Source organism: Oncorhynchus mykiss, chromosome 5 (assembly GCF_013265735.2).
Source record: "Oncorhynchus mykiss isolate Arlee chromosome 5, USDA_OmykA_1.1, whole genome shotgun sequence".
Lineage (NCBI taxonomy): Eukaryota > Metazoa > Chordata > Actinopteri > Salmoniformes > Salmonidae > Oncorhynchus > Oncorhynchus mykiss.
In genome coordinates this window covers 80,053,271-80,197,449 of record NC_048569.1, presented here as the reverse complement: position 1 = coordinate 80,197,449, position 144,179 = coordinate 80,053,271, and the positions used below count along the sequence as shown (strand labels likewise).

The 144,179-nt window shown below is 41.8% G+C and overlaps 2 protein-coding genes across 3 annotated transcripts in view; both read left to right on the top strand.

Annotated features, from left to right (window-relative positions):
• The window catches only part of LOC118964650, a 5,535-nt gene extending 470 nt beyond the window's left edge, over positions 1–5,065 (top strand). The window contains exons 2-4 of the mRNA XM_036978496.1: positions 59–3,608; positions 3,798–3,873; positions 4,137–5,065. Coding sequence (XP_036834391.1) covers positions 59–3,608; positions 3,798–3,873; positions 4,137–4,288 — 3,778 coding nt within the window. The 3' untranslated portion in view covers positions 4,289–5,065. The remainder of the gene's footprint in view (positions 1–58; positions 3,609–3,797; positions 3,874–4,136) is intronic.
• A 25,641-nt stretch (positions 5,066–30,706) lies between these two features.
• LOC110524643 (trafficking protein particle complex subunit 8) lies at positions 30,707–121,754 on the top strand. Of its 2 annotated transcripts, XM_021604488.2 has the most exons (30): positions 30,715–31,124; positions 36,809–37,021; positions 38,866–38,949; positions 42,146–42,235; positions 46,319–46,493; positions 49,005–49,158; positions 54,145–54,271; positions 58,896–59,161; positions 59,467–59,582; positions 64,124–64,274; positions 65,854–65,954; positions 66,149–66,254; positions 67,935–68,066; positions 68,570–68,794; positions 69,136–69,241; positions 72,275–72,469; positions 79,132–79,307; positions 79,523–79,597; positions 81,426–81,552; positions 81,672–81,811; positions 84,449–84,918; positions 87,033–87,180; positions 91,429–91,525; positions 94,909–94,977; positions 95,058–95,116; positions 95,358–95,561; positions 99,601–99,702; positions 118,016–118,158; positions 119,382–119,471; positions 120,046–121,754. In XM_021604488.2, the coding sequence occupies exons 1-30, from the start codon at positions 30,968–30,970 to the stop codon at positions 120,278–120,280; spliced, it is 4,533 nt and encodes a 1,510-aa protein (XP_021460163.2). In that variant the 5' UTR covers positions 30,715–30,967; the 3' UTR covers positions 120,281–121,754. The 2 variants fall into 2 exon arrangements, with proteins under 2 accessions (XP_021460164.2, XP_021460163.2); XM_021604489.2 differs by lacking the exon at positions 38,866–38,949 and having other exon boundaries at positions 30,707–31,124.
• Positions 121,755–144,179: the final 22,425 nt, after the last annotated feature.

The following is a 144,179-nucleotide window of genomic DNA, read 5'->3' as shown; positions in this document are numbered from 1 at the left end:
TTGACCGATTTGCCAAGTTAAGACAGGAATTATCATGCTTTGCTTGTTCGTTTTAAAGTTCCCAGACCTCAGTGAAAGTCCTCCTGGGAATGACAGAGGACAGAATCATCAAAAGTGTCCAGGAGCAACTGTCTGATCATAATATCCTGTCCTCTTGCCCACCTGAGCTGACTGTTGGTCTTATCAAGGTGGTGGTCGAACAGCTTAACTCTGCCCTCTCTGCGACCATCAGCAGAGCCATTTCAGGGCGGTCATCCCCTATTTCTTCTGGTACCCAGGCCGCTGAACAAATGGTCAACATGGTCCAGAAATGTTTTGATGATCACACCACCCCAGAGGACCAGAGCTCTACCTCTGTATTAGAGTCATGCATTCCACCTGCAACAGAAGAAGTGATGACTGTTATCGCAGAGATGGTGGGTGAATTGGAAAAAGAAGATCCGGAATTGGCTAAGGTTTTTCGAGAAGTGGCTGTGAAAGTTAAAATGTTGGCATCTGGCAGTGACCTTGTAGAGGAGCACCTGGATGTTGAAGACTCTCCTGTTCCAGAGGAGCTGAACATAATATGTACATCTTGCAAAGCAATGATGCAAAATCTTGGCACTCTGTTTAGTGTGAAGTTCAAGACCAAAGCCTCAAAGGCTGTGAGTGAAATTCTTGTGAGAAGGTTAATGAGCGATATCTCTGGTATGGTTCAACCTTCTCATTCGTTTAGTACCACTCCAAGCTTGATGAATGCATCTAGCCCATCTGACAGGATCCTTGATTCTGCGGCCACTGAGCTCATACAGACCAAAGTAGAATCTGAGGCATCACAAATAATTGATAACTTTGTTGAAGATGTCAAGGACATTGTGCAGTATGCTGAATTAGATCAGCCAACAAGCACCCAGAGAGATACCCAAGTGGGACACTGTACGACAAAGCGGAAACCCTTCCATGCAGCTCGTAGACTCTGCGAGAGACTTCAGGCAAAGCTGGAGACATTGTTCCTCAGAATGGGTGGAGCTCCAGTCCAAGGGGAAGAACTTATGGAAAAAGCTGACTCCAGTGCTGTGCTTCTGGAGCATACTGACTCCAGTGATCTGCCTGTTTCAATCCTGAGCTTGCCTTCCCCATGTAGGAGTGAATCCCCTATATCAGAACGTAGTTCATCTTCTTTATCTGATGGATGTGATTCAACTGACTCTGTAGGAGAGAAAACACCAGAGCAACCTGAAACCAGTAAGAGTGAGGCAATACTGCAAGTGGTCAACTCAACAGGACTTGGTTCTCTCCGTAAATGCCAAAGTGAGAACTCTCAACCATTACTGTCTCTCTGGGATTCCAACATGGTGCCCTGCACCAAAGAGGTCTTGTCCCAGATTGTGACCATGTATAGGTCAGAGGTGGCAGATTTGGAATGCACATCATCTGTTGCAGAGGGTTCCTCTTACAACTCCCTTGAAGTCTGTGGCTTTTTGGACAGTGTCATGTCTTATCTAGAAGACATGCCTGTGTCTGGTTCTTCATGGTTGGAAGGATTAAGAGATACTCCAGCCTCAGTCATTGAGAAACTCTCCAGTGAGGAGTTCCAGATGAACGCTACCAACGAAGTGCGAAAAATACTGATCAAATCAGTCAGTAGCTTTCCCAGCAAAGTCAGTTCCAGCCAGACAGATTCTCAGATGTTGCCAGCAAAATCAACAATTTCCTTAAGGCATACAGATATAACTGCTTTTGAAATCGTTGGATCAATTACAAATGACATGAAGAGCCTTTTCCCACCCACAGAGTCTTCTACTACTCTATGGCAGGCAGACTCTATGCTTCAACAGAGTGATGAGAAAACCTCAGAGTACACTGAGGCCACACCCAAAGGCTCACAGTCTGGTTTGGAAGTATCTGAGAAGAAGATCTGGACAACTGCAAATACTATTTACCACAATGTGAAGACAAAGATGAGGAATTATTTTACATGGCAAAATCAAGTCAAAGCAACAACGGCTCAAGCCAAAAAGACCCTCAGCCATATTCTGGTTTCAATTCAGAAAGAGCTGTCAAAATCTGACCAAACGGTGACTGCGCTTTCACAAATAGAGAATGTGGTTGGAATGATGCTGAAGGATGTTGAAAGGGTAAGCAGTGAATGTGGTGAGGAACTGATCTATCAAGCGCCACAGCGTTCTTCCTCCTCGTTGTCATCCTCATCTGCCAGATCAAAGAAGTCAGAGTGGGAATTTTCACTCCCTGGCACTCCCATCTCTTCTGATTTACCAGAGAGTATTACTCAGCCCATTGTGAGATGCTCAGTCATCGACATGGGCAAATCTACTAAGCCAAAAACATTGGTGTGTGATGCCAGGGAAAGCATGTCTGCAATAGTGGATACCATCATAAAGGAGGTACATCCAGAGGAAGAAGGGGAGGTTGCATTCCACCCTGATCTAACAGCTGCGATAGCAAGACTGGAGGAGCTCATATCTCAGGGTAGGATTGGTGCTCTCTCACGTGATCTTACTCACCAAGTCAACCGCATCATTTCTGAGAGCAACTTGACCCCTCTGGTTCTGACAGTGGCGGCTGGAAAGAGTGCTTCCGATACAGTCCTTACTGAGCTGAAGAGGAATGACAAGACGGTGGGGAAGCCCACAGCTTACAAGCTGGTTCAGCTTTTTGCAGAGGAGTCTGTGAAGCGCCTCTTGCTTCCTAGCCTTATGCCCTCTACAGCTTCAATGAGTTTGGCTCAGGGAGTTAGTGTGCCGGCTAGCGTATCTGAAGATAGGATTTCATGTTCTTTTTCTACATCAGCATTTAGTGACACAGTCAGCCTGTTTACCAAAGTAATGGTAAGCCAGGTCATGGACTCTGTGGTTTCTGATGCACAAAGCAGAGGGTCATCTCCAACCGGAACTGTAACTGATATAGGCAGTCTACTGAGTGGTAAGTCCTACCCTCTGCCATCTTTCTCCGCCATCAGCATGACAACAAGTGGGACCTCCAATGCTGCACGAGGCTTTGAGGACAACATAGATGCTGAGGAAAGGGATACCATCAGTTGTTTCGGTGTACCTCAGAGCATTGTTTGTGATCAGAATTCAACCAGCCCGGATGTTGCCTCGCTTTCAACCCCATCCACTGTTAACTTAGTCGGTGATGATGACTTCACCGGCCTCATCAGCATGTTAGTGGTGAGACTTCTGTCAAAAATACAAACCCAAACTGATCTGTACCCAACTGACGTCACACGCACGTCACAAGACCTGATTCCAAAAGTTATAGCTGCCTTCTGTGCATGGTCAGGCTGCTCTGAGACCCAAGCTTATCCCAAGAACCTGAAGAGTCACAAAGTATACAGCACCGTCTACAAACATCTGTTGAAGGAGTTTGGCTCAGAGAAAATACTCCAACTGGCCGTGTCGACTCAGGACTCCACTTTCAATAGGATTCTTGTGAAGTCATTGAGCAAGGAGCTTCTCCACAGTTGTAACGAGGCATCAAGAGCAGCCTCAAGAACATCTTTCGAAGCCACCAGGCCAGAAGCTCTTCTCATGGCTGAAGATGTGAAGGCTACCAGAGGGAAGCTGTCTTTCCTACAAAGGCTTGCCAGACTGAAATTCAACTTAAAGGTACATCACACTTATTTAAGTTAACAATTGTGTCAATGTGAGTAAACAATGTTATTTAGAGAAAATGTAAAACCATCCATTAATTCCAAAACCATTTATAAATCTTGTTGTGCTGGTGTGTAAGATGTGATCGTTATTACCGTGAGATTGTTCTGCTGTGACAGTTGTTGTGACATGTTTTTGTTTTAGCCATTCATGATGGGAAACAAGAAGAATTCCCGCCATTCTGAATCCAAAGACCAGACTACTGCTGAAGAGATCATGTGTAAGTCCATACAGCAGGACATTTACTGTTTGAGATATTGGTGTACAAAGCTGCTATTGCAAAAATATTAAACCCTATATACAGTACATTATATATTATCGATAGTAATCTCTTATGTACAATTATTTATAGTTTCCAAATCTCAAGATTCTGGTTCTCATTTATTTGTGAAAGTAATAATGAGTTGAAACTAAGAATACAATATACCATCATTTCTAAATGAAAGTGCATGTCAACTCTCTCTCTTCTGTCGCCCAACATAGTGGCACATCCTGCCACGTTTGGACTCCCAGAGGGTCTTCCCTCCACCTCTCAACAGGAGAAGCCTCGCAAACGTCCCCTTCTAATCAGGATGTTTTCCACCATCTCCATAGGCCTATCCAAGCCATTCAAACGGTTTTCAAAGCAAGCTTAATACAACAATTTCCTTTAATACAGTAATATTTGCATTGAATTGATGGCCTTTGTCTTCATTTGTGTTGCCCTGTTAACACATTTGATTAGAAAATACATAGTATATTTAGTTTAGTTTATTATGCAGTCAGAGTCACGGTGTAGGCTAAACAAAGTAATGTTGTCCTGAATAATGTATAGAACATGCACCCCCACCCACACACACACAAACAGTGTGATTCATTGAACACACACACATAGTACTTCAGTTATGTCCCACAACCAACATTCGACCAGATATCAATGATTCAGTGTAAAATACATGTACTGTAAAATAAACCGTATTTAATTTACAACCAATAAAATAATACATGATGCAGGACACTCAGTTATAAGGGAATTAACTGGTTTAACTTCTCAAACAGAAACACACACATTTCCATTTTCTGTGGATCGCCCATGTTTACATTTTACTGAATGCCAGTCTGACCTTTGACCTGTAGATGACAATAAAGGTCTACTTTTGCTGCAGATCCACTTCTAAAGCTCAAACCTCTCTGGACAAGTAGCCAAAACATTTGTCCCTAGTGAGAGAGAGTATGTGTGTGTGGCAAAAAAGGGAATATTGCACTACACTTTTATGATACAGATACATTTTGCATTCGGTAGCATAGCACAGCTGTAGTTTTTTCAAATGCCAAATGTACATGTAGCATGCTTCTGCCTACAGATGCTTTTCTGAGTGACTTGTGTTGTGAGAGAACCAGAATTCAAACATAAACTCCTGGATTACATTTTATAATATTGTCAGCTCTTTTTAGTAACATATGGTAGCATACATGTTTCACACGGTGGCAAGTCAAGCTAGTTAGTTACATGTAACAACATTACATTATATGGTCAATGTTTGTGTGTATCCTCTTAGCTTTTACCTTTGACATCAGCAAGCGACGCACGGGCTGGTCCTGCAGACTCCCACGCCCATGGCCCAGGAGAAGGCTGGGGGCCACCTGCTCACTCACGTCCCAGCCATCTCCTTTGAGACCGACTCTACTGTGGAGTGCACCTCCAAGAGGACTCCGGAAGAGAGGGAACGGGTGAAGGTTAAACTGGCCAACATGGCCTTGATGGGAAGGATCAAAAGTCTTGGCTGTGAAATGCCCATTATGTGTGATTATCGAATTGATCATTTTCCACTTTTGAAACAACAATGGGAAAGACAGGGTTTATAGCAAAGGTTGCTCAGATTGGGCTTTTGGAAAAATTGCGAGAATGAAAGTGCACTCCTGATTCAGAGAGAAAGATCCAGCTTAATCATCCATACCATTGTTTAAATTACAATAAAAAAACATTCAAACTGTTCCTGAGTTTCGAAAGACAGAGAAAGGAAAACATCATTATCTTCAGTCTGTTCACACCTGTTCACACAAGTCCTACTGTCCACAATCTCAGGGTTCTTCAATACAAACACACCTGTTTCAGAAAACCTGATCACTTTCACATTCGAACAATGTTTGTAGGATACTTTTCAATAACTCAATAAATGTAAGTGTTGAAACCATACATAGCTGGTAACTTGAGCTCGGCAGAGTAGTTTTGACCTGTGTCCAGATGCAGTCATTTATGTTGTCTAAAGGCAATTTGTCTCTTATAACAATGTTATTTTTCTGAATAATCTAATTTAATTGACTGGTAGGTAGTCACTAACTATTTGTAGCATGTGTTCCTCTGTTTATTGATATTTACATGGTGTGTATGTGTTAAGATGTTAAGTAATTAATGTTGATATTATCCAAAGGGTTTTTAACTGAAATGTTAAATGTTACATTTACGCTCATATTTGTAAATGGTATTTCAAAAATGGCGGAATCAAAAAGTATTGGAATAGTGACTTGTATTTTGCATCTAGAAGTGTAAGAATTTTAGAAGAATGCTATTTCATCAGTCAAATGTTGCACTGTTTGATAAGACAGGGTAAAGAAAACCTCCATTTTAATGAGTTTAGTTGTGAGTTTGACATTTTACCACAAGAAGTCACTATAATGCAAAAAAAACTTTCTCAAGCAATAATTTTGCTAGGACTGTCTGGGAGTGGTCAGTGTGGAGGGGAAATTAAAACTAGCTGTTATTGGCACTCTCATTGTCGTTGGTCTATAAACCAATTTACACATGGTGATGTCGCCATGGAAAGCCAAAATTCTGGCACATGCAAACCTGCTGATTAGAAGGTGCTGTATAGATGTGAGAAACTCTCTTTTCATGGCACTTCAATATCGAAGTGAATTTTTCGTAGCAGGTTAGGAAACTGAGGTTAAGGTTAGGAAAAGGGTTAGTGAAAATGCTCTCCAAACCTTCTACGAAAATTACTTTGCATTGAAGTGCTGTGAAAAGAATGTGTCCCTGCTCAGGTGTTGCGTGCATCAACCAATGGTTGTGTGCCAAGTCATCCATTGTGTCATCGACTGACAGATTGCTATAACATATGATGTGGTTAGCTGACACACAAAATACCTATCCAGGCAGTGTAAGATCTGGCAAGTGTCAGCAAGGCCTGGGCAGAGGAACATGCTCCGTATTTTCAACCAGAACTATCAGGAAGCAACCCCGATCACATTTTTGTAAAACACATTTACAGTGTTAGTTTCATCAGCTGTTGTACAATATGAAATCAAATTATTTTGACTTCACAGGGCCTTTAAATGTAGGCAAACAAGTTTTCAGCATTCAAACTAATCTACCCAGCCAGATTCAGCACCATGGACAGTGAAGATCAGAATACCTGCGATCTGACGATTAGAACAGTGCTATTTTATTTTTATTTTTTTCAATTTAAAGTTTTATTGAAGTTCTTGTTTTTCAATCAACCAACAAAACACATTCCACATTCACAGGCTTTAAAAAAAGAAAAAGTCAAAAAATAATAATACATATGAAAAAATAAAAATACAATTAAAATGAATGATAAAGTCAAATAAAAGCATTTATTTTCCTTGGTGCACACGTACTCAAAAACGAAATTAAAATAAAAACACACAAAAAAAAACATTTAACACTTGCAGCAGCACTATCAAGGTTCTTATCAGCTATTTCAAGCATTCGCTGAGACGACGGGCCAATAATTCGTTTTTAGGTTTTACAGTACCTTACACAACATGTATCTGCGCATTTCCCTAGTCACCCCGTTCACTCTGTCCAGTTTGAAATATAGTTGAATAGTGAAGACCAGAGTCTATCAAACTTGGGCTGTCTCTTGTGGAGGTCATAAGTGAGCTTTTCAAGAGGAAGAAAGTCAACAATCTGGTCAATCCACATTTTAAATGTAGGAGGGGTATTAGAGGCCCACAATAGAAGAATACATTTCTTAGCAAAGTATGTAATAGTCATAAGCAAATTTTCTCTGTCAGGATCAAGAACAAAGTCCTGCTGGGCATTAAGAAGATAGATACACGGGGTCATATCAAACTGTACCTCTAGTATTTTCTGTGCAGCAGTATGTAGATTGCCAGAATCTAGCAATCTCCCTACAGCTCCAAAATACATGCATATAGGTTCCACTTTCAGAGGTACATCTTTTACAGTTAGGAGACATCTGTTTTCATTCTATGGAGTCTCAAAGGAGTATAATAAAATTTGTACAAAAATTTGTAATTAGATTCTTTCATTTTTACACTGGTAGAGGAGCAGTATACCCTGTCGCAAACCTCCGCCCATAACTCATCACTGATAGTCAGACCAAGGTCCTTTTCGCAGATTATTTTCAAAGGAGTAAAGGAGGAGCTTCCTTTCTCAGAAAGGACTCTATAGATGTAAGATATTTTGCCTTTAATGGATTGTGCTGTGACAAGAAGGGTTTCAACCTCATTCAACTGAGTTCTAAACCTCCTCTCGGAGGTAAATGAGGAAATGACATGTCTAATTTGGAAGATATTTGAAATAATGGGATCTTGGCACATCGAATTCACTGCAGAGCTCTTGAAAGGATTTCACTGTAGTGGTTTTCTGATGAAATAGGTCTGAAAAGGTCCTGATTCCTAGAGTATGCCAAAGATTAAAGTTCCCTCCCTCAGGGCTTTTGGCAAGTCTTGGTTGCCCACTATAGGCGAGTGAGAACATATTTGGGAGGAAATGCCCAGGTATTTCTTACAGTCCCTCCACGCTAGTAGGGTGCTGTAAATCACAAAGGTTTTGGCTATGTTGCCCACTTCACTAAAGTTATTAATGAATATAGTTGAGCTTAAGGGCAATGAACCACAGGATTGGGCTTCTATCTGAATCCACGTTGACTCTTGTCTGTTTGTGATCCATGTTAGCATGTTGCGGATTTGGGCAGACCAGTAGTACAATTGAAGGGAGGGAAGGGCAAGACCACCCTTAGATTCAGGTTTCGATAGAGTGGAAAACTTGATCCTAGGTTTTTTATTGCCCCATATAAATTTGGTGACGCTTTGGTTAGTTGTTTTGAAAAAGGAAACTGGGAGATAGCATGGGAGCATCTGAAATAAGTAGTTCAGTCTAGGGAGGACGTTCATACGGATTACATTAATTCTTCCTACTAAGCTAATTGGGAGGGAGATCCAGGTTTGGAGATCGTTCTTGATTTGGTCCAGGAGTGGAAGATCATTTTCCTTAAAAAGGCTATTCAGATCTGGTGTTATGAAGATCCCGAGGTATTGAAACCCCTGTGTTTTCCATTGGAAAGGACAAAGTGTCTTCATAGAGCTGGTGAGTGTAATATTGAGAGGGCAGGCAGTGGATTTGTTAAAATTGATCTTATAACCTGAAAACTTGCCATACTGAGCAATTGTGTCTAAAATGAGAGGGAGGGATTTCTCAGGGTTGGATATGTAGAGCAAGACATCATCCGCGTAAAGCGAAATCTTGTGCTGCAGGCCGCCTGCAGAAACACCCATAATACTTGGATTGCTCCTTATCAGCTCTGCCAGAGGCTCCGCCCCCAACAAGTAGAGCAGCGGGGACAGCGAGCACCCTTGTCTTGTGCCCCGTTCCAGAGGGAATCTGTCAGAGTTCAGTCCATTAGTAGTCACCATGGCATTTGGATGAGAGTATAGTGATTTGATCCATTTAATAAAATTTGGGCCCATATTGAACTTTTCTAAGACTGAAAACAGAAAGCTCCACTCCATCCTGTCAAACGCCTTCTCAGCATCCAGTGAAGCCAGTAGGACAGGGGTCTTCTGTGCGTTTACTTGATCAATAATTTCAAAAAGACGGCGAATGTTATCAGAAGAGTATCTGTCTCTAATAAATCCAGTTTGGTCCGCTTTTATTATTTTGAGAAGAAGAGTGTTAAGTCTTTTGGCGAGCAATTTGGTAATTATTTTATAGTCGAAATCCAACAAGCTTATGGGCCGGAAGGACGAGCAGGATAGGGGGTCCTTGTCTTTTTTTAGCAACACTGTAATGCGAGCTGTGTGCATTGAGTCTGGGAGAACTCAGTTTTTGCAAAAATCCTCCAGCATTGGCATGAAGATAGGGCTGAGCTGGGGCCAAAAAGCTTTGTAGAACTCTCTGGGGAATCCATCTGGGCCTGGGGACTTATTAGGTGGCATGGAGGTAATTGCCTCCAGGATCTCCTCAGGAGTGAAGGGGGAGTTGAGATCTTCTTGGTCGGTCTCTGATAGTTTAGGCAGCGAGATTCCCTCTAGGAAAGAGTGGAGTTCTGCCTCCGTGTGTTTTCTCTCAGATGTATATAGTTTGCAGTAAAAATCATGAAAAGTTAAATGGATCTTTTTTGGGTCATATGTGACCTCGTCCTCTGCTGTTCGGATAGCCATGATTGTACGCTCTGACTGCTCCTTTTTTAATTGGTAAGCAAGCAATCTACTGGGCCTATTGCTATACTCATGGTATTTCTGTTTAGTAAAGATTTTTTTTAAAGTTATCTCCCGAGTGTAGTCCAAATTCAGTTTGGCTTTGGATGCTTTAAGATGACTCCAGGAGGTGCTGTCTAGTGATTGTTTATGTATTTTTTCACAGCATTCCAGCTCCCTCTCAAGATCTAGCCTGTGTGCTTCCATTGCTTTTTTCTTAGAGGAAGCATATGCAATTAGATGACCTCTTAGTGTGGCTTTAGCAGCGTCCCACATTGTGGCCGGAGAAACAGGAGAATCTTTATTGTCTTGTGTGTAGTTGTCTATCCATGTAGTTACTAATGTATGGAACGCTTCGTTTGATAGCATGGAGGTGTTGAATTTCCAGCTCTTTGACCTCGGGATGTTTTTGCAGAGGTCAAAGCGGAAGTGGACAAAGGCGTGATCTGAAAGTGCTATGGGTCCGATTGTACAAGTGGCTGAATTTATGAAACTCTTTGGGATAAAAATGTAATCTATACGGGAGTAGGTGTTATGGACATTAGAGTAGTATGTATAGTCCATAGATGAGCTATTAGTCTCTCTCCAGATATCTATCAGTCCCATCTCTTTAGTAAGAGAGTTGCAGATCTAGGATTTGTGGTGGGGACTTGAGATGATTAGTCTAGGGTTGGGTTAAGGGTACAATTAAAATCTCCGGCCACCACGCCAAAGGAGACACAATGCTCATTGAACAGGGTTAGAATTTTTGACATGAAGGCAGGAGTATCTGTGTTAGGGGCGTATATGTTTAATATAGTAATTGGTTGACCATATAGTGACCCAGTTATCAAAATAAATCTCCCCTCCGGATCAGATATGTTTTTGTCAATTATGAATGGAACATTTTTATGGATAAGTATGGCTGTGCCTCTACTGTTTGATTTGAAAGATGAGAAATACACCTGTCCCACCCAAGCTCTGCGGAGTTTGGCATGTTCAGCATCACAGAAGTGTGTCTCTTGTAATAGCGATGTCTGCTTTTTCCTTTTTTAGAGCACATAGTATCTTTTTTCGTTTTATTGCATGCCCTAGACCATGGCAGTTCCATGTCAATAGATTCAAGGTACTAGTCATCGTCATCGAGCAGTAATCGAACTTTAGTGCAAGTCATCGCTGGGTAAAAATGGATAGTAATTACAGCTGCGTTCACATAAAAGGAAAATAAATGGTGTACATAAAATAATAATCTCTGAACACCCCAGCTGAGTTCCCAAACAACTCGACACATCCCGTTGGATCTATTACCCCCCCGCTCAGTCTCAATTCTGTGTTCCGAATAAAACAAAAACCGGGAACAGTTAGCAACGCACAATGTCTCCCTCTCCCCACCAAAGAAATGCCTCATCCTCTCCACCCCGCATTGAGTAAATAACATAGTTGCCCTCGTCCAGACCACAGTAAAAGAGGGGAGAAAAATAAAATCAATAGCCAAGCCTACATATACCTCCCCCGAGGGACATAGGGAACCCCAAGTAATAATAGCAACAACAACAAAAAAACAGGGAAATAAAAGTAGGCTGAAACATTAGTAGGCCTAGGTTAGGCTATACAGCCCATCCCTCTCAGTTAAAGGAAAATAAATATAAATTGGACGGCTATAATGACCTTTAGGGGGTGGGTCTCTGGATATCGGCTATATGTCGTGTTTAGTTCTGTACGTTGGGATCTCAACTCAGAATGGATGTCTTCGACAGAGTGCGAGGTTGGCATTCGTTGTGCCTCGTGGGGGAGCGGGTTCTCTTGCTCCTGGCTAATGGCGCTAGTTTTTTCTGAAGCTAGCTTCTTCTTGGAGGCTTTTTCCGTCGCTAATACTCGAGTCCGGGTAAAAATGTCACCTGTAGTGTCGCCGCCATGACTTTTTCTTACTAAAGCTAAATGAGTTTGAACTTGGAGTGGAGGTAAGATTAGGAATTGGAAACTACTTGTGCGGAGCTCTTAGTTCATGCGGCCAACTCGTCCAAGGGTCACGTGATCCCCAACAGTGCTATTTTAAGTGATTTTCAAGACACCCAAAGTCAATTTAAATCCACAACAAAATCTGCAGGATAAAAAGCAATATAATCAAACATTCAAATAAGTAAACAGGCTATATTAAAGTGCACTAAACAAAGAGACAGATTAACCATGGAGAACACGAAACATGATGACAGATTAACCAGGGAAGTGAATTTAACAGAGGTTAAAGCTAAAACAACAGAATCTGGGTACGTCTGTGTGAAGAGGTGTGGCTTTAGTGTGGATTTGAATAGTATACAAGTAGGCCTATGCTATTTTTGCACTGTAAAACTTTTTTTTAAGTGTTATGTTTTCCCAGATTCATAGTGTTATGCAGCCCAGGCCTATCTAGGAAGGCTGGGCATAAATTGTTTGCTCACAGCATCACATGATAACGTGGGCAACATAAACACTTTAACTCTGTAGATTAAAGTTAATAGTAATCAAAACTAATTTCACCACGAAAGGAAGTGCAATCGAAATGAATGAAGAAGACAAGGTAATTCTAGTGAGTTAATAAAATGACAAGGTGTTGCCTGTGAGCGTTGTAGACTACTGCCTCACAAGCCCGGGCTTTAGTGGCACTGGCATACGCGCTTGCCTCTGCACTGAAGGAGCCACCGAACGCGTCCGCGTTGCAGCTCTCACTTTCTCCCGCTACAGTATGCCCTACAATGACATATTTGGTGGGGATTGGCAGCCAACAATAGGATTGGATTGGGACTAAATCAAAGAATAAAACGATATTGAAATGAATAGTATTAACAAATATTTCCCAGAAGATTTTGGGTTCAACCTAAGGCTGACTAGGACAGATCAATCAACTTGATCCGACACAGTAAGCCTACGTGTCATACGTAAGTAAATCCACAAGAGAGACAATATTGCAAAGGCAGGACCATGTTCGATGGAAAGCGTAGGGGTAGGCAATCGAAAACGTTTGACGGGGAAATTTCTGTCAATATTAGCTAGTCCTACTGAGTGGGCAAGTAACCTTTCCCGCGCTCTTCCTAAAAATACTATTTGTGATGTCATAAAGGTCTAACGTTCCATGACGTAGCATGTAGCCCTAAATTACAGTCCCTGCCTGCAATATTGTCCTCACTCTCGACCTGAACTCAACTTGAATGTAACCAACACAGACAAGGACATGCTTTTTGAGATATAAAATAGCTTGAATGGATGAAGAAAGGGTAAGCTAAATTACTTCATGCAATATTGGGGGAAAGTAAAAAAGGGTAAAGCAATATAAGCAGATATTTCTTGTAAAAAGCTATAACATATTGTAAAGCAAATGTACCATTCTTTATAAAGTCACCAGCTTAGCGCTGATATGGCTGTAGCTCTATTTATGATGTCCTCTGCACAGATCTACTCTGACATTGACATATTATTACTTATTGGAATGTCTGTCCTTCAGGTAGCACAGAGGGAGGAGGGTGATCCTCAGAGGGAAGGAAAGGAAGTTGTTGAGGAAGAACCGGTGGCCATACCCAAAGAGGAGGCCAAGAAGGGAAGGAAGGTAAGATGGCAGGAGTGACAGAGCACATAATAGGCCTACTGGGTTACACTCTGTACCTGATAGCAGTCATACCATAGATATCTATATATCTCAGATAACAACATACGTAGTAGCTGTTTTCAAAACGTGTTTTAAGAGCTGCTTTGACCTGGCCCATAGCCTATTCATAAATTGTCTCAGAGTAGGAGTGCTTATCTAGGATCAGTTTTGCATTTGAGATCATAATGAATACAATTATTTGGGCAAGGTTGAGCCCACACCTTTTCTGTTGAACTTTATGTATACGGGCCCTGGTGTTACATGTCTGCCATCATTTGAGCTCTGGAATCTGTTCTGTTCTATCCTAGGCAAAAAGTAAGAGGAGTGGCAAGAAGTCAAGGAAGCTGGGCACTGACAACGATGCAGGTCAGAGATTTACCTCTGTAGTACTACATTGTTTCTCTATTCTGTCTGTGATGTGAGGTTGTGCTATCCATTTTCAATGAAACTGTAGTCTACTGTAATCAGTAAGAAAGGTCACATAGATAGCTTTATTAAAATAGGCCTATTCTAAAACCCTTAAACAATGAAATCAGAGTATTAAGAGATAAAACGTCTGATTTCTCTTTAATTTTGTTTCTACTTCCTCTACGGCAATCACATCTTTAGTCTCCAGGAATAAACACCTGGATAGAGGATCTGTAATTGAGCTCCTGGAGAAGAAAGCTGTTAAGGCTGCATTCGGCCCAGGCAACAAGGATGAGATGGAATACTCCTACCCAATCCTCATCTCATTCCTGCGCAATCTTACTGATGAGTATGTTAAAAGTTATTCTGTAATGTTCAACATTTATGAAATATTGTGCAGTGGGAACTAAACACTAACTAAAACACTTATTTTAAATTGTCTAGGCAGTGGCAAGTAATCTACAAAGGACTAAAAAACCCTGTAAGTTTCCCTACCTGCCTTTGACCTTTGATGTGTCAATGATCTGTTGAATTCAGAGATTAGCCATCAAGTCATATTCTGTTAGTCATGTTCTCTGTCAGACTTCATCAAACTTTGAATTCAGTCACAGACAAGAATAACAATGTTGATCAAATGCATTCTGTTCGATCTAGAATACTTTACATCACAGTTCCATTGAAAAGACTGTTTTTGTTCTGTTTGTTCAAAACAGATGACGAAGGAACAGCTTGCCAAATTGTGCAAGACAATTGTAACCTTCATCGCACAGACCACCCTGCAGATCCTGCTGCCAGCCCTGGCCCGCGTACTTGGGGTAAAGGACTTTGCTGACGACGAAACTGACTCACCCAAGAGGGGTGGCAGTGCAAGATCCTTTGCTGCCTTTGATCAGGAAAGACTGGAGCTCATCCAGGAAGTTAGATATCTGGCGAAGAAAATGTATAAGGGCGGCACAGGGGCTCAACATCTCAGGTCCCTAACACCCTCTTCTAAGAGGTATGTTCCCCTCAAGGTTTTCATGTATGGATTTCACCAAGATCATCTATCCCAGTGTTAGCTAATGCAATTTACTCTATCTGATGTAGTACAAAATGTAATGTATCAGCCTTTGAGCATATTCAAATGAATGAGCATGTAAAGCGATCAAAAGGACATGTAGATATTTAGAATACTAAAATTACAACGCTTGACCGATTTGCCAAGTTAAGACAGGAATTATCATGCTTTGCTTGTTCGTTTTAAAGTTCCCAGACCTCAGTGAAAGTCCTCCTGGGAATGACAGAGGACAGAATCATCAAAAGTGTCCAGGAGCAACTGTCTGATCATAATATCCTGTCCTCTTGCCCACCTGAGCTGACTGTTGGTCTTATCAAGGTGGTGGTCGAACAGCTTAACTCTGCCCTCTCTGCGACCATCAGCAGAGCCATTTCAGGGCGGTCATCCCCTATTTCTTCTGGTACCCAGGCCGCTGAACAAATGGTCAACATGGTCCAGAAATGTTTTGATGATCACACCACCCCAGAGGACCAGAGCTCTACCTCTGTATTAGAGTCATGCATTCCACCTGCAACAGAAGAAGTGATGACTGTTATCGCAGAGATGGTGGGTGAATTGGAAAAAGAAGATCCGGAATTGGCTAAGGTTTTTCGAGAAGTGGCTGTGAAAGTTAAAATGTTGGCATCTGGCAGTGACCTTGTAGAGGAGCACCTGGATGTTGAAGACTCTCCTGTTCCAGAGGAGCTGAACATAATATGTACATCTTGCAAAGCAATGATGCAAAATCTTGGCACTCTGTTTAGTGTGAAGTTCAAGACCAAAGCCTCAAAGGCTGTGAGTGAAATTCTTGTGAGAAGGTTAATGAGCGATATCTCTGGTATGGTTCAACCTTCTCATTCGTTTAGTACCACTCCAAGCTTGATGAATGCATCTAGCCCATCTGACAGGATCCTTGATTCTGCGGCCACTGAGCTCATACAGACCAAAGTAGAATCTGAGGCATCACAAATAATTGATAACTTTGTTGAAGATGTCAAGGACATTGTGCAGTATGCTGAATTAGATCAGCCAACAAGCACCCAGAGAGATACCCAAGTGGGACACTGTACGACAAAGCGGAAACCCTTCCATGCAGCTCGTAGACTCTGCGAGAGACTTCAGGCAAAGCTGGAGACATTGTTCCTCAGAATGGGTGGAGCTCCAGTCCAAGGGGAAGAACTTATGGAAAAAGCTGACTCCAGTGCTGTGCTTCTGGAGCATACTGACTCCAGTGATCTGCCTGTTTCAATCCTGAGCTTGCCTTCCCCATGTAGGAGTGAATCCCCTATATCAGAACGTAGTTCATCTTCTTTATCTGATGGATGTGATTCAACTGACTCTGTAGGAGAGAAAACACCAGAGCAACCTGAAACCAGTAAGAGTGAGGCAATACTGCAAGTGGTCAACTCAACAGGACTTGGTTCTCTCCGTAAATGCCAAAGTGAGAACTCTCAACCATTACTGTCTCTCTGTGATTCCAACATGGTGCCCTGCACCAAAGAGGTCTTGTCCCAGATTGTGACCATGTATAGGTCAGAGGTGGCAGATTTGGAATGCACATCATCTGTTGCAGAGGGTTCCTCTTACAACTCCCTTGAAGTCTGTGGCTTTTTGGACAGTGCCATGTCTTATCTAGAAGACATGCCTGTGTCTGGTTCTTCATGGTTGGAAGGATTAAGAGATACTCCAGCCTCAGTCATTGAGAAACTCTCCAGTGAGGAGTTCCAGATGAACGCTACCAACGAAGTGCGAAAAATACTGATCAAATCAGTCAGTAGCTTTCCCAGCAAAGTCAGTTCCAGCCAGACAGATTCTCAGATGTTGCCAGCAAAATCAACAATTTCCTTAAGGCATACAGATATAACTGCTTTTGAAATCGTTGGATCAATTACAAATGACATGAAGAGCCTTTTCCCACCCACAGAGTCTTCTACTCTATGGCAGGCAGACTCTATGCTTCAACAGAGTGATGAGAAAACCTCAGAGTACACTGAGGCCACACCCAAAGGCTCACAGTCTGGTTTGGAAGTATCTGAGAAGAAGATCTGGACAACTGCAAAGACTATTTACCACAATGTGAAGACAAAGATGATGAATTATTTTACATGGCAAAATCAAGTCAAAGCAACAACGGCTCAAGCCAAAAAGACCCTCAGCCATATTCTGGTTTTAATTCAGAAAGAGCTGTCAAAATCTGACCAAACGGTGACTGCGCTTTCACAAATAGAGAATGTGGTTGGAATGATGCTGAAGGATGTTGAAAGGGTAAGCAGTGAATGTGGTGAGGAACTGATCTATCAAGCGCCACAGCGTTCTTCCTCCTCGTTGTCATCCTCATCTGCCAGATCAAAGAAGTCAGAGTGGGAATTTTCACTCCCTGGCACTCCCATCTCTTCTGATTTACCAGAGAGTATTACTCAGCCCATTGTGAGATGCTCAGTCATCGACATGGGCAAATCTACTAAGCCAAAAACATTGGTGTGTGATGCCAGGGAAAGCATGTCTGCAATAGTGGATACCATCATAAAGGAGGTACATCCAGAGGAAGAAGGGGAGGTTGCATTCCACCCTGATCTAACAGCTGCAATAGCAAGACTGGAGGAGCTCATATCTCAGGGTAGGATTGGTGCTCTCTCACGTGATCTTACTCACCAAGTCAACCGCATCATTTCTGAGAGCAACTTGACCCCTCTGGTTCTGACAGTGGCGGCTGGAAAGAGTGCATCCGATACAGTCCTTACTGAGCTGAAGAGGAATGACAAGACGGTGGGGAAGCCCACAGCTTACAAGCTGGTTCAGCTTTTTGCAGAGGAGTCTGTGAAGCGCCTCTTGCTTCCTAGCCTTGTGCCCTCTACAGCTTCAATGAGTTTGGCTCAGGGAGTTAGTGTGCCGGCTAGCGTATCTGAAGATAGGATTTCATGTTCTTTTTCTACATCAGCATTTAGTGACACAGTCAGCCTGTTTACCAAAGTAATGGTAAGTCAGGTCATGGACTCTGTGGTTTCTGATGCACAAGGCAGAGGGTCATCTCCAACCGGAACTGTAACTGATATAGGCAGTCTACTGAGTGGTAAGTCCTACCCTCTGCCATCTTTCTCTGCCATCAGCATGACAACAAGTGGGACCTCCAATGCTGCACGAGGCTTTGAGGCCAACATAGATGCTGAGGAAAGGGATACCATCAGTTGTTTCGGTGTACCTCAGAGCATTGTTTGTGATCAGAATTCAACCAGCCCGGATGTTGCCTCGCTTTCAACCCCATCCACTGTTAACTTAGTCGGTGATGATGACTTCACCGGCCTCATCAGCATGTTAGTGGTGAGACTTCTGTCAAAAATACAAACCCAAACTGATCTGTACCCAACTGACGTCACACGCACGTCACAAGACCTGATTCCAAAAGTTATAGCTGCCTTCTGTGCATGGTCAGGCTGCTCTGAGACCCAAGCTTATCCCAAGAACCTGAAGAGTCACAAAGTATACAGCACCGTCTACAAACATCTGTTGAAGGAGTTTGGCTCAGAGAAAATACTCCAACTGGCCGTGTCGACTCAGGACTCCACTTTCAATAGGATTCTTGTGAAGTCATTGAGCAAGGAGCTTCTCCACAGTTGTAACGAGGCATCAAGAGCAGCCTCAAGAACATCTTTCGAAGCCACCAGGCCAGAAGCTCTTCTCATGGCTGAAGATGTGAAGGCTACCAGAGGGAAGCTGTCTTTCCTACAAAGGCTTGCCAGACTGAAATTCAACTTAAAGGTACATCACACTTATTTAAGTTAACAATTGTGTCAATGTGAGTAAACAATGTTATTTAGAGAAAATGTAAAACCATCCATTAATTCCAAAACCATTTATAAATCTTGTTGTGCTGGTGTGTAAGATGTGATCGTTATTACCGTGAGATTGTTCTGCTGTGACAGTTGTTTTGACATGTTTTTGTTTTAGCCATTCATGATGGGAAACAAGAAGAATTCCCGCCATTCTGAATCCAAAGACCAGACTACTGCTGAAGAGATCATGTGTAAGTCCATACAGCAGGACATTTACTGTTTGAGATATTGGTGTACAAAGCTGCTATTGCAAAAATATTAAACCCTATATACAGTACATTATATATTATCGAGAGTAATCTCTTATGTACAATTATTTATAGTTTCCAAATCTCAAGATTCTGGTTCTCATTTATTTGTGAAAGTAATAATGAGTTGAAACTAAGAATACAATATACCATCATTTCTAAATGAAAGTGCATGTCAACTCTCTCTCTTCTGTCGCCCAACATAGTGGCACATCCTGCCACGTTTGGACTCCCAGAGGGTCTTCCCTCCACCTCTCAACAGGAGAAGCCTCGCAAACGTCCCCTTCTAATCAGGATGTTTTCCACCATCTCCATAGGCCTATCCAAGCCATTCAAACGGTTTTCAAAGCAAGCTTAATACAACATTTTCCTTTAATACAGTAATATTTGCATTGAATTGATGGCCTTTGTCTTCTTTTGTGTTGCCCTGTTAACACATTTGATTAGAAAATACATAGTATATTTAGTTTAGTTTATTATGCAGTCATAGTCACGGTGTAGGCTAAACAAACTAATGTTGTCCTGAATAATGTATAGAACATGCACCCCCCCCCCCACCCCACCCCACCCACACACACACACACACACACACACACACACACACACACACACACACACACACACACACAGTGTGATTCATTGAGCACACACACATACTACTTCAGATATGTCCCACTGTCACACCCTGACCATAGTTTGCTTTGTATGTTTCTATGTTTTGGTTGGTCAGGGTGTGATCTGAGTGGGCATTCTATGTTGGATGTCTTGTTTGTCTATTTCTATGTCTGGCCTGATATGGTTCTCAATCAGAGGCAGGTGTTAGTCATTGTCTCTGATTGGGAACCATATTTAGGTAGCCTGGGTTTCACTGTGTGTTTGTGGGTGATTGTTCCTGTCTCTGTGTTTGCACCAGATAGGACTGTTTAGGTTTTCACATTTCATTGTTTTGTAGTTTATTCATGTATAGTTTTCCTTAATTAAACAAACATGAATCATCACCATGCTGCGTTTTGGTCCGCCTCTCCTTCACCGCAAGAGAACCGTTACAGAATCACCCACCACAACAGGACCAAGCGGCGTGGTAACGGGCAACAGCTACAGCAGCGAAAAGAGGAATGGACATGGGAGGAAGAATTGGAAGGTAAAGGACCCTGGGCACAGCCTGGAGAATATCGCCGCCCCAAAGAAGAGCTGGAGGCGGCGAAGGCGGAGAGGCGCTGGTATGAGGAGGCAGCACGGCGGCGTGGATGGAAGCCCGAGAGTCAGCCCCAAAAATGTATTGGGGGGGGGCACACAGGAAGTGTGGCGAAGCCAGGTAGGAGACCTGCGCCAACTTCCTGTGTTTACCGGTTGGGCTGGAGAGACCGGGCAGGCACCGTGTTATGCTGTGAAGCGAACGGTGTCCCCAGTGCGGGTGCATAGCCCGGTGCGGTACATTCCAGCTCCGCGTATCGGCCGGGCTAGAGTGGGCATCGAGCCAAGTGCCATGAAGCCGGCTCTACGCATCTGGTCTCCAGTGCGTCTCCTTGGGCCGGCTTACATGGCACCAGCCTTGCGCACGGTGTCCCCGGTTCGCCTGCATAGCCCAGTGCGGGCTATTCCACCTCGCCGCACTGGCAGGGCGACCGGGACCATTCAACCGGGTAAGGTTGGGCAGGCTCGGTGCTCAAGAGCTCCAGTGCGCCTGCACGGTCCGGTCTATCTGTCACCACCTCCACGCACCAGCCCTCTGGTGGCAGCCCCCTGCACCAGGCTGTCTCTCCGGCTCATCCTTACAGGGGCTCCCGCCTGTCCAGCGCTGCCGGAGCCTTCCTCCTCTCCAGCGCTGTCGGAGTCTCCCGCCTCTCCAGCGCTGCCAGAGCCTTCCTCCTCTCCAGCGCAGCCGGAGTCTCCCGCCTGTTCGGCGCTACGAGAGCTACTCAGTCCAGCGCCGCCTGAGCCACCCGTATGCTCAGCGCCGCCTGAGCCACCTGTCTGCCCAGCGCCGCCTGAGCCACCTGTCTGCCCAGCGCCGCCTGAGCCACCTGTCTGCCCAGCGCCGCCAGTGCCGCCAGTCTGCCAGGGGCCGCCAGTGCCGCCAGTCTGCCAGGGGCCGCCAGTGCCGCCAGTCTGCCAAGGGCCGCCAGTGCCGCCAGTCTGCCAGGGGCCGCCAGTGCCGCCAGTCTGCCAGGGGCCGCCAGTGCCGCCAGTCTGCCAGGGGCCGCCAGTGCCGCCAGTCTGCCAGGGGCCGCCAGTGCCGCCAGTCTGCCAGGGGCCGCCAGTGCCGCCAGTCTGCCAGGGGCCGCCAGTGCCGCCAGTCTGCCAGGTGCCGCCAGTGCCGCCAGTCTGCCAGGGGCCGCCAGTGCCGCCAGTCTGCCAGGGGCCGCCAGTGCCGCCAGTCTGCCAGGGGCCGCCAGTCTGCCAGGGGCCGCCAGTGCCGCCAGTCTGCCAGGGGCCGCCAGTGCCGCCAGTCTGCCAGGGGCCGCCAGTGCCGCCAGTCTGCCAGGGGCCGCCAGTGCCGCCAGTCTGCCAGGGGCCGCCAGTGCCGCCAGTCTGCCAGGGGCCGCCAGTGCCGCCAGTCTGCCAGGGGCCGCCAGTGCCGGCAGTTTGCCAGGGGCCGCCAGTCTGCCAGGGGCCGCCAGTCTGCCAGAGGCCGCCAGGGGCCGCCAGTCTGCCAGAGGCCGCCAGGGGCCGCCAGTCAGCCAGGGGCCGTCAGAGCCCCTCAGCCCAGAGGCGCCAGTTACACTGTTACACCCACAACCAACATTTGACCAGATATCAATGATTCAGTGTAAAATACATGTACTGTAAAATAAACCGTATTTAATTTACAACCAATAAAATAATACATGATGCAGGACAGTCAGTTATAAGGGAATTAACTGGTTTAACTTCTCAAACAGAAACACACACATTTTCTGTGGATCGCCCATGTTTACATTTTACTGAATGCCAGTCTGACCTTTGACCTGTAGATGACAATAAAGGTCTACTTTTGCTGCAGATCCACTTCTAAAGCTCAAACCTCTCTGAACAAGTAGCCAAAACATTTGTCCCTAGTGAGAGAGAGTATGTGTGTGTGGCAAAAAAGGGAATATTGCACTACACTTTTATGATACAGATACATTTTGCATTCGGTAGCATAGCACAGCTGTAGTTTTTTTCAAATGCCAAATGTACATGTAGCATGCTTCTGCCTACAGATGCTTTTCTGAGTGACTTGTGTTGTGAGAGAACCAGAATTCAAACATAAACTCCTGGATTACATTTTATAATATTGTCAGCTCTTTTTAGTAACATATGGTAGCATACATGTTTCACACGGTGGGAAGTCAAGCTAGTTAGTTACATGAAACAACATTACATTATATGGTCAATGTTTGTGTGTATCCTCTTAGCTTTTACCTTTGACATCAGCAAGCGACGCACGGGCTGGTCCTGCAGACTCCCACGCCCATGGCCCAGGAGAAGGCTGGGGGCCACCTGCTCCCTCACGTCCCAGCCATCTCCTTTGAGACCGACTCTACTGTGGAGTGCACCTCCAAGAGGATTCCGGAAGAGAGGGAACGGGTGAAGGTTAAACTGGCCAACATGGCCTTGATGGGAAGGATCAAAAGTCTTGGCTGTGAAATGCCCATTATGTGTGATTGTCGAATTGATCATTTTCCACTTTTGAAATAACAATGGGAAAAACAGGGTTTATAGCAAAGGTTGCTCAGATTGGGCTTTTGGGAAAATTGGGAAAATAAAAGTGCACTCCTGATTCAGAGAGAAAGATCCAGCTTAATCATCCATACCATTGTTTAAATTACAATAAAAAAACATTCAAACTGTTCCTGAGTTTCGAAAGACAGAGAAAGGAAAACATCATTATCTTCAGTCTGTTCACACCTGTTCACACAAGTCCTACTGTCCACAATCTCAGGGTTCTTCAATACAAACACACCTGTTTCAGAAAACCTGATCACTTTCACATTCGAACAATGTTTGTAGGATACTTTTCAATAACTCAATAAATGTAAGTGTTGAAACCATACATAGCTGGTAACTTGAGCTCGGCAGAGTAGTTTTGACCTGTGTCCAGATGCAGTCATTTATGTTGTCTAAAGGCAATTTGTCTCTTATAACAATGTTATTTTTCTAAATAATCTAATTTAATTGACTGGTAGGTAGTCACTAACTATTTGTAGCATGTGTTCCTCTGTTTATTGATATTTACATGGTGTGTATGTGTTAAGATGTTAAGTAATTAATGTTGATATTATCCAAAGGGTTTTTAACTGAAATGTTGGTGTCTCGATCTCAGACATTTACGCTCATATTTGTAAATGGTATTTCAAAAATGGCAGAATCAAAAAGTATTGGAATAGTGACTTGTATTTTGCATCTAGAAGTGTAAGAATTTTAGAAGAATGCTATTTCATCGGTCAAATGTTGCACTGTTTGATAAGACAGGGTAAAGAAAACCTCAATTTTAATGAGTTTAGTTGTGAGTTTGACATTTTACCACAAGAAGTCACTATAATGCAAAAAAAAACTTTCTCAATCAATAATTTTGCTAGGACTGTCTGGGAGTGGTCAGTGTGGAGGGGAAATTAAAACTAGCTGTTATTGGCACTCTCTTTGTCGTTGGTCTATAAACCAATTTACACATGGTGATGTCGCCATGGAAAGCCAAAACTCTGGCACATGCAAACCTGCTGATTAGAAGGTGCTGTATAGATGTGAGAAACTCTCTTTTCATGGCACTTCAATATCGAAGTGAATTTTTCGTAGCAGGTTAGGAAACTGAGGTTAAGGTTAGGAAAAGGGTTAGTGAAAATGCTTTCCAAACCTTCTACGAAAATTACTTTGCATTGAAGTGCTGTGAAAAGAATGTGTCCCTGCTCAGGTGTTGCGTGCATCAACCAATGGTTGTGTGCCAAGTCATCCATTGTGTCATCGACTGACAGATTGCTATAACATATGATGTGGTTAGCTGACACACAAAATACCTATCCAGGCAGTGTAAGATCTGGCAAGTGTCAGCAAGGCCTGGGCAGAGGAACATGCTCCGTATTTTCAACCAGAACTATCAGGAAGCAACCCCAATCACATTTTTGTAAAACACATTTACAGTGTTAGTTTCATCAGCTGTTGTACAATATGAAATCAAATTATTTTGACTTCACAGGGCCTTTAAATGTAGGCAAACATGTTTTCAGCATTCAAACTAATCTACCCAGCCAGATTCAGCACCATGGACAGCGAAGATCAGAATACCTGCGATCTGACGATTAGAACAACAGTGCTATTTTTTTTTTTTCAATTGAAAGTTTTATTAAGTTTTCTTGTTTTTCAATCAACCAACAAAACACATTCCACATTCACAGGCTTTAAAAAAAGAAAAAGTCAAAAAATAATAATACATATGAAAAAATAAAAATACAATTAAAATGAATGATAAAGTCAAATAAAAGCATTTATTTTCCTTGGTGCACACGTACTCAAAAACGAAATTAAAATAAAAACACACAAAAAAAAACATTTAACACTTGCAGCAGCACTATCAAGGTTCTTATCAGCTATTTCAAGCATTCGCTGAGACGACGGGCCAATAATTCGTTTTTAGGTTTTACAGTACCTTACACAACATGTATCTGCGCATTTCCCTAGTCACCCCGTTCACTCTGTCCAGTTTGAAATATAGTTGAATAGTGAAGACCAGAGTCTATCAAACTTGGGCTGTCTCTTGTGGAGGTCATAAGTGAGCTTTTCAAGAGGAAGAAAGTCAACAATCTGGTCAATCCACATTTTAAATGTAGGCGGGGTATTTGAGGCCCACAATAGAATAATACATTTCTTAGCAAAGTATGTAATAGTCATACGCAAATTTTCTCTGTCAGGATCAAGAACAAAGTCCTGCTGGGCATTAAGAAGATAGATACACGGGGTCATATCAAACTGTACCTCTAGTATTTTCTGTGCAGCAGTATGTAGATTGCCAGAATCTGGCAATCTCCCTACAGCTCCAAAATACATGCATATAGGTTCCACTTTCAGAGGTACATCTTTTACAGTTAGGAGACATATCTGTTTTCATTCTATGGAGTCTCAAAGGAGTATAATAAAATTTGTACAAAAATTTGTAATTAGATTCTTTCATTTTTACACTGGTAGAGGAGCAGTATACCCTGTCGCAAACCTCCGCCCATAACTCATCACTGATAGTCAGACCAAGGTCCTTTTCGCAGATTATTTTCAAAGGAGTAAAGGAGGAGCTTCCTTTCTCAGAAAGGACTCTATAGATGTAAGATATTTTGCCTTTAATGGATTGTGCTGTGACAAGAAGGGTTTCAACTTCATTCAACTGAGTTCTAAACCTCCTCTTGGAGGTAAATGAGGAAATTACATGTCTAATTTGGAAGATATTTGAAAAAATGGGATCTTGGCACATCGAATTCACTGCAGAGCTCTTGAAAGGATTTCAGTGTAGTGGTTTTCTGATGAAATAGGTCTGAAAAGGTCCTGATTCCTAGAGTATGCCAAAGATTAAAGTTGGCCTCCCTCAGGGCTTTTGGCAAGTCTGGGTTGCCCACTATAGGCGAGTGAGAACATATTTGGGAGGAAATGCCCAGGTATTTCTTACAGTCCCTCCATGCTAGTAGGGTGCTGTAAATCACAAAGGTTTTGGCTATGTTGCCCACTTCACTAAAGTTATTAATGAATATAATTGAGCTTAAGGGCAATGAACCACAGGATTGGGCTTCTATCTGAATCCACGTTGACTCTTGTCTGTTTGTGATCCATGTTAGCATGTTGCGGATTTGGGCAGACCAGTAGTACAATTGAAGGGAGGGAAGGGCAAGACCACCCTTAGATTCAGGTTTCGATAGAGTGGAAAACTTGATCCTAGGTTTTTTATTGCCCCATATAAATTTGGTGATGCTTTGGTTAGTTGTTTTGAAAAAGGAACCTACTGGGAGATAGCATGGGAGCATCTGAAATAAGTAGTTCAGTCTAGGGAGGACGTTCATACGGATTACATTAATTCTTCCTACTAAGCTAATTGGGAGGGAGATCCAGGTTTGCAGAACGTTCTTGATTCGGTCCAGGAGTGGAAGATAATTTTCCTTAAAAAGGCTATTCAGATCTGGTGTTATGAAGATCCCGAGGTATTGAAACCCCTGTGTTTTCCATTGGAAAGGACAAAGTGTCTTCATAGAGCTGGTGAGTGTAATATTGAGAGGGCAGGCAGTGGATTTGTTAAAATTGATCTTATAACCTGAAAACTTGCCATACTGAGCAATTGTGTCTAAAATGAAAGGGAGCGATTTCTCAGGGTTGGATATGTAGAGCAAGACATCATCCGCGTAAAGCGAAATCTTGTGCTGCAGGCCGCCTGCAGAAACACCCATAATACTTGGATTGCTCCTTATCAGCTCTGCCAGAGGCTCCGCCCCAACAAGTAGAGCAGCGGTGACAGCGAGCACCCTTGTCTTGTGCCCCGTTCCAGAGGGAATCTGTCAGAGTTCAGTCCATTAGTAGTCACCATGGCATTTGGATGAGAGTACAGTGATTTGATCCATTTAATAAAATTTGGGCCCATATTGAACTTTTCTAAGACTGAAAACAGAAAGCTCCACTCCATCCTGTCAAACGCCTTCTCAGCATCCAGTGAAGCCAGTAGGACAGGGGTCTTCTGTGCGTTTACTTGATCAATAATATCAAAAAGACGGCGAATGTTATCAGAAGAGTATCTGTCTCTAATAAATCCAGTTTGGTCCGCTTTTATTATTTTGGGAAGAAGAGTGTTAAGTCTTTTGGCGAGCAATTTGGTAATTATTTTATAGTCGAAATCCAACAAGCTTATGGGCCGAAAGGACGAGCAGGATAGGGGGTCCTTGTCTTTTTTTAGCAACACTGTAATGCGAGCTGTGTGCATTGAGTCTGGGAGAACTCCGTTTTTGCAAAAATCCTCCAGCATTGGCATGAAGATAGGGCTGAGCTGGGGCCAAAAAGCTTTGTAGAACTCTCTGGGGAATCCATCTGGGCCTGGGGACTTATTAGGTGGCATGGAGGTAATTGCCTCCAGGATCTCCTCAGGAGTGAAGGGGGAGTTGAGATCTTCTTGGTCGGTCTCTGATAGTTTAGGTAGCGAGATTCCCTCTAGGAAAGAGTGGAGTTCTGCCTCCGTGTGTTTTCTCTCAGAGGTATATAGTTTGCAGTAAAAATCATGAAAAGTTAAATGGATATTTTTTGGGTCATATGTGACCTCGTCCTCTGCTGTTCGGATAGCCATGATTGTACGCTCTGACTGCTCCTTTTTTAATTGGTAAGCAAGCAATCTACTGGGCCTATTGCTATACTCATGGTATTTCTGTTTAGTAAAGAAAACTTTTTTTTTTATCTCCCGAGTGTAGTCCAAATTCAGTTTGGCTTTGGATGCTTTAAGATGACTCCAGGAGGTGCTGTCTAGGGATTGTTTATGTATTTTTTCACAGCATTCCAGCTCCCTCTCAAGATCTAGCCTGTGTGCTTCCATTGCTTTTTTCTTAGAGGAAGCATATGCAATTAGATGACCTCTTAGTGTGGCTTTAGCAGCGTCCCACATTGTGGCCGGAGAAACAGGAGAATCTTTATTGTCTTGTGTGTAGTTGTCTATCCATGTAGTTACTAATGTATGGAACGCTTCGTTTGATAGCATGGAGGTGTTGAATTTCCAGCTCTTTGACCTCGGGATGTTTCTGCAGAGGTCAAAGCGGAGGTGGACAAAGGCGTGATCTGAAAGTGCTATGGGTCCGATTGTACAAGTGGCTGAATTTATGAAACTCTTTGGGATAAAAATGTAATCTATACGGGAGTAGGTTTTATGGACATTAGAGTAGTATGTATAGTCCATAGATGAGCTATTAGTCTCTCTCCAGATATCTATCAGTCCCATCTCTTTAGTAAGAGAGTTCAACATCTTTGCAGATCTAGGACTTGTGGTGGGGACTTGAGATGATTTGTCTAGGGTTGGGTTAAGGGTACAATTAAAATCTCCGGCCACCACGCCAAAGGAGACACAATGCTCATTGAACAGGGTTATAATTTTTGACATGAAGGCAGGAGTATCTGTGTTAGGGGCGTATATGTTTAATATAGTAATTGGTTGACCATATAGTGACCCAGTTATCAAAATAAATCTCCCCTCCGGATCAGATATGTTTTTGTCAATTATGAATGGAACATTTTTATGGATAAGTATGGCTGTGCCTCTACTGTTTGATTTGAAAGATGAGAAATACACCTGTCCCACCCAAGCTCTGAAATTTGTAACTGAAATAAAGCTGCTGTGGGATAAACTCGTTGGATTAACGACAGATGGTGTGCCAGCGATGTGCGGTAAAAAGAGTGGACTGGTGGGCATGGTTCGGGAGAAGATGCGGGAAGAGAACTGTGCAGGTGAGCTAACTGTTTACCACTGCATCATACATCAGGAAGCATTGTGTGCCAAAGCCCTAAAGATGGAACATGTTATGACCACAGTAACACAGGTAGTTAACTTTATAAGAGCCAAAGGTCTAAATCACCGCCAGTTTAAATCTTTTCTGGAGGAGTGTGGTTCGGAATACGCAGACGTGCCGTATCACACAGAGGTGAGATGGCTAAGCAGAGGAAAAGTACTGAACAGATGTTTCGAGCTGCGTGAGGAAATATGTCAATTCCTGGAAACCAAAGGGAAGGATACAGCAGAGCTCCGGGAGCAAAAGTTCCTGTGTGAGCTGGCCTTTCTCTGTGACATCTCGAGCCATCTCGATGCGCTGAACCTGCAGCTTCAGGGGCGGGGGCGCATCATCACAGACATGTACGCTGCAGTGAGGGCCTTCAAAACTAAACTGTGCCTGTGGGAGAATCAGATGCTGCAAGGAAACCCTTGCCATTTTCCCTGCTGCCAATCCATAAAAGCGCAGATCTCTACCGCCGTGTTCCCATGCGCACAGTTTGCTGAAAAACTCAGTGTTCTCGCCGCTGAGTTTAGCCGGCGATTTGCCGACTTCGATGCCCAGAAATGCAAGTTTGAACTGCTTAGTAATCCCTTCGCAGTTGATGTGGAAAATGCACCAACCAACATCCAAATGGAGCTGATTGAACTCCAGTGCAACGACACGCTGAAGTCAAAGTATGATGATGCTGTGGGCGCCGCACAGTTTCCACGGTTCATCCCTGACACAATGCCTCAGCTCCGCACCCAAGCTGCTCAGATGCTCTCCATGTTCGGCAGCACTTATCTATGCGAGCAACTTTTCTCCTCGATGAAGATGACCAAAACAACCTACAGGAGACGTCTGACTGATGAACATCTTCGCTCGATACTGAGGATTTCTTCAGCTCAGAGCTTGAGCCCAGACATTGATGAACTAGCATCCAAGAAGAGATGCCAGGTATCTGGCTTGGGCACATCAGATTAGACCAGTGTGCAATAATTAACGTTTTCTTTATGCACTTTTTCTTGCTACAAGGCATGGGCTTGAATGGTTGATTGATTTATTATCATTTTATTTGTAAAATTATTAGCCAGTGGAAAAAGTTTATTTTGGTATTTAAATCAGAAGGCTGCAAATAGAAAAGAGGCATACAATTTTTATTTAAATTGTATTTATTTAATAAATGAATGCCATTGATGTGTTTTTTCATTTGAAATTCGATTTTGCATGTCTCTACTATTAAATTATATATTGTATGGTAATAAGCGATGCTTGTTCCATATTCAATGTTAAAGCAAAACTTGTTTGGGTCCATATTAAAAGGTTAATTTGTTCAATGTTGGCCCGTGACTTTGTTCAGGTTTTACATTTTGGCCCACTGGGTATTTGAGTTTGACACCCCTGGGTTAGACTGTAAACTCTTATTCCAGACTAATATCTCCAGTCTAAAATGTAATTTAGAATCGGCTTCCTATTTCACAACAACAATGCTGCCAAATATAACCTCGTAAAACTGACTATCAGTGAAGCTGGAGACTTATATCTCCCTCTCTAACTTTAAGCATCAGCTGTCAAACCAGCTTGCCAATCACTGTATACAGCCCATCTGTAAATAGCACACCCAACTACCTCATCCCCATATTGTTATTATTATTATTTTTGCTCTTTTGCGCCCCAGTATCTCTACTTGCACATTATCATCTGCACATTTATCACTCCAGTGTTAATGCTAAATTGTAATTATTTCACCACTATGGCCTATTTATTGCCTTACCTCCCTAATCTTACTACATTTGTACACACTGTACATGGATTTTTCTATTGTGTTATTGACTGTAACTCTGTGTTGTTGTTTTTGTCGCACTCCTTTGCTTTATCTTGGCCTGGTCGCAGTTGTACCAATATAAGTATAAAGGGGTTCCTGCAGATGCAGGAGTTGCGGGCTGCAATTGCACATTTCTCAGAAGCGAATGGTTTCCACTAAATAGCATAGCCTGGTCTGAGCAAAGTCACATTTGGCTATATCGTAAAAATGCATTTTTAAAAATGTACTTTTTGTCTTAATTTAAGGTTAGAGTTACGCATAATGTTTGTAGTGTGGTTAAATAACGAAGAGACCTTTTTAAAATAGGCGGAGTTTAAGACTTTGTGGCTGTGGTAACTAGGAACGACCGTATCGAATCAGGCAACTGTAGAATTCAACACGGCTGCCTTGCACTGTCAGTAGGGGAGTTGTTTTCAACTCAGAAGCGGAGAGCTTTTCACTATCGAAATCCAGAGAGAAATACAATTTCGTAGTCTGGGCCTCTCAAGCAGACAGCAATGGCTCAGTGCGTACAGTCTGTGCAGGAGTTAATCCAGGACTCGTTTGTTCCAAAGGTGGCTGTCCTGTGCAGCGAAGATGCACAAAAAATTACTCGTAAAAACAACCTTAATTTCTCGGAGCTGTTAAGACCTTTCTGCCGGTTAACCTCCGAAGGTAAGGGCTTTTATACACAACAACTTGACGTTTTCATGCTCGAACTTCCACCGTACACAAGGGGAATCTAAAATCAAGCTATTGCGACATTTGTGTGTTTTATGTCCACCGTTTTAAGCTAGCTTCTTATCATTAACGTAGCATGTTATCCTAGCCAGCTAAGCTCGCTAAGCTAACTAGCTAGCTACATTCCACAGCTACTGCCGTCACTTTGGCAGTCAAGTGACAGGAATGGTTAACCAGTAGCAGATGTGGTGCTGAAACAGAGGCCTTTGTCTTGTTTCTTCAATGTGTCACCCGATAGGACACGATATGTCCGCCATTGTCGTACGTCTGCAACCGTCTTGGGTGTCTTTGCAGCTAATGCCGTTAGGAAAGAAGGCTTTCTGGTGTCAAAGGGCTGGGAAGAGGCCCAGTTAGACTAACGTTAAGTGGGGCTGACAGGGATGTGGGAGTTAAGCGTCTCCTGTCATACTAAGTTGTTTTGCTGCAACTTGAAAGTAGACTGTCTGCTTTCTATTTTAACCAATTTCAAAGGTGCTTAGCCAGCTAACAGCCAGTCATCTTGTGGGACAGTGTCACTGACTTTTTATTTTATTTTACCTTTATTTAACTAGGCAAGTCAGTTAACAACTTATTTTCAATGACGGCCTAGGAACAGTGGGTTAAATGCCTGTTCAGGGGCAGAACGACAGATTTGTACCTTGTCAGCTCGGGGGTTTGAACTTGAGACCTTCCGGTTACTAGTCCAACACTCTAACGACTAGGCTACCCTGAACAACGCCCGACCATATTTGACATACGCTAAAAAGCTGGCTAACAGGAGGAAGATGGCCATTCAGTTGAACTTGGTTTTAGCGGCTACAGTTGAAGTCGGAAGTTTACATACACTTTGATTGGAGTCATTAAAACTTATTTTTCAACCACTCCACAAATTTCTTGTTAACAAACTATAGTTTTGGCAAGTCGGTAAGGACATCTACTTTGCATGACAAGTAAATTTCCAACAATTGTTTACAGACAGATTATTTCACTCATAATTCACTGTGTCACAATTCCAGTGGGTCAGAAGTTTACATACACTAAATTGACTGCCTTTAAACAGCATGGAAAATTCCAGAAAATGATGTCATGGCTTTAAAGCTTCTGATAGGCTAATTGACATAATTTGAGTCAATTGGAGGTGTACCTGTGGTTGTATTTCAAGGCCTACCTTCAAACTCAGTGCCTCTTTGCTTGACATCATGGGACAATCAACAGAAAATTGCAGACCTCCACAAGTCTGGTTCATCCTTGGGAGCAATTTTCAAACGCCTGAAGGTACCACGTTCATCTGTACAAACAATAGTACGCAAGTATAAACACCATGGGACCAGGCAGCCGTCATGCTGCTCAGGAAGGAGACGCGTTCTGTCTCCTAGAGATTAACATACTTTGGTGCAAAAAGTGCAAATCAATCCCAGAACAACAGCAAAGGACCTTGTGAAGATGCTGGAGGAAACAGGTACAAAAGTATCTATATCCACAGGGAAACGTGTCCTATGTCGACATAACCTGAATGGCCGCTCAGCAAGGAAGAAGCCACTGCTCCAAAAGCGCCATAAAAAAGCCAGACTATGGTTTGCAACTGCACTTGTGGACAAAGATAGTACTTTTTGGAGAAATGTCTTCTGGTCTGATGAAACAAATAACTGTTTGGCTATAATTACCATCGTTATATTTGGAGGACAAAGGGGGAGGCTTGCAAGCCGACGAGCACCATCCCAACCGTGAAGCACGGGGGTGGCAGCTAGACGTCGACCGATTAATCGGAATGGCCGATTAATTAGGGCCGATTTCAAGTTTTCATAACAATCGGAAATCGCTATTTTTGGACGCTGATCAAAACAAAACAACAACAAAATATATATATATATATATATATATATATATATACACCTTTATTTAACTAGGCAAGTCAGTTAAGAACTGAGGTAGCCTGGTGGTTAGAGCATTGGACTTGTAACCGGAAGGTTGCAAGTTCAAACCCCCGAGCTGACAAGGTACAAATCTGTCGTTCTGCCCCTGAACAGGCAGTTAACCCACTGTTCCTAGGCCGTCATTGAAAATAAGAATTTGTTCTTAACTGACTTGCCTGGTTAAATAAAGGTAAAAAAAATAAAAAATTAAATGACGGTGGGTTATCTGCCTCGTTCAGGGGCAGCTCGGGGATCCAGTCTTGCAACCTTACAGTTAACTAGTCCAACGCAATAACGACCTGCCACTCTCTCGTTGCACTCCACAAGGAGACTGCCTGTTACGCCAAGGTAAGTTGCTAGCTTGCATTCAACTTATCTTATAAACAATCAATCATCACTAGTTAACTACACATGGTTGATATTACTAGATATTATCTAGCGTGTCCTGCGTTGTATATAATTTGACTGCGCATACAAGTATCTAAGTATCTGACTGAGCTGTGGTAGGCAGAAGCAGGCGTGTAAACATTCATTCAAACAGCTGCGTTTTGCCAGCAGCTCTACGTTGTGCGTCAAGCATTCCGCTGTTTGCCTTCAAGCCTATCAACTCCTGAGGCTGGTGTAACCGAAGTGAAATGGATAGCTAGTTAGCGCACGCTAATAGCATTTCAAACATCACTCGCTCTGAGCCTGTTGTTGTTTCCCTTGCTCTGCATGGGTAACGCTGCTTCAAGGGTGGCTGTTGTCGTTGTGTTCCTGGTTTGAGCCCAGGGAGGAGCGAGGAGAGGGACGGAAGCTATACTGTTACACTGGCAATAAAGTGCCTATAAGAACATCTAATAGTCAAAGGTTAATGAAATACAAATGGTACAGAGGGAAATAGTCCTATAATAACTACAACCTAAAACTTCTTACCTGGGAATATTGAAGACTCATGTTAAAAGGAACCACCAGCTTTCATATGTTCTCATGTTCTGAGCAAGGAACTTAAATGTTAGCTTTCTTACATAGCACATATTGCACTTTTACTTTCTTCTCCAACACTTTGTTTTTGCATTATTTAAACCAAATTGAACATGTTTCATTATTTATTTAAGGCTAAGTTGATTTTATTGATGTTTTATTTAGTTTATATATGTTTTATATAGTTTAAATAAGTGTTTATTCACTATTGTTGTAATTGTCATTATTACAAATATATATTTTTTTAAATCGGCAGATTAATCGGTATCGGCTTTTATGGTCCTCCAATAATCGATATCGGCTTTTATGGTCCTCCAATAATCGATATCGGCTTTTATGGTCCTCCAATAATCGATATCGGCTTTTATGGTCCTCCAATAATCGATATCGGCTTTTATGGTCCTCCAATAATCGGTATCGGTATCGGCGTTGAAAAATCATAATCGGTCGACCTCTAGTGGCAGCATTATTTTGTGGGGTGCTTTGCTTCAGGAGAGACTGGTGTTGTGTGTATTCTGGGGGAAATTCCTCGAAATTGAGATATTTCTCCCGCAAACAGGTTGTGGTATTCTCACACATTGTTTACATACAGTGCCTTGTGAAAGTATTCGGCCCCCTTGAACTTTGCGACCTTTTGCCACATTTCAGGCTTCAAACATAAAGATATAAAACTGTATTTTTTTGTGAAGAATCAACAACAAGTGGGACACAATCATGAAGTGGAACGACATTTATTGGATATTTCAAACTTTTTTAACAAATGAAAAACTGAAAAATTGGGCGTGCAAAATTATTCAGCCCCTTTACTTTCAGTGCAGCAAACTCTCTCCAGAAGTTCAGTGAGGATCTCTGAATGATCCAATGTTGACCTAAATGACTAATGATGATAAATACAATCCACCTGTGTGTAATCAAGTCTCCGTATAAATGCACTTGCACTGTGATAGTCTCAGAGGTCCGTTAAAAGCGCAGAGAGCATCATGAAGAACAAGGAACACACCAGGCAGGTCCGAGATACTGTTGTGAAGAAGTTTAAAGCCGGATTTGGATACAAAAAGATTTCCCAAGCTTTAAACATCCCAAGGAGCACTGTGCAAGCGATAATATTGAAATGGAAGGAGTATCAGACCACTGCAAATCTACCAAGACCTGGCCGTCCCTCTAAACTTTCAGCTCATACAAGGAGAAGACTGATCAGAGATGCAGCCAAAAGGCCCATGATCACTCTGGATGAACTGCAGAGATCTACAGCTGAGGTGGGAGACTCTGTCCATAAGACAACAATCAGTCGTATATTGCACAAATCTGGCCTTTATGGAAGAGTGGCAAGAAGAAAGCTAATTCTTAAAGATATCCATAAAAAGTGTTGTTTAAAGTTTTCCACAAGCCACCTGGGAGACACACCAAACATGTGGAAGAAGGTGCTCTGGTCAGATGAAACCAAAATTGAACTTTTTGGCAACAATGCAAAACGTTATGTTTGGCGTAAAAGCAACACAGCTGAACACACCATCCCCACTGTCAAACATGGTGGTGGCAGCATCATGGTTTGGGCCTGCTTTTCTTCAGCAGGGACAGGGAAGATGGTTAAAAGTGATGGGAAGATGGATGGAGCCAAATACAGGACCATTCTGGAAGAAAACCTGATGGAGTCTGCAAAAGACCTGAGACTGGGACGGAGATTTGTCTTCCAACAAGACAATGATCCAAAACATAAAGCAAAATCTACAATGGAATGGTTCAAAAATAAACATATCCAGGTGTTAGAATGGCCAAGTCAAAGTCCAGACCTGAATCCAATCGAGAATCTGTGGAAAGAACTGAAAACTGCTGTTCACAAATGCTCTCCATCCAACCTCACTGAGCTCGAGCTGTTTTGCAAGGAGGAATGGGAAAAAATTTCAGTCTCTCGATGTGCAAAACTGATAGAGACATACCCCAAGCGACTTACAGCTGTAATCGCAGCAAAAGGTGGCGCTACAAAGTATTAACTTAAGGGGGCTGAACAATTTTGCACGCCCAATTTTTCAGTTTTTGATTTGTTAAAAAAGTTTGAAATATCCAATAAATGTCGTTCCACTTCATGATTGTGTCCCACTTGTTGTTGATTCTTCACAAAAAAATACAGTTTTATATCTTTATGCTTGAAGCCTGAAATGTGGCAAAAGGTCGCAAAGTTCAAGGGGGGCGAATACTTTCGCAAGGCACTGTAGATTTTGCTTTTCAGTGGTCTGTATGTGTGTGCTTGCTTTTCAGTCAAATGTAATCTAATTTCTGTAGGAATGTTTCCAAATTGCTGACAGGCCAGACACTTAAGAGGAGGACACAAAACACTTTGCTATGGAGAAGTGCCATAAGAGTTAGGCTACATGACTATTTGAATGTGAGTGCTTTGATGTCTGGCTGTCCAAACATGCTGCCTCATGATAATGTTCTTACTGCATGAAGTTGTATGGACGCTGTTTCTGTGGATCCTTCATGCAGTAGTCAAAAGTAGTTGGGTGTTTTATATTACCTTAATTTAGTCTCACATCCACGTCTCTTCACAAGTTTAGCATCACCCCCCCTTTTGTTAAAATTTCTAATTATTTTCTTAATTTGATTGTCTGTAGGAAAAAGGAGATGCACACTTCAATCAACGCTCTCATGTGGTTTATTGGTGACATCTGAATAGCCTATATTTTCTCATGTCCAGCTCAAAGACATATGATGTGTGATTGTGCGTTTGTAGCCTAATCTTTTCCCATACGGGTCTCTCAATAGGTCACATGAGGGACTCTAACAACCAGGTGCAGGTGGTGAAGAACCTTCGCATCAGTGTAAACAATGTGGTTACACGCCCGTCTGTCCCCACCTCCGGCGTCCATAGCCCCGCCCAGCGACGGCTCCTCAGCGAGGTGGTGTCGGCGAGCCAACCAGCAGAGGGGGGTGTGGCCAATGTCATCACCGCCGGAGACTATGACCTTAATATTAGTGGTGAGTAATTTGGACAGAGAAAGAAGGGATGAGCGTGACATGGGTAAAGGATGGAGTGTTTAATGAGTTGTAGGAATGTAGTGTTTATTGATGATGAATGTGATACTTGTCATGTAGTTTCGTAGACTGTCCTGCAGATGGCAGCAGACACTCGGGAGAGAGGCATGACTGGAAGGATTTATTTTTAAATAAATTGTTTTCCAGACAGACGACAACAGCAAACATATTGCAATATGGGAGTGATTTCCATGTTAATTTATTTTGTTCATTTTGTAATTTATTATTTTCTCTTTTATTGACCTGGACGGCCCTTGGGTAAGAGCCTACTTCAACCTCTGTCCTCTAACCTACAACGTTACAGGTCAAGCCGTTTGACAGTGGAACAGAAATATCCCTAAACACTTTTAGTTACCTGAAATTTAGCTCAGAGAAATGCTTTTTGCAGGACATATTATTTTTCAGTGTATATAGCTATGTTTCCATCCAATTGGCGATAGATTTTCATGCGGATATTCACAAATCTGCATGAAAACAATTTGTACAATTTCCCACCAGACATGTGTTTCCAGCAAATTGACTTGTTGCAGATAGTAGTTAAATTCCCATGTATCGAGAGAAAAAAAAAAAAAGAAAGTTAAATGGGTTTCCATCTCATTTTCAAATCTACTGATGGTTTTAACACAAATATGCCAACTCTGGTATTGGCATGTGCGCTCAAGCCAACAGCTGGCAGATACAGTGCGGATATAGCCTACATGATGATACTAATGACAAAGGAGTTAAATGTTTTTTTATTGTCAAGCGGCAGCCAAGCATTGATCATCATATCACCAGAATAAGACCCTTGATATTTATTAGAAAGGAGCATCAAGCTCATCACCTTGCACATTCACCACCCTGTGAAGTTCATCATAGCTTATTTCATCTGTAGCCTAATAAACTGCATGCTTTTCCAAGTCGTAGTTGGAGAGCCACACATGTCATCGCGTGACTCCAAATTTACTTCGATATGATGGTTGTTATATTCAATATTTGCGCGTAAGAGTTAACAAATCCATTTCTTGCATAATTCATTTTACCATTAAGAAAAGATCCCACGCGGATTTTGTTTGGTGGACATTTGGAAAGTTTAACCGCAACATTTGGTGTTTCCATTAGGCCTGTCATAATGTTTGCTCACAAAGATGTTGATGAAAACCTGGTTAATTATATGAATGCACCCTAGAGATATTTCAGGAAAGTTAATGGAGATTCCTGTTCCATTTCCACAAGGAATGACCTTTGGGTAGCAGTGCAGCAACTTTGTGGTGACTCTATCAAAGCGTGTGTTTCCCCCTGCTGGCCAACATCCATAAACCTCTCCAATCCACTCTATTTCTCCCATCCTATTAGTGGACCTTGCTTGGATCAAACAGCCTCCTCTAAACCTAACCTACAGTTAAGTCAACCCAACTATGGCTCTCCTATTTCTCCCTTTGACCTATGAATGGAGCATAGAAATTGTATGTTATGTCTTCACTGTTTTGTTGGAAGCTAAACTGGAAGCTAAGCTTATGATTTGGGCTAACCTTTTTTCCAAGCTGTAGGTCACATTTGTAGGTCAAAGTGGAAGCCATGGTTGTGAGAATGACCCTCTCCAGCAGCACAGTTTCATATACTGCTGCTCTTCCCTGGTTTTCCCTACAGTGGTCAACTAGCAACAATGTGGTATCTACAATGTGATGTATACTATCTATGATATTGGTACTGTGGATGAGCTATGAGTGGTAAACATCAGTGGGAGATCCTGTACAGGTAATGGGATGTTGCTAACGCTAGTCCCTGACTCTCTCTCCCCTCGTCAGATCGCTCTGTTAAAGCTAGCGTCCCCTGGTACAGTGACTGGAGGGACACACTAACGGAACTCAGCACCTCCAAGCATTATACAGGTACCTGTACTCTCATCTCACCTGGCCTCACCCGACATAACCTCACAATATTTATGTAGGGGGTGGCCCTACCTCTCCCCCTCTCTTCTTTCCCTTTACAGCTATCCCTCCCTCCATTCTTCTTTCTCTCCGTAGCATAACTGTAGCAGACTGTCCTTCTTTCTTAACATCCTCCATTTTTATAATTGAAACTGGCCTTTCCTTGGTTGGTATATTGGTTCCATTGTGCCAGGCAAGCTCAATCAAGCACAGCTAATGTATTTGAAATGGTTTCAAATAGTATTTTAAACCTATGTATGAGCGTTAGTAGCATATAACTCCTGCGTCCTTCTGTTCTCTCTCAATCACCTTTAACCTGTGGTCCTCTCTGAAAAGTAAGGGATAGGAAATGATTATGGGTGACACATGGTTTGCTTGTTTGTTAACAAGGTACAAACTACGCTATTAAAAGTATCAACCAATCATTCAATGACTAATTTCAGGTTTGGCTAAATTGCCTTAGTACATATATGGCACTAAATGAATTGTGCAGGACAGTGGACACATATTTACGCCGTTGTCTCTACATTTTCCAAAAACGGACCTAGTGTTGTCACGATATGCAGATTTAAATTTTATACTTCGATATCTAGTTTAGTATCATAATACTCAATACCAGAACAATACTGGAATGATACCATGGCAACAAAAATAAAACATATTAGCTAAAGTCACAGAATAACCACTCGGCTTAATTTTTTGAAACATTGAACAATATGTTGATAACTAGTAGAATAAATAGAATATATTCTATATTCAGCAAAAATAAAAATATATTTTTATATTTCTTATTTATCTGTTATTTTACCAGGTAAGTTGACTGAGAGCACATTCTCATTTACAGCAATGACCTGGGGAATAGTTACAGGGGAGAGGAGGGGGATGAATGAGCCAATTGTAAACTGGGGATTATTAGGTAACCATGATGGTTTGAGGGCATTGGGATATTTCTTTAGACCAGAAGAAAGAGTGCCTCCTACTGGCTCTCCAATACCACTTCCAGCAGCATCTGGTCTCCAATCCAGGGACTGACAAGGACCAACCCTGCTTAGCTTCAGAAGCAAGCCAGCAGTGGAATGGCAAGAATATCAAAAATGTTAATTATGCAAAACCATGTATGAGACTCAGCATACAAAATTTATTTACAAAAACTGAAATATAATTTGATACATATCAGGGCTAATCTTCTCATCTATGGCCATAATATTGTCAAATTACATTCTTTAGACCTAGGATTCATTACAGCTAACTATTTTGATGTATTAAATTAATAGTTACAAAATAAGATACTTTGAAGCTACTTTCTGAAGCTTCTATATTGTAATAGTTTACACGCAATAGAAATACAATGGAATTTACACAGCATAGTACATTTCACTTCCCAGGGTGCAATTCTCCACCCAGGCCTAGTGGCTACTGCTAGCAAGCCCAGTCTAACGCAAAGTAGTCAAAATATATTGCTGTCAAGTTATGAGTGCATTTCACATGATTTTTCACTTGTGTAATCATATTATAATGCTCACATGAATGTCATGCTGAATATAAGCAGGTAGCCTAGTGTTTAGAGCGTTGGACTTATAAAGGTTGCAAGATCAAATCACCGAGCTGATAAGGTAAAAATCTGTTGTTCTGCCCCTGAACAAGGCAGTTAACCCACAGTTCCTAGGCCGTCATTGAAAATAAGAATTTGTTCTTAACTGACTTGCCTAGTTAAAAAGGTTTACAAATATGTTCATGTCATTGTCACTCAAATAATTCAAATTGAGTAGAATAATGACAGTTACATTGCAAATGTCAAGTGTAAAAAAAAAAAAAAAAGTGTTTTTTTGTGGTTGTTTTAGAATGTTGATCTATGATCTCTCGCTTGCTTTTCAAAAGTTAGTTGCGCTGTATGCATAAGCGCCGCCTGGCTTGAGACTGCCCCCTTGAAAAGATTCAGACAAATTACAAGACAGACTCGATCCTCTCAATTGGCATATGACGTGAGACACATTTGACAGATGTTCCTAAAGTAACACAAATGCTGGTACCAAACCATTTTTCATGTTCTAGTATCGAAAAAGTACTGAAGTTTCGGTATATACCGTGCAGCACAAGACTGACCTCTGGTGGCTTTAGGTTCCCTTTCTGATGATTTCTCTGCCATACAATGATTAATGTAAATGTCTTACTGCCTAATCTTTTTGGAAAATGGACTGGAGCCGTGCCCAGAGGTTTATAGGTTCATCAGCCTCGTTGTGCCTGTGTTCTACTATAGTAAATGTACTGCTATATAACCAAATTATTGTTTTGGTTTAAAGTTTCTCCATCCATATTCAGATTGAATCTAAGATTCAATGGTCTCTTTTGATTTGATTGTTGCTTCTTGCTGTGCTATTTATTTAGGCTTATATTTTTGTAGAGCTGACGAGAAGAGCTGTCCTCTGTCCAAAAATATACGTGAGTCTGTCTGTTTTGGCTTCCACGCATAGAGCGAGACACCGGCAGCTCGGTACAGTTCACTTATCAGTGGATCTAGTCCAAACACAGAGCCTGCTGTGTTTGTGTTGTGAAGAGCGAGAGAACCAGAGATGGTGGAATTACCAGGATGTAAGGGTACACCTTTTAAAGATCACTAGAGCTTTTTATTGGACGAGTTCTGATAGTACCGGAGTCCGTATGCAGACAACACTATTTCCTCACTCTCATCTAGGTGTTACATAGGTATCTACACTTGCTTTGATCCTCGTTGTCCTGTCAACATTACTGCCTGACGCTAGTTGTTCTTCTGACAATACTGGGTGTATCTCTTGATGACAAATATAGTCTGCAATAAGCAGCAAGATGTTCTCTGCATCTCAATGGGGTTTAGGATAAAAGAAGAATTGAGTGCTGGTAAAATCCTTCCTCTCTTTCATCTGGCTAATCATTCATTTATTTCTCTCCCTGAGTATCATTTGTTGCAGCTACATAATCAGACCCTTCAGCAATCAGTGTGTATGTCACTTCCCAGCCTCTTCTGTCTGGTTGAGCTGGGTGTGTATAGACCTATCTCACCAGCACCCCTGGGTACAGGCTTCAGGTGGTCTCTGCAGCTCCACTCTCTCAGGGTTGTGTTGCATGGAGGTGAGGTTAGAATGATGTACTTGCTCTTATTTTGTTGTTGTCCTCTCTCCAGCCACGACTCCCTGGTTTGAGGCGTACAGGGAGAGCTTCCTCCAGTCAATGCCTGCCTCCGACCATGAGTTCCTCAACCACTACCTCGCCTGTATCCTTCTCTGCTTCAACATACTACAATAAACACTATGATCATGATAAATCAAATCTCAAAATCAAATCATTTCTAGGTAACAATTAAGTACCTGACTTTATTTTTTTTATTACAGCAAATTATATATTACCAGTGTGATCATATACAGTGCATTCGGTATACATATACAAATTATTCAGACCCATTCCCTTTTTCCACATTTAGTTACGTTACAGCCTTATTCTAAAATGGATTAAATTAAAACAAATCCTCATCAATTTACACTATACCCCATACCAAAGTGAAAACAGGTTTTTAGAAATTTTTGCAAACGTATTAAATCTTATAAACAGATACCTTATTTACATAAGTATTTAGACTATTTGCTATGAGACTGGAAATTGAGCTCCCGTGTATCCTGTTAACATTGATCATCCTTGATGTTTCTACAACTTTATTGGAGTCCACCTGTGGTAAATTCAATTGATTGGACATGATTTGGAAAGGCACACACCTGTCTATATTAGAGGTCGACCGATTGATTTTTCAACGCCGATACCGATTATTGGAGGACCAAAAAAGCCGATACCGATTAATTGGCCGATTTAAAAAAAAAAATAAAAAAAAAAAAAAAAAAAAAAAAAAAAAAAAAAAATATATATATATATATATTTATTTATTTATTTAAAAAAAAAATTTAACATTTGTAATAATGACAATTACAACAATACTGAATGAACACTTATTTTAACTTAATATAATACATCAATAAAATCAATTTAGCCTCAAATAAATAATGAAACATGTTCAATTTGGTTTAAATAATGCAAAAACAGTGTTGGAGAAGAAAGTAAAAGTGCAATATGTGCTATGTAAGAAAGCTAACATTTAAGTTCCTTGCTCAGAACATAAGAACATATGAAAGCTGGTGGTTCCTTTTAACATGAGTCTTCAATATTCCCAGGTAAGAAGTTTTAGGTTGTAGTTATTATAGGACTATTTCCCTCTGTACCATTTGTATTTTATTTCTTTTTTTTGTTGAATTTTTACCCCTTTTTCTTCCCAATTTCGTGGTATCCAATTGTTGTAGTAGCCACTATCTTGTCTCATCGCTACAACTCCCGTACGGGCTCGGGAGAGACGAAGGTTGAAAGTCATGCGTCCTCCGATACACAACCCATCCAGCCGCACTGCTTCTTAACACAGCGCGCATCCAACCCGGAAGCCAGCCGCACCAATGTGTCGGAGGATACACCGTGCACCTGGCAACCTTGGCTAGCGCACACTGCGCCCGGCCCGCCACAGGGGTCGCTGGTGCGCGATGAGACAAGGACATTCCTACTGACCAAGCCCTCCCTAACCCGGACGACGCTAGGCCAATTGTGCGTCGCCCCACGGACCTCCCGGTCGCGGCCGGTTACGACAGAGCTTGGGCGCGAACCCAGGGACTCTGATTACCATTTGTATTTCATATACCTTTGACTATTGGATGTTCTTATAGGCACTATAGTATTGCCAGTGTAACAGTATAGCTTCCGTCCCTCTCCTCTTCCATACCTGGGCTCGAACCAGGAACACATCGACAACAGCCACCCTCGAAGCAGCGTTACCCATGCAGAGCAAGGGGAATAACTACTCCAAGTGTCAGTGAGTGACGTTTGAAACGCTATTAGCGTGCACCCCGCTAACTAGCTAGTAATTTCACATCGGTTACACCAGCCTAATCTCGGGTTGATGGGCTTGAAGCACAGAAAAGAGCTGCTGGCAAAACGCACGAAAGTGCTGTTTGAATGAATGCTTACGAGCCTGCTGGTGCCTTCCATCGCTCAGTCAGACTGCTCTATCAAATCAGACTTAATTATAACATAATAACACAGAAATACGAGCCTTAGGTCATTAATATGGTCGAATCCGGAAACTAACTAACTGTTTATTATTTCAGGGAAATACGGAACCGTTCTGTATTTTATCTAACGGGTGGCATCCATAGGTCTAAATATTCCTGTTATATTGTACAACCTTCAATGTTATGTCATAATTGAGTAAAATTCTGGCAAATTAGGCGGCCCAAACTGTTGCATATAACCTGACTCTGCGTGCCATGAACGCAAGAGAAGTGACACAATTTCACCTGGTTAATATTGGCTGCTAACCTGGATTTCTTTAAGCTAAATATGCGGGTTTAAAAATATATACTTCTGTGTATTGATTTTAAGAAAGGCATTGATGTTTATGGTTAGGTACACATTGGCGCAAGGACAGTCCTTTTTTGCGAATACGCACCGCATCGATTATATGCAACGCAGGACACGCTAGATGAACTAGTAATATCATCAACCATGTGTAGTTAACTAGTGATTATGATTGATTGTTTTTTATAAGAAGTTAATGCTAGCTAGCAACTTACCTTGGCTTACTGCATTCGTGTAACAGGCAGGCTCCTCGTGGAGTGCAATGAGAGGCAGGTGGTTAGGGTGTTGGACTAGTAAGATTGCAAGATTGAATCCCCGAGCTGACAAGGTGAAAATCTGTCGTTATGCACCTGAACAAGGCAGTTAACCCACCGTTCCTAGGCAGTCATTGAAAATAAGAATGTGTTCTTAACTGACTTGCCTAGTTAAATAAAGGTGTAAAAAAAAAATCGGTCAAATCGGTGTCCAAAAATACAGATTTCCGATTTGTTATGAAAACTTGAAATCGGCCTTAATTAATCGGCCATTCCGATTAATCGGTCGACGTCTAATCTATATAATGTCCCACAGTTGACAGTGCATGTCAGAGCAAAAACTAAGCCATGAGGTCGAAGGAATTGTCCGCACTCTGTAGAGCTCCGAGACAGAATTGTGTCGAGTGACAGATCTGGGCAAGTGTCTGCAGCATTGAAGGTCCCCAAGAACACAATGGCCTCCATCATTATTAAATGGAAGAAGTTTGTAACCACCAAGAGTATTCTATTCCAGCTGGCTACCTGGCCAAACTGAGCAATTGGGGGAGAAGGGCCTTGGTCAAGGAGGAGACCAAGAACTCGATGGTCACTCCGATAGAGTTCCTCTGTGGAGATGGGAGAAGGACAACCATCTCTGCAGCACTCCACCAATCAGACATTTTTGGTAGAGTGGCCAGATAGAAGCCACTCCTCATTAAAAGGCACATGACAGCCCGCTTGGAGTTTTCTTAAAGGACTCAGACCATGAGAAACCAGATTCTCTGGTCTGATGAAACCAAGATTGAACTCTTTGGCCTGAATGCCAAGGGTCATGTCTGGAGGAAACCTGGTGCCATCCCTACAGAGAAGCATGGTGGTGGTAGCATCATGCTGTGGGGATGTTTTTCAGGGACTGGGAGACTGGTCAGGTTTGAGGGAAAGATGAACGGAGCAAAGTACGGAGATCCTTGATGAAAACCTGCTCCAGAGCACTCAGGACTTCAGACTTCCAACAGGACAACAACCCTAAGCACACAGCCAATACAATGCAGGAATGGCTTCTGGACAAGTCTCTGAATGTCCTTGAGTGGCCTAGCCAGAGTCTGGAATTGAACCTGATCTAACATCTTCGGAGAGACCTGAAAATAGCTGTGCACAATGCTCCCCATCCACCCTGACAGAGCTTGAGAGGATCTGTAGAGAGGAATGGTAGAAACTCCCCAAATACAGGTGTGCCAAGCTTGTAGCGTCATAACCAAGAAGACTCGAGGCTGTAATTGCTGCTAAAGGTGCTTCAGCAAGGTACACTGAAAGGGTCTGAATTATGTAAATGGCCTTGTTATCTAAATGGCCTAGTTAAGTTTAGCAAAAAGTTTAGTCTCAACCTGTTTTTGCTTTGTCATTATGGGTTATTGTGTGTTGATTGAGGGGTGGAGGACAATTTAATCAATTTTATAATCAGGTTGTAACATAACAAAATGTGGGAAAAGTCAGTGATAATGTGTTGAGCCTACAGCCTACTGCACAAGTCTCAGAACTATTTTTAAAGGTCTCAATATCAAATCAAAAGACGGTCTTTTCAAACAGCTCTTACACTAAAAGGGCATTATCATTTTTCAGTTTGTCACTCTGTCGTCGTCCCCCCGGTTGTGGTTCCTTGACTGGTGATCCCGCAGGTCTGTTGGTGGTGTCGTCCAGTGAGGCTGTACCAGTGGAGCAGTTCCTCAAGTTGTCTCAGGAGCAGCACATGATCCAGCACAATGGAGAGTACACCAACCCCAAGTGGTTCATCCCCAACACACTCAAATACTACGTCCTCCTGCATGACATGAGCCAGGGGGACGAACAGAGGTGGGTAATAGACACACACACACTTGCATGCACACACAGACACGGTCTCTCGCTTTCTCTCGACAGCCAAGTCTCAGCTCTTCTGTGTGTGTGTGGCCCTCTGCATCATTAGACCAAAGCAGTAAAGAGGAGGGTGTTGATTTTGTTCCCCACCGGCAGTTATGGAATCCTTTTATTTTTACCAGTACACAACCTTGAATTAAAACCTCACTATTAGCCTAACCTTGATGCATGAATGAACCAGGGGATGATTCATGTGGATTGAGAATGTATTTTTATAATAAAATAATGGCGGGATGTGAATCATTTGATTTTATTTTACTGGCTGTAAAAATATGGCCGGATGCTGTTTACTGGTTGGGCTCAGTAGTAGCCTTTTTAAAATGCTAAATTCTCTGAGTCTATGGATTCGTCTCTGTCCATTTGTACGTTTAAAAAATGACCAAAGGGGGGGGGGGGGGGGACTATAGATGTATCTCTGTACGTTTGTTAGTCACACATGATATCTCAGACACCACTGGCCTGACTTGGACAAGCTTTGGGGAATGATGCGTCTGTCATGGACAGTATAAAACAAGAAGGCCCGCACACTGTTAAAGCTCCCAGTTCTCCACTTTATTGACAACGTTTCGATCCGAAACGGATCTTCGTCAGGTCAAACAAACTGAGTGCTCATATCCCAAAATATACACATGTAACCTCACATGACCATTTCAAAATAAATTTCACATGCTGATGTGCAAATGGAATAGACATCAGGTGGAAATTATAAGCATTTAGCAAGACACCCCCAATAAAGGAGTGGTTCTGCAGGTGGGGACCACAGACCACTTCTCAGTTCCTATGCTTCCTGGCTGATGTTTTGGTCACTTTTGAATGCTGGCGGCTACAACCCACACAAGTGGCTCAGGTAGTGCAGCTCATCCAGGATGGCACATCAATGCGAGATGTGGCAAGAAGGTTTGCTGTGTCTGTCAGCGTTGTGTCCAGGGCATGGAGGCGCTACCAGGAGACAGGCCAGTACATCAGGAGACGTGGAGGAGGCCGTAGGAGGGCAACAACCCAGCAGCAGGACCGCTACCTCCGCCTTTGTGCAAGGAGGAGCACTGCCAGAGCCCTGCAAAATGACCTCCAGCAGGCCACAAATGTGCATGTGTCTGCTCAAATGGTCAGAAACAGACTCCATAAGGGTGGTATGAGGGCCCAACGTCCACAGGTGGGGGTTGTGCTTACAGCCCAGCACCATGCAGGACATTTGGCATTTGCCAGAGAACACCAAGATTGGCAAATTCGCCACTGGCGCCCTGTGCTCTTCACAGATGAAAGCAGGTTCACACTGAGCACGTGTGACAGACATGACAGTCTGGAGACGCCGTGGAGAACGCTCTGCTGCCTGCAACATCCTCCAGCATGACCGGTTTGGCGGTGGGTCAGTCATGGTGTGTGGTGGTATTTCTTTGGGGGGCCGCACAGCCCTCCATGTGCTCGCCAGAGGTAGCCTGACTGCCATTAGGTACCGAGATGAGATCCTCAGACCCCTTGTGAGACCATATGCTAGTGCAGTTGGCCCTGGGTTCCTCCTAATGCAAGACAATGCTAGACCTCATGTGGCTGGAGTGTGTCAGCAGTTCCTGCAAGAGGAAGGCATTGATGCTATGGACTGGCCCGCCCGTTCCCCAGACTTGAATCCAATTGAGCACATCTGGGACATCATGTCTCGCTCCAACCACCAACGCCACGTTGCACCACAGACTGTCCAGGAGTTGGCGGATGCTTCAGTCCAGGTCTGGGAGGAGATCCCTCAGGAGACCATCCGCCACCTCATCATGAGCATGCCCAGGCGTTGTAGGGAGGTCATACAGGCACGTGGCGGCCACACACACTACTGATCCTCATTTTGACTTGTTTTAAGGACATTATATCAAAGTTGCATCAGCCTGTAGCGTGGTTTTCCACTTTAATTTTGAGTGTGACTTCAAATCCAGACCTCCATGGGTTGATAAATTTGATTTCCATTGATAATTTGTGTGATTTTGTTGTCAGCACCTTCAACTATGTAAAGAAAAAAGTATTTAATAAGAATATTTCATTCATTCAGATCTAGGATGTGTTATTTAGTGTTCCCTTTATTTTTTTTGAGCTGTGTGTATGTATATATGTGTGTATGTATGTATGTATGTATGTATGTATGTATGTATGTATGTATGTATGTATGTATGTATGTATGTATGTATGTATGTATGTATATGTATATGTATATGTATGTATATGTGTATATATATGTATATGTGTATATATATGTATATGTGTATATGTATATATATGTATATATGTATATGTATGTATGTATGTATGTATGTATGTATGTATATATGTATATATGTATGTACCCCTCTTTACGCTGCTGCTATATTTTACTTCCACTTTATTTTACCACTGCTTTAAACTGTTAATGTGTCATTCTTAGCCTGTCATTGTAATTGTATATATTTTTTTCTTTTGTGCTCTCAGAGCTGACTCTGTGTATGAGGATATGAAGCAGCGGTATGGTTCTCAGGGTTGTTACCTTCTGAAGATCAACTCTCGTACAGCAGCAGCAGGAACAGATGAACAGATACCGGACCCATGGAGCCAGTACCTTAACAAGAGCAGTCTGCAAAGCCAGGTACGGTAGAGCCCAGACAAAGTTTTCCAAGTATCTAATTCAGTGATCACCAACCGGTCGACCCGTTCAACTTGTCGATCTTCAAGGCATTTCTTGTCGATTGCCAAACATTTCTGTAAAACCAGATGCGTCTCCTAGTGGCCGGAGACTTTAATGCAGGGAAAGTTAAATCAGGTCTACCAAATTTCCATCAACATGTTAAATGTGCAACCAGAGGGAAAAAAATTCTTGATCACCTGTACTCCACACATAGAGACGCGGACTGTTTTGCTATCACAGACTGGAACATGTTCCGGGATTCTTCCGATGGCATTGAGGAGTACACCACATCAGTCACTGGCTTTATCAATAAGTGCATTGAGGACGTCGTCCCCACAATGACTACGGACATGCCCCAACCAGAATCCATGTATTACAGACAACATTCGCACTGAGCTAAAGGGTAGAGCTGCCGCTTTCAAGGTGCTGGGCTCTAACCCGGAAGCTTACAAGAAACCCTGCTATGCCCTGCGACGAATCATCAAACAGGCAAAGCATCAATAAAGGACTAAGATTTAATCATACTACACCGGCTCTGACGCTCGTCTTATGTGGCAGGTCTTGCAAACTATTAGACTACAAAGGGAAGCACAGCTGCGAGCTTCCCAGTGACAAGCCTACCAGACGAGCTAAATCACTTCAATGCTCGCTTCGAGGCAAGCAACACTGAGGCATGCATGAGAGCATCAGCTGTTCCAGGCGACTGTGTGATCATGCTCTCCATAACCGACGTGTGTAAGACCTTTAAACAGGTCAACATACACAAGGCTGCGGGGCCAGACGGATTACCAGGACGTGTGCTCCGGGCATGTGCTGACCAACTGGCAGGTGTCTTCACTGACATTTTCAACATGTCCCTGATTGAGTCTGTAATACCAACATGTTTCAAGCAGACCACCACAGTCCCTGTGCCCTACAACACAATGGCAACCTGCCTAAATGACTACAGACCCGTGGCACTCACGTCTGTAGCCATGAAGTGCTTTGAAAGGTTGGTAATGGCTCACATCAACACCATTATCTCAAACCCTAGACCCACTCCAATTTGCATACCGCCCAAACAGATCCAAAGATGATGCTGTCTCTATTGCACTTCACACTGCCCTTTCCCACCTGGACAAAAGGAACACTTATGTGAGAATGCTATTTATTGACTACAGCTCAGCGTTCAACACCATAGTGCCCTCAAAGCTCATCACTAAGCTAAGGATCCTGGGACTACACACCTCCCTCTGCAACTGGATCCTGGACTTCCTGATGGCCGCCCCCAGTTGGTGAGAGTAGGTATCAACACATCTGCCACGCTGATCCTCAACACTGGAGCTCCCCAGGGGTGTGTGCTCAGTCCCCTCCTGTACTCCCTGTTCACCCATGAACCGCATGGCCAGGCACGACTCCAACACCATTAAGTTTGCAAAAGACACAACAGTGGTCACCGTCAACGACGAGTCAGCCTATAGGGAGGAATTCAGGCCTGGCCAATCACAACCCCTCTTTACGCTGCTGCTACTCTGTTTATCATCTGTGCATAGTCACTTTAACTATACATTCATGTACATACTACCTCAATTTCGCCGACCAACCAGTGCTCCTGCACTTTGGCTAACCGGGCGATCTGCATTGTGTCCCACTCACCAGCCGCCCTTTTACACTACTGCTAATCTCTGTTCATCATATATGCATAGTCACTTTAACCATATGTACATACTACCTCAATAAGTCTGACTAACCTGTCTGTTTGTAGCCTCGCTACTTTTATAGCCTTGCTACTGTATATAGCCTGTCTTTTTACTGTTTTATTTCTTTACCTGCCTACAGTGGGGAGAACAAGTATTTGATACACTGCCGATTTTGCAGGTTTTCCTACTTGCATGTAGAGGTGTGTGAGTTTTGTGTGGCAGCTAATACAGGTAATGAGTGGAGAACAGGAGGGCTTCTTAAAGAAAAACTAACAGGTCTGTGAGAGCTGGAATTCTTTATTTTATTTTTATTTTACCCCTTCTCCCCAATTTCGTGGTATCCAATTGTTTTAGTAGCTACTATCTTGTCTCATCGCTACAACTCCCGTACGAGCTCGGGAGAGACGAAGGTTGAAAGTCATGCGTCCTCCGATACACAACCCAACCAAGCCGCACTGCTTCTTAACACAGTGCCATCCAACCTGGAAGCCAGCCACACCAATGTGTACTGGCAACCTTGGTTAGCGCGCACTGCGCCCGGCCCGCCACAGGAGTCACTGGTGCGCAATGATACAAGGAATTCCCTTCCGGACGACGCTAGGCCAATTGTGCGTCGCCCCACGGACCTCCCGGTCGCGGCCGGTTACGACAGAGTCTCTGCTGGCCCTGCACTACAGCGCCCTTAACCACTGCGCCACCCGGGAGGCCGCTACAGTACTGTTTTTAATTGGTTAATGTTGCATACATTTTTTTTAAGTTATGGTAATAAAAAAATCAGACCGGTAGATCTCGGCATGCGTTTTGACTCAAAGTGATCTTGGCTCAGCAAAGATTGGTGACCACTGATCTAATTGTCAGTTGCTAATGTACAGTAGCAGATAACTGACCATAGCATTGTCGGGTTCATTAGAACACTTGGAAAAGGAGTGTAGCTTATTATACGAGTTCAGTTAGTACCTTCCCATTTTACTCAGTTTCTGAGCACTTTCTTCTTGAGCCGACCAATAAATTGGTTGACTGATTTATCGGCTATCAGCCATTCACAGAAATATTTGTGTCGGTCTATATTACGCTGATATTATATACATATGGAATGAACAAATACGTTTGCGGTTATTTTTTCTTATGCCATTTTCAGTTGAAATATATAGCCAGTATATTTTATATGGAATAACTGCAATTTACTTCATGGTTTCAGTAAGAAAACAGTTTTGTAATGAACTCCTAGTGTATGCTTGTCGTAACAGGCTCTCATTGTGAGTTTGCCATGAATAGCTCTTTACATGACCTTGTTGTAAAGCACTGTAGTGAATCTACTCAATACAAATGCTGATTCTAACATCTAGTGGTCATATCATGAACTGCATCGTATTGGGTTTCACTGCATTCTTATTGAACAGTTTAGTTTAAGGTTTACTTTGTAACAAAGTTCAATTCATTCAGCCCTCGTGTATTAGGATACTTGTGGTGCTTCAGTACAAACACTTACGCATTTTTATCCAGTGCCATAGATATACAAATCTTTAAGTTTTACCTAAGAAGGTAAACTGACCAAGTGTTTTAAATTTATAGAGGATATACAGTGCATTCAGAAAAATATTCTTAAATAATGATCATTTTAATATTTAGTTACTAAATTATAATTGATCTGTTAATCATTTGGACCACAATTTGTGATAAGGCCTTTTTTTTATTACACCAAAAATAAAAACATACAGTACCAGTCAAAAGTGTGGACTCCTACTCATTGCAGGGTTTTTCTTTATTTTTCTACATTGTAGAATAATATTGAAGACATCAAAACTATGAAATAACACATGGAATCATGTAGTAACCAAAAAAGTGTTAAAAAAAAAAAAGTGCCACCCTTTGCCTTGATGACAGCTTTGCACACTCTTGACATTCTCTACCAGCTTCCCAAGGAATGCTTTTCCAACAGTCTTGAAGGAGTTCCCACATCTGCTGAGCCCTTTTTGGCTGCTTTTCCTTCACTCTGCGGTCCAACTCATCCCAAACCATCGATATTGGGTTCATGTCCGGTGATTGTGGAAGCCAGGTCATCTGATGCAGCGCTCCATCACTCTCCTTTGTCAAATAGCCCTTACACAGCCTGGAGGTGTGTGTTATGTCATTTTTCCTGTTGAAAAACAAATGATAGGATGGCGTAACGCTGGTGTGGTAGCAATGCTGGTTAAGTGTTCCTTGAATTATAAATAAATCACTGACAATATTACCAGCAATTCACCATCACACCACCACCTTGCTTCACGGAAGGAACCACTCATGAGAATCCATTCAGCTACTCTGTATCTCACAATGCACTGAGGTTGGAACTAAACATTTCTAATTTGAACTCATCATACCAAAGGACAGATTTCCACCGGTCTAATGTTCATTGCTTGTGTTTCTCGCCCCAAACAAGTTTCTTCTTCTTATTGGTGTCCTTTAGTAGTGGTGTCTTTGCAGCATTTTGACCATGAAGGCCTGATTCATGCATTCTCCTCTGAACAGTTGATGTTGAGATGTGTCTGTTACTTGAACTCTCTGAAGCATTTATTTGGGCTGCATTTTCTTTGGCTGGTGACTCTGAACTTATCCTCTCCAGAGTTTACTCTGTCTTTCTTTCCTGTGGCGGTCCTCATGAGAGCCATTTTCACTATAGTGCTTGATTGTTTTTGCGACAGCGCTTTAAGAGACTTTCAAAGTTCTTGAAGGTCAATCAATCCGGAAAATTTGGCATATTTGAGCTATTTTTGACGTAATATGGACTTGGTCTTTTACCAAATAGTTTTATCTTCTGTTTACCATGGAAAGAAATTACACAAATGAACTTTTAACAAGGCACACCTGTTAATTGAATTGCATTCAGGTGACTACCTAATGAAGTTGGTTGAGAGAATGCCAAGAGTGTACAAAGCTGTCAAGGCAAAGGGTGGCTACTTTGAAGAATCTCAAATATAAAATATGTTTTGATTTAACTATTTTGGGGGGAGGGTTACTACATGATTCCATTTGTTATTTCATAGTTGTGATGTCTTCACTATTATTCTACAATGTAGAAAATAGTAAAAATAAATTTTAACCCTAGAATGAGAAGCTGTCAACTTTTGACTGGTACTGTATTTTGGCAGAAATATCGTTAATTGACTATTGCCTCCCTAACATCGGTATCAGTATTGGATCTAAAAATCCCATACTCTACCATCTTCAGTTTCGTGCCTATTGATCATGACCCATATATTGTCATGTTTGCTCCTGGCTGTTCTAGGATCAGTCTGAGGAGCCAGCCCCAACCCCTGTAGTGGTGAACAACACGGCTGTAGAGAACAACATAGGAGGAGCACCCCATATGGACGGAGCACCAGAGATGGACGGACATGACTCAGCAGAGAATGGTGAGCTTAGCCACTTAGAAATACTCAAGAGCTGAAGATTTCATATCATTAGTCACTCCTGGGGCGGCAGTTAGCCTTGTGGCTAGAACGTCGGACGAATAACCGAAAGCTTGCAGGATCGAATCTCCGACAAGGTAAAAATATGTTGTTCTGCCCCTTAACAAGGCAGTTAACCCACTGTTCCTAGGCCGTCTTTGTAAATAAGAATTTGTTCTTAACTGACTTGCCCAGTTAGGGTTACTTCGTTGGCGGCCGTTGGCTTAAACAAAGGGAAGTGTGGGAAGGCAGGAAAAAGAAGCTATGAATACCAGGAAAACATCAGGGCAGCCCAGTGAACCACATTTGGAACCGATGGAGCAAGTATGCGTCGGGGAGACTTCAACAAACAGCGAGAGGGATGAATTTGCTGAGTCATCCAGCATTGAGGGTGAGGGGAATGCAATTTTGACTGAATATGAGCACTTTTATCTGGGTAAAAACCCTTAATTGAAACGAATTGATAACACTCGCAGTAGTGTTTCCCGAGTAAGGGGATTCCTCTGAGGTATGTCAGAGGGCAAGGCCGATGAAGGACTGTGTTCCCTGGATACTTACAAACGTGTTTCTGGGTGGTGTAGCCAAGTTGAAGACTGGTAGTCCCATCCACATTAAAAATGTCCCGTGCCGATGTTCAACGTTTCCTGAAATATCTTATTGAGTTTAAGCCGAGAAGTCTGCGGGTTAAAGAGAGTGAAATTAGATTGGTGTTACTCTACTTGGCAATGATGGATCGTGATTCCCGGCAGACCCAGGCAAAGTACAGAGCAGAATTTCGCAGGCGCTGCAGAGATGAGGTGCTCAGTGCTGTAGAGTTTTTTTAATATATAACACACACACACACGCAGTGGGGAGAACAAGTATTTGATACACTGACGATTTTGCAGGTTTTCCTACTTCCAAAGCATGTAGAGGTCTGTAATTTTTATCATAGGTACACTTCAACTGTGAGAGACGGAATGTAAAACGAAAATCACATTGTATGATTAAGTAATTAATTTGCATTTTATTGCATGACATAAGTATTTGATACATCAGAAAAGCAGAACTTAATATTTGGTACAGAAACCTTTATTTGCAATTACAGAGATCATACGTTTCCTGTAGTTCTTGACCAGGTTTGCACACACTGCAGCAGGGATTTTGTCCCACTCCCCCATACAAACCTTCTCCAGATCCTTCAGGTTTCGGGGCTGTCGCTGGGCAATACGGACTTTCAGCTCCCTCCAAAGATTTTCTATTGGGTTCAGGTCTGGAGACTGGCTAGGCTACTCCAGGACCTTGAGATGCTTCTTACGGAGCCACTCCTTAGTTGCTCTGGCTGTGTGTTTCGGGTCGTTGTCACGCTGGAAGATCCAGCCACGACCCATCTTCAATGCTCTTACGTAGGGAAGGAGGTTGTTGGCCAAGATCTCGCGATACATGGCCCCATCCATCCTCCCCTCAATACGGTGCAGTCGTCCTGTCCCCTTTGCAGAAAAGCATCCCCAAAGAATGATATTTCTACCTCTATGCTTCACGGTTGGGATGGTGTTCTTGGGGTTGTACTCATCCATCTTCCACATGACCTCCTCTGGATCATCGATGGTCATAGGCAAACTTCAGACGGGCCTGGACATGCGCTGGCTTGAGCAGGGTGACCTTGCGTGCGCTGCAGGATTTTAATCCATGACGGCGTAGTGTGTTACTAATGGTTTTCTTTGAGACTGTGGTCCTAGCTCTCTTCAGATCATTGACCAGGTCCTGCTGTGTAGTTCTGGGCTGATCCCTCACCTTCCTCATGATCATTGATGCCTCACGAGGTGAGATCTTGCATTGAGCCCCAGACCGAGGGTGATTGACCGTCATCTTGAACTTCTTCCATTTTCTAATAATTGCGCCAACAGTTGTTGCCTTCTCATCAAGCTGCTTGCCTATTGTCCTGTAGCCCATCCCAGCCTTGTGCAGGTCTACAATTTTATTCCTGATGACCTTACACAGCTCTCTGGTCTTGGCCATTGTGGAGAGGTTGGAGTCTGTTTGAGTGTGTGGACAGGTGCAGTTAATACAGGTAATGAGTGGAGAACAGGAGGGCTTCTTAAAGAAAAACTAGCAGGTCTGTGAGAGCCGGAATTCTTACTGGTTGGTAGGTGATCAAATACTTATATCATGCAATTAAATGCAAATTGTTTACTTAAAAATCATACAATGTGATTTTCTGGATTTTTGTTTTAGATTCCGTTTCTCACAGTTGAAGTGTACCTATGATACAAATTACATACCTCTACATGCTTTGTAAGTAGGAAAACCTGCAAAATCGGCAGTGTATCAAATACTTGTTCTCCCCACTAATATATATATATATATATATATATATATATATATATATATATATATATATATATATATATATATATATATATATATATATATATATATATATATATATATATATATATATATATATATATATATATATACACATATATACACATATATACACACACACACACACACACACACACACACACACACACACACACACACACACACACACACACACACACACACCCGTGTGTGTATATACACTGCTCCAAAAAAATTATGGGAACACCAACATTTCACATCCTAGATCTGAATGAATGAAATATTCTTCTTAAATACTTTTTTCTTTACATAGTTGAATGTGCTGACAACAAAATCACACAAATTATCAATGGAAATCAAGTTTATCAACCCATGGAGGTCTGGATTTGGAGTGACACTCAAAATTAAAGTGGAAAACCACACTACAGACTGATCCAACTTTGATGTAATGTCCTTAAAAGAAGTCAAAATGAGGCTCAGTAGTGTGTGTGACCTCCACGTGCCTGTATGACCTCCCTACAACGCCTGGGCATGCTCCTGATGAGGTGGCGGATGGTCTCCTGAGGGATCTCCTCCCAGACCTCTGGACTAAAGCATCCGCCAACTCCTGGACAGTCTGTGGTGCAACGTGGAGTTGGTGAATGGAGCGAGACATGATGTGCTCAATTGTATTCAGGTCTGGGGAACGGGCGGGCCAGTCCATAGCATCAATGCCTTCCTCTTGCAGTGCTGACACACTCCAGCCACATGAGGTCTAGCATTGTCTTGCATTAGGAGGAACCCAGGGCCAACCGCACCATCATATGGTCTCACAAGAGGTCTGAGGATCTCATCTCGGTACCTAATGGCAGTCAGGCTACCTCTGGCGAGCACATGGAGGGCTGTGCGGCCCCCCAAAGAAATGCCACCCGACACCATGACTGACCCACTGCCAAACCGGTCATGCTGGAGGATGTTGCAGGCAGCAGAACATTCTCCATGGCATCTCCAGACTCTGTCACGTCTGTCACGTGCTCAGTGTGAACCTGCTTTCATCTGTGAAGAGCACAGGGCGCCAGTGGCGAATTTGCCAATCTTGGTGTTCTCTGGCAAATGCCAAATGTCCTGCATGGTGCTGGGCTGTAAGCACAACCCCCACCTGTGGACGTCGGGCCCTCATACCACCCTCATGAAGTCTGTTTCTGACCGTTTGAGCAGACACATGCACATTTGTGGCCTGCTGGAGGTCATTTTGCAGGGCTCTGGCAGTGCTCCTCCTTGCACAAAGGCGGAGGTAGCGGTCCTGCTGCTGGGTTGTTGCCCTGCTACGGCCTCCTCCACGTCTCCTGATGTACTGGCCTGTCTCCTGGTAGCGCCTCCATGCTCTGGACACTACGCTGACAGACACAGTAAACCTTCTTGCCACAGCTTGCATTGATGTGCCATCCTGGATGAGCTGCACTACCTGAGCCACTTGTGTGGGTTGTAGACTCCGTCTCATGCTACCACTAGAGTGAATGCACCGTCAGCATTCAAAAGTGACCAAAACATCAGCCAGGAAGCATAGGAACTGAGAAGTGGTCTGTGCTCACCACCTGCAGAACCACTCCTTTATTGGGGGTGTCTTGCTAATTGCTTATAATTTCCACCTGTTGTCTATTCCATTTGCACAACAGAATGTGAAATGTATTGTCAATCAGTGTTGCTTCCTAAGTGGACAGTTTGATCACACAGAAGTATGATTGACTTGAAGTTACATTGTGTTGTTTAAGTGTTCCCTTTATTTTTTTGAGCTGTGTGTGTGTGTGTGTGTGTGTGTGTGTGTGTGTGTGTGTGTGTGTGTGTGTGTAGATATATTTATGTATGACAGACACACTTCTTCCCCACCTCCATGTGTGTGTATACACATTGTGTATATGTGAAACTTCTTCCCCACCTCCGTTGTGCATCCGTCTCAGCGCCAGGCCCCCTTACTGAAAGATTGATGGAGGATCAAGAAAGACACTGCTGTAGTTGAGTTTAATTATTTAATCCAGATGGAGAAACTATATGCTCATTACTAATCCATCTGAAGCGTGCCTGGGTTGACAATGTATTGTTTATTCAGATGTAGTTTCCATGAAGTCTGGACACACACCCTCATTTGAAGTGTGCCTAGGTTCTTGACAATACTTTCTTTATCCAGACGGAATCTCCCAACAGTCTGGACACACACCTTTACATTGTTGACATTGTGTGTTGTTGACAATGTTTTGTTTATCAGACGGAGTCTCTGTAAACAGTCTGGACAACACCCACCCTCTCCAGCTGGAGACTGCCATTGACATGCCCGGTAGCCTGGACTGCCTCAGGGCCGTCGCCACGGAAACCAAGACTACGACAGTTTACACGGGAGTGGCGGCGGGCACCAGCCATGGGGCATGTCTTACGCTGAACGACCACAACCGCCTAAGACTATTCATCCAGGAATTTACCTTCAGGGGACTACTACCTCACATAGAGAAGAACATCAGACAGCTTAATGACCAGGTAGACACACACACACACACACAAGATGACCATGAGACCTCTCAGCTACCACGGTTTACCACTGTGTTGTCTTGTATTGTCATATTTTTGGTAACTGTCGCCTGACTACTGCCATATCTAAGCGTATGTACTTCCTGTCAGTTGGTGTATTGATTAATCGGTCAGGGTGTATTGACACAAAAATAGCAGCGAAATCCTGGAAGGACTGATTAATGATAGATGGACACAATCTATTATATGGCCTTGGGCATTCTAATGATCTAATCTCATTCCCTCTCTCTCCCTCCTTCCCCCTCCGCCTGTAGCTGGTCTCCAGGAAAGGCTTGAGTCGCTCTCTGTTCTCAGTCACTAAGAAGTTGTTTGGAGGAGGGAAAGTTCCAGAGAAGAGTATCGCTGAGCTGAAGAACACTTCCGGCCTTCTGTAAGTTCATCACCCTCCTTCTCCTCTTCTGTCCCCTTCCTCCTCTCCCTCTGAGATACCTACTCCAGTCCTCATCGTCCACATACAACACCTGTTCTGCCGTTCACTTTTGGTTAAAGGTCCTCAACGCACACACATCCCTGGGTCTCTCCTCTTTTCAGTTCGCTGCAGCTTGCGACTGGAACGAACTGCAAAAAACACTCAAACTGGACCGTTTTATCTACATCTCTTCATTCAAATACTCAATCATGGACACTCTTACTGACAGTTGTGGCTGCTTCGCGTGATGTATTGTTGTCTCTATCTTCCTGCCTTTGTGCTGTTGTCCGTGTCCAATAATGTTTGTACCATCTTTTGTGCTGCTACCATGTTGTCATGTGTTGCTGCCTTGCTATGTTGTCTTAGGTCTCTCTTGTTGTGGTGTCTCTTGTCGTGATGTGTGTTGACATATTTATTTTATTTATTTTTATTATCCCATCTCCCAGCCTTTTGGTAGGCCGTCATTGTAAATAAGAATTTGTTCTTAACTGACTTGCCTAGTTAAATAAAGGTAAAAAGAAAAAAAAAGAAGTGTAATCTGCATCATAGATGGGCAGGGCTACTGGTGGCAAGCGGGTCTTGTTTTTTTGGGGAACTCAATCGGTGTCTCAATTTACTGTTGAGAGGAAGAATACACAGTGTGCAACTTGGAAATTTGGTTGTGTATCAGCAGTTTCTCTTATGTCAGGGGGGCCCAAAAGGCTAGTACCGGCCAGCGCTGTATGGATGGGGGTTTGCAGACCCGCGAGTCATAGTGGCCCTTCGTGAGGAGTTCAGATTTTTTTGTTTCCCCCACTATTTTTTTTGCCCGTCTCTGATCTACTTCACCAGTAAGCTGTGGTCTTGGTACTTACTATCACATTTCTCACTGACCAGTGCTTTGAAAGATGGCAAGGTTCTCTCATTAACAGATTACACCTCGGATTCCACAATCAATCAAATGTATTTATAAAGCCCTTTTTACATCAGCCAATGTCACAAAGTGCTATACATAAAACCCACCCTAAAACACCAAACAGCAAGCAATGCAGATGTAGAAGTACGGTGGCTAGGAAAAACTCACTAGAAAGGCAGAAACCTTGAGGAACCAGGCTCTGAGGGGTAGCCAGTCCTCTTCTGGCTGTACCGGTTGGAGATTATAACAGAACATGGCCAAGATGTTCAAACGTACAAAGATGACCAGCAGGATTAAATAATTATAATCACAGTGGTTGAAGAGGGTGCATCTCATGAGTAAATGTCAGTAGGCTTTTCATAGCCGAGCATTCAGAGTTAGAGACAGCAGGTGTGGTAGAGAGTCGAAAATAGCATGTCCGGGACAAGGTAGCACTTCCGGTGCACACTGTATGTCTGGTACATACAGTCAACTTACCTGGTGGTTGTGTTCATACCGAACACATTCTCATTTACAGCAATGGCGTGGGGAATAGTTACAGGGGAGAGGGGATGAATGAGCCAATTGTAAGCTGGGGATGATTAGGTGGCCATGATGGTATTATGGGCCAGATTTTGGAAATTAGCCAGGATACCGGGGTTAACACCCCGACAATAAGTGCCATGGGATCTTTAGTGACCACAGAAGGTCAGGACACCTGTTTAATGTCCCATCCGAAAGACAGCATCCCTACACAGGGCAATGTCCCCAATCACTGCCCTGGGGCATTGGATTTTGTTTTTGACCAGAGGAAAGGGTGCCTCCTCCTACCTTCCAACACCACTTCCAGCAGCATCTGGTCTCTCATCCAGGACCAGGACCAACCCTGCTTAGCTTCAGAAACAAGCCAGCAGGGTGGTATGCTGCTGGCTGTATGTCTGGTACATACGGTATGAACACAATCACACATTTACTGAGTTAAACCGTCCATGTGTCCAATCAGAGGTGCAGAATATGAGGATAGAGAGAGAAGTCAAAGATTAGCTTTAGGCTTTCACCCAAGATAGTGTATATGTACAGTGAATTCGGAAAGTATTCAGACCCCTCGACTTTTTCCACATTTTATTAAGTTTGACTTCTAAAAATTGATTAAATTGTTTTTTTCCCCTCATCAATCTACACATGATACCCCATAATGACAAAGCCAAAACAGGTTTTATTTTTTTTGAAACCCTGAAATATCACATTTACATGCAGTACCAGTCAAAAGTTTGGACATCTACTCATTCCAGGGTTTCTTTATTTTTGGCAAATTTTTACATTGTAGAATAATAGTGAAGACATCAAAACTATGAAATAACATACATGTAGTAACCAGAAAATGTTACCAAATCAAAACATATTTGAGATTCTTCAAAGTAGCCACCCTCTGCCTTGATAACAACTTTGCACACTCTTGGCATTCTCTCAACCAGCTTCATGAGGTAGTCACCTGGAATGCATCTCAATTAACAGATGTGCCTTGTTAAAAGTTAATTTGTGGAATTTATTTTCTTCTTAATCTGTTAGAGCCAATCAGTTGTGTTGTGACAAGGTAGGGGTGGTATACAGAAGATGGCTCTATTTGGTATAAGACCAAGTCCATATTATTGCAAGAACAGCTGAAATAAGCAAAGAGAAATGACAGTCCATGACTTTAATACATGAAGGTAATTTCAAGAAGTTTCTTCAAGTGCTAAGCTGAAACTGGCTCTCATGAGGACCGCCACAGGAAAGGAAGACCCAGAGTTAACTCTGCTGCAGAGGATAAGTTCATTAGAGTTACCAGTCTCAGCAATTACCAATTATCTGCACGTCATATTGCACCTCATAGAGTTCAAGTAACAGACATATCTCAACATCAACTGTTCAGAGGGAACAGCGTGAATCAGGCTTTCATGGTCGAATTGCTGCAAAGAAACCACTACTAAAGGACACCAGTAAGAAAGGCAAGGGAAGAGGCTTGTTTGGGCCAAGAAACACGAGCAATGGTCATTAGACCGGAGGAAATCTGTCCTTTGGTCTGATGAGTCCAAATTTGAGATATTTGGTTCTAACCGCCGTGTCTTTGTGAGACAGTATAGGTTAATGGATGATCTCTGCGTGTGTGGTTCCCACTGTGAAGCATGGAGGAGGATGTGTGATGGTGTGGGGGTGCTTTGCAGGTGAAACTGTCTGATTTATTTAGAATTCAAGGCACACTGAACCAGCATGGATATCACATCATTCTGCAGCGATCCGCCATCCCATCTGGTTTGCGCTTAGTGGGACAATCATTTTGTTTTTCAACAGGACATTGACCCAAAACACACCTCCAGGCTGTGTAAGGGCTATTTCTCCAAGAAGGAGATTGACGGAGTGCTGCATCAGATGACCTGGCCTCCACAATCACCCAACCTCAACCCAATTGACATTGTGAAGGAAAAGAAGCCAACAAGCATATGTGGAAACTCCTTCAAGACTGTTGGAAAAGATTTCCAGGTGAAGCTGGTTGAGAGAATGCAAAGCTGTCAAGGCAAAGAGTGGTTACTTGTAGAATCTTGAAGAATCTCAAATTGAAAATCTATTCTGATTTGTATAACTTTTTTTACTACATGATTCCATATGTGTTATTTCATAGTTTTGATGTCTTCACTGTTGGAGGCCACTGTGTTATTGGGTACGTTCAATGATGCAGACATTTTTTGGTACCCTTCCTCAGATCTGTGCCTTGACACAATCCTGTCTCTGAGCTCTTCGGACAATTCCTTCGACCTCATGGCTTGGTTTTTGTTCTGATATGCACTGTCAACTGTGGGACCTTTATATTGACTGGTGCCTTTCCAAATCATTTCCAATCAATTTAATTTGAAACACAGCACACTACTGCTCATGCTCCCAGGTGATATTTATTTACTTGAAGTTTCCTCTCAATGTCCCTTCCCCTGCGTGACATCTTGACCATTTCTATTCCAATGTATCTCAGAACTAATAGGATGTCCAGCTTGTACAATGACAAGCAACCAGATTTAGCTGACAACTCCAGCACCTACAGAAAGTACCTGAATGTGCATATGTTCTTTAGCTTTTGTAGAATCAATTGAATTTACCACAGATGGACTCCATTTAAGTTGTAGAAACATCTCAAGGATGATCAATGGAAACAGGATGCACCTGAGCTCAATTTTGAGTCTCATAGCAATGGGTCTGAATAATTATGTAAATAAGATTTTGTTTTTTATTTCTAATACATTTGCACAAATTATCAAACCTTTTTTCCCTTGTCATTATGGGGTTTTGTGTGTAGATTGAGGATTTTTTTTATTTCATCAATTTTAGAATTAGGCTGTAATGTAACAACGTGAAAAAAGTTAGGGGGTCTGAATGCTTACCGAACGCACTGCACAGTTTGGATGTGTCCCAAATGGCACCCTATTCACTATAGTGCACTACTTTTGACCAGAGCTTTGTTGGCCCTGGTCAAATGTATTGCTGTCAATAGGAGAATAGGGTGCCATTTGAGTGACTTTGGATGGTGTTTTCTAACGCCTCCACCTATACCTCAGCTGAGTATATGACCTCTGACCTCTGCCCTGTGTGATGTCATCAGCTATCATCCAGAAGCCCCTGAGCTGCAAATCAGGAAGATGGCTGACCTGTGTTTCCTGGTTCAGCACTATGAGCTGGCCTACAGCTGCTACCACACGGCCAAGAAGGACTTCTTATCTGACCAGGCCATGCTCTATGCCGCTGGGGCGCTGGTGAGAACACACACACAGAAAGGGAGAGAGAGATGTGGCGCACACACACACACTGTTGTGGAAATTCTAATCAATAAGGAGGAGAGACAAGGTCAATCACTGATCAGGATATTACTTTATTCACAACTTATTTATAATGCGGCATAGAGTAATTGCTCTGCAATAATGAGGCTGGTTGACTCAACAGCGAGCAGCTCTGACATTCAAAGAATGTAAAATATATTTCATAGCAAAGATGCACCTTCTTAGTCTACATGACAAACAACAGATGTATGGAATGGGTCACAAGGTGATACTTGATATATGAGAAAGCAGTATCCCCTAGCCAGATGGTATTTGTTATGAAGACCTTTCTTATTCTACAGAGTTAGGCCCCGAAGATCTCGTCCCTGGTACAGAAACACCAACTCATTCTATGGCATAAATCAATTGTAAAGTCCTGAGGGGAGTGAGCCTCTGGGTCATACACTATCCCAAGATAGGTGCAACATCAGAGATGACGTACAGTGCTTCCAGACACTACCACACACACCTTTTCTCAGACCTGATCTCCCCCAAGTCCAAAGGAGAGAGTGACTGGTGCACAGACATTCTGGAGACAAGTAATTGGTTCCCCATTTAATCACATGGTTTAAAATAGGTAAAGACACATTCACATATGAAGACAATGTTCCAGCCTGTCCTCTTCTCTTTCTGATATTCTGCATAGCAAAAGGGACATGTGATAGACAAGCCTGACTTCTCCCCTCTCTGGGCCCCAGATGACTGAGGCCCATATGAGGGTGGAAGTGCAACTGCTAACACCAGAGTCCAAAGGGATACATTCTAATAGCAAGAGTTCAACAGTTCAATCAAATAAGCATATGCAGATAAGACATCTTAATAATCTATATTACTGAGCTAATTCTGATTCTTCTGCCACAATACTCAGATAACCTACACAGAAACACAAGTGAATACTGTACATGCTCACACACACATCACATGCACACACACACACAGTACATTGTCATGACGGTAATGAACAGTCTTGTAGAAAGGACACAGCAGGAGCAAAGGTTCAGGTGCCAGAAAGGTAGTGCTTAGTAGCAGTAGCACATGCAGTACAATACTGAGGCTGAGCACACACCAATCTTTCCTGCACTTCTGAATGACGCCAACAAAGCAACAGAGTCCTGAGAAGTGCGGTATCTACCACAGTAGACTAGAAAAAGAGGCAATGTGAAGTTTGTCCTAGCATTCCGCTGTGTTAGCCATGAGGTGTGGCCGCATCGTTATCTGGGCCACGGGAATATTAACAGCAGACCTGTTTGTGTTTGAAACACGTACAGGTGCGTGTGTTTGAGATTCTAATAGCCAGAATATTTTTGACAGTCTGATGTGGTCTGGAGCTGTGACGTGTCCATTCCTATCCTCCACACACCCACCATATTACCACTTATGACACTCAACACTAATTGTTATTTGAATATATGAGAAATGGATATTTTAAATGGTTGTCATTCTCCTCTCATATTGCTGCACCCTCTTTCTCGTTATCTCTCTGTTTCTCTCTCGCTCTCTGTCGGTCTGTCTGTAGGAGATGGCAGCAGTGTCTGCGTTTCTCCAGGGTGGGGCTCAAAGGCCGTATCCAGCACACTATATGGACACGGCAATTCAGACCTACAGAGATGTGTGCAAGTACGGCATTGACACACACAGCTGCATGTGTTGTCACAAAAACACACATTGATTAACAATATCCAGGAAGCTAAAATACCCAGCCTCATAGCTCAACAGCCACATACAAGTCACAAAACACACAACTACAATGCACTGGCTCTCCAACTCCTGTGGTAGTGTGTATGAATGTTTTATAAATGTCCCACCCACAGGAACAAGGTCCTAGCTGAGCGTTGTGCTCTGTTCAGTGCTGAGGTACTGAAGAGTCAGGCCAAGTATTCTGATGCTGCTACCCTCCTCATTAAGATGACCAGTGAGGTGAGAAGAACACACTACTTCTCATTTGGACCACAGGTTCTATGTTTTTATTCTGTAGATTGACCTCTGGCTCTGTGCATTTCTGTGGAAGTCAGATTATTGAATGTTACGTGTATCATATACAGTTGAAGTCGGAAGTTTACACACACTTATTTTTTAACCACTCCACAAATTTCTTGTTAACAAACTATAGTTTTGGCAAGTCGTTTAGGACATCTACTTTGTGAATGACACAAGTAATTTTTCCAACAATTGTTTACAGACAGATTATTTAACTTATAATTCACTATATCACAATTCCAGTGGGTCAGAAGTTTACATACACTAAGTTGACTGTGCCTTTAAACAGCTTTGAAAATTTCAGAAAATGTCATGGCTTGAGAAGCCTCTGATAGGCTAATTGACATAATTTGAGTAAATTGGAGTTGTACCTGTGGATGTATTTCAAGGCCTACCTTCAAACTCAGTGCCTCTTTGCTTGACATCATGGGAAAATCAAAAGAAATCAGCCAAGACCTCAGAGGGAAAGGAAGGAGACGCGTTCTGTCTCCTTGAGTTGAATGTACTTTGATTGCGAAGTGCAAATCAATCCCAGAACAACAGCAAAGGACCTTGTGAAGATGCTGGAGGAAACAGGTACAAAAGTATCTATATCCACAGCAAGGAAGAAGCCACTGCTCCAAAACCGCCATAACAAAGCAGATTACGGTTTGCAACTGCACATGGGGACAAAGATCGTACTTTTTGGAGAACTGTCTCCTCTGGTCTGATGAAATAAAAATAGAACTGTTTGGCCATAATAACCATCGTTATGGAGGAAAAAGGTGGAGGCTTGCAAGCCGAAGAACACCATCCCAACAGTGAAGCACGGGGGTGGCAGCATCATATTGTGGGGGTGCACTTCACAAAATAGATGACATCATGAGGAAGAAAATTATGTGGATATATTGAAGCAACATCTCAAGACATCAGTCAGGAAGTTAAAGCTTGGTCGCAAATGGGTCTTCCAAATGGACAATGACCCCAAGCATACTTCCAAAGTTGTGCCAAAATGGCTTACGGACAACAAAGTCAAGGTACTGGGGTGGCCATCACAAAGCCCTGACCTCCAATCTTATAGAAAATCTGTCGGGCTGAACTGAAAAAGCGTGTGCGAGCAAGGAGGCCTACAAACCTGACTCAGTTACACCAGCTCTGTCAGGAGGAATGGGCCAAAATTCACCCAATTTATTGTGGGAAGCTTGTGGAAGGCTACCCGACACATTTGACCCAAGTTAAACAATTTAAAGGCAATGCTACCAAATGCTAATTGAGTGTATGTAAACTTCTTACCCACTGGGAATGTGATGAAATAAATAAAAGCTGAAATAAATCATTCTCTCTACAATTATTCTGACATTTCACATTCTTAAAATTAAGTGGTGATCCTAACTGACCTGAGACCGGGAATTTTTACTAGGATTAAATGTCAGGAAATGTGAAATACTGAGTTAAAAAAATATTTGGCTAAGGTGTATGTGAACTTCCAAATTCAACTGTATTTATGTGTGAAACCTTTGTAATGTTGCTGCCTGCAACTGTCTTGAACAGGTCTCTCTGTACAAATAAAGGTTAAATTAATGTATGTGTGTGATATGTCGATGGTATTACCTAACCTGTGTGTCTCAATCTCACTCTCAGGATTCTGATCTGTGTTCTGCCCTCCTATTGGAGCAAGCAGCCCACTGCTTCATTAACATGCGAAACCCCATGGTTAGGAAGTTTGCCTTCCACATGATCCTGGCAGGACACCGCTTCAGCAAGGCAGGACAGGTAAGTGGAACACAACCTGTGTTCGTGCATATTTGTTTGTGCATACCTGTGTGTGTGTGTGTTAACCACAGCCAGGCCTTTTAAAAACAGAACTAGGTTATTCATGTTTGCTGACATTTATTACTAATTTAAAAAACGTTTGATCACCAGATGAACAGAACAAGGTGATCTGAGATAGACCGGTGATTTACAGGTAGCTAGGTAGGTCAGAGAGGTTTAAGACTTGTCTTTTATGTTCAGAGCAGCATGATGTGAATGAAGTTCTAGAACCGTTAGAGCATTCCATTTATAACTTTTGACTGATTGTACTCTTTCCCTCTCGTTTTCCCCTCTGTTCTGTCATTTTCTGCTTTGCTTTTCTTTCTTTCTTTGTGTTCCATCTTCTTGCTCTCCCTCTCTACCTGTACCTTGTTCCCTCTTCCCCACCCTCTGTATCCCTCTCTCCCATTTCCCCCTCCCTGTCTTCGTCCCCCCACATGCCACCTCTCTCTCACTCGCTGTAGAAGCGTCATGCGTTGCGGTGTTACTGCCAGGCCATGCAGGTGTATAAGGGTAAAGGCTGGTCCCTGGCTGAGGACCATATCAACTTCACTATCGGCCGCCAGTCCTTTACGCTGCGCCAACCAGAGAACGCTGTCTTAGCCTTCAGACACATCCTCACCAACGACAGCCAGCAGACCGCCACACAGCAGGGAGCCTTCCTCCGGGAGTACCTCTATGTCTACAGGGTAACACTCACAATGTTAATACAACCCTATCACAACCTGAAAACAACCTTAACACATTGTTAGCAGGGAGCCTTCCTCATAGACATGACAAGATGACAACACAACCTATACATAACCGCAATACAACCTCAGGGAGCCTTCCTTAGAGAGTCACACACTGTCCCACTGTTTCTGAAGAAACATTCACCTGAAATCTGAACCCAATTTGAAGTCTTATTATAACACCAACTCAGCATGCAGAGTCCGTTAGTGAGTCTTGCACAGGCTATATTTTAGTGTGTGTGTGATGGTCTGCTTCAGTGTTTGTTAACAGTATGTCCTTACTTTACCTGTTCCTCCAGAATGTGCCAGGGGTGTGTGAGGTGGCACTACCCCAGCTGCCCCTACCCTGCATCAACAGCTCTGCTACCAGGGTCTACTTTGGCCACGAACGCCGCCTGGCAGAGGGTAAGACTGACACACACACAAATTTCACCACCAAGCATTGCTCCCCAGTCACATATTTAAAGCTGCTAAATAACTGTGTATACAGTGGGGAGAACAAGTATTTGATACACTGCCGATTTTGCAGGTTTTCCTACTTACAAAGCATGTAGAGGTATGTCATTTTTACCATAGGTACACTTCAACTGTGAGAGACGGAATCTAAAATAAAAATCCAGAAAATCACATTGTATGATTTTTAAGTAATTAATTAGCATTTTATTGCATGACATAAGTATTTGATCACCTACCAACCAGTAAGAATTCCGGCTCTCACAGACCTGCTAGTTTTTCTTTAAGAAGCCCTCCTGTTCTCCACTCATTACCTGTATTAACTGCACCTGTTTGAACTCGTTACCTGTATAAAAGACACCTGTCCACACACTCAATCAAACAGACTCCAACCTCCCCACAATGGCCAAGACCAGAGAGCTGTGTAAGGACATCAGGGACAAAATTGTAGACCTGCACAAGGCTGGGATGGGCTACAGGACAATAGGCAAGCAGCTTGGTGAGAAGGCAACAACTGTTGGCGCAATTATTAGAAAATGGAAGAAGTTCAAGATGACGGTCAATCACCTTCGGTCTGGGGCTCAATGCAAGATCTCACCTCGTGGGGCATCAATGATCATGAGGAAGGTGAGGGATCAGCCCAGAACTACACAGCAGGACCTGGTCAATGACCTGAAGAGAGCTGGGACCACAAATATTAAGTTCTGCTTTTCTGATGTATCAAATACTCATGTCATGCAATAAAATGCAAATGAATTACTTAAAAATCATACATTTTGATTTTTTTAGATTCCGTCTCTCCCAGTTGAAGTGTACCTATTATAACAATTACAGACCTCTACATGCTTTGTAAGTAGGAAAACCTGCAAAATCGGTAGTGTATCAAATACTTGTTCTCCCCACTGTATATACATCTACATGTTAAACAAAGGTTGTTTAAAGTAACCACCCTTTTCCTTGATGACAGCGTTGCACACTCTTGTCATTCTCTCAACCAGCTTCACATGGAATGTTTTTCCAACATAGTTCCAACATATGCTGAGCACTTGTTGGCTTTTTTTCCTTCATTCTACAGTCCAACTCATCCCAAACCATCTCAATTTGTCTGAGGTCGGGTGATTGTGGAGGCCAGGTCATCTGATGCAGCACTCCATCACTCTCCTTTGTAAAATAGCCCTTACACAGCCTGGAGGTGTGTTTTAGGTCATTGTCCTGTTGAAGAACAAGTGATAGTCCCACTAAACGCAAACCAGATGGGATGGTGAATCGCTGTGGTAGCCATGCTTGTTAAGTGTGCCTTGAATTCTTAATAAATCCCCTGACAGTGTCATCAGCAAAGCACCATCACACCACCACCTCCATGCTTCACGATTGGAACCACACATTCGAGGATCATCCGCTCACCTACTCTGCGTCTCACAAAGACACGGCAATTGGAACCAAAAATCTAAAATCGACTCATCAAACCAAAGGACAGATTTCCACTGGTCTAATGTCCGTTGCTCGTGTTCCTTGGTACAAGGAAGTCTCTTTTTCTTATTGGTGTCCTTTTAGTATTAGTTTCCTTTCAGCAATTTGACCATGAAGGCCTGATTCACGCTGTTCCCTCTGAACAGTTGATGTTGAGATGTGTCCGTTACCTGAACTCTGTAAAGCATTTATTTGGGCTGCAATTTCTGAGGTGCAGTTAACTGTAATGAACTTATCCTCTGCAGCAGAGGTAACTCAGGGTCTTCCCTTCCTGTAGTGGTCCTCATGAGAGCCAGTTTCATCATGAGAGCTAGAATACTTGTTCTCCCCACTGTATATGTTTTCAAGATCCATACTGCCTCCAGCTCATTGCAAAGTGGTGTGTGATGCATTGATGAACCCTGCCTTCCGTTGCTTATGCATTTGAATCGCGAATGGGAATCGTGCTTCAATTACCAGTTGAGAAATTTAAATATTAGCTATTTTTAATGGTAATCCCAAAAATATTTTTAGCAGAACATTGCATTTAGAATTGTTGCACAATGATTGGCTTATAAAAGTGCTGCCTGACAGATTTTCTGCTTAAAAGGCTCTATCTGTATGCAGTGTGTGATAACTAAGATTCATAACTAATTTAACACCAATTTAATTCTACGAAATTATTAAAATGAACCCATAGACAGATGAGCATGACCCTTCAAATGTATTTACATCACCTGGTATTTTCATCAATGAATACCCCAAAAATCATTATTTCGCAATCGGGTTTTGGTGTATGACTACTTTAAAACGTTTAGTATTTGGTGGTCTCATATTCCTAGCACGCAATGACTACGTCAAGCTTGTGACTACACACTTGTTGAATAGATTTGTTTTGGTTATGTTTTGCCCAATAGAAACAGAATGGTGAATGATAACTTTAGTTGAGTAGATAAGATATTTCTGAACACTTCTAAATGAATCCTGATAATTTAACTAGGCAAGTCAGTTAAGAACAAATTCTTATTTTCAATGACGGAACAGTGGGTTAGGTTAACTGCCTGTTCAGGGGCAGAACGACAGATTTGTACCTTGTCAGCTCGGGGGTTTGAACTTGCAACCTTGCGGTTACTAGTCCAACACTCTAACCACGAGGCTACCCTGCCGCCCCAATGAAGATTAGAGGCTTCAACAACACGATAACCTATCACCATTACCAATAACAGGGGAGATGAGCATTTTTTTGACACAATACGTTATTCACCATTAACTTCCAAAATGCTGCAGTATAGAGCCAAATTGAATATTTTAGCTTCACTGCAAATGCATACGGAGGGTAGTGTATGTATGTATCCCTTTTGCACCAACCTACTCACACAGTAATTGTTTTGATCCACAATGTCCTTGTCAAGTTGTGTTATTAATATATTTAATTTCCCAGGCAGAAATCTATGTTCTACTGGATAGTGCTTGTTTGATCCATAATGACCTGATTAATTGATCAATTTATTTATTGTGATATTGGTTATTGATCAGGTGAGAAGCAGGCTGCCACCCATGTGTCCTTGGACCAGGAGTTTGATCAGGACCTAGCTGCCGTGTGGCAGGACCTCGAGGAACAGGTGGTTGCTGCCGCCAACCGTGGGGTTGTCCCGTCAACGTTCTACCCTACCCAGTGCTGCCTCAACAGTCAGACGGACAATCTCCACTTCCCGCTGGCTGTAGTAGAAGGTAAGAACAGTTATTCTCCTCCGTACAACACCTCTCCCATTTCCTCATCACTTTTCGTATCTCACTTTCTCATTAAAGAATGAGTCTGGAAACTCGATAGTTAGCCCATACAACCCCATACCTGCACCCACACACACTGAGTGTATAAAACATGAGGAACACCTGCTTTTCATGAGACTGAACAGGTGAATCCAAGTGAAAGCTATGATCCCTTACTGATGTCACTTGTTAAACCTCTCTAGGATATGTGGGACGCTAGCTCCCACCTCGTCAACAATCGCTGAAATTGCAGGGTGCCAAATTCAAAACAACAGAAATCCCATAATAAAAATTCCTGAAACATACAAGTATTTTACACCATTTTAAAGATAAACGTCTTGTAAATCCAGCCACAGTGTCCGATTTCAAATAGGCTTTACGGCGAAAGCACACCAAACGATTATGTTAGGTCAGCACCTAGTCACAGAAAACCATAAAGCCATTTTCCAGCCAAGGAGAGCCCTCACAAAAGTCAGAAATAGCGATGAAAAGAATCACTAACCTTTGATCTTCATCAGATGGCACTCACAGGACTTCATGTTACACAATAAATGTGTGTTTTGTTGGATAAAGTTTATCTTTATGTCCAAAAACCTAATTTGAAATGGTTGTTTTAGGTTCAGAAATGCATTGTCTCAAACAAACATCCGGTGAACGTGCAGAGAGCCACATCAAGTTACAGAAATACTCATAATAAACATTGATAAGATACTCCATAATAAACATTGATAAAAGATACAAGTGTTATGCATGGAAATATCGATAAACTTCTCCTTAATGCAACTTCTCCTTAATGTCAGATTTCAAAAAGGCTTACGGCGAAAGCACACCTTTTGATTATGTTAGGTCAGCACCTGCTTACTTACAAGCCCTTAACTCTTCTTGATCTGCACTGTTGGTTAAGAAAATATTTAAAAAGTAATAATAATTAACACGATAAGAATAACAATAACGAGTCCACAGTTAAAGTTGGAAGTTTACTTACACTTTGATTAGTCATTAAAACTCATTTTTCAACCACGCCGCAAATTTCTTGTTAACAAACTATAGTTGGGGCCTCCCGGGTGGCGCAGTGGTTAAGGGCGCTGTACTGCAGCGCCAGCTGTGCCATCAGAGACCCTGGGTTTTTCGCCCAGGCTCTGTCGTAACCGGCCGCGACCGGGAGGTCCGTTGGGCGACGCACAATTGGCCTAGCGTCGTCCGGGTTAGGGAGGGCTTGGTCGGTAGGGATGTCCTTGTCTCATCACCCACCAGCGACTCCTGTGGCGGGCCGGGCGCAGTGCACGCTAACCAAGGTTGCCAGGTGCACGGTGTTTCCTCCGACACATTGGTGCGGCTGGCTTCCGAGTTGGATGGTGCTGTGTTAAGAAGCAGTGCGGCTAGGTTGGGTTGTGTATCGGAGGACGCATGACTTTCAACCTTCGTCTCTCCAGAGCCCGTACGGGAGTTGTAGCGATGAGACAAGATAGTAGCTACTACAACAATTGGACACTACGAAATTGGGGCGAAAAAGGGGTAAAATGAAGAATAAAAAAAAACTATAGTTTTGGCAAGTCGGTTAGGACATCTACTTTGTGCGTGACACAAGTCATTTTTCCAACAATTGTTTACAGACAGATTAATTCACTGTGTCACAATTCTAGTGGGTCAGAAGTTTACATACAGCAAGTTGACTGTGCCTTTAACCTCTTGAAGCTAGGGGGCACTATTTTCATTTTTGGAAAAATAACATGCCCAAAGTAAACGGCCTATTTCTCAGGACCAGATGCTAGAATATGCATATAATTGACAGCTTAGGATAGAAAACACTCTAAAGTTTCCAACTGTAAAATTATTGTCTGTGAGTATAACAGAACTGATATTGCAGGTGAAAGCCTAAGAAAAATCCAATCAGGAGGTGACTCATGTTTTGAAACCGTCGTGTTCCTATGCACCCCTATTGGCCATTGAAAGGGATATCAACCAGATTCCTTTTTCTACGTATTCCCTAAGGTGTCTACAGCATTTTGACGTAAACGACTACATTGCGTAAGTGGCCAGCTGAGGGCTGTCAGAGTGATTCTTGCATAAAAGAATCACTCGCTCCTACTGAAAAGCCAATTGTCCCGGTTGATATATTATCAAATAGATATTTGAAAAACACCTTGAGGATTGATTATAAAAAACATTTGCCATGTTTCTGTCGATATTATGGATATAATTTGGATTTTTTCCCGGCGTTGTCATGAATGCTATTTCCGGTGGATTTCTCAACATAACGTGACCAACACATGGTATTTTGGGTATAAAAATAATCTTTATGGAACAAAAGGAACATTTGCTGTCAAACTGGGAGTCTCGTGAGTGAAAACATCCGAAGCTCATCAAAGGTAAATGAATAATTTGATTGCTTTTCTGATTTTCGTGAACAAGCTTCCGGCTGCTAGCTGGACATAATGCTATGCTAGGCTATCGATAAACTTACACAAACGCTTGTCTTGCTTTGGCTGTAAAGCATAATTTCAAAATCTGAGATGACAGGGTGATTAACAAAAGGCTAAGCTGTGTTTCACTATATTTCACTTGTGATTTCATGAATATGAATATTTTCTAGTAATATTTTTTGACCGTTGCGCTATGCTAATTAGTATAGTTGATGACATTTCTCCCGGATCCGGGATGGGTAGTTCCAAGATTTTAAACAGCTTGGAAAATTCAAGAAAATGTCATGGCGTTAGAAGCTTCTGGTAGGCTAATTGACATCATTTGAGTCAATTGGAGGTGTACCTGTGGATGTATTTCAAGGCCTACCTTCAAATTCAGTGCCTCTTTGCTTGACATCATGGGAAAATCAAAAGAAATCAGCCAAAAATTGTAGACTTCAACAAGTCTGGTTCATCCTTGGGAGCAATTTTCAAACACCTGAAGGTACCACGTTCATCTGTACAAACAATAGTACGCAAGTATAAACACCATGCCGTCATACCGCTCAGGAAGGAGATGCGTTCTGTCTCATAGAGATGAACGTACTTTGATGCGAAAAGTGCAAATCAATCCCAGAATAACGGCAAAGGACCTTGTGAAGATGCTGGAGGAAACAGATACAAAAGTATCTATATCCACAGTAAAACGAGTAAAACTATTTCATTGTGGAGCAAGAGGAGTTGGAGCCCTGTCTATGTTGGTAGATAAGAGATCTTGTACGAGATCTTCAGTTTCTTGGCAATTTCTCGCATAGAATAGCCTAAATTTCTCAGAACAAGAATAGACTGATATGTTTCAAAAAGGAAGTTAATTTCTGGTTTCTGGCCATTTTGAGCCTGTAATCGAACCCACAAATGCTGATACTTCAGATGCTCAACTTGTCTAAAGAAGGACAGTTTTGTTGCTTCTTTAATCAGAACAGTTTTCAGCTGTGCTAGCATAATTGCAAAGGGGTTTTCTAATGATTAATTGGCCTTTTAAAATTATAAACTTGGATTAGCTAACAGAGCATTCCATTGGAACACAGGAGTGACGGTTGCTGATAATGGGCCTCTGTACGCCTATTTAGATATTCCATTCAAAACCAGCTGTTTCCAGCTACAATAGTTATTTACAACATTAATAATGTCTACACTGTATTTTGATCAATTTGATGTTCTTTTAATGGACAAAAGATGTGATTTTTCTTTCAAAAACAAGGACATTTCTAATTGACCGCAAACTATTGAGCGGTAGTGTGACGTGACTATCATTAATGTGATGACTGCTATTCATCTAATAATTACCTCCTACGTTTGAATTATTATTAGATTTAAATTAATCATGTTACAACTAACTCATTAGGAATCTGGGGCACCATGGGAAAAGTGTGTTTAATGAGGTAACGTTTCCCAAATTAACTTGAGTATATAGATATCATGCCAGTCATCAATTTAATAATTTCCTCATATCAGTCTTATTCTGAACGTTGTAGACTCGGGTCTCACTGATCATTCCGTACCACAAAAATGTATTTGGTCATTTATTTACTAACAAGCTAAATGATAATATACACACACACACACACACACTGTATAGGTTATTGACTAGAAACTTAGTACCATGACAAGAGGTCCCACGCGGACCAACCCAATATGACACGTGTTACACAAGATGGCACTTTAAAGAGAGAGAGAAAGAGAAACAACACTTGGATACATTTGTAAACTACGCTTAATTTAGCCATAATACCTTGCCCCGAACTGCTACTCTTTTATGGGTAAGAAGTGTAATGCATGTATTTACGTGTTTAAGGTCTTCGTTGGGTAACTCTGTTGGGCCCAGGCCTTCGTGGGCTGAGTTCCGCTTCGTGAGATTCGACGTAGGCCTTGTTCTTTGGATGGCCGTCTCCTTTGTTCTCAGGTGTAAGTCTCTGATTGATTGTCCACAAGATGTCACAATGGCCTTTCTCTTAGTTGCTTGTTTCCTTGTATTCGTACTGGAAGAGTGGTCTTCTGAGCACGACTAAAATCAGTCGCATGCATTCGTGAATGCAATTGCCGACATGGAACAGTTTATTTAACAGTTAGGCTATTTATTATATACCTAATTAAGTTGGGGTTTCATCTCTCCTCATTTTTCATAGATAGTTAATACGAGGGGCTTCAGGTAACCTAGCGCATTGCACTAGTAACCGAAAGGTTGCAAGATCAAATCCCAGAGCTGACAAGGTAAGAACCCACTGTTCCTAGGCCGTCATTGAAATTAAGAATTTGTTCTTAACTGACTTGCCTAGTTAACCTCACTGGGATATGTGCGTCCCACCTGGCCGGAAGCCAGTGAAAATGGAGAGCGTCAAATTCAAATCAATTACTATAAAAATCAAACTTTCATGAAATCACACATGTAAGATACCAAATTAAAGCTACACTTGTTGTGAATCCAGCCAACATGTCAGATTTCTTAAAGGCTTTTTGGCGAAAGCAAACGATGCTATTATCTGAGGATAACACCTCCGTAAACAGAGAGAGAAAAGCATATTTCAACCCTGCAGGCGCGACACAAAACGCAGAAATAAAAATATAATTCATGCCTTTGACGAGCTTTTTTTGTTGGCGCTCTAATATTTCCCATAAACATCACAAATGGTCCATTTGTTCGATTAATTCCGTCAAATCATATCCAAAATGTCAATTTATTTGGCGTGTTTCATCCAGAAAAACACCGGTTCCAAAAGTTACCTGTAAACTTTGCAAAAACATTTCAAACTACTTTTGTAATACAACTTTAGGTATTTTTTTAATGTAAATATTCGATAAAATTGAAGACGGGATGGTTGGTCTGTGTTCAATACAGGAGGAAAACAAACTGTAGCTAGCTTCTGGTCACGCGCCTCTATCTAACAGTACACTACAAGTGACCCTCGTTCTGAACAGGGCTACTTCTTCATTACACAAAGGAAAAACCTCAACCAATTTCTAAAGACTGGTGACATCCAGTGGAAGTGGATTCCCAATGAAAACCCATTGAAAAGAGTGACCTCAAAAAACAACAACAAAAAAAAAATCTGAATGGTTTGTCCTCGGGGTTTCGCCTGCTAAATAAGTTCTGTTATACTCACAGACATGATTCAAACAGTTTTAGAAACTTCAGAGTGTTTTCTATCCAAATCTAATAATATGCATATCTTATCTTCTGGGGATGAGTAGCAGGCAGTTGAATTTGGGCATGCATTTCATCGAAGTGAAAATACTGCCCCCTGTCACCAAGAGGTTAAATAAAGGTATAATAAATAAATAAAAAATTGAAGGGCTGTTTTCTCGTCTCCAAACTCTGCGGCATTGTCCTCAACACCAATATGGGTAACTTTGCTATTAGGCATAGAGCAACATGGTCTAGGGAAAGGCGCCAATTCAACAGCACGCTGGTGTTTCAGAACCGTGGACAACCACCGTTATCCAACGCGGGAGTAAGCACATTTGTTATAAAATAATATTTGTATTAGTGTTGCACCATTGTTCTTACGAAATATAACCATACACAATTTCGGTAGCACATGTTTTGGACTCCGCAATGGATTATGCATTATTCAATGGATTAGTCCACTCAGACAGGTGTCTTGTGCACAAGTCATTATTTTTTTTATTTTTTTTCTTGCCTAATGGAATCTCGGTCAACCAACACCCTATCAACCAGTCGACGAGTTGACTAAATGGGGTCAGCCCTAGTATGTGTGCCATTCAGAGGCTGAATGGGTAAGACAAACGATTTAAGTGCCTTTGAACGAGTTATGGTAGTAGGTGCCAGGCGCACCGGTTTGAGTGTGTCAAGAACTGAGAGAGGGGTTTTTCATGCTCAACAGTTTCCCGGGTCTATCAAGAATGGTCCACCACCCAAAGGACATCCAGCCAACTTCACACAACTGTGGGAAGCAATGGAGTAAACATGGGCCAGCATCCCTGTGGAATGCTTTGGACACTTTGTAGTCCATGTCCCAACGAATTGAGGCTGTTCTGTGGGCATAAAAGGGTGCAACTCAATATTAGGAAGGTTTTCTTAATCTTTGTGTACTCCGTGTACTGCATATTACATATGGTTTTGAATTCACTATACTTAGATATCCTCACATTTCTTTGGTTGTGTTTGTCCTCATCCTGGTGTCTCTTTCTGCTCCTATGTAGAACCCATCATAGTTGAGGTGGCGTTCCGGAACCCTCTAAAGGTTCCGCTGGTTCTCTCAGACCTCTCGCTGCTCTGGAAGTTCACGCTCAAAGACTTCTCTCGACCACAACCGCAGGACGTCATGGTTGGAGACGCTGTCACCATCACCAATGAGAAGGAGGCCATCGCTCCCAGGGTAAGAAAGGGAAAGGGGGGGATACCTAGTCAATTGTACACCTGAATGCCTTCAACTGAAATGTGTCTTCCGCATTTAACCCAACCCATCTGAATCAGAGTAACTGTTGGTGTTACCTTCGCTCTGTGAGGCTACAGTGCTGTAAGAGCAGTTACTTTTCAACTCATCACATTCAACTCGTTAACCTCTCATTTTTACAACCGGTCTCGTTACAGACAGTGCAGAAACATGGCATCATCACCACAGAAGTCATCCCAGAGTTCTTCATGAGCCCCGAGGAGACAAGAGTGGTAAGCAGTGGCATCTTTTCTGATTTTAGGCAGTTCTTGGTCTCGCTCTCTTACCATTTTTTCTCTCCCCCATTCTCTACCTCTTTCTTTCTCCGCCTCTTATTTTCTGTGACTTCTCTCTAACTCCATGTTCAATCGCTCTCTTTCTCTCCCCCTCGCTCAACATTGTCATGTGATAACAGTATATGACTCTTCTTTCTGATACAGTTGAAGTCGGAAGTTTACATATACTTAGGTTGGAGTCATTAACTCGTTTTTCAACCACAACCACTATAGTTTTGGCAAGTCGGTTAGGACATGTACTTTGTGCATGACACAAGTAATTTTTCCAACAATTGCTTACAGACAGATTATTTCACTTATAATTCACTGTATCACAATTCCAGTGGGTCAGAAGTTTACATACACTAAGTTGACTGTGCCTTTAAACAGCTTGGACAATTCCAGTAAATTATGTCATAGCCTATCAGAAGCTTCTAAAGCCAATTGACATCATTTGAGTCAATTGGAGGTGTACCTGTGGATGTATTTCAAGGCCTACCTTCAAATTCAGTGCCTCTTTGTGTGACATCATGGGAAAATCAAAAGAAATCAGCCAAGACCTCAGAAACATTTTTTGTAGACCTCTCGTCTGGTTCATCCTTGGGAGCAATTTCCATAAACTTGAAGGTACCACCTTCATCTGTACAAACAATAGTACGCAAGTATAAACACCATGGGACCACGCAGCTGTCATACTGCTCGGGAAGGAGACTCGTTCTGTCTTCTAGCGATGAACGTTCTTTGGTGCGAAAAGTACAAATCAATCCCAGAACAACAGCAAAGGACCTTGTGAAGATGCTGGAGGAAACAGGTACAAAATTATTTATATCCACAGTAAAACGAGTCCTATGTCGACACAACCTGAATGGCTACTCAGCAAGGAAGAAGCCACTGCTCCAAAACCGCCATAAAAAAGCCAGACTACGGTTTGCAACTGCACATGTGGACAAAGATTGTACTTTTTGGAGAAATGTCCTCTGGTCTGATGAAACAAAAATACAATGGTTTGGCCATAATAACCATCATTATGTTTGGAGGAGAAAGAGGGAGGCTTGCATGCCGAAGAACCACCACCACCACGAAGAACTAACATCCCAACCGTGAAGCACAGGGGTGGCAGCATCATGTTGTGAGGGTGCTTTGCTGCAGGACGGACTGGTGTACTTCACAAAATAGATGGCATCATGAGGAGGAAAATTGTGGATATATTGAAGCAACATCTCAAGACATCAGTCAGGAAGTTAAAGCTTGGTTCCAAATGGGTCTTCCAAATGGACAATGACCCCAAGCATACTTCCAAAGTTGTGGCAAAATGGCTTAAGGACAACAAAGTCAAGGTAAAACCCTGACCTCCAATCCTATAGCAGATGTGTGGTCAGAACTGAAAAATCATGTGCGAGCAAGGAGGCCTACAAACCTGACTCGGTTACACCAGCTCTGTCAGGAGGAATGGGCCAAAATTCACCCAACTTATTGTGGGAAGCTTGTGGAAGGCTACCTGACACGTTTGACCCAAGTAAAACAATTTAAAGGCAATGCTACCAAATACTAGTTGAGTGTATGCAAACTTCTAACCCACTGGGAATGTGATGAAAGAAATACAATTTGAAATAAATAATTCTCTCTTCTATTATTTTGACATTTCACATTCTTAAAATAAAGGGGTGATCCTAACTGGCAGGGAATTGTTACTAGGATTAAATGTCAGGAATTGTGAAAACTGAGTTTAAATACGTTTGGCTAAGGTGTATGTAAATTTCTGACTTTTTCCCTCCTCTCCTGGCAGGCTCGTCTGAAGCTGCTTCCTCGTCAGACTGGTCAGCTCACCATCCTGGGTCTAGTCTATAACCTGGCCTCCACACCTTCTACTGGAGACTCTACTATTAACAGCAACAGTTTCTCGCAGAACCAAGGTAACACATACACATGGTCATGCAGTCACACACACACACACACACTGTAAAACCAGTGCTATAAACTTGTTTTGGTCCTTCTCACCCGACCTTTGTTGTGGTTGCGGTACTCTCTAAAGGTCCCTCGGTTCGTGGTCGACAGGACCTAGAGATTCAGGGACCGCGGTTAAACCAGACCAAGGAGGAGAAGACCTCTGTCAGCCACGGTCCTGACCGACGTCTTGACCCCACCATCACCCCTCCCATGCCCCTGCTGGAGGTACTGACTCACCACTGTCCACTACCCCTTACCCAGAAATGAGCTTCAGTGTTTTTTTTGTTGTCATTTTGGAACTAAATTATTCAATGAATCCAGGTCTAATGAATGTCATTTGACCCAATATTATGGCCATAGATTAGCAAATTAACCCTGATATGTATCAAACTACATTTTAAAACAGTTTAGATGTAATTGTAAAAAGTATATGGTTTTGCGTAAGGCAGATTTATGATATTCTTCTGCTTTTTAATATGGTGTTTTATTTTTGATATTTTGGGGTTCAAGCAGCGAGGCTGGGGAAACCTTGTATTTCTTGGTGTTCATTATGTACCTTCTGCCAAATGGGTGGAAAAAAATCTAATTCCAGCGAGATGGTAAGGCCCAGGAGGGTGCAACTTTACATGATGATCAAGGCCCATATGTCACATCCTCTCATGCCGTGCCAATTGGCCACATGGTGGCTCAATAACAAGCCATCATATTGTTACAAAAGTTGGTACACATGTTCCAAACACTGCCAAGACTCAACATTATGCAAGCACTTTCAGATTGACCATAGGGTGGCGCTATAACCGGCACATATTTATCTCTTGACCTGTTTGGATATGAGACTAGCCAGAAAGGAAGAGGCGAAAATCTGTCTTCTCCAGCAGGAGGCGTTGTTTAGTTTCTTTCGCTCACCAAAGTTTTTCGAATTTGGTCAACAAAACATTTAATGGCTTATTTGCTACGTGAGGTTTATTTGAGTGTACTGATATAAGTAGGACATGTAACATTCCAGCAAATTTATTATAAAAAAATAGCCCTTTATATTGCTGTGCATATTCATGACATGAGGTAAGTAGCATAGCATCTTTCTTCATAGAATACAGGCGGTTGACGTCAACTCTAATCGAATATTAAAAAATGTATTAAAATAATGTATCCACCATCCAAAGTAAGGAATAGACAGGCACTTGTGAGCCCTCCATGCTGCATTGTGGACAACAACTCCTATTGTTAACTGTAAACTATGGTTAAGTTTGACCGCATGGTGGACAGGAAAAACCATTCACACAAGCTCATTGGCTCATAACGGCCATATTGTTTGCGCTAGTCCTGGAAAATAGAAGGGTACATAGACACTATATACCATATTTGGTGCCAATCGGCGCAACGGTTCTAGAGAAGGCATTTGAAAGTAGTCAACATCATTGAAAATGGTCCAAAATACATCAAAAGCATATTGCATGATTTGTTTGATGTTGAGTTCTATTATTTGTAAAGCATGATATGGAGTACATAATTAGCTCATCCTAGGGCAATTTGACCTGCTGGTGGTGCTATGGGGCCAAAGCTTGAACCCCGGGCATTGCTTCTTGCAGCTAGCTATATTTATTTTAGTTGTTCTAAAAGAAACAACAAGCGCTATGATGAAACTGGCTCTCATGAGGACTGCCACAGGAAAGGAAGACCCAGAGTTTGCTCTGCTGCAGAGCATACGTTCATTCGAGTTACCAGCCTCAGAAATTGCAGCCCAAAGAAATGCTTCAGTGTTCAAGTAACAGATACATCTCAACATCAACTGTTCAGAAGAGACTGCGTGAATGAGGCTATCATGGTTGAATTGCCACTACTAAAGAAACCACTACTAAAGGACACCAACCGCTGTGTCTTTGTGAGACGCAGAGTAGTTGTGGTTCCCACCGTGAAGCATGGACGAGGAGGTGTGATTGTGTGGGGGTGCTTTGCTGGTGACACTGTCTGTGAATTATTTAGAATTCAAGGCACACTTAACCAGCATGGCTACCACAGCTTTCTGCAGCGGTATGCCATCCTGGTTTGCGCTTAGTGGGACTATAATTTTTTTTTCAACAGGACAATGACCCAACACACCTCCAGGCTGTGTAAGGGCTATTTGTCCTAGGAGAGTGATGGAGTGCTGCATCAGATGATATGGCCTCCAAAATCACCCGATCTCAACCCAATTTGAAATGGTTTGGGATGAGTTGGAGCGCAGAGTGAAGAAAAAGCAGCCAATAAGTGCTCAGCATATGTGGGAACTCCTTAAAGAGTGTTGGAAAAGCATTCTAGGTGAAGCTAGTTAAGAGAATGCCAAGAGAGTGCAAAGCTGTCATCAAGGCAAAGGGTGGCTACTTTGAAGAATCTTTAACACTTTTTTGGTTACTAGATGATTCGAATAGTAAAAATAAAGAAACATTTTGAATGAGTAGGTGTGTCTAAACGTTTGACTGGTGCTGTATATATTTTTTGTTTAGGTGTATATGTGTCTTTGGTCCATGCACATACATAAACTGTTCCATACATTGTCGTGGAAATAAAATGGGGGTGGTTTCTAACTATTCCATCTTTAAGGATTTAATCTACTTGTTTACATTTTTTAAACTTTTTTTGTTGTTTTAGCATTTTAGATTGAACTGGACAGTATGGGAGTAATTCAGACTAGTATATATTTAAAAATGACTTGCAGCCAACAGTTTCTGATTTATATTTGCCTGTCTTTCTCCTGAGGAAGACCGCTACACTGGAGTAGGTCGCACAATAACTAACCTCTATCTGTCCCCATGTCTCCGTCACCATCTCTCTCCCCTCCTGTCTGTCTGCTTTAATTCTATTTTAATTTTTTTACCCTTCCAGGTATTCTTCCTCCAGTTCCCTACTGCCCTACTATGCGGTGAAATCAGGAAGGCCTACGTAGAATTCTGTAATGTGAGTCACGTTCCCCTGTGCGGCCTGCGGGTGGCGTCCACGCACCCAGACTTCTTTACCTTCGGAAGCTCCTCCCTAGCCACACCCCTCACCCCCCTCAGCCCCACCTCCTTTGAGAACTGCTCTGCCTACAAGACCCTGGCCACACCCCCAGGAGCCACGCCCGGGTCGGTAACCGCGGTAACGCTGGTGTCGGCGGCTGACTTTGGGTCGGGAGGAGGAGGAGTGTTTGGTACGGGGGGTAAAAGGGTAGCAGAGATCCCTCTAGGAGAGGGAACGTTAACGCCTGGAGAATCTACCCAGCTGCCCCTGTGGCTAAGAGGACCAGACCAGGAAGGAGTCCATGAGATCAACTTCCTGTTCTACTACGAGGGTGCCGAGAAAGGAGGAAAGATCAGGTGGGGAGAGCAGTCTGGTATTCTAACTACACACTTCACAAGTCAAGATCAGGTAGGGGAGAGTTATTCAATAGAGAACTCGGTACACACTACACAAGCCACATTACATCAGCCATTGAAGTATGGGAGAGGGAGAGAGAGCGCACCCGGTTGTAATCAGGTATCAGCCACTTTAATAATGGGAATTGATGGGAAATGATGTAAAATATATCACTAGCCACTTTAAACAATGCTACCTAATATAATGTTTACATACCCTACATTATTCATCTCATATGTATACGTATATACTGTACTCTATATCATCTACTGCATCTTTATGTAATACATGTATCACTAGCCACTTTAACTATGCCGCTTTGTTTACATACTCAACTCATATGTATATACTGCACTCGATACCATCTACTGTATCTTGCCTATGCCGCTCTGTACCATCACTCATTCATATATCTTTATGTACATATTCTTTGTGTCTATAAGGTAGTAGTTTTGGAATTGTTAGCTAGATTACTTGTTGGTTATTGCTGCATTTTCGGAACTAGAAGCACAAGCATTTCGCTACACTCGCATTAACATCTGCTAACCATGTGTATGTGACAAATAAGATTTGATTTAGTGGAGAGAGAGAGAGAGCGCACCCTGTTAAAATCAGGTAGTGGAGAGAGAGCGCACCCTGTTATAATCAGGTAGTGGAGAGAGAGTGCACCCTGTTATAATCAGGTAGTGGAGAGAGAGCGCACCCTGTTATAATCAGGTAGTGGAGAGAGAGCGCACCCTGTTATAATCAGGTAGTGGAGAGAGAGAGCGCACCCTGTTATAATCAGGTAGTGGAGAGAGAGCGCACCCTGTTATAATCAGGTAGTGGAGAGCGAGCACCCTGTTATAATCACATAGGGGAGAGTTCTCCAAGAGAAGCGTTTTACTCGCTACACATTAGGCCTACTAGAAGACTGCTTATCAGGTAGGAGAGAGGAGCTATTATATTCAGGTAGGGCCGTGGGAAAGCTGCCTGATGCAAGAAACGATCTATTATCATTACGATGAAGAAAAAGAACAGAGGTGATCTAGTAAAAAAAATCATCATGAAATCTACACACAAGTGGACATCAGGTAGGGAGAGAGAGAGAAGACTGGTATTCACCTACAACACATTACACAAGCCAAGTAGTGTGATGTGAAAGAGATTAGGGGAGCAAGAGCAGCCTTTTATATTCAAGTAGGACCGAGGCATAAGGAGAGTTGAAAGTTATTCACTAGTACACGAACCAAAGAGTGAATCATGAAAGAGATTCCTCATGTCTCTTCTTCAAAGGGAATACTATGATTTTTTAAAAATTTAACCTTCATTTACTAGGCAAGTCAGTTAAGAACAAATTCTTATTTACAATGACTGCCTACCCCAGCCAAACCCTAAACCGGATGATGCTGGTCCAATTGTGAGCCGCCCTATGGGACTCCCAATCACGGCCGGTTGTGATTACAGCCTGCAATCGAACCAGGGTCTGTAGTGACACCTTCAACACTGAGATGCAGATGTAGAATAAAAAATGGTTCCGGTACTTATTGTAGGTGTCGGCACCCCAAGTTGCACAGGCAGCTAAATTCTGATATTTTTCTCCCTGTGTAAATGCAGCCTTAGTTATCCTGAATGTGCCCCTGAATGTTCGTCAGTCTCGCTTTAAATGACGGTGCTCACTGCTCAGCTCATTGGTGATAGAATGAGGTCAAATCAGGGCACTTTTGAGAAAACATATGCTCATGCTACTTAAGAAGTTAATTTATTTTTCCCTTCATAGGGGCCTTTCAAATCTCACAGAATGTGCCTGTTCATCTCTGTTTAAGTGAAATGGTGTAATTTTAATTCAGGGACATTTTGGAGACGTGGTTTCTGTAGTTGAAACTATATAGAGCCTGTGGCATTACTTTAAGCACCACCTTTATAAAAGTTATAAATGCATGACGAGAACATATTTATATTACTCACTCACATTACTTTCATCTGTTTCTTTCTCTACCCTCCATCTCCTACCTGCCTCTTGTCTCCTCTTTCTCTCTATTGCTCCCTCTCCTTTCCCTCGCTCCCCAATCACCCTCCATCTCCCCTCCCTCAGTCACAGGGTGCTGCGTCACACAGTATTTATCTGTGCCAGTCGTTCTCTGTCGGTCCGAGCCACCGCCTGCCGTAGTAACACACTGCCCGAGGAGGAGGGGAGGAATGGCAGCATGCTGGTCTTTGTCGATGTGGAGAACATCAACACAGTGAGCTCAACACACGTGTCAACACGATACTCATATACCACTTAATCACTCTGTCAAGCTGACATTTGATGGAACATTGTTATTCATGGTCACATGCATTCAGGCCCTCTTGTCTCCAGAGAAATGTTGCTGTTTTAAGCTAGTTTCCTACAATTGTACACATTTTGTCATGGGGACGAGGAAAGAGTTGCATTTAAAGCACATTTTCTGCAATTGTACACATTTTGCCATGGCTTTTTTGTCACATGCGCAGATTACAACAGGTGTAACCGTGAAATGCTTACTTACAAGCCCTTAACCAAAAATGCAGTTTTAAGAACATAGTTAAGAAAATATTTACTAAAACTAAAGTAAAAAAAAAATAACAATAGCGAGGCTATACATAGGGGGTAACGGTACAGAGTCAATGTGCGGGGGTACAGGATAGTTGAGGTAATTTGTACATGCACAGTGGTTGCTCTACTAAAGGTTTTGTGATTATGCTGCGGTACTTAGAGGTAATTTGTGGTTTAGTACGGTACCCTGAGTCTCCACTTCATTGCTCCAGTCCAGCGCAAGGGGGAGTTAGAGCACTGATTATGCTTTTGGGTCCTACTGTCTCTAACTGACAATTAATGGGTGACATAAACCTAAATAGAAACTGATAATTGTGCACGACTTCAGTATTACTTACTAAAACTGTTACACAAAGGTTTTCATTATTTTATTTTGTTAGGATTATTTTGCTCTTACTGTAGGCCACTCCCGACCGGTTACGTTGTACAGCGCCTGAGTGGCGCAACAGTCTAAGACACTGCAGTGCAAGCTGTGTTGCTACAGATGCTGGTTCAATACCCGTGCCGGCCTCGACTGGGAGACCCATGAGATGACTGTAGGTTTTTGGTTTCTCTCCCTTTATATACAGAAATAAATCATTCTAAATAACAAACAGGCTTTATTTACAAATTAGTAACTGTCTCCCCCCCCATGTGTTTCTCGCACATTTTATGTTATTTGAAAACAAAATCATCTCAAATATATTTGTATTGCTTTCGCTGTAAAGCATAATTTCAAAATCTGAGACAACAGTTGAATTAACAAAAGGCTAAACTGTGTTTTTCAATATTGCACTTGTGATTTCATGAATATTAATATTTTCTAGTAATATTATTTGACTGTGGCGCTATGCTATTCAGCGTTGCTGATGACAATTATACCGGATCCGGGTGGGTGGTTCAGAGAGGTTAAGAACAAATAATAATTTACAAGGACAGACTACTCCTTCCTCCCCGTCGGGGAATTGAAACCTGGTCTCCCGCGTGCCCGCACGACACAGGGATTATTTAGCTAAATAGCCCAGTACTGTAGCCTACTCCCGACCGTCACGTTGTACAGCGCCATATTTTCCGTTCCATCCTAACGTAAATTTAGAGGGTTTTTAATTTTTCTTGGTAAAGAAACACCATAATATTAAGCAAATTAATTAAGCAAATTTTCTTAAAATCAGTCCCATACACTATGTTCTTACAAAAAAGGTTTTAACCTTTTTATGGCTGCTGTCCCTGTACAGGGAACAACATCAGCGGAAATTTCAGAGTGACAACTAATAGTACTCGATACAACTCAAACTTTCATTAAAACACACATGCAGGGTACTCAATTAAAGCTACACTCGTTGTGAATCTAGCCAACATGTCCTTTTTTTTAAATGCTTTTCGGCGAAAGCATGAGAAGCTATTATCTGATAGCATGCAACCCCCCCGAAATACCTAAAGGGGACGTAAACAAAATAATTAGCGTAGCCGGCGCTACACAAAACGCAGAAATAAAATATAAAGCATTCATTACCTTTGACGAGCTTCTTTGTTGGCACTCCTATATGTCCCATAAACATCACAATTGGGTCTTTTTTTCGATTAAATCCGTCCATGTATACCCAAAATGTCCATTTATGAAGCCCGTCTGATCCAGGAAAAAACTGCTTTCCAAAACGCAACGTCATTTTTTTTAATTAAAAAAGTTGCCTATAAACTTTGACAAAACACTTCAAACTACTTTTGTAATCCAACTTTAGGTATTAGTAAACGTTAATAATCGATCAAATTGATCACGGGGCGATCTGTATTCGATAGCAGCAAGTCTTGAAATCATGGTCCATATTCTCTCTTTCATAACTTCCACCGGTGTACTTGATGACAGGAAGTGCCTATTTCTCGTTTCACGAAGGATTAACTTCAACCCAGTTGCCAAGACTGGCGACATCGTGTGGAAGCTGTAGGAACTGTAAACTGGGCCCTATCTATTTTCCCTTGCCATAGACAATAGAGACTGGCGGAGGGATATTTTTTTTGTGTATTTTGTGAACAGTTTTCCTTGGGATTTTGCCTGCTACACACGTTCTGTTATAGTCACAGACATGATTTAACCAGTTTTAGAGACTGCAGAGTGTTTTCTATCCACACATACTAATCATATGCATATACTATATTCCTGGCATGAGTAGCAGGACGTTGAAATTTTGCGCGATTTTTAACAAAAAGCTGAACAAATTCACAGCCTCTCTCTAGTACAGCAACTATTGAAGGCTATCAAATGCTTCTCAAAGATGCCCTCAGGTGGTAAAACTAGCACTAACTAGCATTAATGGTACCAGTGGTTGGCACTTAAATAACGTTCCATATAATTCTGCGGCACTACGCAAGCTGTGCTGCAGTTCGTTGCAACTTTTAAAGGACAAACCACTGTAGGTAGGTGGTAAAGTAACTGAATCGATAATAAACAGAGATTAGCAGCAATGTAAAAACAAAGGGGGGTGGTGTCAATGCAAATAGTCCAAGTGGCCATCTGATTAATTGTTCAGCAGTCTTATGGCTTGGGGATAGAAGCTGTTAAGAAGCCTTTTGGACCTAGACTTGGTGCTCCGGTATCACTTGTCGTGCTGTAGCAGAGAGACCAGTCTATGACTTGTGACTGGAGTCTTTGACAACAAAAAAATCTCCCTCTGACACTGCCTTGTATAGAGGGCCTCTGGCAGGAAGCTTGGCCCCAGTGATGTACTGGGCCGTACGCACTACCCTCTGTAGCGATTTACTGTCGGATGCCAAGCAGTTGCCATACCAGGCGGTGATGCAACCAGTCAGCATGCCCTCGATGGTGCAGCGGTAGAACTCTTTGAGCATCTGGGGAGCCATGACAAATCTTTTCCGTCTCCTGGGGAGGAATAGGCGTTGTCGTGTCATCTGTGTTTGAACCATGGTAGTTTGTTGGTGGTGTGGACACCAAGGACCTTGAAGCTCTCAACCCGCTCCGCTACAGCCCAGTCGATGAGAATGGGGGCGTGTTTGGCCCTACTTTTCTTGTCGTCCACGAGCAGTTCCTTTGTCTTGCTCATGTTGAGGGAGATGTTGTTGTCTTGGTACCACACTGCCAGGTCTCTGATCTCCTCCCGATTTGTGTTTCAATGATGGTGTTGGAGTTGTGCTTGGCCACACAGTTGTGGGTGAACAGGGAGTACAGGGGGGGACTAAGCACGTACCCCTGAAGGGCCCCTGTGTTGAGGATCAGCATGACAGATGTTGTTGCCTACCCTTTCCACCTAGGGGCCAGCCATCAGGAAGTCCAGGATCCAGTTGCAGAGGGAGGTATTTAGTCCCAGGGTCCTTAGTTTAGTGATGAGCTTTGGTCACTATGGTGTTGAACACTGAGCTGTCGTCAATTAACAGCATTCTCACATAGGTGTTCCTTTTGTCCACGTGGGAAAGGGCAGTGTGGAGTGCAATTGAGAATGTGTCATCTGTGGATCTGTTGGTGCGGTTTGCGAATTGGAGTGGGTCTTGGGTTTCCAGGATGATGTTGTGAGCCATGACTTCATGGCTGCCGAACATTCTATACATCTTATGCTATCTGAGTGACTCAAACATCAAAACAAAATCATTGGGGTCCACGTGCCATGACATTTTTAGAATTTTATATTCTCCCTGACTGTCTTATTTTTATTTGGGTGATTGTTAGTTCGAAAGATGACCTTATTATAAAATATATAGGTCCATTATCTTCTCTACATATTTTATGGTATAAGGTATAACTTTACACTGAAAATGATTTACCATCCCGAAAAGTATTTTCAAAAATAAAAACATTTGCCCATCGCTGCTAAATGAATAGAGGGGAAACACTGCAGTATGTAGACTTTAAAAGTTGTTTAAAAGTTCCACTCTCTCTCTTGCACCCTCTCTTTCACACTCTCTCTTCCACTCTCTCCATCCACAGAGTGAGGCTGGGGTGCGTGAGTTCCACATTGCACAGGTCTCTAGCAGCAGTAAACAGTGGAGACTACACAAGTGTATAAACCCAGCAGAAAACAAAGGTTTGTCCCTCTGCTCTCCGTAACCCTCTCAGATAGCACTACAATAGTTTTAAACTCATTTACTCGATAACTGTTTGACTTTTTGGTGTCAGGTTTTGATTTGTACATTTACACTCAGACTTTTTATGTTGCTGAGGAGTCTGCATCCCTAGGTGATATGCAATGTAGCAGTCCTACACTGAAGAATTGCCAGCCCGCGATGGCTTTAAACAGATCAAATGTTCCCTCTACTGTGGAACTTGGGATTGAATCAACATTAGTCCATTTCAATGCAACAAACCAAATTTAAATTCAAGACCGAGTTGTTGATTTTGTTGTAGGCTGAGGAGCGCATCAGAGTAGCCTATTTCACGAGCACAAGCATTTTTTCCATCTGTGTTCAGAGAGAAGCATAGATGTGCATTTGAGATCACAGAGGGTCTAGCCCAGTTACAGCACATTTTGAGGGAGTGATTGCATCCTACAAGAGCACAAAACGTGTACATATCTAATTGTCTTTGAAAAGCAAGTCAAGTACAGAGTTTTTTTTTAAAGGGGCAGTGTCCTGTTTTGAGACAAGCTTCAATTTTTCAAATACTACCCTCTGCAAGTCATCTATTTGGCCAATTGTGTTACATATCATTTCTTTTTTAAAGTGATTTGAGCTTTCGGACAAGTAAAACATCAGTCCCAAAATGGTTGTCATAATGTGCATAACGTTTTTTTAAAGTCTCACAGAATAAAAAATCAAGTTTCCGTTCACAACTCCTGAAATTTGCTCAGTGCTGAAAAATATTAGAGGGAACGGGTGTCTCTGTGAAAACAAAGTCATTTCCAGTTTAGCTATTTGCCGTCTATTGGATTGTTCCTTAGATGTTGTGTTCATTAGATATATGCCTTTTGGTGGTTTGATCAGTGCGGTTCACCTGTTTGAAGTGGTTAGCTTGGTTGGGTTATCTAGCCTAGTTCAGTTGGTAGAGTAGGCTACTGAATCTTGTATGCTGCTAAGTCACAGTGCATTTGACATTTAAGTCATTTAGCAGACACTTATCCAGAGCGGCTTACAATTGTTGGCTTTTCATGTTGTATTTATAGCTATGGGACAGCCCTTCGCAGTGTTAAATGCTTTCATTCAGAGCTTGTTATTCAGCTTATTCAGCTCTGCCAGGCTGGGTAGATGATCCCTGTGGGAACTAGCTTCAGTCACCGCTGTGACTGAAGACCAGCGTTGTGGCTGGTGGCCAGGACACATAGCCGAGGGCAGAGTAATCTTTTAGCTGCTCCCTAGAGCAGTGTGAGATGTGGGTAGTTCCAATAATCACACACACACCACCGGGGGGAACTTTTGCAAGTAGGTCACTTTGTTCTTGTTCGCTCTGTAATCAAATATGGAAATGTGGTGATTATAGAGTTGACAGTGACCAGGACAGAGTGGCAAAGAGAGACCACCCCACACCCTTATATGCTATTTTATTCAATCCTGTCCTATTTGGTCTGTCCCTGTCTGACTCGTGTGCTGCTGCTGATTATAGAGAGATGGTACTGTATATACGCCAAAATGGTCTCTTATCCCTTTCTCCGTCTTTCCATCTCTCTTCCCTTCTCTGTTCCACTGATTGATCATACTAGTTCACAGCCTGAGGCTAGAGTGTTAGTTGCCTACAAACAGTTTTCCATCTCCTGTAATAGCAATACATTAAGCTACATCAGGGTTTCCTTCTCCTGTAATAACAATACATTAAGCTACATCAGGGTTTCCTTCTCCTGTAATAACAATACATTAAGCTACATCAGGGTTTCCTTCTCCTGTAATAACAATACATTAAGCTACATCAGGGTTTCATTCTCCTGTAATAACAATACATTAAGCTACATCAGGGTTTCCTTCTCCTGTAATAACAATACATTAAGCTACATCAGGGTTTCCTTCTCCTGTAATAACAATACATTAAGCTACATCAGGGTTTCCTTCTCCTGTAATAACAATACATTAAGCTACATCAGGGTTTCCTTCTCCTGTAATAACAATACATTAAGCTACATCAGGGTTTCCTTCTCCTGTAATAACAATACATTAAGCTACATCAGGGTTTCCTTCTCCTGTAATAACAATACATTAAGCTACATCAGGGTTTCCTTCTCCTGTAATAACAATACATTAAGCTACATCAGGGTTTCCTTCTCCTGTAATAACAATACATTAAGCTACATCAGGGTTTCCTTCTCCTGTAATAACAATACATTAAGCTACATCAGGGTTTCCTTCTCCTGTAATAACAATACATTAAGCTACATCAGGGTTTCCTTCTCCTGTAATAACAATACATTAAGCTACATCAGGGTTTCCTTCTCCTGTAATAACAATACATTAAGCTACATCAGGGTTTCCTTCTCCTGTAATAACAATACATTAAGCTACATCAGGGTTTCCTTTTCCTGTAATAACAATACATTAAGCTACATCAGGGTTTCCTTCTCCTGTAATAACAATACATTAAGCTACATCAGGGTTTCCTTCTCCTGTAATAACAATACATTAAGCTACATCAGGGTTTCCTTCTCCTGTAATAACAATACATTAAGCTACATCAGGGTTTCCTTTTCCTGTAATAACAATACATTAAGCTACATCAGGGTTTCCTTCTCCTGTAATAACAATACATTAAGCTACATCAGGGTTTCCTTCTCCTGTAATAACAATACATTAAGCTACATCAGGGGTTCCTTCTCCTGTAATAACAATACATTAAGCTACATCAGGGTTTCCTTCTCCTGTAATAACAATACATTAAGCTACATCAGGGTTTCCTTCTCCTGTAATAACAATACATTAAGCTACATCAGCATCAGGGTTTCCATCTCCTGTAATAACAATACATTAAGCTACATCAGGGTTTCCATCTCCTGTAATAACAATACATTAAGCTACATCAGGGTTTCCTTCTCCTGTAATAGTAACAACTGTTTTTTTGATCACACACACATCTTTGAGTTTAGAACACTGATCACACTCACTCACACACTATCTGCTTAGAACACTGAGCTGCAGCTGGCCCATAGTAATAAGTAAGCTGTCACTATCTGCTTAGAACACTGAGCTGCAGCTGGCCCATAGTAATAAGTAAGCTGAAAAGAACATCCAGGGTCTCTCCAATGTGTTAGAAAATCAGATGGCCTTTAGAGAGGTGTTGTGTTTGTACATGTTTTACTACACTTGTGAGTACCAGAAGTCGACAAAAGAATAGTAAACTAACTACAATTCTGAGAAGTGAGGCCATTTAGCCAGTCCTCACTTGTAAAATGGCTATTTTAGGCTTAGGGGTTAGAGTTAGGGGTTCGGTTCAGATGGAGACAGGACATGGACACGTCTCTTTCTTTCTTTCACCCTCCTCTTGTCATTCCAGACTGCAAACTCACCACCAGAGAGAGGGGCAAGCTGTGCTTCAGAGCAACACGATGCAAACCCCACGAAGGTACACACTCTCATTACCAACAATGTCAGACAATGAGGAGAATCTCTTTTCTCTCTCCTGACTTATCTTCTGTGTCTTAGCTACCTCAAAGTCACTCGAGAAGTACACCTTTGCAGACCTGAGCCTTGGAAATGAACAGGTATGTTAACTGTTATTGTCCTCTTACAATGGTTATCTGTCACTGCTGGTCGGTGTTGCTGAATGTATAAAAAGAAATAGCTGTACCATTACCCTCTCCACCCAAACCTTCTCTCCCTTCCTCCATCTCTTTTCCTCTCCCCCTTTTTTATCTGCTATCTTGTCACTCACCCTTTCTTCTTTCCTCTATTGTCTTCCCCTCTCCTTCCTCCTCTCCTCCCTTGTTCTCCTCCTCTCCTCAGATCATCAGCTCCACCACTCCGTGTGCAGACTTCTTCTTCCGGAGGTGTCAGTCCTCGGAGTCTTGGAGACCGCTTATTGCCGTGGAGACACAGGGGAGACATTCCAGGAGTCAGGGGGCGGGTCCTGGGGGTGGGGCTGAGGATATAACAGGTGTGGTCAGGAAGTGCAACGAGGTGGACCTCGACATCATCGTCCTCTGGAAGGTACATCACAGAATTAAAATACACTACTATTTCTAATTGTATTAGGATTAGTATGACTGCATAATTTAAATAGACCTCTATTGCAATTACTGGTAAACACTTTACTTGACACCCAGCGTCATAGCAAGTTATGACACGGTCATAATCATGTCATCATGTCATAACAGCTGATATAACTTGTTATATCACAACACTTATGACACACTTATGACACATATATTTAGACCTGTTGTGTGACATGTATTGTGTTATTTTATGGCTGGTTATGACATCTACATAAGTGTCAACCCACAAAACCTACCACATAAGGCAAAACATTCCATTACACCATAGCCTACGCATCAATAGTATGTTTGTTATATATAAAAAATGAAATTGACGGGTCCTGTTTGGACTGCCTAGGCAGCAGCTACTAAAATCCTAAACCACTACAACTCACTTAATACTGTTAGTTCTCCCGCGCTATTCCAGGACTTCTATGGTGTTGCTGTTCCCTTCTCCAATTATACATAGATGGAATGTACACTGCTCAAAAAAATAAAAGGAACACTAAAATAACACATCCTAGATCTGAATGAATTAAATATTTTCATTAAATACTTTTTTCTTTACATAGTTGAATGTGCTGACAACAAAATCACACAAAAATGATCAATGGAAATCAAATTTATCAACCCATGGAGGTCTAGATTTGGAGTCACACTCAAAATTAAAGTGGAAAACCACACTACAGGCTGATCCAACTTTGATGTAATGTCCTTAAAAGAAGTCAAAATGAGGCTCAGTAGTGTGTGTGTGGCCTCCACGTGCCAGTATGACCTCCCTAGGCATGCTCTGGTTATGCTCCTGATGAGGTGGCGGATGGTCTCCTGAGGGATCTCCTCCCAGACCTGGACTAAAGCATCCGCCAACTCCTGGACAGTCTGTGGTGCAACGTGGCTTTGGTGGATGGAGCGAGACATGATGTCCCAGATGTGCTCAATTGGATTCAGGTCTGGGGAACGGGCGGGCCAGTCCATAGCATCAATGCCTTCCTCTTTCAGGAACTGCTGACACACTCCAGCCACATGAGGTCTAGCATTGTCTTGCATTAGGAGGAACCCAGGGCCAACCGCACCAGCATATGGTCTCACAAGGGGTCTGAGGATCTCATCTCGGTACCTAATGGCAGTCAGGCTACCTCTGGCGAGCACATGGAAAGAAATGCCACCCCCACACCATGACTGACCCACCGCCAAACCGGTCATGCTGGAGGACGTTGCAGGCAGCAGAACGTTCTCCACGGCGTCTCCAGACTGTCACGTCTGTCACATGTGCTCAGTGTGAACCTGCTTTCATCTGTGAAGCGCACAGTGCGCCAGTGGCGAATTTGCCAATCTTGGTGTTCTCTGGCAAATGCCAAACGTCCTGCACAGTGTTGGGCTGTAAACACAACCCTCACCTGTGGACGTCGGGCCCTCATACCACCCTCATGGAGTCTGTTTCTGACTGTTTGAGCAGACACATGCACATTTGTGGCCTGCTGGAGATCATTTTGCAGGGCTCTGGCAGTGCTCCTCCTGCTCCTCCTTGCACAAAGGCGGAGGTAGCGGTCCTGCTGCTGGGTTGTTGCCCTCCTACGGCCTCCTCCACGTCTCCTGATGTACTGGCCTGTCTCCTGGTAGCGCCTCCATGCTCTGGACACTACGCTGACATACACAGCAAACCTTCTTGCCACAGCTTGCATTGATGTGCCATCCTGGATGAGCTGCACTACCTGAGCCACTTGTGTGGGTTGTAGACTCCGTCTCATGCTACCACTAGAGTGAAAGCACCGCCAGCATTCAAAAGTGAGCAAAACATCAGCCAGGAAGCATAGGAACTGAGAAGTGGTCTGTAGTCACCACCTGCATAACCACTTCTTTATTGGGGGTGTCTTGCTAATTGCCTATAATTTCCACCTGTTGTCTATTCCATTTGCACAACAGCATGTGAAATGTATTGTCAATCAGTGTTGCTTCCTAAGTGGACAGTTTGATTTCACAGAAGTGTGATTAACTTGGAGTTACATTGTGTTTAAGTGTTCCCTTAATTTTTTTGAGCTGTGTATATTTAGCTCACGTCATTATTGAAGATGTTGTCAATAAATGCTGAAGTTTTTTTTCCCCTCCATCCTGTTTCAGTGTTTAATTATACGTTGATAGTCAATTTTATGTCAAGTTTTTGTTGAGCTGATTGCTGAAGTTGTTTTTGCTGTTTTGCTTTTGACATCAGGCCAATGAATTTACTAATGTTTGTTTGTTCTTGTTGACACGCGCATGTTGTTGGTTGCTAATATTTGTTTGTTGACATGCATATGTTGGTTGCTAATATTTGTTTATGCTTGTTGACAGGCATACAGTGCCTTGCGAAAGTATTCGGCCCCCTTGAACTTTGCGACCTTTTGCCACATTTCAGGCTTCAAACATAAAGATATAAAACTGTATTTTTTTGTGAAGAATCAACAACAAGTGGGACACAATCATGAAGTGGAACGACATTTATTGGATATTTCAAACTTTTTTAACAAATAAAAAACTGAAAAATTGGGCGTGCAAAATTATTCAGCCCCCTTAAGTTAATACTTTGTGGCGCCACCTTTTGCTGCGATTACGTAAGTTGCTTGGGGTATGTCTCTATCAGTTTTGCACATCGAGAGACTGAAATGTTTTCCCATTCCTCCTTGCAAAACAGCTCGAGCTCAGTGAGGTTGGATGGAGAGCATTTGTGAACAGCAGTTTTCAGTTCTTTCCACAGATTCTCGATTGGATTCAGGTCTGGACTTTGACTTGGCCATTCTAACACCTGGATATGTTTATTTTTGAACCATTCCATTGTAGATTTTGCTTTATGTTTTGGATCATTGTCTTGTTGGAAGACAAATCTCCGTCCCAGTCTCAGGTCTTTAGCAGACTCCATCAGGTTTTCTTCCAGAATGGTCCTGTATTTGGCTCGATCCATCTTCCCATCAATTTTAACCATCTTCCCTGTCCCTGCTGAAGAAAAGCAGGCCCAAACCATGCTGCCACCACCATGTTTGACAGTGGGGATGGTGTGTTCAGATGGATGCGCTGTGTTGCTTTCACGCCAAACATAACGTTTTGCATTGTTGCCAAAAAGTTCAATTTTGGTTTCATCTGACCAGAGCACCTTCTTCCACATGTTTGGTGTGTCTCCCAGGTGGCTTGTGGCAAACTTTAAACAACACTTTTTATGGATATCTTTAAGAAATGGCTTTCTTCTTGCCACTCTTCCATAAAGGCCAGATTTGTGCAATATACAACTGATTGTTGTCCTATGGACAGAGTCTCCCACCTCAGCTGTAGATCTCTGCAGTTCATCCATAGTGATCATGGGCCTCTTGGCTGCATCTCTGATCAGTCTTCTCCTTGTATGAGCTGAAAGTTTAGAGGGACGGCCAGGTCTTGGTAGATTTGCAGTGGTCTGATACTTCTTCCATTTCAATATTATCGCTTGCACAGTGCTCCTTGGGATGTTTAAAGCTTGGGAAATCTTTTTGTATCCAAATCCGGCTTTAAACTTCTTCACAACAGTATCTCGGACCTGCCTGGTGTGTTCCTTGTTCTTCATGATGTTCTCTGCGCTTTAAACGGACCTCTGAGACTATCACAGTGCAGGTGCATTTATACGGAGACTTGATTACACACAGGTGGATTGTATTTATCATCATTAGTCATTTAGGTCAACATTGGATCATTCAGAGATCCTCACTGAACTTCTGGAGAGAGTTTGCTGCACTGAAAGTAAAGGGGCTGAATAATTTTGCACGCCCAATTTTTCAGTTTTTGATTTGTTAAAAAAGTTTGAAATATCCAATAAATGTCGTTCCACTCATTGATTGTGTCCCACTTGTTGTTGATTCTTCACAAAAAAAATACAGTTTTATATCTTTATGTTTGAAGCCTGAAATGTGGCAAAAGGTCGCAAAGTTCAAGGGGGCCGAATACTTTCGCAAGGCACTGTATGTTGTTGGTTGCTAATATTTGTTTGTTGTTGACAGGCATTTGTTGTTGAAGACAACAAGCAGGTGATCTTGGAAGGACAGCTTCATGTGGCACTACAGACCATTGGCAAAGAGGCCTGCTCCCTCAGACAGAAAGAGGTGCACACACACACATACATACAGTGCCCTCTGTAATTAGTGGGACAGTGAAGCATTTTATTCTTCTCTTGGCTCTATACTCCAAAAGTTTTGATTTGAAATCAAACAATGACTGAGGTTAAAGTGCAGACGGTCAACCTTAATTTGAGGGTATTTTCATCCATATCGGGTGAATAATGATGAGTGAGAAAGTTAGATGCACGAATATCATACCCCCCATAAATGCTAACCACCTCTGTTATTATAAGGGTAAGAGGGTTGCATATCTTGGGGGTATGGTATTTGTGTATCTAACTTTCTCATCATTGTTAACGATTCATTCAGGATTATCCGTAATCATGGTAGCATCCACATTACTGTAGAGGTTTTTTAGAAACGTTCTATTCTTAATTACAATAAAAGTGACTCTAAAATGACACACTGTTATTTACCATTTCTGTCTATTGGCCACAGAATAATCTAAAACACAACTAAAAAAAAGAGCAAATGCATCCAACATATTTGTAGACTCTAGCTTGATGTACCGTCATTTCTGGACTATTAAGAGCACCTGAATATAAACCTCACCCACTGAATTATTAAAAAATATGTATTTTGTACATAAATAAGCCGCAGGTGCCTACCGGTACATTGAAACAAATTAACTTTACACAGCCTTTAAACGAAACACGGCTTGTAACAAAAATAAATAGGCTTTAACGAAACACGGCTTGTTACAAAAATAAATAGGCTTTTAAACTAAACACAGCTTGTTACAAAATAAATAGGCTTTAACGAAACACGGCTTGTTACAAAAATAAATAGGCTTTAACGAAACACGGCTTGTTACAAAATAAATAGGCTTTAACGAAACACGGCTTGTTACAAAAATAAATAGGCTTTTAAACGAAACACGGCTTGTTACAAAAATAAATAGGCTTTTAAACTAAACACGGCTTGTTACAAAAATAAATAGGCTTTTAAACGAAACACGGCTTGTTACAAAAATAAATAGGCTTTTAAACGAAACACGGCTTGTTACAAAAATAAATAGGCTTTAACGAAACACGGCTTGTTACAAAATAAATAGGCTTTAACGAAACACGGCTTGTTACAAAATAAATAGGCTTTAACGAAACACGGCTTGTTACAAAATAAATAGGCTTTAACGAAACACGGCTTGTTACAAAATAAATAAGCTTTTAAACGAAACACAGCTTGTTACAAAAATAAATAGGCTTTTAAACGAAACACGGCTTGTTACAAAAATAAATAGGCTTTAACGAAACACGGCTTGTTACAAAAATAAATAGGCATTAACGAAACACGGCTTGTAACAAAAATAAATAGGCTTTAACGAAACACGGCTTGTTACAAAAATAAATAGGCTTTAACGAAACACGGCTTGTTACAAAATAAATAGGCTTTAACGAAACACGGCTTGTTATAAAAATAAATAGGCTTTAACGAAACACGGCTTGTTACAAAAATAAATAGGCTTTTAAACGAAACACGGCTTGTTACAAAAATAAATAGGCTTTTAAACGAAACACGGCTTGTTACAAAAATAAATAGGCTTTAACGAAACACGGCTTGTTACAAAATAAATAGGCTTTAACGAAACACGGCTTGTTACAAAAATAAATAGGCTTTAACGAAACACGGCTTGTTACAAAAATAAATAGGCTTCAACGAAACACGGCTTGTTACAAAAATAAATAGGCTTCTAAACTAAACACGGCTTGTTACAAAAATAAATAGGCTTTAACGAAACACGGCTTGTTACAAAAATAAATAGGCTTTAACGAAACACGGCTTGTTACAAAAATAAATAGGCTTTAACGAAACACGGCTTGTTACAAAAATAAATAGGCTTTAACGAAACACGGCTTGTTACAAAAATAAATAGGCTTTAACGAAACACGGCTTGTTACAAAAATAAATAGGCTTTTAAACGAAACACGGCTTGTTATAAAAATAAATAGGCTTTAACGAAACACGGCTTGTTACAAAAATAAATAGGCTTTTAAACGAAACACGGCTTGTTACAAAAATAAATAGGCTTTTAAACGAAACACGGCTTGTTACAAAAATAAATAGGCTTTAACGAAACACGGCTTGTTACAAAAATAAATAGGCTTTAACGAAACACGGCTTGTTACAAAAATAAATAGGCTTTTAAACAAAACACGGCTTGTTACAAAAATAAATAGGCTTTTAAACGAAACACGGCTTGTTACAAAAATAAATAGGCTTTAACGAAACACGGCTTGTTACAAAATAAATAGGCTTTAACGAAACACGGCTTGTTACAAAAATAAATAGGCTTTAACGAAACACGGCTTGTTACAAAAATAAATAGGCTTCAACGAAACACGGCTTGTTACAAAAATAAATAGGCTTCTAAACTAAACACGGCTTGTTACAAAAATAAATAGGCTTTAACGAAACACGGCTTGTTACAAAAATAAATAGGCTTTAACGAAACACGGCTTGTTACAAAAATAAATAGGCTTTAACGAAACACGGCTTGTTACAAAAATAAATAGGCTTTAACGAAACACGGCTTGTTACAAAAATAAATAGGCTTTAACGAAACACGGCTTGTTACAAAAATAAATAGGCTTTTAAACGAAACACGGCTTGTTACAAAAATAAATAGGCTTTAACGAAACACGGCTTGTTACAAAAATAAATAGGCTTTTAAACGAAACACGGCTTGTTACAAAATAAATAGGCTTTAACGAAACACGGCTTGTTACAAAAATAAATAGGCTTTTAAACGAAACACGGCTTGTTACAAAAATAAATAGGCTTTTAAACTAAACACGGCTTGTTACAAAAATAAATAGGCTTTTAAACGAAACACGGCTTGTTACAAAAATAAATAGGCTTTTAAACGAAACACGGCTTGTTACAAAAATAAATAGGCTTTAACGAAACACGGCTTGTTACAAAATAAATAGGCTTTAACGAAACACGGCTTGTTACAAAATAAATAGGCTTTAACGAAACACGGCTTGTTACAAAATAAATAGGCTTTAACGAAACACGGCTTGTTACAAAATAAATAAGCTTTTAAACGAAACACAGCTTGTTACAAAAATAAATAGGCTTTTAAACGAAACACGGCTTGTTACAAAAATAAATAGGCTTTAACGAAACACGGCTTGTTACAAAAATAAATAGGCATTAACGAAACACGGCTTGTAACAAAAATAAATAGGCTTTAACGAAACACGGCTTGTTACAAAAATAAATAGGCTTTAACGAAACACGGCTTGTTACAAAATAAATAGGCTTTAACGAAACACGGCTTGTTATAAAAATAAATAGGCTTTAACGAAACACGGCTTGTTACAAAAATAAATAGGCTTTTAAACGAAACACGGCTTGTTACAAAAATAAATAGGCTTTTAAACGAAACACGGCTTGTTACAAAAATAAATAGGCTTTTAAACGAAACACGGCTTGTTACAAAAATAAATAGGCTTTTAAACGAAACACGGCTTGTTACAAAAATAAATAGGCTTTAACGAAACACGGCTTGTTACAAAATAAATAGGCTTTAACGAAACACGGCTTGTTACAAAATAAATAAGCTTTTAAACGAAACACAGCTTGTTACAAAAATAAATAGGCTTTTAAACGAAACACGGCTTGTTACAAAAATAAATAGGCTTTAACGAAACACGGCTTGTTACAAAAATAAATAGGCATTAACGAAACACGGCTTGTAACAAAAATAAATAGGCTTTAACGAAACACGGCTTGTTACAAAAATAAATAGGCTTTAACGAAACACGGCTTGTTACAAAATAAATAGGCTTTAACGAAACACGGCTTGTTATAAAAATAAATAGGCTTTAACGAAACACGGCTTGTTACAAAAATAAATAGGCTTTTAAACGAAACACGGCTTGTTACAAAAATAAATAGGCTTTTAAACGAAACACGGCTTGTTACAAAAATAAATAGGCTTTAACGAAACACGGCTTGTTACAAAATAAATAGGCTTTAACGAAACACGGCTTGTTACAAAAATAAATAGGCTTTAACGAAACACGGCTTGTTACAAAAATAAATAGGCTTCAACGAAACACGGCTTGTTACAAAAATAAATAGGCTTCTAAACTAAACACGGCTTGTTACAAAAATAAATAGGCTTTAACGAAACACGGCTTGTTACAAAAATAAATAGGCTTTAACGAAACACGGCTTGTTACAAAAATAAATAGGCTTTAACGAAACACGGCTTGTTACAAAAATAAATAGGCTTTAACGAAACACGGCTTGTTACAAAAATAAATAGGCTTTAACGAAACACGGCTTGTTACAAAAATAAATAGGCTTTTAAACGAAACACGGCTTGTTATAAAAATAAATAGGCTTTAACGAAACACGGCTTGTTACAAAAATAAATAGGCTTTTAAACGAAACACGGCTTGTTACAAAAATAAATAGGCTTTTAAACGAAACACGGCTTGTTACAAAAATAAATAGGCTTTAACGAAACACGGCTTGTTACAAAAATAAATAGGCTTTAACGAAACACGGCTTGTTACAAAAATAAATAGGCTTTTAAACAAAACACGGCTTGTTACAAAAATAAATAGGCTTTTAAACGAAACACGGCTTGTTACAAAAATAAATAGGCTTTAACGAAACACGGCTTGTTACAAAATAAATAGGCTTTAACGAAACACGGCTTGTTACAAAAATAAATAGGCTTTAACGAAACACGGCTTGTTACAAAAATAAATAGGCTTCAACGAAACACGGCTTGTTACAAAAATAAATAGGCTTCTAAACTAAACACGGCTTGTTACAAAAATAAATAGGCTTTAACGAAACACGGCTTGTTACAAAAATAAATAGGCTTTAACGAAACACGGCTTGTTACAAAAATAAATAGGCTTTAACGAAACACGGCTTGTTACAAAAATAAATAGGCTTTAACGAAACACGGCTTGTTACAAAAATAAATAGGCTTTAACGAAACACGGCTTGTTACAAAAATAAATAGGCTTTTAAACGAAACACGGCTTGTTACAAAAATAAATAGGCTTTAACGAAACACGGCTTGTTACAAAAATAAATAGGCTTTTAAACGAAACACGGCTTGTTACAAAATAAATAGGCTTTAACGAAACACGGCTTGTTACAAAAATAAATAGGCTTTTAAACGAAACACGGCTTGTTACAAAAATAAATAGGCTTTTAAACTAAACACGGCTTGTTACAAAAATAAATAGGCTTTTAAACGAAACACGGCTTGTTACAAAAATAAATAGGCTTTTAAACGAAACACGGCTTGTTACAAAAATAAATAGGCTTTAACGAAACACGGCTTGTTACAAAATAAATAGGCTTTAACGAAACACGGCTTGTTACAAAATAAATAGGCTTTAACGAAACACGGCTTGTTACAAAATAAATAGGCTTTAACGAAACACGGCTTGTTACAAAATAAATAAGCTTTTAAACGAAACACAGCTTGTTACAAAAATAAATAGGCTTTTAAACGAAACACGGCTTGTTACAAAAATAAATAGGCTTTAACGAAACACGGCTTGTTACAAAAATAAATAGGCATTAACGAAACACGGCTTGTAACAAAAATAAATAGGCTTTAACGAAACACGGCTTGTTACAAAAATAAATAGGCTTTAACGAAACACGGCTTGTTACAAAATAAATAGGCTTTAACGAAACACGGCTTGTTATAAAAATAAATAGGCTTTAACGAAACACGGCTTGTTACAAAAATAAATAGGCTTTTAAACGAAACACGGCTTGTTACAAAAATAAATAGGCTTTTAAACGAAACACGGCTTGTTACAAAAATAAATAGGCTTTAACGAAACACGGCTTGTTACAAAAATAAATAGGCTTTAACGAAACACGGCTTGTTACAAAAATAAATAGGCTTTTAAACAAAACACGGCTTGTTACAAAAATAAATAGGCTTTTAAACGAAACACGGCTTGTTACAAAAATAAATAGGCTTTAACGAAACACGGCTTGTTACAAAATAAATAGGCTTTAACGAAACACGGCTTGTTACAAAAATAAATAGGCTTTAACGAAACACGGCTTGTTACAAAAATAAATAGGCTTCAACGAAACACGGCTTGTTACAAAAATAAATAGGCTTCTAAACTAAACACGGCTTGTTACAAAAATAAATAGGCTTTAACGAAACACGGCTTGTTACAAAAATAAATAGGCTTTAACGAAACACGGCTTGTTACAAAAATAAATAGGCTTTAACGAAACACGGCTTGTTACAAAAATAAATAGGCTTTAACGAAACACGGCTTGTTACAAAAATAAATAGGCTTTAACGAAACACGGCTTGTTACAAAAATAAATAGGCTTTTAAACGAAACACGGCTTGTTATAAAAATAAATAGGCTTTAACGAAACACGGCTTGTTACAAAAATAAATAGGCTTTTAAACGAAACACGGCTTGTTACAAAAATAAATAGGCTTTTAAACGAAACACGGCTTGTTACAAAAATAAATAGGCTTTAACGAAACACGGCTTGTTACAAAAATAAATAGGCTTTTAAACAAAACACGGCTTGTTACAAAAATAAATAGGCTTTTAAACGAAACACGGCTTGTTACAAAAATAAATAGGCTTTAACGAAACACGGCTTGTTACAAAATAAATAGGCTTTAACGAAACACGGCTTGTTACAAAAATAAATAGGCTTTAACGAAACACGGCTTGTTACAAAAATAAATAGGCTTCAACGAAACACGGCTTGTTACAAAAATAAATAGGCTTCTAAACTAAACACGGCTTGTTACAAAAATAAATAGGCTTTAACGAAACACGGCTTGTTACAAAAATAAATAGGCTTTAACGAAACACGGCTTGTTACAAAAATAAATAGGCTTTAACGAAACACGGCTTGTTACAAAAATAAATAGGCTTTAACGAAACACGGCTTGTTACAAAAATAAATAGGCTTTAACGAAACACGGCTTGTTACAAAAATAAATAGGCTTTTAAACGAAACACGGCTTGTTACAAAAATAAATAGGCTTTAACGAAACACGGCTTGTTACAAAAATAAATAGGCTTTTAAACGAAACACGGCTTGTTACAAAAATAAATAGGCTTTAACGAAACACGGCTTGTAACAAAAATAAATAGGCTTTTAAACGAAACACGGCTTGTTACAAAAATAAATAGGCTTTAACGAAACACGGCTTGTAACAAAAATAAATAGGCTTCTAAACTAAACACGGCTTGTTACAAAAATAAATAGGCTTTAACGAAACACGGCTTGTAACAACAAAAATAAATAGGATTTTAAACTAAACACTGCTTGTAACAACAAAAATAAATAGGCTTTTAAACTAAACACGGCTTGTAACAACAAAAATAAATAGGCTTTTAAAATAAACACGGCTTGTAACAAAAATAAATAGGCTTCTAAACTAAACACGGCTTGTTACAAAAATAAATAGGCTTTAACGAAACACGGCTTGTAACAAAAAATAAATAGGCTTTTAAACGAAACACGGCTTGTTACAAAAATAAATAGGCTTTAACGAAACACGGCTTGTTACAAAAATAAATAGGCATTAACGAAACACGGCTTGTAACAAAAATAAATAGGCTTTAACGAAACACGGCTTGTTACAAAAATAAATAGGCTTTAACGAAACACGGCTTGTTACAAAATAAATAGGCTTTAACGAAACACGGCTTGTTATAAAAATAAATAGGCTTTAACGAAACACGGCTTGTTACAAAAATAAATAGGCTTTTAAACGAAACACGGCTTGTTACAAAAATAAATAGGCTTTTAAACGAAACACGGCTTGTTACAAAAATAAATAGGCTTTAACGAAACACGGCTTGTTACAAAAATAAATAGGCTTTAACGAAACACGGCTTGTTACAAAAATAAATAGGCTTTTAAACAAAACACGGCTTGTTACAAAAATAAATAGGCTTTTAAACGAAACACGGCTTGTTACAAAAATAAATAGGCTTTAACGAAACACGGCTTGTTACAAAATAAATAGGCTTTAACGAAACACGGCTTGTTACAAAAATAAATAGGCTTTAACGAAACACGGCTTGTTACAAAAATAAATAGGCTTCAACGAAACACGGCTTGTTACAAAAATAAATAGGCTTCTAAACTAAACACGGCTTGTTACAAAAATAAATAGGCTTTAACGAAACACGGCTTGTTACAAAAATAAATAGGCTTTAACGAAACACGGCTTGTTACAAAAATAAATAGGCTTTAACGAAACACGGCTTGTTACAAAAATAAATAGGCTTTAACGAAACACGGCTTGTTACAAAAATAAATAGGCTTTAACGAAACACGGCTTGTTACAAAAATAAATTGGCTTTTAAACGAAACACGGCTTGTTACAAAAATAAATAGGCTTTAACGAAACACGGCTTGTTACAAAAATAAATAGGCTTTTAAACGAAACATGGCTTGTTACAAAAATAAATAGGCTTTAACGAAACACGGCTTGTAACAAAAATAAATAGGCTTTTAAACGAAACACGGCTTGTTACAAAAATAAATAGGCTTTAACGAAACACGGCTTGTAACAAAAATAAATAGGCTTCTAAACTAAACACGGCTTGTTACAAAAATAAATAGGCTTTAACGAAACACGGCTTGTAACAACAAAAATAAATAGGATTTTAAACTAAACACTGCTTGTAACAACAAAAATAAATAGTCTTTTAAACTAAACACGGCTTGTAACAACAAAAATAAATAGGCTTTTAAAATAAACACGGCTTGTAACAAAAATAAATAGGCTTCTAAACTAAACACGGCTTGTTACAAAAATAAATAGGCTTTAACGAAACACGGCTTGTAACAAAAAATAAATAGGCTTTTAAACGAAACACGGCTTGTTACAAAAATAAATAGGCTTTTAAACGAAACACGGCTTGTTACAAAAATAAATAGGCTTTAACGAAACACGGCTTGTTACAAAAATAAATAGGCTTTAATGAAACAAGGCTTGTTACAAAAATAAATAGGCTTTAACAAAACACAGCTTGTTACAAAAATAAATAGGCTTTAACGAAACACGTCTTGTAACAAAAATAAATAGACTTTTAAACGAAACACGGCTTGTTACAAAAATAAATAGGCTTTAACGAAACACGGCTTGTAACAAAAATAAATAGGCTTTTAAACGAAACACGGCTTGTTACAAAAATAAATAGGCTTTAACGAAACACGGCTTGTAACAAAAATAAATAGGCTTCTAAACTAAACACGGCTTGTTACAAAAATAAATAGGCTTTAACGAAACACGGCTTGTTACAAAAATAAATAGGCTTTAACGAAACACGGCTTGTAACAACAAAAATAAATAGGCTTTTAAACTAAACACTGCTTGTAACAACAAAAATAAATAGGCTTTTAAAATAAACACGGCTTGTAACAAAAATAAATAGGCTTCTAAACTAAACACGGCTTGTTACAAAAATAAATAGGCTTTAACGAAACACGGCTTGTGACAAAAATAAATAGGCTTTAACGAAACACGGCTTGTTACAAAAATAAATAGGCTTTTAAACTAAACACGGCTTGTTACAAAAATAAATAGGCTTTTAAACGAAACACGGCTTGTTACAAAATAAATAGGCTTTAACGAAACACGGCTTGTGACCAAAATAAATAGGCTTTTAAACGAAACACAGCTTGTAACAAAAATTTAAAAAATAGCAGTAAACAGTAGCCTACCAAGAAAATCATTGGTCACTATCTTCCTCCTGTGCACTGAAACCACTGAAGTCATCTCCTTCGGTGTCAGAGTTGAATAGCCTCAGAATTGCTTCATCCGATGTTGGATCGTTTTCATTGTCGCTCTCGTCACTTTCATCCGGAGGCAAATTCCCCGCTGAGCTCATGCTGCCCTCTTCAACACGCAGCAGTCCAGCCTTTCGAAACCCGTTGATGATAGTGGATTTTTTGACAATGCTCCACACTGTCAGGACCCACTGGCAGACTTGACCATAAGTTGCTCTTCGCATGCGGCCCGTTTTAGTGAAGGATTTCTCCCCACTTGTCATCCAAGCCTCCCACTGAACAAGGAGCGCCACCTTAAATGCACGATTTACACTTTGTCGAGTGGTTGCAAATACTTTGTTGTGCCCCCAGGAATCACAGCTGGAATTGAGTTTGTCCTCTTGATGGCTTCTTTCACAGAATCTGTTATGTGGGCCCTCATGCTGTCCAACACGAGCAATGCCTTGTTTTTGTGAAAGAATCCTCCCGGTCGCTTGCCGTAACACTCCGTATGCCATTCATGCATTAGGCCTTCTGTCATCCATCCTTTCTTGTTGACTTTCACAACAATTCCTCTCTGGAATTTGTCTTTTGGCATCGTCATGCGTTTAAAAATCAACATCGGTGGAAGCTTTTCTCCCGATGCCGTGCAGCTCAGAACACAGGTGAAGTGCGTTTTTTCATGCCCAGTTGTTTTCAGCGTGACGGATGATTCGCCTTTCCTGTTGACCGTCCGAGTGAGAGGCAGGTCAAACGTCAGAGGAACCTCATCCATATTTATGATGTCGTGCGGGCTGATGGAATGCTCCTCTATCTTTGCATCAGTGAATTTGCGGAAGTTTGAAACTTTTTGCTCGTATTCGGGAGGGAGCCGCTGACAGACTCGTCCGTACCCTGATGGACAGGCCTTTACGTCTCATAAATCTTAGACACCACGATGGTCCACCTCTAAAATCCTCAAACTTCATTGCGGTGGCGATTGTTTTGTCTTTCAGTCGGATCTGCACAGTTGAAACACCTCGGCCGTCTGCTCTCTGTGTGTTGACCCAGTCTTCAAGCTCATTTTCTAGTTCGGGCCATCTGCTTTTCTTCCCTCTGAAAGCTTTTGTTGTCTTTTTGCACTGAGTCAGTTCCTCACGCTGCTGTTTCCAACGTCTTATCATCGACTCATTAAGGCCAAGCTCCCGTGCAGCAGCTCTATTTCCTTTTCCAACAGCCAGATCGATCGCCTTCAACTTGAAAGCTGCATCATTTGCATTTCTCTGTGTCTTTGCCATGATGACGGTGACAAAATGACTACTGTAATCAGAATGATGGGAAGTTTGAGCACGCTCGATTTACGTCACATTATGTGACGGTGCTCAGTTTTTTGGCGGCATGAATTTTGTGAAAGTGGGAAAAATCCATAAATTAGCCGCGTATTAGAACCTCCCACGCGAGGTTCAACGCGTGGGAAAAAAGTAGCGGCTTATAGTCCGGAAATTATGGTAGTCATTTAGTACTATGCATATGGGACCAAATACTACACTTTTTACTACTTTAATGAACATCTAAGTATATTTGTTTCAAAACTTTGGGCACCAAAATGTATAGAAAGTGCTATCATTTCTAAACGTTTCACCCAATTATGGATGAAAATACCCTCAAATTAAAGCTGATAGTCATTGTATCATTTAAAATCCAGTACAGAGCCAAAAAACAAAAACATTGCCACTGTCCCAACACATAGTGTTCTGGCTGTCTCCTCTCTCCTGGAAGACTCATCACACTGAATGAACGCTGGCCATGTAATGATCAACAAGTGTAAACATTCAAATCACTGTTGTGTTCTTACTGTGTAGTGTACACAAGCTATTTAGTGTACACACAAGTTGAATAACTATACACTCTTCAGGACTGAGTTATCTGCATTGAGACTGAAGCACAAACAAAACCACACACACAACACCAGCTGAGTGTTTAGTGTGCCCCCTCCAAAACACACATACACAATCTGTAACCATGCTGTCACTGGTGGCACTGAAAAGTTTGGTGTCTGGGGCCTGGTACAAGTTTTTACAGGGTTAGATCTACACCGATAGCTAAAGGTTACGCTTCCAGTGTAGCAGGTAAAAGAAAACTGTGACGTCCAAGTGTAGTTCTTATGTAAAAGTTAAGTGGTTTCAAGGCAGGCCCAAGCTTTACTATTTCAAGGCTGTGTGAAGAAGTTCATTGTCCTTATTTATCCCTAGATGGAAAATTCCATTTGTCACCACTCTAGGGCTGTGGCTGTCATGAAATTTTGTCTGCCAGCTATTGTAATGCTAATGCAGGTCTCACGGTAATTGACAGTTAATTAACATAAACACCTTTTAGCATCTCCAGGACTTCACGCATACAAGTTGCTGATGCACGCCATTTAATATACACCATCACAATAAATCCATTATTTATTTTGGGCAGGTCTAAAGAAACATGATATGAAGAAAAAATATTTCAGAAGAACAGAACTAGTTGGCCTACTGTATGTTATCTGACAATGCACTATGCTATAAGCTGTACGCTTGTTCATTTAGCAGACATGATATGCTTAAGTCTTGTGCCATTATTTTATATGATTTTATAGTAAGAAGAACGTAATTGAACTTAGCTGAATAAAATAGGAAGGATATTTTCCCCATTCCAGAACAACTATGAAGTGGCTATGTTAAGCATAAAAGTGATCATTTGAAATGTGCTAGATGTAGAGTTATTTGGCAACTTTAGTTGTGAATGATGCAAACCCTTAGAATGTCTTAAATATCAAAATATTTGTACCGCTTATAGCCTTATTCTAAAATGGATTAAATACATGTTTTCCCTCGTCAATCTACACACAATACCCTAGACATTTTTGCAAATTTATTACAAAGAAAAATCTGAAATTAGTATTCAGACCCTTTCCTATGAGACTCGAAATTGAGCTCAGGCGCATCCTGTTTCCATTGATCATCCTTGATGTTTCTACAACTTTATTGGAGTTCACCTACGGTAAAATAAAGCAATGTAATCAATTTTAGAATAAGGCTGTAACCCAACAAAATATGGAAAAGGTCTAGGGGTCTGAATACTTAATGAAATGACTCTTGGCTCCTGCCCCAGATTTATCTGCGTAAGCCTTTTTAACTCTGACACACAGAGAGACACACACACACAATCTTATACACATACTCAGACACTTACGCACCCACACACATTTAAGCTGTGTTTTTTTTGTGGGGTGTCTCTGAAGATATGAAGACAGTGATTTAACCAAGCCATTACTTTAAGTGTATGTGAGAGAGTGACAGACCGCTCTAACCCTCTTAACCTTAGTCTAGTTAGTCACCACTGTCTTGAATGATTGATCAGCACTTCTCAATGACTTCATTCATTAACTCTCTGAAACACTGTGTCACATTAGAAAAGTTGAGCGTCCACAATTGTTTTTACAAATGTTTTAATACTTTGCCATTTCATGTCCCCCCCATCCTTGACTTTTCCTAAATAACACAGTCATTGTTAGAATCTTAATATCACGAACATAACTTGTGTAATAAGACGTTTTAAGAGGACAAAATATACATCCAAGTCTAACTGAAATCTTATCAGAAACATGTTGGGTAGGTTTTTTTTGTTATTGCATTTTCTCTCCGGTCCCTAAACATCTTTGTTGCGTGAGAGAAGCAGAGATGAAAGAGAACTTTACCGATGTCAACTAGATTGAAGCATTCATTCTATCGATTTATGGCATTATTCTGGGTAACAGAGGTTTATTTAGTATTCTAGGGCAACAAGTAATGACAGAATAGAAGCTGCATGTATCTATAGACAAATTCACAAACAAATAGTACACCAAAATGTCAGATTATAAACTGAAATTTAAGCCTATTTCTGACTGTACAGCGCAATTTTTAGATGTCATTGTTTATATTAGTAGGTTAGGGTCTGGTGTGGGCCTCAGATTTTCACTTTACCACACAGTTGCGCATTTGTTATAAGCAATTGTGGGCGGTTGCGGGTGAACAAACCGCTGACCTGCGCATCACTAGTGTGTGTCTGGTTGGTGTGTGAGAGAGCGAGAAAGTGACAGATGGCTCTAACCCTGTTAACCTTTCTAGTTAGTCACCACAGTCGAGAAGGATTTGAGAAGCACTTTTCAATGACTATGCATTTACATTCATTACATTCATAATCTCTTAAACACACTGTCACACTTTACAAAATACATAATTGAATTTTTTTACATTCACATCACAGCTGTACAACTCCCTCCCACACACAGTGTGATTTAATGACAGAGTGAGTTTAAGTGCCTGTGCGCACATGCGTGTATGGATACTATCTGTGAGGTACAGACTGTACCCACTGCACGATGCAAACAGTTTTGCACTTCTCTTATTCTGTCTACCTCCTGTGGAAGTAGTGTGTCATTGGTTTAAGCATGATTGTGTTGTGTGTGTGTGTGAGAGCGATTGCGATGGAGATATATACGGCTATTATCATCAGACCGCCTCATTCCCAGTCTAAAAATAACTCTTCAATAACGACCAGAGACAAAACGTGATGTCTGCCACCGCCTTCCTCCCTCATTCCCCCTCTCTCCTCTACCCACTCACCTGCCAGACCACATCCACATTTAGTCTGACACTTCCTTTTTACTCCCCCTCAGACACGCAACTTCCTCCAAGACAAGCTGTTGGCATAGCAACAGTGTCTGCGGCGCTCATCCGTAACACTGGCGTGCACAAGAGAACTTCTCTCATCCTTTTTCCCTCTGGCTTTTTATAGCTCTGCACGTAAGCCGAGACCACAATTTTCCCTTACCTTCCTCCCTCACTCCTGCCGTCGCTCGTTAACTTTCTCTCCTCCCACATCATTTCCTAGACCAATTACCTCTATAGCAAAGGCATTGTTTTGAACAACTTAGCTATTATTTCTACCTACTTGAATATCAGAATGTCATACAGTATAAGGTAGAGGTCGACCGATTATGATTTTAACGCCGATACCGATTCAAATTTGGCTGATTTAAAAAAAAAAATACATAAATATTTGTAATAATGACAATTACAACAATACTGAATTAACACTCATTTTAACTTAATATAAAACATAAATACAAATTAATTTAGCCTCAAATAAAAAATTAAACATGTTCAATTTGGTTTAAATAATGAAAAAACAAAGTGTTGGAGAAGAAAGTAATGTGTGCCATGTAACGTTTAAGTTCCTTGCTCAGAACATGAGAACATATGAAAGTTGATGTTAAAAGGAACCATGAGACTTCAAGGTAAGAGGTTTTAGGTTGTAGTTAATATAGTATTTATAGGACTATTTCTTTCTATACCATTTGTATTTCATATACCTTTGACTATTGGATGTTCTTATAGGCACTATAGTATTGCCAATGTAACAGTATAGCTTCCATCCCCCTCCTCGCCCCTACCTGGGCTCGAACCAGGAACTCGTCGACAACAGCCACACTCGAAGCAGCGTTACCCATCGCTCCACAAAAGCCGCGGCTCTTGCAGCGCAAGGGGAATAACTACTCCAAGTCTAAAAGCGAGTGACGTTTGAAACAGTATTAGCGCACACCCAGCTAGCTAGCCATTTCACATTGGTTACACCAGCCATTAGGCTGATAGGCTTGAAGTCATAAACAGCGCTGTGCTTGCGAAGAGCTGCTGGCAAAACGCACTAAAGTGCTGTTTGAATGAATGATTACGGGCCTGCTGCTGCTCAGTCAGACTGCTCTATCAAATCAGACTTAATTATAACATAATAACACATAGAAATACGAACCTTTGGTCATTAAATGATCGAATCTGGAAACTATCATTTCGAAAACAAAATGTTTATTATTTCAGTGAAATACGGAACCGTTCGGTATTTTATCTAATGGGTGGCATCCCTAAGTCTAAATATTCTTGTTACATTGCACAACCTTCAATGTTATGTCATAATTACGTACAATTCTGGCAAATTAGTTCACAATGAGCCAGGCAGCCCAAACTGTTCCATATACCCTGACTCTGCGTGCAATGAACGCAAGAGAAATGACACAATTTCACCTGGTTAATATTGCCTGCTAAACTGGATTAGTAGTTATGACTAGTGATTATGATTGATTGTTTTTTATAAGATAAGTTTAATGCTAGCTAGCAATTTACCTTGGCTTCTACTGCATTTGTGTAACAGGCAGGCTACTTGTGGAGTGCAATGGGTAGAGCGTTGGTCTAGTAAACTGTGCGGTTGCAAGATTGGAACCCCTGAGCTGACAAGGTGAAAATCTGTCGTTCTGCCCCTGAACAAGGCAGTTAACCCACTGTTCCTAGGCCGTCATTGAAAATAAGAATGTGTTCTTAACTGACTTGCCTAGTTAAATAAAAAAACATGTTTTTATACCTTTTCATAATAATCGGAAATCGGCGCCCAAAAATACAGATTTCCGATTATGAAAACTTGAAATCGGCCCTAATTAATCGGCCATTCCGATTAATCGGTCGACCTCTAGTATAAGGGAATGTCACTAATAGGGCTCAAATGTTTTTAGATATAAAACATAAATGTAATGATATACAGTTGTGGCCAAAAGTTTTGAGAATGACACAAATATTAATTTTCACAAAGTCTGCTGCCTCAGTTTGTATGATGGCAATTTGAATATACTCCAAAATGTTATGAAGAGTGATTAGATGAATTGCAATTAATTGCAAAGTCCCTCTTTGCCATGCAAATGAACTTAATAACCCCCAAAAAATTTCCACTGCATTTCAGCCCTGCCACAAAAGGACCAGCTGACATGTCAGTGATTCTCTCGTTAACACGGGTGTGAGTGTTGACGAGGACAAGGCTGGAGATCACTCTGTCATGCTGATTGTGTTTGAATAACAGACTGGAAGCTTCAAAAGGATGGTGGTGCTTGGAATCATTGTTCTTCCTCTGTCAATCATGGTTACCTGCAAGGAAACATGTGCCGTCATAATTTCTTTGCACAAAAAAGGCTTCACAGGCAAGGATATTGCTGCCAGTAAGATTGCACCTAAATCAACCATTTATCACATCATCAAGAACTTCAAGGAGAGCGGTTCAATTGTTGTGAAGAAGGCTTCAGGGCGCCCAAGAAAGTCCAACAAGCGCCAGGACCGTCTCCTAAAGTTGATTCAGCTGTGGGATCAGGGAACCACCGTACAGAGCTTGCTCAGGAATGGCAGCAGACAGGTGTGTGCACCTGCACGCACAGTGAGGCGAAGACTTTTGGAAGATGGCCTGGTGTCAAGAAGGGCAGCAAAGACGCCACTTCTATTCAGGAAAAACATCAGGGACAGACTGATATTTTGCAAAATGTACAGGGATTGGACTGCTGAGGACTTGGGGTAAAGATATTTTCTCTGAATCCCCTTTCCGATTGTTTGGGGCATCCGGAAAAAAGCTTGTCCGGAGAAGACAAGGTGAACGCTACCATCAGTCCTGTGTCATGCCAACAGTAAAGCATCCTGAGATGATTCATGTGTGGGGTTGTTTCTCAGCCAAGGGAGTGGGCTCACTCTCAATTTGCCCTAAGAACACAGCCATGAATAAAGAATGGTACCAACACATCCTCCGAGAGCAATTTCTCCCAACCATCCAGGAACAGTTTGGTGACGAACAATGCCTTTTCCAGTACAATGGAGCACCTTGCCATAAGGCAAAAGTGATAACTAAGTGGCTTGGGGAACAAAATATCAATATTTTGGGTCCATGACCAGGAAACTCCCCAGACCTTAATCCCATTGAGAACTTGTGGTCAATCCTCAAGAGGCGGGTGGACAAACAAAAACCCACAAATTCTGACAAACTCCAAGCATTGATTATGCAAGAATGGGCTGCCATCAGTCAGGATGTGGCCCAGAAGTTAATTGACAGCATGCCAGGGCAGATTGTGGAGGTCTTGAAAAAGAAGGGTCAACACTGCAAATATTGACTCTTTGCATCAACTTCATGTAATTGTCAATAAAAGCCTTTGACACTTATGAAATGCTTGTAATTATACTTCAGTATTCCATAGTAACATCTGACAAAAATATCTAAAGACACTGAAGCGGCAAACTTTGAAAATTCATATTTGTGTCATTCTCAAAACTTTTGGCCACGACTGCGCGCACACACACACACCAACTGAAAAGTTGTCTTTTGTCAAAACGTCTAATTCTAGTTTTCTGAATGTCTCTATCAAGGCATTTTGCCAAAGAGGCCGTTCATTATATTTTGTAACGGCAAAAGTCCTGGACGGGGCAGGCTGCACAATGGTGAACAAATTATGCCACAACAAAATGTGTGTAACTACACGTATATAAATGCAGTGTTTGTTTGACACAATGATCTCGGTTTCTCTGTTGTTTAGTACGAGGCTTAGGAGATGTATAGATGGTGTGTTGAAATGGCATCTGTTCCTGTGTCCTGACCTTGTGTTGTGTTCCTCTGTCCTGTTGTAGGAGGCTGTGTGTATAATGGTGTGGATTCTGTTGTGTTCCTCTGACCTGTGGAATTGTAGGAGGCTCAAGAGATGGTGCTGCTGAAGTTTAAACCAGAGCTTCCTCCTCCTATGACACGGCCCTCCATGGAACAGCTCTCCCACCTCATCAAGACCAACCTGCACTACCCCGAAAGCTACAGCCACTCCTTCGTACAGAAGAGGTAACACGTCACGCATGCAGACATGTTCACACGCACTCCCACGTTCACACACACGCACACACACATTCCGCACACACACATTCCATACACAAAGCACACAGACATGTTTGCACGCATGCAATATCAACCCAGCCAAGAAAAGGGGAGAGATCTCTTTGCTTCTCTCTCTCCCCATGCGTCTTGGTACCTGTCCTGGTTGTATGGGTTTGGATGCCACTTGCCCTATAGCAGTATCTATGACTGGACTTCTAAACAGAAGAAAATAATGGCTCAGGGGCCAGGTGACACCTGGAGCACTGAAATACAGACCGGGGAAGAGACAGGAAGACCGAAATGCTAGGGCTGTGGTGATAGTGCAATGTGTCTCTCTCTCGCGCTCTCTCTCGCTCTCTCTCGCTCTCTCTCGCTCTCTCTCGCTCTCTCGCGCTCTCTCGCGCTCTCTCGCGCTCTCTCGCGCTCTCTCGCGCTCTCTCGCGCTCTCTCGCTCGCGCTCTCTCGCTCGCGCTCTCTCTCTCGCGCTCTCTCTCTCGCGCTCTCTCGTGCTCGCGCTCTCTCTCTCTCTCTCTCTCTCTCGCTCGCGCTCTCTCGCGCTCTTCTCGCGCTCTTCTCGCGCTCTCTTGCGCTCTTCTCGCGCTCTCTCGCGCTCTCTCGCGCTCTCTCGCGCTCTCTCGCGCTCTCTCGCGCTCTCTCTCTCTCTCTCGCTCTCTCTCTCTCTCTCTCGCTCGCTCGCTCTCTCTCTCGCGTACTCTGAAACCATTCATGATACATCTGTCAGCCTGCCTGTCCCAAGGGTGGTTGTTTGTGTGACACGCGTACTCTCGCATAATTCACTAGTCAGAACTGGACTTAAACGATTATCTTTTGACATGACTTGGTTCTAAACTCTGTTAATGTAATTATTTCTAGAACTGTTGTTGCTGGCAGAAGAGAGGTGCTTTGAGGAGATTAAATGATAACTATTAGTGTGGTTTGGAGACAGTGAGGAGAAACAGACTGATAGTCAGGAACCTTAAGTGCAGTGCTTTAGTTAATGTGACATAGAATGAGTATAATAACCATATCTCTCTGTCTATATTTCACTTTAACTCTGCCTCCCCCACCCCCCCCTCCCTCTCGCCCCCTCCCTCTCGCCCCCGCTGTCTCTCACTCCCCCCTCCCTTTTCTCCCCCTCACTACCCGGCCTCTGCCTCGCTCCCCTTCTCTCCCCCTCTGTCTATATGTAGTCTCTGTATGATTCCAGTCATTTTGACTCTATCTAACTGTTCCCTGGCTCAAGTTGATGCCATCATTGACCTTCGACACAAAACTACCAGGTAAATATAATCACATGCACACCCACAGTAGTCCCTAGTCCTATTTTCTCATATTACAGCGTTCGCTCCGCACTGTACTGTTAAAGATGCAATATGTAACTTTTTGGGCGACCCGACTAAATTCACGTAGAACTTGTACTTGTAGATCTGTCATTCTCATTGAAGGCAAGTCTAAGAAGCAGTATATATGTTCTATGTGCACTATTTCTATGCTTCTCTTGCTTAATCTTTCATTTTTGCATCTTTTGGTTTTGTACACCAGCTTCAAAATACAATCTTTTTGGTTATGAAAAATATATTTCACAGCGGTTTAGATGACGCAATGATTCTCTACATGATACTTAATTGTTTTGTCACAAACTTAAATTAGGCACACCATTAGAATTTCAGCAACCAGGAAATGACGGAGCAATTTCTGCATAGTGCATCTTTAAATCTGCCATCTATTCCTCTTGTCCCTGAGCAAATGTTTACCTGATAACTGCATCCCGTTCATCCTCCAGGTTTTAATTAATTGTTTTCCTCTCATCCCCCTCTTTCATCATCCCTTTTTCTCTCTCTCTTCCTCCATCAGTCCTGAGTCTCTTGAGGTGCACGGTTCATTTACATGGCTGGGCAAGACTCAATACAAGCTGCAGTTGAGGGCACAGGAAGTGATGCGGCTGCCGCTGAGAGCCGGCTTCCTGCATGCGGGCGTCTATAACCTGGGAACTCCACGGGTCTTCGCCAAGCTGGCGGACCAGGGAGCCATGTGTGAGACCAGCCAGCAGACGGCCACGCCTGCACTAATCATCATTAACAGCACCTGAACATTGTCCTGCCCCCCTATCATCAACTATGAATTAACCACCATCTGTCAATCATCACTACTAAGACTCCCCATTGGTTGGCAACAACAGGGTTGAGAGCTCAGAGACCCACCCAGCAAGAAATATCTTCCAAATCCTAAATCATCCGCTCTTTACGATCAACAATGCTTGAACACTGGGCTGTCTTCATTAGGCATAAACCTGAAGAAAACAGGGAGGGACTACTTGAAAGGCTATTTTTCATTTTCTGTTGCAAAAGGTTTTATTACAGTGTGCCCTAATGAATAGGATCCTAATTCTGCCTGCCCGCCCACCCAACAATAACCAATGAGCAATTAACCCGCAAATCACCACTACCAAGGCTCCCCATTGGTTAAGAAACTGTTGAAAGCTCGGAACCAGCTACCAAGCAGAAATATCTTTCCACCGAGTCTCAAATCATCCACTCCACTCCCTAAAAATTTGACCCATTTTTCCAAACTAGTACATTCAATACTGGACTAAGGAAAGCAGTTTTGTATTTTGTAATAAGAATCAGGGCGATAAGATGTATTTAAAAATATATATAAAATGTTTGAATGGAATTGGGCATCAATTGAGCTTGTAACCACTGCGATGGTCAGACTGTTGTTAAATAAACCCCCCAGTAGCTATGTTATGTCCCAGCAACAAAGCAAAGCATCATGGACTTATATGTGGAAGAAGGATCTGTTTTCTCTCTGTGTATTATTCCTCTCATCTCAGCTGATGCACTTTGGTTTTGACCTTTTTTATTTGATGAAATTGACCTGTGAAAGGGGAGGAGAACAGACACGCTGTTGCCGTCTGAGTTTACAACATCTGTCTCCTACGACACTGGTGTCATCTGTCTACCGCCAGAGATGTATTTTATTTTTAGTGTTGAAAAACGAATCACATGTTGTTGAGCAGTTGTCATCGTGGCGACAGATGTCGTTTACTTCTTGGATTAACCAGGATGAGAAAGTAGGAGAAACTGCCTCTGCCTCAATGAGACTGACCATGACCAGGGTTTTCTGTTGTGTGGTCACATGGACCAGACCAACAGCACATCACAAACATTTTAGAATATGACCCAGCGTTTAACCACTATACTACAGTATGTGACTGACAAACAAACTCTGACTGAGAGGTTCTAATACAGATACTGCCTGCCCACCTGTCTGTGAGCCTGTCTGTGAGCCTGTCTGTGAGCCTGTAGTCCATCTGGACTGACCGTGCTGTCAGTCACCACGTGCACACATTTAGTTTTCTACAAAACAAACAAACCAACGTATGAACCAGTAAAGTCAACATGATCCCTATACTTCTCCCTCATTGGACCTCCACCTTATGCTCAAGCTGTTATTTAAATGTATGTATTTACTCAAATGCTTTTCAGATTATGTATTATATTTATAACAAATTTACTGTAAATAGAAATAAAAATGTAACCAATGATGTGGGCTGTGAGAAAGTAACCGTCTCCCCTATGTGTGCAATGTGTAGACAATGTTGTGATTTGTAGTTATACTTTATAGACTGACTGAGTTTTAGGATTTTTTCCAAATGGCATCCTATTCTCCATTACACTACTTTTGACCAGAGGCCTATGCGCACTATTAAGCGAATGGGGTGCCATTTGGGAAGCAGACATAGGCTGCGTTTAGAGGCAGCCCAATTCAGATTTTTTTCTACCTCACTAATTTGTCTTTTGACCAATCAGATCATCTCTGAAAAAGATCTGATGTGATTGGCAACATTAGTGACTTCCTCTTTTATTATGGTTTAAGGAAGGGTTGATTGTAGTAGTCCAAACTTCAATCTGTTCGTCTGCTTCGTCTCAATGCCATCTCTGCTAAATAGATTGCACTTATGCTTTTTATGATTCGAATGCATTAAGAGCGATGTCTTCATTCTGTCCTGTCACTCTTTCTTGCTGGCACACACACTTGCACTTCATTGGCATTGCTTCAGGATCAAGGTATAGTCAATCAATCAAATATTTTATAAAGCCCTTTTTACATAGGCAGTTGTCACAAACGGACAAAGCTACTTACCTGGGGAGGCAGGTAGCCTAATGGTTAAGTGTTGAGCCAGTAACTTAAATTTCACTGGCTTGAATCCCAGAATTGACTACGTGAACAATCTGTCGGTGCCCTTGAACAATTGCTCCTGTAAATCACTCTGGATTAACGTATCTGCTAAATGATGACAATATAAATATATAGTTCCAGTCATAAGTTTGGACACGTACTCATCGAAGGGTTCCTTTATTTTGACTATTTGCGACATTGTAGAATAATAGTGAAGACATCAAAACTAAGAAATAACACACATGGAATCATGTAGTAACCAAACAAGTGTAAAACATGTGTACACATCCTAACATGCATACATACATACATACCCAGCCTAAAACCCCAAAGAGCAAGCAATGCAGATGTAGAAGCACAGTGGGTAGGAAAAGAAAGGCAGGAAACTAAGAAGAAAAAAACTGGATCCGAAGGAGTAGCCAGTCAGTCCTCTTGCATACTTACGAGCCCCTAACCAACAGTGCAGTTAAATTAAATACGGATAAGAAATAAAAGTAACAAGTAATTAAAGAGCTGCAGTAAAATAACAATAGTGAGGCAATATACAGGGGGTACTGGTTGAGGTAATATGTATATGTAGGTAGAGTTATTGAAGTGACTATGCATAGATGATAACAGAGTAGCAGTGGTGTAAAAGAGGGGGGGGCATTGTAAATTGGGTAGCCATTTGATTAGATGTTCAGGAGTCTTATGGCTTGGGGTAGAAGCTGTTTATGACTAGGGTGACTGGAGTCGTAGACAATTTTTAGGGCCTTTCTCTGACACCGCCTGTTATAAAGGTCCTGGATGGCAGGAAGCTTGGCCCCAGTGATATACTGGGCAGTACACACTATCTTCTGTAGTGCCTTGCGGTCGGAGGCTGAGCAGTTGCCATACCAGGCAGTGATGCAACCAGGATACTCTCTCTGGTGCAGCTGTAAGACCTTTTGAGAATCTGAGGACCCATGCCAAATCTTTACAGTCTCCTGAGGGGGAGTAGGTTTTGTCATGCCCTCTTCACAGCTGTCTTGGTGTGCTTGGACAATTGTAATTTGTTGGTGATGTGGACACCAAGGAACTTGAAGCTCTCATCCTGCATTGCAGCGCTGCCGACGAGAATGTGGGCATGCTCGGGCCTCTTTTTCCTGTAGTCCACAATCAACTCCTTTGTCTTGATCACGTTGAGGGAGAGGTTGTTGTCCTGGCACCACACGGCCAGGTCTCTGACCACCTCCCTATAGGCTGCCTCGTTGTCGGTGATCGGGTCAACCACTGTTGTTTCATCTGCCACCTTAATGATGGTGTTGGAGTCGTGCCTGGCTGTGCAGTCATGAGTGAACAGGGAGTATAGGAGTGGACTGAGCACGCACCCCTGAGGGGCCCCTGTGTTGAGGATCAGCGTGGCGGATGTGTTCTTACCTACCCTTACCATCTGGGGGCGGCCCGTCAGGAAGTCCAGGATCCAGTTGCAGAGGGAGGTGTTTAGTCCCAGGGTCCATAGCTTATTGATGAGCTTTTATGGCACTGTGGGGTTGAATGCTGAGCTGTAGTCAGTGAATAGTATTCTCACATAGGTGTTCCTTTTGTCCAGGTGGGAAGGGGCAGTGTGGAGTGCAATAGAGATTGCATCATCTGTGGATCTGTGGGGCAGTATGCAAATTGGAGGGGGTCTAGGGTTTCTGGGATGATGGTGTTGATGTGAGCCATGACCAGCCTTTCAAAGCACTTCATGCCTACAGACGTGAGTGCTACGGGGTCGGTAGTCATTTAGGCAGGTTACTTTCGTGTTCTTGGGCACAGGCACTATGGTTGTCTGCTTAAAACATGTTGGTATTACAGACTCGGACAGGGAGAGGTTAAAAATGTCAGTGAAGTTACTTGCCAGTTGGTCAGCGCATGCTCGCAGTACATGTCCTGGTAATCCGCCTGGCCCTGCGGCCTTGTGAATGTTGACCTGTTTAAAGGTCTTACTCACATCAGCTGCGGAGAGCGGGATCACACAGTCTTCCGGAAAAGCTGGTGCTCTTATGCATGTTTCAGTGTTATTTGCCTCAACAAGCATAGAAGTGATTTAGCTCGTCTGGTTGGCTCGTGTCACTGGGCAAGCTCTCGGCTGTGCTTCCCTTTGTAGTCTGTAATGGTTTGCAAGCCCTGCCACATCTGATGAGCGTCAGAGCCTGTGAAGTACGATTCAATCTTAGTCCTGTATTGAAGCTTTGCCTGTTTGATGGTTCGTCGGAGGCCATAGCGGGATTTCTTATAAGCTTCCAGGTTAGAGTCCCGCTCCTTGAAAGCGGCAGCTCTACCCTTTAGCTCAGTGTGGATGTTGCCTGTAATCCATGGCTTCTGATTGGGGTATATACGTACTGTCACTGTGGGGACAACGTCATCAATGCACTTATTGATAAAGACAATGACTGATGTGAAGTACTCCTCAATGCCATCAGAGGAATCACAGAACATATTCCAGTCTGTGCTAGCAAAATGGTCCTGTAGGTTAGCATCTGCTTCATCTGACCACTTTTTCATTGACCTAGTCACTGGTGCTTCCTGCTTTAATTTTGGCCTGTAAGCAGGAATCAGGAGGATAGAATTATGGTCAGATTTGCCAAATGGAGGGCGAGTGAGAAGTTTGTCGCTGTGTGTGGAGTAAAGGTGGTCCAGAGCTTGTTTTTTCCCCTCTGGTTGCACATTTGACATGCTGATAGAAATTTGGTAAAACGGATTTATGTTTCTCTGCTTTAAAGTCCCCGGCTACTAGGAGCACCGCCTCTGGTTGAGCATTTGTTTGCTTATGGCGGAATACAACTCATTCAATGGTGTCTTTGTGCCAGCCTCTGACTGTGGTGGTATGTAAACAGCTACAAAAAATACAGATGAAAACTCTCTGGGTAGATAGTGTGATCTACAGCTTATCATGAGATACTCTACCTCAGGCGCACAATAGCTCGAGACGTCCTTAGATATCATGCACCAGCTATTATTTACAAAAATACATAGTCCGCCGCCCCTTGTCTTACAAGACGCTGCTGTTCTATCCTGCTGGACAGCGTATAACCAGCCAGCTGTATGTTGAAAGTGTCGTCGTCCAGCCACGATTCGGTGAAGCATAAGATGTTACAGTTTTGAATGTCCCGTTCGTAGTTTAGTCTTGCCCGTAGGTCCTCTATTTTATTCTCCAAAGATTGCACGTTTGCTAGCAGAATGGAAGGAAGTGGGGGTTTATTCAATCGCCTACGAATTCTCAAAACACAGCCCACCCTCTGGCCCTTTTTTCTCTGCCTCTTCACGCAAATCAAGGGGGATCTGGGCTTGTTCCCGAGAAAGCAGTATATTGTTTGTGTCGGCCTCGTCAAAGGAAAAAAGGATTCTGCTAGTCCATGGTGATTAATCACAGTCTTGATGTCCAGAATTTTTTGGGGGTCATAAGAGACGGTAGAGGTAACATTATGTATAAAATAGGTTTAAAAAAACAAGTTACAAACAACGCAAATAAACAAACAAAAAAACACAATCGGTTGGGGACTGATAAAAATACTTATTTAGATAAGTATTCAGACCCTTTATACAGTACTTTGTTGAAGCACCTTCAGCAGTGATTACAGACTCAAGTCTTCTTGGTTATGATGCTACAAGCTTGAAACAACTGTATTTGGGGACTTTATTACTTTCTTCTCTGCAGATCCTATCAAGCTCTGTCAGGTTGGATGGGGTGCATCGCTGCACAGCTATTTTCAGGTTTCTTAAGAGATGTACGATCGGGTTCAAGTCCGGCCTCTGGCTGGGCCACTCAAAGACATGCAGAGACTTGTCGCGAAGACGCTCCTGCTTTGTCTTGGCTGTGTGCTTAGGGGTGTTGTCTTGTTGGAAGGGGAACCTTTGCCCCAGTCTGAGGACCTGAGTGCTCTGGATCAGGTTTTCATCAAGGATCTCTCTGTACTTTGCTCCATTCAATTTTCCCTCGATCCTGACTAGTCTCCCAGTCCCTGCCACTGAAAAACATCCCCACAGCATGATGCTGTCACCACCATGCTTCACCGTAGGGATGGTTACAGGTTTCCTCCAGATGTGACACTTGGTATTCAGGCCAAAGAGTTCATTCTTGGTTTCATCAGACCATAGATTCTTGTTTCATGATCAGAGTCCTTCAGGTGCCTTTTGGCAAACTCCAGTCTACCATAAAGGCCTGATTGGTGGAGGGCTGTGGAGATGGTTGTACTTCTGGAAGGTTCTCCCATCTCCACAGCAGAACTCTAGAGCTCTGTCAGAGTGACCATCGGTTTTTTGGTCACCTCCCTGACCAAGGCCCTTGTCCCCCAATTGCTCAGTTTGGCAGGGCGGCCAGCTCTAGGAAAAGTCTTGGTGGTTCCAAACTTCTTCCATTTAAGAATGATTGAGGCCACTGTGTTCTTGGGGACCTTCAATGCTGCAGAATTGTTTTGGTACCCTTTCCCAGATCTGTGCCTTGACTCAATCCTGTCTCGCCATGGCTTGGTTTTTGCTCTGACATGCACAGTCAACTGTGGGACCTTACAGAGACGGATGTGTGCCTTTCCAATCAATTGAATTCACCACACGTGGACGCCAATCAAGTTGAAGAAACATCTCATGGATGATCAATGGAAACGGGATGCACCTGAGCTCAATTTCGTGTCTCATAGCAAAGGGTCTGAATACTTATGTAAATAAGGTATTTAAAAAAAAAATGTAATTTATACATTTACAAACATTTCGAAAAACATGCTTTCACTTTGTTATTATGGGGTATTGAGTATAGGTTGAATAGGAATTGTTTTTATTTAATCCATTTTAAAATAATGCTGTAACGTAACAAAATGTACAAAAAGTCAAGGGGTTTAAATCATTTTCTAATGTATTGTACATGGCCATTAAGGCCAGATTGTTCTTCAAGACATTCAAACGTTCATAGATGACAAGCAGTGTCAAATAATAACCATGGTGGTTATAGAGGGTGCAACAGTTCAATGTCAGTTGGCTTTTCATAGGCGAACATTCAGATATCGAGATAGCAGGTCTGGGAGAGAGTCCACTCAGAGACACATGCTACAGTAATGGCTAGCTGCCTGTAGGAGTTTGCAAGACATCACAAACCTATCTGAGATCAGGGTAAGTAATGGCTCCTTCCCCCTGATTATCCCTGCCCACTCAAACACTTCCTACCTGTGATTCTCCCAGTAGCAACACCCCTGGCTCCTACTCCTCTCAATTTACAGCTGTGCCAAATGGTTAGAATTGGACACTCATCTCTTCATGGGCTCTTTGATGCTCACGTTCAAAAAGCATATTACAATGCTTTTGTAGCGCTCTCCAGTTAACCCCATGTTGCAAGACAACCAGTGACAGTTATGTGACATACCTAGGTTGACAAAGCTTGCTGTAAATTCAGAGCACAAGATATTACAATAATAATACAATAGGCCAAGAACTTTGTTGTCCATAGTGACAGAAAACAACAGTAATGCGTTTTCTGCTCTATTCCTTTCTCATCCCCCCCTGCACACATGGGGGGGGGGGGGGGGTCTGTGTGGCTCTGATGCCTAACCTTGCTTTATCACTGTCCATGGTTCACTCTCTGCGAGGTGGTTGGTGGCAAGCAATGTTCCCTCAAATGTTTTGGGTCACTGCGCAAATTCAGAAACTTGATCATTGGGAGAATTTTGTACAACTTCCGGTGCACGTTTACAGTGAACCCTGAGGCTGTACCCTTACAGTTTTAGACAGTGGCTATTTGAGCATAATGTAGGCCTACAAACAAAACAAATGGAGCAAATGCTATAACATTATCACATGGAAATAGCTTTCGATTTCTATGATATAGCCTGCAGTAGCCTATATGTGGTGTTCATTGCAGGCTTACACTGCATGAGACTTTTAAGAATGTTTTTACATTATTTGCAGTTGTATTATGGATCTCCATTAGTTCCTGCCAATGCAGCAGCTACTCTTCCTGGGGTCCAGAAACATAAGACGGGTACATACAGTTTAAAATACTACATGACATTACATTTCATAACACCTGACCCAACACTTTCAGTGTGTTCCCTCAGGCCACCACTCCATCACCACATATCTACAATACAAAATCATTGTGTGTGTGTCTTATCGTGTGTGTGTGTGTCTCTTCACAGTCCCTGCTGTTCCATAAGGTGTATTATCTGTTATTTTTTTATCTGATTCTACTGCTTGCATTAGTTACCTGATGTGGGATAGAGTTCCATGTAGCCATGGCTCTATGTAGTACTGTGTGCCTCCCATAGTCTGGTCTTGGTGGCATGTCTTGAAGAGTATGCATGGGTGTTTGAGCTGTGTGCTAGTAGTTTAAACAGACACCTCGGTGCATTCAGAATGTCAACACTTCTTACAAAAACAGTTAATGATGAAGTCAATCTCTCCTCCACTTTGAGCCATGAGAGATTTACAAACATATTATTCATGTTAGCTCTCCGAGTACATTTAATGGCCAGCCGTGCTGCCCTGTTCTGAGCCAACCGTTACTTTCTGAGATCCCTCTTTCTGGTACATGACCACATCACTGAACAGTAGTCCAGGTGCGAAAAAACTAGAACCCGTAGGACATGACAGTTTACAATCCAGGGTTACTCTAAGCAGTTTAGTCGCCTCAACTTGCTCAATTTCCACATTATTTATTACAAGATTTAGTTGAGGTTTATGGTTATGTGCATGATTCTCCCGAATAAAATGCTTTTGTTTGGATTTTTAAATATTTAGGACTAACTTATTCCTTGCCACCAATTGTGAAACTAACTGCTGCTCTTTATTAAGCGTTTAATTCCTGATTCTACCTGGATTCTGTTGGACAGGCTTCCATTAAAGAACACCCTCTGTGTTCTGTTAGACTGGTAACTCTTTATCCACAATATAACAGGGGGTGTAAATCCATAACGCATGTTTTCCCATCAGCAGACTATGATTGATAATGTCAAAAGCTGCACTGAAGTCTAACAAAACAGCTCCCACAATCGTTTTACCATCAATTTCTCTCAGCCAATCATTAGTGATTTGTGTATGTTCTGTGCTTGTTGAATGTCCTTCCCTATACGTGTGCTAAAAGTCTGTTGTCAATTTGTTTACAGTAAAATAGCATTGTATCTGGTAAAACACCATTTTCCAAATTTTACTCGGGGTTGGTAACAGGCTGATTGGTCAGCTATTTGAGCCAGTAAAGGTGGATTTACTATTCTTGGGTAGCGGAATTACTTTTGCTTCCCTCCATGACTGAGGGCACACACATTTGCTTAGATTGAAGATATCTCAAATATCATTGGCAATATAGTCAATTATTATCCTCAGTAATTTTCCATCCAAGTTGTCAGACCCCGGTGGCTTGTCATTGTTGATAGACAATATTTTTTTTATTTCTTCCACACTCACTTTTCATAATTCAAAATTACAATGCTTGTCTTTCATCATTTAATCAGTTATACATGGATGAGTAGCATTTCTGGCTGGCATGTCATGCCTAAGTTTGCTAATCTTTCCAATTAAAAAATCATTAAAGTAGTTGGCAATATCAATGGGTTTTGTGAGGAATGAGCCATCTGATTTCAATGAATGATGGAGCAGAGTTTGCCTTTTTTTCCCCAGCATGTCATTTATTAAGGTGCTCCAAAGCTTTTTACTATCATTCTTTGTATGTATCTTTGTTTTATAGTGTAGTTTATTTTTCTTCAGTTTAGTCACATGATTTATCAATTTGCAGTATGTTTGCCAATCAGTTGTGCAGCCAGACTTATTTGCCATTCCTTTTGCCTCATCCCTCTCAACCAAACCATATTTCAGTTCATCAATCCACAGGGATTTAACCGTTTTCACAGTAATTTAATTTAAAGTAATCTTAATGGGTACATGCGTATTAGTAACTAGGACAAGCAATATAAGTGTCAAGTGCAGCATCTAGCTGCTCCTCATTACACACCACAGACCAGTAAATATTATTTACATCAGCAACAGGAATCACTACAAAACGTATTATATGACCTCATATACTATATTAGGTCCAGCCTTTGGAACTTTGGTTGTCCTTGATATGGCTACTATATTGTGATCACTACATCCTATGGATTTGGAAACTGCTTTGAAGCACATTTCTGCAGTATTTGTTAAGATGGGATCTATACATGTTGACGATTTCATTCCTGTACTGTTTGTAACTACCCTGGTAGGTTGACTGATAACCTGAACCAGGTTGGAGGCACTAGTTATCGTTTGAAGCTTTCTCTTGATTGGGCAGCCTTATGAATGCTGGTCAATATTCAAATCACCCAGAAAATATACCTCTCTGTTGAAATCACATACATTACCAAGCATTTCACACATGTTATCCAGATACTGACTTGGTGGTATGTAGCAGCTTCCCACCAAAATGGGCTGTAGGTGAGGCAGAGGAACCTGTAGCTATATTTCTAAAACAATATTTAACATGAGATTCTCTCTAAGCTTTACAGGAATGTATTTTTTAAATGGTCTGTAACTCCATAGGCCAAACAGCTGACTAAATCACATTGTGTTGTATGTTGCAAGAAACCACTTTTAAAAAATACAATTATTATTATTACAATACAGAGAATTAAACAATGTAAGCTCATCCTATGCCTATTGGCTTATTTGCATATTCAAGCCTGTCTCAAAATGCAACACTGCCCCAAAGACAGCTTGAAATGTTGTCTACGAGTTTCCTGCTCTTGTGAGAAGCAGTAACTCCCCATTGCTGACCTACAGTCGTGGCCAAAAGTTTTGAGAATGACACAAATATGAATTTCCACAAAGTTTGCTGCTTCAGTGTCTTTAGATATTTTTGTCAGATGTTACTATGGAATACTGCAGTATAATTACAAGCATTTCATAAGTGTCAAAGGCTTTTATTGACAATTACATGAAGTTGATGCAAAGAGTCAATATTTGCAGTGTTGACCCTTCTTTTTCAAGACCTCTGCAATCCGCCCTGGCATGCTGTCAATTAACTTCTGGGCCACATCCTGACTGATGGCAGCCCATTCTTGCATAATCAATGCTTGGAGTTTGTCAGAATTTGTGGGTTTTTGTTTGTCCACCCGCATCTTGAGGATTGACCACAAGTTCTCAATGGGATTAAGGTCTGGGGAGTTTCCTGGCCATGGACCCAAAATATCGGTTTTGTTCCCCGAGCCACTTAGTTATCACTTTTGCCTTATGGCAAGGTGCTCCATCATGCTGGAAAAGGCATTATTCGTTACCAAACTGTTCCTGGATGGTTGGGAGAAGTTGCTCTTGGAGGATGTGTTGGTACCATTCTTTATTCAAGGCTGTGTTCTTAGGGCAAAATTGTGAGTGAGCCCACCCCCTTGGCTGAGAAGCAACCCCACACATGAATAATCTCAGGATGCTTTACTGTTGGCATGACACAGGACTGATGGTAGCGCTCACCTTGTCTTCTCCGGACAAGCTTTTTTCTGGATGCCTCAAACAATCGGAAAGGGGATTCATCAGAGAAAATATCTTTACCCCAGTCCTCAGTAGTCCAATCCCTGTACCTTTTGCAGAATATCAGTCTGTCGCTGATGTTTTACCTCAAAATAAGTGGCTTCTTTGCTGCCCTCTTGACACCAGGCCATCTTCCAAAGATCTTCGCTTCACTGTACGTGCAAATGCACTCTCACCTGCCTGAGACGGTCCTGGCGCTTGTTGGACTTTCTTGGGTGCCCTGAAGCCTTCTTCACAACAATTGAACCGTTATCTTTGAAGTTCTTGATGATCCGATAAATGGTCAATTTAGGTGCAATCTTACTGGCAGCAATATCCTTGCCTGTGAAGCCCTTTTTGTGCAAAGCAATGATGAACGCACGTGTTTCCTTGCAGGTAACCATGGTTGACCGAGGAAGAATAATGATTACAAGCACCACTCTCCTTTTGAAGCTTCCAGTCTGTTATTCGAACTCAATCAGCATGACAGAGTGATCTCCAGACTTGTCCTTGTCAACACTCACACCCTGTGTTAACGAAAGAATCACTGACATGCCAGCTGGTCCTTTTGTGGTAGGGCTGAAATGCAGTGGAAATATTTTGGAGGGGATTCAGTTCATTTGCATTGCAAAGAGGGACTTTGAAATGAATTGCAATTCATCTGATCACTCTTTTACATTCTGGAGTATATGCAAATTGCCATCATACAAACTGAGGCAGCCGACTTTGAAAATGTATATTTGTGTCATTCTCAACTTTTGGCCACGACTGTACACTTGTCTATAATTTGGCTAATAACTCGCTAACTTGAAAATAATATAAACAAATTTGCAAACGCGCTGCTCTGCGCTGTGATCTGAACGGATCTGAAATGCGCATTCACTCGAGTGTGGGCTACCCCTGACAATATATGTATACACTGTTGCGCTCTGGCACTCCCTACAACAAAACCGTAGACTCAGTCTTGAGAAGTTAGATTTGATTTGTTGCATTGAAAAGGGGATGATTGAATGTTGATTTGATAACAGAAAAAAACGTTGATCTATATACTGCAAACTAATGAGGCTAACTCGTCTCTGCGCGGCTTAGCGTTTCTTCTGCGCGGCAGTCCTCGAGGAAGTGCGGCACGCGCGCAGTTTAACATTGGTGACAAGTAGGCTACACTCGAACCTCGTATGGTGCTATTTCCGTATGTTATTTTGCAGGAAAAATAAACGTTTCTTATTATCCTATTGAGTTAAGGGATGTTTTAGATTCCCTTGACTTCAGGTAAAGGGTAAACGTGCATCACTTCCAATCATGTTAAATAAAATGCTCCAATGACCTATCTGTTTCGTGCTCGAGTGTTTTATCACGCATTTGACTGACACACCTGCACACGCCACAACCTGAGCAATCTCGTTCAACACAGAACTAAAATCTCACTTAATTCGGTCTGATATGTTTACTTAGTCTGCCAACGAGAGACTACTTAATACCCGAGGTAAGCACGCGCACCCGGGGGCCCTCTTGTCCCTTTGGTTTTATGATCGGATGACCTATCTTGATTTTCTGAAAAGCTCAAAAAATCTTAAAACATTTGGCTATATTACTTATGAATGAGTTATGAAATAGCGTTGGCTATTTCTCAGAAACAGTATTTGGTTAGGCTATTATAGCCACTTAATAATAACAGACAACCACGTTTTCAGGTTGGTTTATTATCCTTTTCTGAAAAATAATTAGCAGATAATTGTGTTGTTGAATATGGAAGGGGCACTCGAGGCGCGCTCGGCTCAGCCGCATCTTCAATACCTGACCTCAGCTGTGGAGTGGGAAAGTGACCTCATTCAGAGTCGTTCTTTCGGAAAAGAACCCAATGGGTTCCTTAATTGGTCTGATACGCATGTGTATAAATCTCCCACCTAAAAAGGGCTGTTCCCCAGCGCAAACTAGTAGCTTTAAATCCGAATTTTAAGATATATTCAAAGAAATCTGCGGACACCCGGTTGAACTGGCACGTCGTGTCGTCAGTGACCAATCCCGCGGCATGCTGGGCTTTTTTTTAAATTGACTAGATACTGAGTTCGCCACTACTGCCCCACTGCCATGCGCGTTGAGCCGGAGGATATTGGATTTTGGTACACACCTCTCCCGTTACCCACGTTTCGCGCTGTACCTGATTGGACTGCCATTCTGATTTAACATGAGAGAAAGTGTCCTTTATTCACGCGTTGTCATTAACGTCTTTTGAACGTGTGGAACAGTTTCCGTTCACTCACAGGTGAAGTGTCAACTGCGCACAGGCATCCTCGCGCCATGACCGGAGGAGTTCCCTCGATTCACAGGGAATTATACAGACTGAGACTGGCAGAGTCAGAGAACCACAGAGAGGTAAGGCTCGATGTACTGGGATAGGCTGGTGGGTGGGTGATTTTGGTCGGAGGATGTATATAGGATGGATAGCCACAGGTGCCGCATGCGTCAGACCTGACAGAATTGTAGGCTATGTGGATGACAGCACGGAGTGTTTTGTTTTCTGTAACAATTGGGAAGGTTGGTCAACCTTACGCTTTACCATGGCGCACAGCCACAGTTGGATTCCACAGTGACAGAGCTGTCAGGATACGCGACCCGAAACAGCGAGAATAAGGAGACTCATACTAACCATGGGGCAGTCCCTGCCACACTGCGCGCTCACACTGGGCACAGTTGGACCTGCTGCGTATAAATGGTTTTACTCTGTGCACTTGTCAGTGATAGGATGACACGCACCTTGCACCTTTGAAAAGCACACATGATGACTTGCTTAACTACCACGGGTAATCAGTCCGAGTAGCCTACAGTATTAGCTGGAGGAACTAACAAGGCTGGACATGGGTGGCTATTATGTTGGCCTACATATATTTTCAGCACTTTTTGTCCACTCAAAGTAGCCTGCCACAGGGAAAGTTGACCAGCATAAAATCAACATATCAAGTTTGTGAGTCTAGTGGCCAGTTTTAAGCCTCCTGGCCTCCTTCACATGTACCCCACACACTAATGTATTCATAATGCTTGAGGGTGGGTGGGTCAATATAAAACAAACCTCATCCCCAGGCTAAACTGTAGAGAGCGCTGGCTGGTGAACAAGATTAATATAAAACTAACTGGCCAGTCTCTCTTCTATAGGGGTTCAAGCAGCAGCACATGCCTGGGGTGGTGGATACTGGAGGGGCTATAGGGCAGATGCTGTAGTGTGTACACTACTGTACCTCAGGGCATTTAGATGAACTGGGATTTAGCTCCATAATGCATCAACAATCAGTTTAAATTCAATTAACTTGATCTCCTCAGGGGCTAAGTAACACCCTGGGCTGTTCTCTCTATGATGGGAGAGTGTCTGTACAAATGTGCTGTTGTTCATTGATCATGTTTGTTTGTGTGGTCACTGTGTAAAAGATGACCCCCCCAGGGCCTCTGGCACCACTCACTCACAGTTAGAGGCGTTGTTATTGTAGCATCCTAGTGCTCAATGGGACAGCACACTGTCTCCATATATTTTACCCTTGTCTGTCATTCTCAGTCACTGTTAAATTGGCAGGCACTCACACAGGTGGGGTGTCACACTGTCTCACACTGTCTGTCATAGTGCTCAAAGGAGAGCCACACAGACTTGACTAGACACACCTCTGGGCTCTGTACTAGTCTGTCTTGGGAGGCAAAGGGGAGAAATTCTCTCTCCTTATCTTCCCTTTCTCTCCCACCTTTGTCTCTTTCTCTTGACTCTTGCTGCTCCGCAGAGTTAGAGAGCAGAGTGAGAGAGAAGAAACTGGTAATTCACATTCAAAGGTTTTATTTCCAATTTAACAATTGCATAACAGGGATTTCAGTACAGAACATTATCGCACCCATATGTCTGTTGCTCTTCTGTGAGCCTTTTAATTTTCTTCAGAACTGGCAGCAATTATGTAGAAGTTACCCAACCAACAGACCACTTTAACTAGAACTACATTCTCAGTAATGGCTACAGAAACATTGATCTTTTGTGGTCGTTTTATCAACCTTAGTTGAATGCACTGACTGAAGTTTCTCTGGATAAAAGGTAATTCTAAGCCACCAAAAAAAACAACAAAAAAACAACACTTGCAGATAATGCTGGATGTTATTCTAATGAGCTCTGCCCCCAAACAAGACAAACTTTTCGACTAAAAAAAATTTGGTCAGTCGATTTCTGCATGAAGTAATCTGGTTCACGTCAAATTCCGCCAAATTAAGGATATTCTACAAGAGACACTACATTCTGGCATAACACATGAATTGATTATGTAATGTTAACACATTATGATAAGGCAAAACATAATGGCAGCCAAAATCTTTCTTTGTTGTGTAGAATAATGAATCATGCCTGCATTTTGTTTTTGAAGTCCTTTCTCAAAGCAGGTTACTTTCCTTGCTTATTGTGTTTGGAGGTTAGCTTTTGAACTGTGCGTAGCACTCATATTTTTTGTAAATGTATGTCAATTAATTGCGTGTGTCTTTCTGCATGTAGGTCTACTTGTGTGTTCGATACCCCTCAGAATGCTGATGTCTTGGTTCACCTGCTCCACTATCCCACAGGTCCATCAGTAACATGTTGTTAATCAGTGCAGCGCCATCTCTGCCCCACAGCCAAGCACCACACCTATCAAGCACCACACCTATTGACCTTCATTAGCGTCAGCATTGAATTAAGGACACCTACCTTCATGTAACTTCGCTGGCTGCTGTAGTATTTTTTTTATTCATTTGAAGTCATATACAGTGCGTTCAGAAAGTATTCAGTCCCCTTGACTTTTTCAAAATGTTGTTACATTACAGCCTTTTTCTAAAATGCCATTTTTTTTCTTATCAATCTACACACAATACCCCATAATGACAGAGCAAAAAGAAGTTACTTTTTTTTTTTTGCAAACGTATTATACAAATAAAAAAAACTATCACATTTACATAATTATTCAAACCCTTTACTCAGTACTTTCTTGAAGCATATTTGGCAGCGATTACAGACTCGAGTCTTCTTGGGTATGATGCTACAAGCTTGGCCCACCTGTATTTGGGGAGTTTCTCCCATTCTTCTCTGCAGATCAAAAAACGTCCCTTTTTCAGGACCCTGTCTTTCAAAGATAAAGATTTCAATATCGGACGTTTGAAAAGGTCCCGAGGATGTCGATATATGGTACGACACTGGGCTCAATCTCACAAGGCTCAGAGCCAGAGCACACTGCTTAGACCATTGCAGCTCACAGTTCTTTAGCAAGCAGGGAGAGGACTCGATGATACTCAATGGAAACAGCACATTGTTTTTAAGTATTTTATTTTAAGCCTTCCTCAAATCACAGCCCTAACCTTAACCACTCGAAATGAATACCTTAACTTAATCCTTTAAGTTGTTTCAGTTTTAACCCTGCAACCACGTGGAATTAACCCTGTAACCATGCAGAATTAATGGGTAAAAAAATTGATGTTCATACAATTACGGCAAGTTACGAAGTGAAACTATGAGATCAGGTTGGGTGGCCTCTAAATATATTGTTAATTTTTTCCAAAACTTACACTGACAGTAAGACTTTTTGTAACGAATGCCCCTTTCCATTCAAATGACAGGTGCACTGTTGGGATGCTGGACTCATTTTGGAGGAGGTGAACGTGTGCAGATAACCTACTTCTTGAAGTGATTGTTTGACAATCAATTAGATGTGTTCATGGCACATTAAAAGGTAATACATTTTTACTGTTAAATGACATGTCTTTACTATAAACACCATGAATAATTTTTGTTCGCGCACACTTAAGTTCGTGCACACATAGAAGACCCCCGAATGTCACAGTATAATTTGCACTCTGGATGTCTCTTTCAAGTGATTTTACTGCTAAATGCAAATACCCTTTATATAAATATTCTGGAAATGCCAATGGCACCAAAACATTCAAAACATCTGAATTGAGCCCCAGACTCTAGAATCCTAACTTATTAAGATCCACACTCAAAACATGTTGACCAAACTGGCTACGCGCGTGCGTCCACCATCGTGTGCGTGTTGATTTTGCCTGTCCCCACCAGACAAGTTCATGAAACGCAGGTTAAAATACCAAACCAACTGTGAATCAAATCTTTTACTTTGGGGACAGGTTGAAACACACAAAACTAGAGGTCTACCGATTAATCGGAATGGCCGGTATTTTTGGGCGCTGATTTCCGATTTATTTAAAATGTATTTTAAAATTATTAGATTTTTTTTATACCTTTTATTTAACTAGGCAAGTCAGTTAAGAACACATTCTTATTTTCAATGACTGCCTAGGAACTGTGGGTTAACTGCCTTGTTCAGGGGCAGAACGACAGATTTTCACCTTGTCAGCTCAGGGGGTCCAATCTTGCAACCGTACAGTTAACTAGTCCAACGCTCTAACCATTGCAAACCACGAGGAGCCTGCCTGTTACGCGAATGCAGTAGAAGCCAAGGTAAATTGCTAGCTAGCATTAAACTTATCTTATAAAAAACAATCAATCATAATCACTAGTTATAACTACTAATCCAGTTTAGCAGGCAATATTAACCAGGTGAAATTGTGTCATTTCTCTTGCGTTCATTGCACGCAGAGTCAGGGTATATGCAACAGTTTGGGCTGCCTGGCTCATTGCAAACTAATTTGCCAGAATTTTACGTAATTATGACATAACATTGAAGGTTGTGCAATGTAACAAGAATATTTAGACTTAGGGATGCCACCCGTTAGATAAAATACCGAACGGTTCCGTATTTCACTGAAATAATAAACGTTTTGTTTACGAAATGATAGTTTCCGGATTCGACCATATTAATGACCAAAGGCTCGTATTTCTGTGTGTTATTATGTTATAATTGAGTCTGATTTGATAGAGCAGTCTGACTGAGCAGCAGCAGGCCCGTAATCATTCATTCAAACAGCACTTTCGTGCGTTTTGCCAGCAGCTCTTCACAAGCACAGCGCTGTTTATGACTTCAAGCCTATCAGCCTAATGGCTGGTGTAACCAATGTGAAATGGTTAGCTGGGTGTGCGCTAATACCATTTCAAACGTCACTCGCTTTTAGATTTGGAGTAGTTATTCCCCTTGCGCTGCAAGGGCCACGGCTTTTGTGCAGCGATGGGTAACGCTGCTTCGAGTGTGGCTGTTGTTGATGTGTTGTTCCTGGTTCGAGCCCAGGTAGGGGCGAGGAGGGGGATGGAAGCTATACTGTTACATTGGCAATACTATAGTGCCTATAATAACATCCAATAGTCAAAGGTATATGAAATACAAATGGTATAGAGAGAAAGTCCTAGAAATACTATATGAACTACAACCTAAAACCTCTTACCTTGGAATATTGAAGTCTCCTGTTAAAAGTAACCACCAACTTTCATATGTTCTCATGTTCTGAGCAAGGAACTTAAACGTTAGCTTTTTTACATGGCACACATTTTTACATGGCACATAGATGGCACATATTGGCACATATTACTTTCTTCTCCAACACTTTGTTTTTGCGTTATATAAACCAAATTGAACATGTTTCATTATTTATTTGAGGCTAAATTGATTTGATTGATGTATTATATTAAGTTAAAATAAGTGTTCATTCAGTATTGTTGTAATTGTCATTATTACAAATAAATACATTTAAAAATCTGCCGATTAATCGGTATCGGCCTTTTTGGTCCTCCAATAATCGTTATCGGTATTGGCGTTGAAAAATCATAATCGGTCGACCTCTACACAAAACATTAATGGACATTTAGCTGGCTTGCTGTTGCTAGCTAATTTGTCCTGGGAGATAAATATTGGGTTGTTGTTTTACCTGAAATGCATGTTTCTTTTTTTTGCTGGATCTTTTTGACCCACTTTGAGTCGTGTGTTCTCTACTCCGACATTTAACCCACAGATTAATGGGGAACCTAGTTCATTTTTTAAAATTAATATCTCCTCATTTGTTCTTCTTCTGTGGATTTTATATTGAGGTTGGCAACCGATTTCCAACCTGTGTAATGTTTATGTCCAATGGCCCATGAGGACTCTTGCATTTTATCTATAATTTCACTTTATATTTCAAGGATTGAAAAGGATTTGCCAGAAGATTTTTGACATGATTCATGATGATGACTGCTAGCTTGCTAGCTAAGATTTTGAAAGTATGTTGTTGACATAATCAATCCAATCAAAACTACGGTATTCATGTGATTTGACGTCATTTTATCTGCAGCCAATGACCTTGAGCCTTCTTGGATGGGCACGTCTAATGTAACTCTATGATAGCACCCAAGGGATTAAAATTTTCGAGCTCTATCCGTAGATTTTGCGGTGACGTAGTATCTCCATGAGTGACATTACTAACCCCTATGCTACGTATTTTCCGCTGGCTGCCCCACCACCACAGAAAGCACTGAGCTAGGCTGAAACACCTGCATTTTGGGGCTGCCTTACTCAAGAAAACAAAAAAAGAGACCATGTTTTGTATGCAGCTTTATTAACTCATTGTTTGCAAACTGATATGTGACACATATTAATGCTAAAAAAACAGGCAACAAAAGGGTCTCAAGGGTCTAAAGAAGCACGTTGAATAGCATGCGTGTGTACATTTATTTTGCACTGCTCGCACACCGAACGCAGGCGGTTTGGTCAGCATGTTAGACTTTTGTGTTATAAAAAATGTAAACCATGCAAGGATGTCAAAGGTGAACTTTTGAGTTATGGTCATGGATCTAAAATGAGGATTCCATGTAACATTCTTTGGCCATAATGAGGATCAGTTTATGGATTGGTGCCTGATGGGAAATATGTGAAACCTTTTTTATTTTACCCCTTTTTCTCCCCAATTTTGTGGTATCCAATTGTTTTAGTAGCTACTATCTGGTCGCTACAACTCCCGTACGGGCTCGGGAGAGACCAATGTGTCAGAGGAAACACAGTGCACCTGGCAACCTTGGTTAGCGCGCACTGCGCCCGGCCCGCCACAGGAATCACTGGTGCGCGATGAGACAAGGATTTTCCTACCGGCCAAACCCTACTTAACCCGTGCGATGCTAGGCCAATTGTGCGTCGCCAGAACCCAGAGTCTCTGGTGGCACAGCTGGGGCTGCAGTACAGCGCCCTTAACCACTGCGCCACCCGGGAGGCCCTTAAATATGTGAAACCTGTGTCATCAGACAGACCATGTATATAGGGAATAGAGTGCTATTTGGGACACAACCTAAATCTTGTTTACTTGGAACACAGCTAACTTCACTCAGCTGGTGCTTTTTTAAATGAATAGGAATCCTTAGTTTGTAAAGACATTAAACTAACTTTGTTGTACTAATTAGACGTAACTGATGAGTGCTCGTTGAATGAACCAAATATGAAGGAAGATGCCTGTAAAATGCATGTGTTTATGAATATCCTGAATGTGACATTTATCTCTGAAAAAGGGAGGATGTTGGATTAAAAAACTGTGAATCAAATCAAAGGTATTTATATAGCCCTTCTTACATCACCTGATATATCAAAGTGCTGTACAGAAACCCAGCCTAAAATCCCAAACAGCAAGCAATGCAGGTGTAGAAGCACGGTGGCTAGGAAAAACTCCCTAGAAAGGCCAAAACCTAGGAAGAAACCTAGAGAGGAACCAGGCTATGAGGGGTGGCCAGTCCTCTTCTGGCTATGCCGGGTGGAGATTATAACAGAACATGGCCAAGATGTTCAAATGTTTATAAATGACCAGCATGGTCAAATAATAATAATAATAATAATCAGTAGTTGCTGAGGGTGCAGCAAGTCAGCACCTCAGGAGTAAATGTCAGTTGGCTTTTCACAGCCGATCATTGAGAGTATCTCTACCGCTCCTGCTGTCTCTAGAGAGTTGAAAACAGCAGGTCCGGTGAACAGGTCAGGGTTCCATAGCCACAGGCAGAACAGTTGAAACTGGTGCAGCAGCATGGCCAGGTGGACTGGTGTCATGACGTTGCCCTCTTTGGGTACAGCAAGCCCTCTCTCTCTCTGTCTCCTACACTCAGGCTGCTGCGACCTCAGGTCGTAAATTCCTGGAGGAGATTATCTCCACATGGCCACAGTATAGAGAGAGAGGTAGTTTTCATAGAGAGAACAAAGGAATTTTTTCTACCTCGCAGAACAACATTTATGTTCTGGAGAAGGTATAAAAGATCGATGAAGAATCCAGCTACGAACTGGTCCATTTGGTACAAATTTGTGAAACTCATGGGAGACAATACGGCCACATTACCATAACGCTGTTTATATAATAGCCTCAGTTATGAGGCTTGCATCTAATTGCTGTACAGGATGAATGAGAACTATTTGTGAAATTATGGGATGCTGTATAATGATGTAATGTGAGAGAATTGTATTTCTGTGTAAAGTTTCACTTAAGTCTCTGGCGCGCCCCCATGAACAGTTAGGACCTGGCGTCATGAGACAGCCTTTTTCTGCTCTTCAGAATAAAACCCCCACCTTGAGAATTCTATCACCTGACCATGTTTCTCTCAATTACGAGAGGACAAAGGTTGCAGACCAGCTTACCTCGATAGAGGGCCAAGGTTTGAGACCAGACTGCTGAATCATTTAACCATCCCACGTGGTTAAACTCTTAGACTTTCGATACCGACAGAATAAGAACAAGTCTTTGATATTAATTACTAGTCTGCAGCTAGGAATTCGGTATCATTGAACGCGAAGACCGCCAACTGCTGAAACATCTATTCTATAACAACATTAATGAATGTCACTCTGAACTATCCATTCTAACCACGGCAGAGAGAGACAGAGAGAGGACGGACAGACAGACTCTCCAACAGAAACACACTTTTCAACAGAGATCCCGACGACACACTGAGCGTAAATATATATATTGATTTCAATTATTCCCGAATAAGTGAGCGTTCATGTGCAAAGGATTAGCATTTCAACTGTTATAATTATCAACTGTGTGTTGTCTTATCTCACTCGAACCCCACTTCACTTTTGTACACCAAGCCGCGATGTCAGTTTATCCCACTAGGGAAACTCCGTTATCATTTCCTTGTAACTATCTGTTTGTTTATGCATTTCTGTGAATTACTTAGTTAGTAAATAAATGATTTAAGACAATTTATGTATGGAGGGCTCATAGTGAAGACTGGGTTCGTGCAGATGACCAACAATTTACGACGTTTGGAATGAGATTAACGTGAGGTAAATAATAATTCATTAATTAGAAGACTATTGATGAGATATGAAAATATCTGAAAAGTTACATTAGGAAAATTTGAACTTTGCAATCTGAATATTTTCCTTGGTGCCCCGACTTCCTTGTTAATTACAGTTACATGATTAATCAGTTTAATCGCGTAATAATAATTACAAAGAGTAATTTGATAAAGATTCATCTTCAGTTTAATGATGCCAAAGACACGACACTGGGGACAGAAAGGAGTCATCATGCCAGGTAGTCCTGAGGCATGGTCCTAGGGCTCAGGTCCTCCAAGAGAGAGAAAGAAAGAGAGAATTAAAGAGAGCATACTTAAATTCACACAGGACACCGGATAAGACAGGAGAAATACTCCAGATATAACAGACTGACCCTAGCCCCCCGACACAAATTACTGCAGCATAAATGCTGGAAGCTGAGACAGGAGGGGTCAGGAGACACTGTGGCTCCATCCGATGATAGGGCCAAACAGGCAGAATATAACCCCACCCCCTTTGCCAAAGCACAGCCCCCACACCACTAGAGGGATATCTTTAACCACCAAACTTACCATCCTGAGACAAGGCCGAGTATAGCCCACAAAAATCTCCGCCACGGCACAACCCAAGGGGGGAGCCAACCCAGACAGGAAGACCACGTCAGTGACTCAACCCATTCAAGTGACGCACCCCTCATAGGGACGGCATGGAAGAGAACCAGTAAGCCAGTGACTCAACCTCATTCACCCTATTACAGGGGCTATCTTCAAGCAACATATCCTCAGAAATACAGGATATAAAAAGTGTAGTTGTGTGTGCCACATACGTCTCGTATCTGAGCCGCTGACTTGTGACTCCACTTTCTCTATACGGATGTTTTGCCTGTTTGATTACCTTGCGGAGCAAATAATTACACTGTTTCTATTCTGCCATATTCCCAGTCACCTTGCCATGGTTAAATGCGGTGGTTCGCGCTTTCAGTTTTGTGCGAATGCTGCCATTGATCCACAGTTTCTGGTTAGTGTAGGTTTTAGTCACAGTGGGTACAACATCTTCTATACACTGATAAACTCAGTCACCATATCAGTATAATCGTCAATATTATTATCAGAAGTTACACGGAACATATCCCAGTCAGCATGATCAAAACCATCTTGAAGCGTGGAT

Coding starts and splice junctions, on each gene's coding strand:
- LOC110524643 (XM_021604488.2), top strand. CDS start 30,968: ATGGCTCAGTGCGTACAGTCTGTGCAGGAGTTAATCCAGGACTCGTTT. Junction 31,125..36,808: donor CTGCCGGTTAACCTCCGAAG/GTAAGGGCTTTT, acceptor GTCTCTCAATAG/GTCACATGAGGGACTCTAAC. Junction 79,308..79,522: donor AGGAGGCCATCGCTCCCAGG/GTAAGAAAGGGA, acceptor GTCTCGTTACAG/ACAGTGCAGAAACATGGCAT.